This window comes from Aquarana catesbeiana, linkage group LG02 (genome assembly GCF_042186555.1).
Source record: "Aquarana catesbeiana isolate 2022-GZ linkage group LG02, ASM4218655v1, whole genome shotgun sequence".
NCBI lineage: Eukaryota > Metazoa > Chordata > Amphibia > Anura > Ranidae > Aquarana > Aquarana catesbeiana.
Window position 1 is genome coordinate 15,862,598 of NC_133325.1, and position 144,179 is coordinate 16,006,776.

General features: G+C 44.5%; 1 protein-coding gene across 2 annotated transcripts; it reads right to left on the bottom strand.

Moving 5' to 3' along the window:
* Nucleotides 1-13,079: 13,079 nt before the first annotated feature.
* ATG16L2 (autophagy related 16 like 2) lies at nucleotides 13,080-116,352 on the bottom strand. Of its 2 annotated transcripts, XM_073612613.1 has the most exons (19): nucleotides 116,191-116,352; nucleotides 75,386-75,482; nucleotides 74,006-74,096; nucleotides 73,280-73,353; nucleotides 72,186-72,428; nucleotides 70,397-70,462; nucleotides 70,146-70,220; nucleotides 67,429-67,527; nucleotides 66,125-66,187; nucleotides 61,046-61,154; nucleotides 60,567-60,672; nucleotides 57,942-58,012; nucleotides 57,218-57,286; nucleotides 52,690-52,810; nucleotides 49,501-49,606; nucleotides 48,232-48,381; nucleotides 46,405-46,452; nucleotides 24,141-24,242; nucleotides 13,080-13,332 (listed from the first exon to the last, which is right to left on the bottom strand). In XM_073612613.1, the coding sequence occupies exons 1-19, from the start codon at nucleotides 116,300-116,302 to the stop codon at nucleotides 13,239-13,241; spliced, it is 1,896 nt and encodes a 631-aa protein (XP_073468714.1). In that variant the 5' UTR covers nucleotides 116,303-116,352; the 3' UTR covers nucleotides 13,080-13,238. The 2 variants fall into 2 exon arrangements, with proteins under 2 accessions (XP_073468714.1, XP_073468715.1); XM_073612614.1 differs by lacking the exon at nucleotides 70,146-70,220.
* Between the last annotated feature and the right edge of the window lie 27,827 nt (nucleotides 116,353-144,179).

The window sequence follows — 144,179 nt, forward strand, 5'->3', positions numbered from 1 at the left end:
TCAGTATTTTACGCTCATATGCATGCAGATCACACCCCCATTAATTCTGGGAGCAGGAAGAATCGTTTTGGAATCTTTTATGCGCATCTACACAGACTGGCCACTTTATTAGGTACACCTTGCTAGTATTGAGTTGGACCCCCTTTTGCATTCATTCTTGGTGGCATAGATACAACAAGGTGTTGGAAACGTTCCTCAGAAATTTTGCTCCATATTGACATTATAGCATCACGCAGTTGCTGCAGATTTGTCGGCTGACATGATGCCAATCCCAAAGGTGCTCTATTGGATGAGATGTGGTGAGTGTTGAGACCATTGGAGTACAGGGACCTCATTGTCCAGTGGTGAGATGATTGGAGCTTTGTGACATGGTGCATTATCCTGCTGGAAGAAGACCACAGCGGGTGCCACTCCTGTCAGCTAAGAACAGGAAACTGAGGCTACAATTGGCACAGGATCACCAAAATTGGAATATAGAAGATTGTAAAAATGTTGCCTGGTCTGATGAGTCTGGATTTCAGCTCCGACATTCAGATGGTGGGGTCAGAATTTGGCACATGGATCCATCCTGCCTTGTATCACCGGTTCAGGCTGGGGGGGTGGTGTATTGGTGTGGGGGATATTTTCTTGGCACACTTTCGGCCCCTTAGTACCAATTGAGCGTGGTTTACACACCACGACCTACCTGAGTATTGTTGCTGACCATGTCCATCCCTTTTATGACTACAGTGTCCCCATCTTCTGATGGCTCCTTCCAGCAGGATAATGCACCATGTCACAAAGCTCCAATCATCTCACCACTGGACAATGAGGTCCCTGTACTCCAATGGCTTCCACACTCACCACATCTCATCCAATAGAGCACCTTTGGGATGTGGTGGAACGGGAGATTGGCATCATGGATGGGCAGCCGACAAATCTGCAGCAACTGTGTGATGCTATCATCTCACTATGGAGCAAAATCTCTGAGGAACGTTTCCAACATCTTGTTGTATCTATGCCACCAAGAATGAAGGCAAAAGGGGGTCCAACATGGATTTGAAAACCTCTCTTTATTTCATTGGCTTCAGCGGAGGAACGGCGTCTGTCTCGGTGCAAATCAAAGGGCGGCTTACTCACGCCTTCCATTATTCATGTAGATGTAATTCAAAGCGAGCGTTTTGTTGCCGTGGAGACCGAGCTGTCCTCTGTAGCAGCTCGAAGGATTCCATTAATAACAGCGATAAGCAAATGATACATTGTGTGATCGGAAATGGCGGCGGAACGGCGTTTCTGGAAGCCCGCGATATATCCGCTCACCAAGCCTGCTATTAGGAAAACTACAATAGACTAAGTGCCCCCCTGCACACTGGTGCACCAAAAATAGCGGTATGCGTTTAGCAAAAATGCATAATGTGTTTTTTTTATTGCGCTTTTAATGCGTTTTCTGGATTCCTGTCTCCCAGCATCTTGCAACTCAAAAAAAAAAAAATGCACCAAGAACGCACAGCGGGTGCATTCCTAATGTGTTTTTGGTGCGTTTTCTATAGGAATGTTTGGTTCGGTAAAAAAAAAAAAAAATCACTAAAGACGCATCCCTCCATTGAAATGAATGGAAACCGCATCAAAAACGCATAAAGAATGCAAAGCACCTGCGGGAAGTTCTCAAACCCGGGATCACAGAACAAGGGAAATTACATTATATTCAATGCTGCCCTTCTAATCAACTCAGCACTGTGCGACTTTAGAAAAGGTTCCAGGTGGACTGGAGGATGATTTCAGCCCCATAGACTTCAATGTTATCACACAGAAGTCACATCAGCATAGAAAAGAAGCATTCCTATGCGACTTTGATGGATTCAATGCTTTCTTTTAACCCTCACCTCTCCTCCCTGGTCATCCTTCATCCAGAGCCTCCCTTTAAACGATCGATCCTTCCTTCGAAGGATCGATCCTTACATCGATCGTTTGATCCTTCCTTCTTTTGGACAATCAATCCTTACTTCCATCAATGGATCTATCCTTCCTTCAATGGAGCAAAGGAATCAAAGGAAGGATCAAAATATTGATTAAATGAAGGATCAAAATGAATGATTAAAGGAAGGATCAAAATGATTGATTAAAGGAAGGGTCAAAACTGCTTCAGTGTGAACCTAGCATTTAGGCAGCAAGGATCGATTGTTCAAAGAAACACTCCAAAATCGATCGATGAATGATGACCGGTAAAGAGAGGCGAGGGTTGAAAAAAAAAAAACAAATCCACTGATTATCAACATAGAAAAAAAAGCATTATTTGTGACTTTGATGGATTCAATGTTTTTTTTAACCCTCACCTCTCCACCCTGGTCATCCTTCATCCATCGATTTTGGAGCCTCCCTTTGAACGATCGATCCTTCCTGCAAAGGATCGATCGTTACTCCGAAGGATCGATCCTTACATTGATCATTTGATCCTTCCTTCTATTGGACAATCAATCCTTACTTCCATCAATGGTTCTATCCTTCCTTCAATGGAACAAAGGAATCAAAGGAAGGATCAAAATGATTGATTAAAGGAAGGATCAAATGATTGATTAAAGGAAGGATCAAAATGATTGATTAAAGGAAGGATCAAAATGATTGATTAAAGGAAGGATCAAAATGATTGATTAAAGGAAGGATCAAAATGATTGATTAAAGGAAGGATCAAAATGACTGATTAAAGGAAGGGTCAAAAGTGCTTCAGTGTGAACCAAGCCTTTAGGCAGCAAGGATCGATTGTTCAAAGGAACACTCCAAAATCGATCGATGAATGATGACCGGTAAAGAGAGGCAAGGGTTGAAAACAAATCCACTGATTATCAACATAGAAAAAAAAGCATTCCTATGTGACTTTGATGGAGTCAATGTTTTTTTAACCCTCACCTCTCCTCCCTGGTCATCCTTCATCCATCGATTTTGGAGCCTCCCTTTGAACGATCGATCCTTCCTCTGAAGGATCGATCCTTGCATCGATCATTTGATCCTTCCTTCTATTGGACAATCAATCCTTACTTCCATCAATGGTTCTAACCATCCTTCAATGAAGCTATCGATCAAAGGAAGGATCAAATGATTGATTAAAGGCAGGATCAAAAATTCTTCAGTGTGAACCTTGCCTTTAGGCAGCAAGGATCGGTTGTTCGAAGGAACGCTCCAAAATCGATTGATGAACAATGACCGGTAAAGAGAGGTGAGGGTTGAAAAAAAAAAACACTGATTATCAAAGTGGCATCAGCATAGATAAGAAGCATTCATATGTGACTTTGATGGATTATATATTTTTTTTAACCCTCACCTCCCCTCCCTGGTCATCCTTCATCCATCGATTTTGGAGCCTCCCCGATCGATTCCTCTTTCCTTCCTTCCATTGATCATTTGGTCCTTCCTTCTATCACACGATCAATCCTTACTTCCATCAGTCATTCTATCCCTCCTACAATAGAACTATCGATCAAAGGAAGGATAAAATAATTGATTGAAGGAAGGATCAAATAATCGATTAAAGGATCAAAACTGCTTCAGTGTGAACCCAGCCTTTAGGCAGCAAGGATCGATAGTTCCAAGGGAGGCTCCAAAATTGATGGATGAAGGATGACTGGGGAGGAGAGGTGAGGGTTGAGGAAGAAAAAACACTGATTATCAAAGTGGCATCACCATAGATAAGAAGCATTCCTATGTGACTTTGATGGATTCAAATGTTTTTTTTACCCTCACCTCTCCTCCCTGGTCTTCCTTCATTCATTGATTTTGGAGCCTCCCTTTGAACGATCGATCTTTCTTTCCTTCCTCCGAACGGTCCTTCCACCGATCGTTTGATCCTTCCTTCTATTGGACGATCAATCCTTACTTCCATCAATTGTTCTATTCCTCCTTCAATGGAACTATGGATCAAAGGAAGGATCAAATGATTGATCAAAGGAAAGATCAAATGATTGATTAAAGGAAGGATCAAAACAATTTCAGTGTGAACCCAGCCTTTAGGCAGCAAGGATGACTGGGGAGGAGAGGGGAGGGTTAAAAAAAAAAAACAAAAAAAAACACTGATCATCAAAGTCGCATAGGAATGCTTCTTATCTATGCTGATGCTTCTGTAGAATAACATAGAAGTCTATGGGGCTGAAATCGCACTGAAGTTGAATATAATGTGATTTCCCAAATTATCCTAACAGTTTACATTAAAAACAGGGGTTAAGTTTGCACACATTAGTAAATACAAGTGTAAGCTGCAGAGCCCCACCAAGGCACCCCAGTATTATCTGCAGTCCTGAGCCTGGAAGGAGCCCCCCCACACCTCCTTAAAGGCACAGGGGGGTGCACTGTACACCCAGCACAGAACAATTTGGTTCGTTGCAGACTGGCTGGTGAGTTGAACTCTGAATTTTCTATTTTTTGTGGTAGTGGTGTAGTATCAGTGAAGTAGTGGTGTGGTAATGGTGTGGTAATGGTGTGGTAATGGTGTGGTAATGGTGTAGTATTAGTGCAGTAATGGTGTAGTATCGGTATAGTAGCAGTGTAGTACTGGTGTAGTATCACTGCAGTATTAGTGTAGTAGTGGTGTAGTATTGATGTTGTATCAGTGTAGTAGTGGTGCAGTAGTGGTGTAGTATCAGTGTAGTAATGGTGTAGTATTGGTGTAGTATTAGTGCAGTAGTGGTGTAGTATTAGTGCAGTATCGGTGTAGTAGTGGTGCAGTATCAGTGTAGTATTAGTGGTGTAGTAGTGGTGTAGTATTAGTGCAGTAGTGTAGTATCGGTGTAGTAGTGGTGTAGTATCAGTGTAGTAGTGGTGCAGTATCAGTGTAGTATCGATGCAGTAGTGGTGTAGTATTAGTGCAGTAGTCGTGTAGTTTTGATGCAGTATCAGTGTAGTAGTGGTGTAGTATTAGTGCAGTAGTGGTGTAGTATCAGTGTAGTAGTGGTGTAGTATTAGTGCAGTATTGTTGTAGTATCAGTGTAGTAGTGGCGTAGTATTAGTGCAGTAGTGGCGTAGTATTAGTGCAGTAGTGGTATAGTAGTGGTGTAGTAGAGGTGCAGTATTAGTGCAGTAGTGGTGTAGTATTGATGTAGTATCAGTGTAGTAGTGGTGTAGTATTGATGTAGTATCAGTGTAGTAGTGGTGTAGTATTGATGTAGTATCAGTGTAGTAGTGGTGTAGTATTGATGTAGTATCAGTGTAGTAGTGGTGTAGTATTGATGTAGTATCAGTGTAGTAGTGGTGTAGTATTGATGTAGTATCAGTGTAGTAGTGGTGTAGTATTGATGTAGTATCAGTGTAGTAGTGGTGTAGTATTGATGCAGTATCAGTGTAGTAGTGGTGTAGTATTGATGTAGTATCAGTGTAGTAGTGGTGTAGTATTGATGCAGTATCAGTGTAGTAGTGGTGTAGTATTAGTGCAGTAGTGGTGTAGTATCAGTGTAGTAGTGGTGTAGTATTAGTGCAGTATTGTTGTAGTATCAGTGTAGTAGTGGCGTAGTATTAGTGCAGTAGTGGCGTAGTATTAGTGCAGTAGTGGTATAGTATCGGTGTAGTAGTGGTGTAGTAGAGGTGCAGTATTAGTGCAGTAGTGGTGTAGTATTGATGTAGTATCAGTGTAGTAGTGGTGTAGTATTGATGTAGTATCAGTGTAGTAGTGGTGTAGTATTGATGTAGTATCAGTGTAGTAGTGGTGTAGTATTGATGTAGTATCAGTGTAGTAGTGGTGTAGTATTGATGTAGTATCAGTGTAGTAGTGGTGTAGTATTGATGTAGTATCAGTGTAGTAGTGGTGTAGTATTGATGTAGTATCAGTGTAGTAGTGGTGTAGTATTGATGTAGTATTAGCGTAGTAGTGGTATAGTATCGGTGTAGTATTAGCGTAGTAGTGGTATAGTATCGGTGTAGTATTAGTGTAGTAGTGGTGTAGTATTGGCGTAGTAGCAATTTAGTGGTCAACGATGGCAAGATGGAATGTTCTGAACGATTTTTCAGGATTTCCGCACAAATGTATGAACGGTAATCTAGCCGTGTAGTAAAGCCATCTTAAGGGTAGTACTCTATCAGATTTGTAGTGTGGTCTGTGTTCTCTTATCACTTCCTGTTTGTAAGAATGTTGTCACCTGGACAGGAAGTGAGAGGAAATCTCCTGATTGACATAAAACATTTTATAATTTTCGGAACCAATGCCTTAGAAAGCGCCGACCTACAAACAAACGCCACAAACCATCTAGGTTTCATTCACTTTATTTTTATTCTTTAAAAAAAAAAAATTAAAATTAAAAACAGTCATATACTAGAAGGAGAGTGAAGAAGGTCCACAGACAATACAATCAGCCAGCAATTGTAAGAGAAACCATTCTGTAAACTTTAACTTATAAACTTTACACTCCAGAAAAAAAACATTATAATTCTGCATATATTTAGTAATATTCAGTTCTATAAATGTGGAAGTAAACACGACCTGAAAATCTGCATTGTGAGCCGCGTATAAAATCCAGAATATTGGAGAAGTGTACAAACAGCGGGAGGTGTGTCCAAGGAAGGGGGTGGGGCAGCTTTAGGAACGGGAGAATTAGCATTATGCACGTTTGCAACTTAAATAAAATATCTGCACAAAGATCTGTCTGATTTCCAGAGAATTCCGTACTTCAGTAATCCAAATATACAGATCTGGGGATTGAGAAATCTGGGGAATTCAGGGTTCCAGGGAATTCAGAAAATCTGAAAATTCAGAAATTTGGGGCATTCAAAAATTTGTGGAAATTTAGGGACCTGGGAAAAAAAAAAAAATCCAAGGAATTCAGAAATTTGGGGATTTAGAAATTGGGCAACTCAGAGATCCGGGGATTCAGAAATCTGGGCAATTCAGGAATCTTGTCAATTCAGAAATCCAAAAAATCGGAGATCTGGGGAAGTCAGAAATTCGAGGAAGTCAGAAGTCCAAGGAAGACAGAAGTCCAAGGAAGTCAGAAATCCAGAAAATTCGGGAATCTGGGGAAGTTCAGGGATCTGGGAATTCGGGAATCCAAAGAGTTTTAGGAATCTGAGGGATTCAGGAATCTTGGGAATTCAGAAATCCAGAGAATATGGGTAGCTGGGGAATTTAAAAATCCAGAGAATTTAATGGATCTGGGAGTTTGGAAATCCAAAGGACTCAGGAATTTGGGGAAATCAGGAACCTGGGAACTCAGAATTCCACGAAATTCCAGGATCTGAAAATTCATAAATCCAGAAAATTCAGGGCTCTATGAATGCAGAAAGCCAGGGAATTCAGGAATCCAATCAATTCATAAAGCCAGGATCTGGGAATTCATAAATCTAGAGAAATCCAGAAAATCTGAGATCTGGGGAAATCAGAAATCCGAGGAATTCCGAAATCCAGAAAATTCTGGAAGTTCAGGGATCTAGGAATTCGGAAATCCAAAAATAAAAAATAAAATTTCCAGAAAAACGCATTTAAAAAAAGTTAAAAATTGATTTGCATTTTAATGAATGAAATAAGTATTTGATCCCCTATCAGCAAGATTTCTGTCTCCCGGGTGTCTTATACAGATAACAAGCTGAGATTAGGAGCACTCTCTTAAAGGGAGTGCTCCTAATCTCAGCTTGTTACCTGTATAAAAGACACCTGTCCACAGAAGCAGTCAGATTCCACTCTCTCCACCATGGCCAAGACCAAAGAGCTGTCCAAGGATGTCAGGGACAAGATTGTAGACCTACACAAGGCTGGAATGGGCTACAAGACCATCGCCAAGCAGCTTGGTGAGAGGGTGACAATTATTCACAAATGGAAGAAACACAAAATAATGGTCAATCCCCCTCAGTCTGGGGCTCCATGCAAGATCTCACCTCGCAGGGTTATCATGATCATGAGAACGGTGAGGAATCAGCCCAGAACTACACAGGATAATCTTGTCAATGATCTCAGGACAGTTGGGACCATAGTCACCAAGAAAACAATTGGTAACACTACGCCGTGAAGGACTGAAATCCTGCAGCGCCTGCAAGGTCCCCCTGCCCAAGAAAGAACATGTACAGTCCTGTCTGAGGTTTGCTAATAAACATCTGAATGATTCAGAGGAGAACTTGGTAAAAGTGTTGTGGTCAGAAGACACCAAAATCAAGCTCTTTGGTATAAACTGAACTCGCCGTGTTTGGAGGAGGAGGAATGCTGCCTATGACCCCAAGAACACCATCCCCCACCATCAAACATGGAGGTGGAAACATTATGCTTTGTGGTGTTTTTCTGCTAAGGGGACAGGACAACTTCACCGCATCAAAGGGATGATGGACGGGGCCCATGTACCATCAAATCTTGGTTGAGAACCTCCTTCCCTCAGCCAGGGCATTGAAAATGGGTCATGGATGGGATTTCAGCATGACAATGACCAAAAAAAAAAATCACACGACCAAGGCAACAAAGCAGTGGCTCAAGAAAAAGTACATTAAGGTCCTGGAGTGGCCTAGCCAGTCTCCAGACCTTAATCCCATAGAAAATATGTGGAGAGAGCTGAATGTTTGAGTTACCAAACGTCCGCCTCGAAACCTTAATGACTTGGAGAGGATCTGCAAAAGAGGAGTGGGACAAAAAGCCTCCTGAGATGTGTGCAAAGCTGGTGGACAACTACAAGAAATGTCTGACCTCTGTGATTGCCAACAAGGGTTTCTCCACCAACTACTAAGTCATGATTTGCGAAGGGGTCAAATACTTATTTCACTCACTAAAATGCAAAACAATTTATAACTATTTTTAAATGTGTTTTTCTGGATATTTTTTGTTGTTATTTGGTCTCTCACTGTTAAAATAAACCGAAAATTAAAATTATAGACTGATCATTTCTTGGTCAGTGGGGCAAACATACAAAATCACCAGGGGATCAAATACTTTTTTTTTTTTTCCCTCACTGTATCTATTGTTAGAAGGCATAAAAGATTGGCTGGTTTGTGGAGCCCATGGTCCTTCGCATCTGTACTATGGTTTTCTTCTGGCCCTCACAGCTGAGATACAGGGATGTAGGGGGTTTGTGCCGGGTGTGATATGGGGAGTGGGCTCCGTGGTGAACTGGCCTCAAAGGAATCAACGGCAGGTCTACCGCAGCTCCTTCCACAATCGTATATTGAGCCAAGGACATGCCTGTGCGGAGTGAACACAGTACCATTCCGGGGAGCACTTAGGGTGCTTCAAAAACCAACAAATTTCCCAAGTTATATCAGCTTTTGTACATGAAGAGCCCTGGGGGGCCCATTGGTGTTTTTCAGCAGGAAAGTGCACTGAACCTTTAAATAAGTCCACCGATGTATTATAGAACAGAGTTACATCGAACAAAAAAAGGTTTCATCCGTCTCAAGAAGATAACGACATGAAATAATCTGCTTTTCCCTTTATATAATCAGAATACATTACTAGGATTGCTCTCGCCCGGTGAAAGAGGCTTTCTATTAGATAAAATTGATTTGGAGTGGGGGAGGGGGAGCAATATTTTAAAATATATTTGCCTCCATCTGCTGTGAGTCCATTACATGAAGTCATACAATGATCGTGATGGATGGGGGGGGGATGGGTGCTGGACAGATGGCGCTCAGCATGGCAGCACTCTGGAAAACCTCCCTTCCGGCCCAATTTGGACGAAAGGTGGAGGAACACGAGGTCTCCAACATCCACCAGCTCCGTGATGTCGTCATGGGGGAGTGGAAGAGGACTCCAGTGGCAACCTGTGAAGCTCTGGTGAACTCCATGCCCAAGAGAGTTAAGGCAGTGCTGGAAAATAATGGTGGCCACACAAAATATTGAAACTTTGGGCCCAATTTGGACATTTTCACTTAGGGGTGTACTCACTTTTGTTGCCAGCGGTTTAGACATTATTGGCTGTGTATTAAGTTATTTTGAGGGGACAGCAAATTTACACTGTTATACAAGCTGTACACTCACTACTTTACATTGTAGACAAGTGTCATTTCTTCAGTGTTGTCACATGTTGTCCCAGCCATCCCTTTAATAAGTTCTGGACCAATCAGACACTGATCGCTTAGGGATCAACACAACTTGTTAATGCAATCAAATTAAAGCAAAGCCCTCATTTAGTCTAAAATGGTCGCTAACATGGTAACAGGCAAATGGAAATAAGAAGATGGATATCTCAAACCCAGCATTATAACGGAACACTTGTGAATGGTGTTGGTTGCAGGGCCGGTACATGGGAAATACACAACTGGCACCAATAATGACAGTTCAGTACACTTTGGCTACTGGATTAAAAAAAAAGGAAGATCATAGGCAACTAAAAATTCAGTTTTAAAAGTGGTTTTCCAAGAAGAGTTGAAATGTAACCACTGCTCTTGCTCACAACAGGAGTAAGGATACCATCAGTTGTTACAACAGAGATACGTAACTTGAAGAACCTCCATGTTGCCAATCAGGGGAAGATGCAATGGGCACATTTCAGCTGGAAAACCATCTATAAGTTTAAAGTGCAAATACAGCAATAGTTTACAAGTCAGACTTCATCCTACTGATGATGTAACATTCCAAAAAGAATCTTTGGCTAATGGAAACAAAGTCAACATTATTTTCCACATTTCAGGAACCACATCTCCACATAACACCATTCTCACCATATAAGATCATCATTATGACAAAGTCCAACACATGTAGGGCAAGAAGGTGTATGGTGAGACACAAGTTTTGGGGAACATTTTAACAGGAAGGAAGAGCTGGTTGCAGGAAATTAGGTACTCAAAGCGTGGTGTGGAGACTGGAAAGTTTGGAAAATTAATTTCGCTTGGCACATGGGCAGCATAAGAAATCTTCCACGTAAGGAGGTCATGGGACAATGCATTTTCTTTACAATGGTTGATTCAGAAATGCGTGGAAATTTAATTGTAGCTGCATGGAACGGTGATTGACCTAAAACAGTGATGGAGAACCTGTGGCACGCGCGCCACAGCTGGCACACCAAGCCCTCTCTGTCGGCACGCCAGGGGAATCCCCCAGCCAGGCAGTCACTTGCACCGAAGGTGCAGGCACGGAGAAGATGGCTCCCTTCCTTGCATCGGTGCCAGTGACGTCGGCGGGGAGCTGGGCAGCCAGTCGTCTTGTCCCATGTGTGATGTTTATGGGGGGGGGGGGGTTAAAATTCCTCCTTCGCGGCCCGCCTCTGTTCTGCAGCTTATTGCCTCCCCCCGGACCCCTACACCTACGGTAAGGCATTCAGGAATTCCTTTCTGCAGACGTCCTATTCCAGCTCCCCGTACTCCAGGATGACTTTGGTTCAGTCTGTCCCTCTAGTGCAGCCTGTGAAACAGTGGAGGGGGAGGGGCGGTGCTCGGAGCAGATCATCCATGGCCATGGGGAGAGATGCAATGGCTGCTAGACGATGTCCTGGCAGCGGGAATATTGGGGTTCGGCTGAATTACGGGGATTCCTACAATACTGCCCGGGGAGAGCTGGACAATGAGGCCATGGAAAGGTAAGGAGGAGGATGGATCCTCCAATCTACATTGTACTGTGTGTGGGGGATGGGGATGTGAGTAGTGCAGGAAGTATGTGTCAGATAGGCGAGTGTAATGGTCAGGTAGGCGAGTGTAATGGTCAGGTAGTGAGTGCATGGGTCAGGTAGGTGAGTGCATGGGTCAGGTAGGTGAGTGCATGGGTCAGGTAGGTGAGTGCATGGGTCAGGTAGGTGAGTGCAATGGTCAGGTAAGTGAGTGCAATGGTCAGGTAAGTGAGTGTAATGGCCAGGTGGTGAGTGCATGGGTCAGGTAGGTGAGTGCATGGGTCAGGTAGGTGAGTGTAATGGTCAGGTAGGTGAGTGCATGTGTCAGGTAGGTGAGTGCATGGGTCAGGTAGGTGAGTGTAATGGTCAGGTAGGTGAGTGCATGTGTCAGGTACGTGAGTGCATGTGTCAGGTACGTGAGTGCATGTGTCAGGTACGTGAGTGCATGTGTCAGGTACGTGAGTGCATGTGTCAGGTACGTGAGTGCATGTGTCAGGTAGGTCAGTGTATGTTGCACAGTGCATTCTGAGCACATTGTATTCCTGAACCATACATTCTGAGCAAATCTGGCAGAATTGTACGTTTTTTGGTCCCTTAGGGCTCATTCAGAGGGATGATCAGTCCCATCCTCTGTACAGAGCCACTGGCAGGTTTAATTCTGTGTTGGCACTTTGAAAGAAATACGTTGGTTTTGCGTCGCAGTTTGGGCACTCAGGCTCAAAGAGGTTCACCATCATTAACCTAGAAGCTCGAGAGACAGGAAAATTTTTGTTCCACACAGCACAGGTTAGCCTGAAAGCAAGGGGCACAAGAAGATTTCTGGAGGGGTTGACCTGAACTCACAAGGCCCAGGGCAGATATCAGTCCATAAAACATTCAATAAAACAATGTGTGGCATAGACATCAGATGCCCAAGATGTTGCAACACAAGTTGAACTGGGATCCTAAAACAATGGAAGCTGTTTTTCCATTAAACGTTTGATTCACCTTTGAGAAGGAATTTTCATGAAGCACTGGTTGACCTGATGACCTGTTGGATGGAAAATGGTGGAAAATCCATGGAACCTGGAAGAATGAAGAGGAGATCCAAGTGGTTCAACCCAACAGTGACTGAGCAGGAAGCTTGGGCAAAGGAAGGTTCTTATTGGCAGAATAGTGGACCGGCAAGCACGAGGCATCCCCGGATATCATCCAACAAAACACTGCTTGATCTTGAAGTCTGATGACAAAGAATTCATGAATCCTTGGGTCACTGAACTGCCTGAGGAGTACAATATTGTTTCCATAGAACATGGTTTCCTTAACCTCAAGAACCTCTACAAGGTCCCGTTTTATCACAAGTGAGATTATTATTACGCTTCTTTGAAGCTGTGATTAACAGAAACAGCCAACAAGTGCCAGGAAATCACGACCTGCAAACACCGCAAAAATCATTGGTTCGTCTCACAGAACAAGAGACAGAACAATGGGATTTCATGGTATAATTGTTGACCTGAGAAAACTGGAACGGAATATTGGTTGGCCTAGAAACACAAGACAGAAGGAGTCGTGTAGACTTTGAAGCCTGTGGGCCCAGAATGTTATGTTTCCAAAGAACATAAGAAGACAGTGTAATGTTACTCCATTGAAGTCTATTGTATTTGGCAAGGTAGAGTTGGTAGGTAGTTTTGTCACTTGTGGTGTTTACAGTTCTTATAAAAGACTGAAGAATGTCTTGTGTCAGTATTTTTTTTTCCTTTTGGGTGTAGTGTAGAGAAAAACAGAAGAGGTTCAGTATTCACTCCAGAGAACGGCTTTCCTCCCTCGGTCCACACTGACCACATAATCCCCAGAAAGTGACCAGGCCACAGCATTCACAGCAGCACTGCGGAGAAAAAAAAAACAAACAAAAAGTCAGATTCAAACAATCTCTTACAGGGATCTTCTGAGGTCCTACAAATGTGAGCTACCCACTCTTTCCCTCCTCTACTCCTCTTTCCTATAATCTAAACTTCTCTGCTTCTCTATTTTTCTTATCTTATTACGCTGGTCTAGTTCGTTTATTAAAGACTTGCACCATTTGTGGAGAGTTTTTCTTTTCAGGCTTACCATATAAAATAATGCATTCGTTGTATACAATGTGTGCAATGATATTATTACAATATATGACTAGAGGTACAGTTGTGCTCATAAGTTTACATACCCTGGCAGAATTTATGATTTCTTGGCCATTTTTCAGAGAATATGAATGATAACACAAAAACTTTTCTTTCACTCATGGTTAGTGTTTGGCTGAAGCCATTTATTATCAATCGACTGTGTTTACTCTTTTTAAAACATAATGACAACAGAAACTACCCAAATTACCCTGATCGAAAGTTTACACACCCCAGTCCCTATCACCGTGTATTGCCTCCTTTAACATCAATGACAGCTTGAAGTCTTTTGTGGTATTTGTGGATGAGGCTCTTTATCTTCTCAGATGGTAAACCTGCCCATTCCTCTTGGTGGCAAAAAGCTCCCCAGAGTGGCTCAATGATACTGAGGTCAGGAGACTGAGATGGCCACTCCAGAACCTTCACTTTATTCTGCTGTAGCCAATGACAGGTCAACTTGGCCTTGTGTTTTGGATCATCGTCATGTTGAAATGTCCAAGTACGTCCCATGCGCAGCTTCCTGGCTGATGAATGTTCCTCCAGTATTTTTTCATAACGTGCTGCATTCATCTTCCTATCAATTTTGACCAAATTTCCTGTGCCTTTGTAGCTCACACATCCCCTAAACATCAGCGATCCACCTCTGTGTTTCACAGTAGGGATGGTGGACCTTTCATCATAAGCCTTGTTGACTCCTCTCCAAATGTAGCATTTATGGTTGTGGCCAAAAAGCTCAATTTTGGTCTCATCACTCCAAATGACTTTATGCCAGAAGGTTTGAGGCTTGTCCCTGTGCTGTTTGGCGTATTGTAAGCGGGATACTTTGTGGCATTTGCATAGTAATGGCTTTCTTCTGGTGACTCGACCATGCAACCCATCTTTCTTCAAGTGCCTCCTTATTGTGCATCTTGGAACAGCCACACCGCATGTTTTCAGAGAGTCCTCCTGTATTTCACCTGAAGTTATTTGTGGGTTTTTCTTTGCATCCCGAACAATTTTCCTGGCAGTTGTGGCTGAAATTCTAGTTGGTCTTCTTGACCGTGGATCGGTTTCAACAGAACTCCTTAATTTTTCCACTTCTTGATTAGAGTTTGAACACTGCTGATTGCCATTCTCAATTCCTTTTTATATCCTTTTCCTGTTTTATACAGTTCAACTACCTTTTTCCCGCAGATCCTTTGACAATTATTTTGCTTTCCCCATGACTCAGAATCCAAAAATGTCAGTGCAGCACTGGATGAAAGATGCAAGGGTCTGTCAGGAGTCCAGAAACTCATTGACCTTTTATACACACACACTAATTACAAGCAAACAGATCACAGATGAGGATGGTTACCTTTAATAGCCATTCAAACCCCTTTGTGTCAACTTGTGTGTTATCAGGACAAAATCACCAGGGTATGTAAACTTTTAAAATTGGTCATTTGGGTAGTTTCTGTTGTCATTATGATTTAAAAAGAGTAAACACAAATTGAAAATAAATGGCTTCAGCCAAACACTAACCATGAGTGAAAGAAAAGTTTTTGTGTTATTATTCATATTCTCTGAAAAATGGCCAAGAAATTATAAATTCTGCCAGGGTATGTACACTTTTGAGCACAACTGTATGTATTAGGTGTTTTTCACTGAAAATTCTGTAGCATACAAAAGACATTTAAGACAACCGTGAGCATCCAATTTTCTAGTAAAATTTAGGGGAAGGCCTTTTTTCCTGTTCCGGCATGACTGTACCCCTGTGTATGAAGCCAGCTCCATAACAAACATGTTTTGATGTGGAAGAACTCAAGTATCCTGCAAAAAGCCCTGACCTCGACCCTACTGAACACCTTTAGGATGGACTGGAACGGCAAATGGGAGCCAGGTCTTCTCCTTCAACATCAGTACCTGACCTCAGAATGCTCTTTCGGATGACAAGGGTTTTCCCTTGAACTACCAACCTTGTGGCAACAGTCTTGGGAATGTCCATTTCAGTAACAGCATGACTGTGCACCTGTATACAAAGCCAACTACATAAAGACATAGTTTGACCAGTTTGGTGTGGAGGAACTTGAGTTTCCTGTACAGAGCCCTGACCTCATCTCTACTGAACACCTTTGGGATGAACTGGAACATCAGTTGTGAGCTATTGCTCCTTCAACATCAGTACCTGACCTTGCAAAGGCTCTTTTGGATGACAGGGACCTTCCCTTGAACTACCAACCTTATGGCAACATTCTTGATAATGTCATTTTCTGTTCCAGAATGACTGTACCCCTGTGTACAAACCCAGCTCCATAAAGCCATGATTTGATAAGTTTGTTGTGGAGGAAATCGAGTGTCCCACCCAGAGCCCTGACCTCAACCTTACTGAACACCTTTGGGCTGAAATGGTACACCAGTTGTGAGGCAGGTCTTCTTATCCAACATCAGTACCTAACCTCACAAATGCTCTTTTGGATGACAAGGGTTCTAGACTGCCCTTGCACTAACAACCTTGTGGTAATAGTCTTGGGAATGTCCCTTTTCTGCTCCAGCATGCCTGTGCCCCTGTGTACAAAACCAGTTCCATAAAGATTTGGTTCAAAGTGTTTGTTGTGGAGGAATTGGAGTGTCTAGAACAGAGTCCTGACCTTAACCCTATAAAAAACACCAGTTGTGAGCCAGGTCTTCTCATTGAACCTCACAAATTCTCTTTTGAATGAATGACAAGTGTTCTAGCCTTCCCCTGCATAACCAACCTTGTGGCAACAGATTTTATGTTCTAGTCTGACTGCATCCCTGTGTATAAATCCAGCTTCATAAAGATATGGTCTGACCCATTTGGTGTGGAGGAACTTACACCATTTGTGTACCATTGAGCCCGGACCTCCGTTCTACTGAACACCTTTGGGATGAATTGGAACGAAAATTTCGAGACAGGTCTTTTCACCCAACATGAGTACCTGACCTCACAAGTCAGCAAAAAATGCCCCAGACACCTCCAAGAAGGTCAGCCCAAGTCATTGGATCTGCCCTCAACCCCATTGCATCAATAATAACTTTCAGCAATTGAGGATACCACAGAATCAGTATGGCTGTTCATAGAAATAATGACGTCCATAGTGTATGTGTACCACTGAATGAGGACAAAAGGGCTTTTAGTGTTTAATTATAGAGGTAAAAGGGAGTATTCCACAGCTTTTTTTAAATGAAAAATCTAATTTTCCAAAAGCTCTATGTACTAAGCAACCCTGGACAACTTGTCTGGATGTTCTCACAATTATGAAAACAAAATTCAGCAAAATATGACTTTACAAACAGATTTCACCAAAACATTGACTCTCTTTTGGTTTCAATTTATATAACTATAATTAGGCTACTGCTGTGGCAGGGAAGGTAGTCAGAAACCTTCTATAGAGAATGAGGGCCCATTTATGATAATGCATATAACATACAGTATGTTACCATTGTTGTTGAATGGCAATCAAATAAACTAGCCTGTACTTTAGCAGGCCACAATGCATGATAGTTTGCTGCTTTAGAAAAAGGTTCATGTGCATTTCCTAGCATGTTAGGCTGTGTCGGCAGCCCATTAATTTTGAGCGGGTTGTCATAATGTAACGAACATTAACTCATGACATAATGTGTGCTGTTAATGCACTGCAGATATGTAAAGGAGCCCTGAAAGGCAGCTGGTGACCACATTTCACAACCTTCAACAGTACCCCAAGTCCTCATCTCTTGTTATTGCAACACCGCCCAGGGCCAGTGACATGGATTCAGCCAAGGCACAGAGTCAAAGCACCAGCTGGTTTTCCCCAGAGCTCTTAATGGTGGAGATGGGAGATCACCCCACTAAAGAGGTGAGCAAGGACAGATTAGCTATGATGTAGTGACAGTACAGCAGAGAGTGAGGAGGGAATGGTCGGGTCCAGGTGGAGGTTGGCAAAGGGCAAGGCAACAGAAGATTGGTCAGACATATTTGGGTCGGCAATGGGCTAGACAAAAAAAGAATGCTCAGGACATTCAGGGTTGGCAACAGGCAAGGCTGCAGAAGAGTGGTCAGGACAATTGGGGTCAGCAATGAGCAAGACAGAAGAAGAGTGGTCAGGTCAATCTGGGTTTGCAATGGGCAAAACAGCAGAAGAGTGGTCAGGACAATCCAGGTCTACAATGGGGAAGACAGCAGAAGAGTGGTCAGGACTATCTGGGTAGGCAACGGGCAAGACAGAAAAAGAGTGGTCAGGACTATCTGGGTAGGCAACGGCAAGACAGCAAAAGAGTGGTCAGGACAATCCAGGTCAGCAACAGGCAAGGCAGCAGAAGAATATTCAGTATAATCTGGGTCCACAACAGGCAAGGCAACAGAAGATTGGTCAGGACAGTAAGGGTCAGTAACAGGCAAGACAGCATAAAAGTGGTCAGGTTCAAGCAGGGGTCATGGGGAAGGCGGCAGGCAATAGAGTAGTCAGGTCAACCTAGGTCAGCATGGAGACATATTAGCAGTAGTATAGTATAGTCCTTTTGCACAAAGCAAGGTAGCTGGCAAGAAGACAGCATTGGGCACTTCCAGGGCTGAGACTTCAAAACCCCTGTGAGGACGCACCCAGAGTCATTTCAGGGGGCACTGGGACTCCTGACAAACACCATTGGAAGTCCTGGCAAGGATTCTGCAAGCACCATTGGAAGTCCTGGCAAGGATTCTGCAAGCACCATTGGAAGACCTTGCAAGGATTCTGCAAGCACCAATGGAAGTCCTGGCAGAGATTCTGCAAGTGTTCTGGAAAGGTCACAAAGCCAAACCGTCCCACCACAACTGAAATGCATGGCCTGCTTAACTATTTTGATATTTCTTTAATAATATCTTCTTTTTTTTATTTTTTTATGGATGATGTCTGTTTGGGATATTTCCAAAGAAATTATGCTATGTTTCTAATTGCACAGGGCTGGACATGTGACACCTCCCACACCAATAAGGAAACAGGAAAAGAAACAGCTTCTTATATCAGCAAGCTGGAACATCATAAAGAACAAATGCAGTTGTAGCGCTATCTGCTGGTAAGAATAGGTACTACATCAGTTAAAGATTTTGATGACAAAAAGTGGAGGTAGAGGGGTTTGAACAGAATCCGGCGGACAGATCGCACTGATAAATCTCACCCAGGCTGGATAAGAAGACTGGGAATATGATAAAAGACAGGTCAGAGACTGGGCACATGATACAAGAGTGGTTGGAGACTGGGCACATGATACAAGAGTGGTTGGAGACTGGGCACATGATACAAGAGTGGTTGGAGACTGGGCACATGATACAAGAGTGGTTGGAGACTGGGCACATGATACAAGAGTGGTTGGAGACTGGGCACATGATACAAGAGTGGTTGGAGACTGGGCACATGATACAAGAGTGGTTGGAGACTGGGCACATGATACAAGAGTGGTTGGAGACTGGGCACATGATACAAGAGTGGTTGGAGACTGGGCACATGATACAAGAGTGGTTGGAGACTGGGCACATGATACAAGAGTGGTTGGAGACTGGGCACATGATACAAGAGTGGTTGGAGACTGGGCACATGATACAAGAGTGGTTGGAGACTGGGCACATGATACAAGAGTGGTTGGAGACTGGGCACATGATACAAGAGTGGTTGGAGACTGGGCACATGATACAAGAGTGGTTGGAGACTGGGCACATGATACAAGAGTGGTTGGAGACTGGGCACATGATACAAGAGTGGTTGGAGACTGGGCACATGATACAAGAGTGGTTGGAGACTGGGCACATGATACAAGAGTGGTTGGAGACTGAGCACATGATACAAGAGTGGTTGGAGACTGAGCACATGATACAAGAGTGGTTGGAGACTGAGGACATGATACAAGAGATGTTGGAGACTGAGGACATGATACAAGAGATGTTGGAGACTGAGGACATGACATGGGATGTTGGAGACTGAGGACATGACATGGGATGTTGGAGACTGAGGACATGACATGGGATGTTGGAGACTGAGGACATGACATGGGATGTTGGAGACTGAGGACATGACATGGGATGTTGGAGACTGAGGACATGACATGGGATGTTGGAGACTGAGGACATGACATGGGATGTTGGAGACTGAGGACATGACATGGGATGTTGGAGACTGAGGACATGACATGGGATGTTGGAGACCGAGGACATGACATGGGATGTTGGAGACCGAGGACATGACATGGGATGTTGGAGACCGAGGACATGACATGGGATGTTGGAGACTGAGGACATGACATGGGATGTTGGAGACTGAGGACAGGACATGGGATGTTGGAGACTGAGGACAGGACATGGGATGTTGGAGACTGAGGACAGGACATGGGATGTTGGAGACTGAGGACAGGACATGGGATGTTGGAGACTGAGGACAGGACATGGGATGTCGGAGACCGAGGACAGGACATGGGATGTTGGAGACTGAGGACATGACATGGGATGTTGGAGACTGAGGACATGACATGGGATGTTGGAGACTGAGGACATGACATGGGGCGTCGGAGACCGAGGACATGACATGGGATGTTGGAGACCAGCGATAGGATAGAAGAATTGTTGGTAACTGGGGATATGATACCAGAGTTGTTGAAGTCTGGAGATATGATATAAGATATGTTGGAAACTGGGGATAGGACATAGAAGTTGGTGGTGACTGGGAATATGCTATAAGAGTTGTATACTGGAAACATTGTATAAGAGTGTTTAAAGGAGTGCAATTAGCGGACCTCCAGCTGTTGCAAAACTACAAGTCCCACCATGCCTCTGCCTCTGCCTCTGGGTGCCATGCTTGTGGCAGTCAGAGTCTTGCTATGCCTCATGGCACTTGAAGTTCTGCAACAGCTGGGAGGTCCGCTAATTGCATATCCCTGGTCTAGAGGCTGCAGACATGATATAGAGCTGTTGGAGACTGAGGGCATAATATAAGAGATGTTGGAGACTAGGGACATGATATGAGATGTTGGAGAATGGGGACAAGATTTAGGAGTTGTTGGTGACTGAGGACATGATATAGAACTTTTGGAGACTGGAGATATGATACAGAGCTGTTGAAGACTAGGGACATTGTATAATGGTGATTGGAGGTTGGGGACATGATATAATAGTTGTTGAAGACTGGAGATATGATACAAGAGTTGTTGGTGACTAGGGATATGTGTCAGGGCTGGCTCAGCCCTTCCTTCTCTGAGCTGGCTGCTTAACTGTCGGCTAATTGCCAGCTCCTATCTCTCCGCAGTGACTCACCTGTTGATGATATCCTGCTCGTCAGTCCTGCCTACTTAAGCCGTCCAGCCCAGATGATCTCTGCCTTCGCCTTGGCCACATCTCTAGAGACGCTCTCCTGTGTTCCTGTTAAAGGCTTGCCTTGGCTGACATTTCTTCTGGCTCCAAATCCTGCTTGATGTTCTACTACGCTCATCTCTGGCCCCCTGACATTTTGGCTTGTCTGACTATCTGTTCCTGAACTCTGGCTATGTTTTGACTACGTTTACGCTGTTTACCTTTTTTTATTATTATTAAACAAGTGAAATTTAACTGTACTTCTGTCTCAGTCTGATTCATGGTTTCTGACAATATGATATAAATGTTGAGAACACACCAACCCCACTGTGAAACATGGCGGTGGCAGTTGCTTTTCTTCAGCAGGCACATGAAAGCTGGTCAGAGTTGATGGGAAGATGAATGGAGCCAAATACAGGGCAATCTTAGAAGAAAACCTGTTGGAGTCTGCAAAAGACTTGAGACTGGGGCGGCGGTTCACCTTCCAGTAGGACAATGACCCTAAACATACAGCCAGAGCTACAATGGAATGGTTTAGATCAAAGCATTATCATGTGTTAGAATGGCCCAATCAAAGTCCAGACCTAAATTTAGTGGCAGCTCGTCCATAGGGGGCGCTCGGGCACTGCCCCCCCCCCCCCAAAAAAGGTCACTTTAAGAGTGACCAGCCGCTGGACATGTGGCGGTCTATGGGAAGCCGATTTGCCCGTGTTTAGGGTGTGGTCGGGGCGCAAGCGATGCTTTTATGGACTTTTTTGATGTATACACATTTTTTTCTTGGATTTCAGCTATTGTGTTTACTTTTTCACACTATTTGGGATTAATATTTTTTTTATAATATTAATGTGTTAGAAGTCCGCGCAGATCACATTCATTATTATTTACAGTTTATTGTGTTCAGTGTACACTTCAGATCTTGCAGCGATTTCACGTACTTCACATTATTAGTTTTCATTGTTTATTCACTTAATTAGTAGCGCGAAGGACCTCACTTTAAATTGACATGTCAATGACTTCCATTCTTCTGTTTTAAAGACCAAGTGCAAGGAAACCAAGCAAGTTTACAGGTAACTATTTTCTTTATTACTGCCGTCCCCCGAGGGATTTCCTTTTTGATAGTCATGTGAAGAAGTCCTCAGACACAACAATTGAAGGATACCACCCTTGGCATCCCTTTATATATGCATGTTCTCAGCCCCCAAAAGCTTCTAGGAATGGGCAAGGGGCTAGCAAAGGGATGCTGGATACAATGTACTTTCCAGGGTCTGCAGGCTGCCTGCCCTTCCCTCGGGAATTGTTGGTGTTTGTATGCCAGCTATGGCTTTCATAGAAGGCTTTGGACTAGGGAATGGATGACTTAAAGCGGGGTTCCGGACGTTTTTTTTTTTTTGTTAAAGTCAGCAGCTACAAACACTGTAGCTGCTGACTTTTAATAAAGGACATTTACCTGTCCAGCGAGCCCGCGATGTTGCCACCCTTGAGGCCGATCTGTCCATCGGATCGGCCGGTGGCGCCTCCATCCTAACTAAGGGAAACAGGCAGTGGAGCCTTGCGGCTTCACTGCCAGTTTCCTACTGCGCATGCGCGAGCAGTGCGGCGCTCTGTGAATGGCCCCGTTGTTTCCTGGGACACACACATATCCGAGAAGGCAATGGGGCCGCTCACCTTAGGAGGAAGCGCAGCGGAATAGGAAGAGGCAGATTAGGAAGACTGCCTAGCAACAGGGGTTTCAGGTAAGTTAAAAAAGTTTTTTTTTTTTTAAGTTTTTTTTTACGAATTTTAATGCCATTTCATCTTTTAGGGTGGACCTCCACTTTAAGGACTGCTGAGCATGGCTCATCCCAGTTAAGTATCTATATATAGGCTTGTGCTTTTCAGACAAACACACACACTCTTCTGTTGTCTTATGAGAACATCTCTTTCACATACTGCTGTTAAAACAAGAAAGTGTTTACACAAGGTGGTGTTATCCTTTAAATCACTTGGACCAGGGTTCCTGTGTATCTACTGCTGAGAAAGTACACATGTCCAGCAGTTTCCATTATTTAGAAGAGCTCTGGTCAAATACTGGACCCACGGTTCGTAAGAGTCAACAACAGTTTGACCTTTTGACATAGCTGACCTATGGCATTTATAGTATTGTGCTGCCATCTAGAGTTTGCAGGCAGAAATGCATCCCTCATAGTAACTGATTTGAGACCAAGTGGCAAGAGTGAATGACCACACAGGAAGAGGTACAAATGTCCAAAATAAAAGCTAAAAGAACTTAACCATGGGACACTTTATGAGTGTGAGAGAGAGAGAGAGAGAGAGAGACCGCCAAGATTAAAAAACCCATTTCCCTGCAATGGCTGTTGTCCTGAGTCCTGTTTGCTAAGAAAATTGTAGAACAGCTATAGCAGAATTCAAGTGAGTTTTTATAAATAATTTACCGCTATATGGAGCTGATAATCATTGAAGATAATCCTGTTACAAAGTCTGTTGAGAAAGTACACATCCCCAATCGTTCCTATTGTTTATTGGACCCAAGCTTCTTAAGAGTCAACAACAGTTTGACCTTTGGACATAACTGACCTATGACATTTATAGTACTGTGCTGCCATCTAGAGTTTGCAGGCAGAAATTCATAGTAACTGATGTGAGACAGAGTGGCAAGGTTGAATGATCACACAGGAAGAGGTACAAACTTCCAAGATCAAAGCTGAAAGGAGAACTCAACCATGGGACATCACTAAAGCTTCACTACAAAAGAGATAGACTGCCAAGACTAAAAAAACCCATTTCCCTGCAATCGCTGTTGTCCTGAGTCCTGTTTGAAAAGAAAATCATGGAACAGCTATAACAGAATCCAAGTGAGTTTTTATAAATAATTTGCCGTTAGATGGACATATTCCTGTTACAAATAATATGAAGATCACTTGAATTAGGCAAACATCGCATAAGAAAGAAGCAATCTAGTACCTCGAGAGAGACAGACTGGCAAGAACAAGAACCTGTTTCCCTGCAATTCCTTAAAGACCTGAGTCCTGTTTGCCAAGAAGATCGTTAAACAGCAATAACAAAATCCAAGTGAGTTTTTATCAATAATTTGCCATTAGATGGAGCTGATCATCAATGAAGATCACTTGAGTTTAAAGCATGAATTAGACAAATAATGGAAACGTAAAAGCAATATAGAACTGATCACCAATGGCCCTAAATTGGGCAGATGGGTGATCAGGTCTCTGCTAGTCACTTTAGTAGAATGAATCTTTCTCCTACCGGTGTTCCCCGTTCAGGCTCCTCTCCAGCAGGCCTGTCTGGGTGTTCCAGATGAAGATGGTCCCATCTGAGGATCCGGCCATGGCGTAACTGGAGTCCGGGCTGCACATAAAAAGAGAGACCGATGAAACCAGAACAAAGGAAACCTTTCCGTACTAATGGGTGACTGCCAATCAGCTCCACACACAATCACAGAAACTGTTTTACCAGCAAAAATAAATAAAATGTGCAAATGTGATACGCCCCCCATTGTTCAGGCACTTATACCGCAAGCCTGATTACAATTTTCAGCTGGTGTGCAGCAATTCAATCTAAAGACAAAATTGAAAGGAATATATAAACATCCGTTTATAATGAATACAATAAAAATAAAAAAAATACAATAAAATACATTGAGTCACAGTTAATGTTGTAAAGCGCTGCGTAAACTGTCGGCACTATATAAATCCTGTATAATAATAATAATGTGCCAGCTTTTCTCCATGGATCTAGGTGGAAGGACTCAGCACAACGGTTATCCTTTATTATACTAGGTGAAATACAACCATGAAGATGCCAACGCATTGCAGCCGTTCATGACCATAATTAAGGCCCGAATGTCCAAAATACGTTGGCATCTTTATGGCTGTATTTCACCTAGTATAATAAAGGATTACCCTTTTGCTACGTCCTTCAACCTAAATCCACGAAGAAAAGTCGGCACATCACTGTGAATCAGCAAAACGATTATCCTTTATTATTATAAGTGACATACAGTCATAAATATTCCAACACGTTTCGGCCATTCATGTCCTAATCCTGAATAAGGACTGAATGGCCGAAATACGTTGGCATCTTTATGGATGTATTTCACCTAGTATAAAAAAGGATAACCAGTTTGCTGATTTACACCTATGCGTTACCTCACTTGTTCCTTCAACACAGAATACTGAGGACATCTAGTGGTAAAAAGGAATGACTGTGAGGGGGGGGGGGGGGGGGGGGCAGCACAGGATTGGAAGTGAGTATCGCAGCCGCAGCTGCTCTTTTTTTATTATTATTCAACACTGACTGCAGGAATTTAAAAGAAATTTAATATACTGAGAGCCCATTCATGGTGCGTTAATGTGCCCACGCTTAGGTAAAGGGTGCATTTGTATTTCAGCAGGCATGGAACATCTTTTTACAAAGTAGCACAACAAAATGTAAACAAGGGTTTTACAAGCTGCATTTCAGCCCACTGCCTAGTTATTTTGGGTGCCATCCTATATGAATGGCACTGAGCTTTGTGCCTAACCGTGCACTGCGACAACGGGAGGTAAAATGCGCTACTGGGGCGCAATGGTCCAAAAAAGCCTCTATCATTTCCTATGTGCCTCACACACACAGCAAAGCTGGTCTAACTGGGAGGGTATTCCATCTAATTACCATTATCTGCTCACAGCTGTGGCACCATCGGACCGGGTTTAGCAGCTCAAATACAAGTTCCTGTAATCTGGCGCTATGTGATAAGCAGACCCGCCACTTCTCTATATTACTGACAACACTCCACTCCGATTAAAGGAGCACTGGAGCAGAGCATATTTTTCATGGTTCATTCACACTAGTGGGTGGTGTTAAAACCTCATGGTTAAGGTAGCGCGCCCCCCCATCCGCCCCCCAACTGCTACCCCTCTAGCCATTGAGGCAGAGGCCGGGTGCGTACATGTGCCACTCCCATGATGCTTTGCTTTGTGGCAGCAGGAACTATACCCATTGTTTTTTCCTAACTTTTGTGTGAGGTTCCCCCTTAAAATCCATGCCAGACCCAAAGGGTCTGGTATAGAATCTAGGGGGAGCTCCTGACGTAAAATTCAAACCAGATCTGAAGGGCCTATGAATTAACCATCCTGAATCCTTTGCTTACATGGATGAGGGTTCCCAGCAGGGGCGGCCCGTCCATTAAGTGTGCACGGGCACCGCCCCCTCCCTGTCCATGCGTCCGGCCCCTTTCACGGGCGCATGGATTTCAATGTGGAGGGGCTGTTTTTTGAAGCAACGATTAGAGCCAGAGGCTCTAATAGGCTTCAATATAGGGTGGGCTCGGATCCCAGAGAGTGCGCTCCAAGCTCACCCAGGTGTGTTACAACAGCAAATCAATATTCGCTGTTGTAACACTGATCCTCCTCCCGGCCAAACAGGAAGCAGGTTTTGACACCAGTCACCCCATTGGCTGAAAGGACAGGCGATCCTATTGGACGCCTAGGAGGAGGAGGAGGGGAGGAGCTGGAAACCGCCATGGAGCAGAGGCCTCGGAGCCGAGCCGATGCACCACGCTGCCTGCCACCCACCATGATGGGGTAAGTGCCGGACCGACCGGCAAACAGCTAGGTGGTGGGTGCCGTTTGGGGGGGGGAGTTAAGTGGTTGTTTGCAGCCCCTCCCCCCCCCAAAAAAAAAAAAAAAAAACACCAGTCGCCACTGGTTCCCAGCTATGGGAGTAAGTGGTGCCGGTTACATCACTGGTTGTTAACCACTTACTACTCAAGGCACATACCTGTACGTCCTCAGGTTTCAGTGGTTATACCAGGATGATTACTCACAAAAGGGGAAATGGCGCTGCTAGAAACTGCATAAATGTCACCTAATCAGGACAAATAGTGAAATTAATAAGTAACAGTGAGACGACCGGAAATGACGTTGACGTGTACCAAAATGACGTTGACGTGTACGTTTCGTCATAGGACGTCACCTGAGGCGTGCCTTGAATTTTCACTCTTATCATTTCATATGTTTTATACACATTTCTTCTGATTTATTTGATCAGTTACTAATTTTATAGTGTTTATATATATATTCTTTTCAGATGGGATTATGATTTTTTAAGTTCTTTTGACTTTTCATTGGCCTTTTTTTTATATGATTCATTATACTACACAGGGACCTTGCTTCACACACACACACACACACATCTTTCCCTGTCCCACTGTTACTTACCATAAAATTAGTAACTGATCAAATAAATCAAAAGAAATGTGTATAAAACATATGAAATGATAAGAGTGAAAATTCAAGGCACGCCTCAGATGAGGTCATATGACGGAACCTACACGTCAACGTCATTATGGTACATGTCAACGTCATTTCCGGTCGTCCCACTGTTACTTATTAATTTCACTATTTGTCCTGATTAGGTGACATTTAAGCAGTTTCTAGCAGCGCCATTTCCCCTTTTTGTGATTATTTGTCTTTTTGGCACCATTTTGTGGTGTCTTTGTTTGGGGAGGCTGCAGCTCTAGATTTTTTTTTTCCTAAGCGTGGAATCCTTTGTTTAAATATACCGGGATGACGCATGCACGTACAACCATCATCCCGGTATCATTCTTTTCAGCCAGGGATTATCTTTCAGGCAGAAGGAAAAATCTGGAAAAATCTCTCCATAAAGAGGACCTGTCACGGTCAATGCTATCACAAGGGATGTTGTTCATCCCTTCTGATAGCAATAAAGTTAGTACAAAAAAGAAATAAAAACAAATAGTGTACAAAATAAATAAATAAATAATAATAATAAAAAAAATTAAAGCGTCCACGTCCCACCGTGGTTACGTGCAAATGCGTTACTCCTGTGCGCATATGGAAACGGTGATCGCACCAACATTCTTTCACATCATAGAAAAAAATTGGGTTGACTTTAGTGGGTTTTTTTTAAATTCATGAAAGTATTCTTTTTTCCAAAAAAAAGGCGTTTGAAAAAACGCTGCGCAAACACCGTGTGACATAAAATATTGCAACACCCACCATTTTACTCTATAGGGTCTCTCCTAAAAAAAATAAATATGATGTTCATTACAATATGATGTACGTTGTCACGCTGCATGCGACAATCGGCAGCCATACACGTGACAAATGCAGAGAATTATCTCCTTACACCTTTTTTTAAGCTTTTTTACATGCAAAAAATTCACATTTGCTTACTGCGATTGGGGTGCCATTAAAGCAGATCGCTACCCTCCTACCACCCTCCCCCCATTTTGTTTTCAAACCCCTGCCTACCTCGTGGTGGGTTCTGAACATTTCAAATACTCACCCATCAAGTCGCAATCTTCTTATGCGATGTAATTGTGCGGCCCGTCAGCTCTATTATGCTCAGCAGCTGTGCCCTACGATCTTGCGTGGCCATCTTCTTATGTGATGTCATCGGGTGGCCCACTGGCTATTTTGGGTTCAGCCACTGGGTCCCACAATGATGCGCGGCCTATCTTCTTATGTGACGTCATCAGGTAGCCTGCCAGCTCTTCTGGATTCAGCTGCTGGGCCTCAGGATGATGCGCGCCCATCTTCTTTTGTGACGTCATCGGAAGGCCACCAGCTCTTTTGGGTTCAGCCACTGTGCCCCACGATCTTGCGTGGCCCTCTTCTTAAGCGACGTCATCTAGTGGTCCGCTGGCTCTTTTGGGTTCAGCCACTGGGTCCCACAATGATGCGCGGCCGTCTTCTGATGTGGCGTCATCAGGTAGCCTGCCAGCTCTTCTGGGTTCAGCTGCTGGGCCTCAGAATGATGTGCGCCCATCTTCTTATGTGACGTCATCGGGAGGCCCAACAGCTCTTTTGGGTTCAGCCACTGGGCCCCACGATGATGCGCGGCCATCTTCTTATGTGATGTCATCAGGTAGCCTGCCAGCTCTTCTGGGTTCAGCTGTTGGGCCTCACGATGATGCGTCATTATTTTCTTATGTGATATCATCGGGAGGCCCGCTGGCTCTTCTGGATTCAGCCACTTGGCCTCAGGATGATGTGCAACCATCTTCTTATGTGACGTAATCGGGAGGCCTGCCGGCTCTTTTGGGTTCAGCCACTGGGCCCCACGATCTTGCGTGGCCATCTTCTTATGTGAGGTCAACAAGTGGCCCCCTGGCTCTTTCCAGGTTCAGTCGCTGGGCCCCATGATATGTGGCCATCTTCTTATGTGACGTCATCAAGTAGCCTGCCAGCTCCTCCAGGTGCAGCTGCTGGGCCTCACAATGATGCACCGTTATTTTCTTATGTGACATCATCGGGTGGCCTGCCGATCTTCCAGGTTCAGTCGCTGGGCCCCATGATGATGTGCGGCCATCTTCTTATGTGACGTCATCAAGTGACCTGCCAGCTTCTCCAGGTTCAGCTGCTGGGCCACACGATGATGTGCCATTATTTTCTTATGTGACCTAACCAGGTGGCCTCCCGGCTCTTCCGGGTTCAGCTGCTGGGCTTCACGATGATGCGCTGCTAGTTTCTTAAGTGACGGGTGTCCTGCAGGCTCTTGTGGGTTTAGCCGCTGAGCCTCGCGATAAAGCGCCATCAACTTCTTATGTGACGTCACTGGGAGGCCCACCGGCTCTTCCGGGTTCAGCCTCCGGGCCTCACAATCATGTGTCGGCATCTTATGTGGCGTCATCGGGAGACCCGCCGGCTCTTCCAGGTTCAGCCACCTCAAGATGATTTTCTTGCACCGCAAATGCATCGTACTTTATTTTGCGCATTACGCAACTGGGCGCAAAAATTTGGAAAAATTATAACGTGCATGCAGCCTAACATTTAAACTTTTCTTTCATTTTTCTTTTTAAAATCTGTTTTTTATCGTCGCATTAAAAAAAAATGCTAAATGGAAAAATAAAAACAAAAAACTTTTATTCCATTTACAAATAACTTGGGCATGCTTTGTACTAGAATCATTTTTTTATGCTTTTTATCTACCGTAACAATAGCTTTGTTTTATTCTGACACTGATTAAAGTTGATAAGTGTTGTGTTTTTTTTTTTTTTTTTCAATTTTGTTCAGGGCTTCTTTTCTTGGGTAATAGGTGCAGGTACTCCCGCCTTCCGAATCACCCCTTGTCTCCGCCTCCTACCCACCTTCGAGCACTGTCTCTTAAGAGATACAGAACCAAGTAATCTGTATGGTTTTGTACTTTGTAAAGAATTTGACACTAATAAACGAGAAAATCAATAAAATAAATCCCCTGCAGCCAACAATAGACCCCCCCACATCAACAAAATACCCCACCCCAGCAACAATAGACCCCTCAGCAACAATAGAGCCACCACAAACAAATCCCCCCCACCCCAGCAACAATAGACCCCCCCAGCAACAATAGAGCCGCCACAAACCAATCCCCCCCACCCCAGCAACAATAGAGCTACCACAAACAAAGCCCCCCCACCCCAGCAACAATAGAGCTACCACAAACAAATCTCCCCCACCCCAGCAACAATAGAGCCACCACAAAGAAATCACCCCCACTCCAGCAACAATGGACCCCCCAGCAACAATAGAGCCGCCACAAACAAATCCCCCCCACCCCAGCAACAACAGACCCCCCAGCAACAATAGAGCTACCACAAGCAAATCCCCCTCACCCCAGCAACAAGAGACCACCCCAGCAACAATAGAGCCACCACAAACAAATCACCCCCACTTCAGCAACAATGGACCCCCCAGCAACAATAGAGCTACCACAAACAAATCCCCCTCACCCCAGCAACAAGAGACCACCCCAGCAGCAATAGAGCCACCACAAACAAATCTCCCCCACCCCAGCAACAATAGGCCCCCCAGTAACAATAGAGCCGCCACAAATCCCCCCCACCCCAGCAACAATAGACCACTCCCCCAGCAACAATAGAGCTACCACAAACAACTACCCCCCCACCCCAAGCAACAATAGACCCCTCCCCCAGCAACAATAGAGCTACCACAAACAACTACCCCCACCCCAGAAACAATAGACCCCCTCACCCCACAACAATAGAACCCCCCAGCAACGATAGAGCCACTGCAACCTACCCCCCACCCTAGAAACAATAGACCCCCCAGCAACAATACAGCCACCACAAACAACTACCCCCACCCCAGCAACAACAGACCCCCCCCAACCCCAGCAACAATAGAGCCACCACAAACAACTACCCCCCCCCACCCTAGAAACAATAGACCTCCCAGCAAAAATAGAGCCACCACAAGCAACTACCCCAACTCCAGCAACAATAGACCCCCCACTAGCAACAATAGATCTCCCAGCAGCCAGCAACAATAGACTCCTCCATCAACAGTAGATCCTTCCCTGCAAAAATGTAACCCCCCCTCCAGCAACACCAGATCCTCCAACAGCAACAATAAACCTCCCCAGAAACAATAGACCCCCCTCCCACAACAATGGATCCCCCAGCGACCATAGATCCCACAGTACCCCTTGTCATTGCATACATTCTGTGCTGGAACTGCATTCCCTCCGGACTAAGACTGGGATGCCATTAAAGTTCATGTGTGTGTAAAGGCAGGCATCCCAATACTTTTGGTTATATAGTGTACAGGCGGTCCCCGGGTCACAAACAAGATGGGGTCTGTAGGTTTGTTCTTAAGTTGAATCTGTTTGTAAGTTGGAACAGGTACAGTTTTTAAGTGTAGCTCCAGCCAAAAAACTTTTGTAAAGTTTTTTTATAAACTTTAAAAAGATTTTTAAGCTTTTTGGAAAACATAGGGAAGGGTTATCACCCCTGTAACATTTGTTTTGCTGTCTGTGCTCCTCTTCAGAAGATTTCACCTCACTTTTTGTCCCAATGACAAATGGATTTTGAAAATTTTGGGTTGATGTGGAAACAAGGATTGTGATAAAGCATCAGTGGAAAGGAGAAACGTTTTTCCCATAATAACTCTTACAGGAGAGAATTTCCTTTCCTAGGGGTAGATTTCATCTCACTTCCTGTTGTCTCCTTCCGTTTGTAAGTAGGAGTCGTTTGTAAGTCGGATGTTTGTAACTAGGGGACTGCCTTTATATAGATAGATATTTTTATATTAATGATATTTATTATTAGATTAATATATACTGTATATACACACACATATATATATATATATATATATATATATATATATATATATATTACAGTTGTGCTCATAAGTTTACATACCCTGGCAGAATTTATGATTTCTTGGCCATTTTTCAGAGAATATGAATGATAAAACAAAAACTTTTCTTTCACCCATGGTTAGTGTTTGGCTAAAGCCATTTATTATCAATCAACTATTTTTTCTCTTTTTAAATCGTAATCACAACAGAAACTACCCAAATGGCCCTGATCAAAAGTTTACATACCCTGGTGATTTTGGCCTGATAACATGCACACAAGTTGACACAAAGGGGGTTTGGCTATTAAAGGTAACCATCCTCACCTGTGACCTGTTTACTTGTAATTGGTGTGTGTGTATAAAAGGTCAATGAGTTTCTGGACTCCTGACAGACCCTTGTATCTTTCATCCAGTGCTGCACTGACGTTTCTGGATTCTGAGTCATGGGGAAAGCAAAAGAATTGTCAAAGGATCTGCAGGAAAAGGTAGTTGAACTGTATAAAACAGGAAAATGATATAAAATGATATCCAAGGAATAGAGAATGGCAATCAGCAGTGTTCAAACTCTAATTAAGAAGTGGAAAATTAGGGGTTCTGTTGAAACCAAACCATGGTCAGGTAGACCAACTAAAATTTCAGCCACAACTGCCAGGAAAATAGTTCGGGATGCAAAGAAAATCCCACAAATAACTTCAGGTGAAATACAGCACTATCTAAAAAAAATGTGTGGCTGTTTCAAGATGCACAAAAAGGAGGCACTTGAAGAAAGAAGGGCTGCATGGTCGAGTCGTCAGAAGAAAGCCATTACTACGCAAATGCCACAATGTATCCCTCTTACAATACGCCAAACAGCACAGAGACAAGCCTCAAACACTCTGGCAGAAAGTCATTTGGAGTGATGAGACCAAAATTGAGCTTTTTGGAGCCAACAATAAAAACTACATTTGGAGAGGAGTCAACAAGGCCTATGATGAAAGGTACACCATTCCTACTGTGAGACTCGGAGGTGGATCGCTGATGTTTTGGGGATGTGTGAGCTACAAAGGCACAGGAAATTTGGTCAAAATTGATGACAAGATGAATGCAGTATGTTATCAAAAATACTGGAGGAACATTTGCATTCATCAGCCAGGAAGCTGCGCATGGGACGTACTTGGACATTCCAACATGACAATGATCCAAAACACAAGGCCAAGTCGTCCTCTCATTGGCTACAGCACAATAAAGTGAAGGTTCTGGAGTGGCCATCTCAGTCTCCTGACCTCAATATCATTGAGCCACTCTGGGGAGATCTCAAACATGCCGTTCATGCAAGACAGCCCAAGAATACACAGGAACTGGAGGCTTTTTGCCATGAGAAATGGGCAGCTTTACCATCTGAGAAGATAAAGCGCCTCATCTACAAATACCACAAAAGACTTCAAGCTGTCATTGATGTTAAAGGGGGCAATACACGGTATTAAGTCCATCACGAATGCTGCTGCCAGACTAATCCACCTTACAAACCACTCAGTGTCTGCCAACCCTCTCCTCCAATCCCTACATTGGCTCCCAATCACCCAGCGCGAAAAAAATTCAAAATACTAACCACAACATACAAAGCCTTTCACAACTCTTCCCCGAGCTACATCACCAATCTTGTCTCCAAATATCACCCAAATCGTCCTCTACGCTCTTCTCCAGACCTACTCTCAAACTCTCACGTTTCCTCCTCCCATGCTCATCTCCAGGATTTCTCCAGAGCCTCCCCCATTCTCTGGAACTCGCTACCTTCACCGGTCCGGCTATCCCCTACTCTTGCTACCTTCAGGTGATCCCTGAAAACTCATCTCTTCAGGGAAGCCTATCACGTCTCTGTAACTAATCTGTTGCCACTTCCATCAGCTCATTCCCCACAGTTACAACATTTTGTATCACCTGCCCCACCTTATTAGATTGTAAGCTCTTCTGAGCAGGGCCCTCTTAATCCTCTTGTATTTTATTGTAATATAACTGTATTGTCTCCCTTTTATATTGTAAAGCGCTGCGTAAACTGTTGGCGCTATATAAATCCTGAATAATAATAATATTAATTAAGAACAGGGGTATGTAAACTTTTGATCAGGGTCATTTGGGTAGTTTCTGTTGTGATTATGACTTAAAAAGAGTAAACACAGTTGATTGATAATAAATGGCTTCAGCCAAACACTAACCACGAGTGAAAGAAAAGTTTTTGTGTTATCATTCATATTCTCTGAAAAATGGCCAAGAAATCATTAATTTCTGCCAGGGTATGTAAACTTATGAGCACAACTATATAGATATATATATCTATATAGATATAGATATATATATCTATATCTATATAGATATAGATATATATATATATATATACCCTGTTTCCCCGAAAATAAGACCTAGCGTGATTGTCGGTGATGGCTGCAATATAAGCCCTACCCCCCAAATAAGCCCTACCCTGAAAAGAAGACCTACAAGGACTTCAACTAGGGCTTATTTGGGGGTAGGGCTTATATTGCAGCCATCACTGACAATCACGCTAGGTCTTATTTTCGAGGAAACAGGAGATATATATATATATATATATATATATATATACACACACACACACACACACAGTGCATATATATATATATATATATATATATATATATATATATATATATATATATATAATTTATTTTTTTTCCCCACAAAAGTTGTCCTTTAAATATACATTAGAAATGGTGAATCTGGGTTGCACAGACACCACATGCTTAGCGCTTAGAGGCTTTACGGGAGGGGGACACGACGCTCACATATCAGCCGCCGATGGGCCGGGAGATAACAGGATTATGGATGAAGAGGAATTAATCCGGCATCGTATTAGGTATGTAAGCGGGGGATATACAGCGATGAACACGTGTGATTACCGGGAGATCAGAGGACAGCCAGTCCTGCAGGGCAGCCTAATCAGTAAAGGGCCGCTCTGTCCAAAGGCGACTTTGATGCACTTAAAGGGAGACTCCAAAGCTAAGCGAACACTGTCTTGAATTGATTAAAAGGACATTTTTCTGCCAGGAGTATAACATACAGTTAGGTCCATATATATTTGGACACGGGCACAATTGTCATACTTTTGGCTCTGTATGCCACCGGAATAAAATTAAAAGGAAACAATCCAAATTAATTTGAAGTTCAGACTTTCAGCTTTAATTCAACGGGTTGAACATGAATATCAAATACAAATTTTAGGAACTGCAACCATTTTTATACACAGTTCCCCCCTTATTTTCAGGGGCTGAAATATAATCATAAATAAAATGTTCATTTTTAATATTTTGTTGAAAATCCTATACTGGCAATGACTGCCTGAAGTCGGGAACCCATGGACATCACCAAGGACCGGCTTTTCTCCTTTCTGATGCTTTGCCGGACTCTAACCGCAGCTGTCTTCAGTTGTTCTTTGTGGCAGTGGCGGAATTACCAGGGTCGCAGCAGTCACACTTACGACTGGGGCCCTGGAGTTCTGCCCATGTAGGGGGGCCCGGGACGTGGCTCCGGGGTTGCTGGCTGCAGTTATTGTCTATTGTCTAGTGTCACACTGCTTGGACCCTGCACTGATGGGCCCCCCCCCCCTCCTCGCACGTACGTCGGAGAGGAAAGAGGTAACAGAGAGCGGGATCTTCTCCTCCCACCCACCTCGAGTGTGTGCCAACCCACATTCCAATCTTCGGCAGCTCCATGCTTCGCAAAGAGAAACTCCAGCAGCCCCGCAGGTAGATAGTGGAGGAAAGGCCAGCTTGTACTATGGATGCTGCAACCCTCCACAGAGGATCCACGGCTCTCCAGGTCAGCCAATCGCCTTCCTAATGAAACTTCTCAGTCTCAGTTTTTTAGATGTTTTTTTTTTGGCAAAGTCTAATCTGACTTTTCTATTCTTCAGGCTTATGAATGGTTTGCACCTTGTGGTGAACCCTCTGTATTTGCTCTCATGAAGTATTCTCTTGATTGTAGACTTTGACAACGATACGCCCACCTCCTGGAGAGCGTCCTTCACTTGTCTGGATGTTGTAAATGGGTTTTTCTTTACAATAGAGAGGATCCTGTGATCATCCACTGCGACTGTCTTCTGTGGACGTCCAGGCCTTACGTTACTGAGCTCACCAGTGCGTTCTTCTTTCCTCTTTCTGTTCTTTCCTCAGAATGTACCAAACTGTTGCTTTGGCCACGCCCAATGTTGCTGCTAGCTCTGCTATCTCTGGATTTTTTTAGTTTTTGAAGCCTTACAATGGTCTGTTTCACTTGCATGGACCGCTCCTTTGAGCGCATGATAGAGGTTCACAGCAATAGATTCCAAATGCAAATATCACACTTAGAATCAACTCCGGACCTCTTACCTGCTTAATTGATGAAGAAATAATGAAGGAGTGGCCCACACCGGGCCATGAAACAGCTTTCCATTCAATTGTCCAATTACTTTTGGGCCCTTGAAAAAAGGGGGAGTGGCTATTCTTAAGAGCTGTAATTCCTAAACCCTTCCTCAGATTTGGATGTACATGCCCTCAAATTAAACCTGAGAGTGTGCACTTTCAGCCCATATCCATTATATAACTATAGCTTGAATATGTTTTGGGAAATACCTGAAAAAAAAAACTATAAGTGTGTCCGTGTCCAACTATATATGGACCTAACTGTATAATAATATATACATAACTTATTATAACAACCATGTTACTGCCACAGCCCTGTGCAATACATTGGTGGTGGTGGGGGTTTTACACACAAGTGCTGCCCCCTCTCTTTTGCGTGGTATTTACCGGGCTCTGTGCCCATCAGCTAACCAGCATGGCAGGTGCGGCTGGGTAAAAGGGGATGGAGATCAATGAATGTACATTCACTGATCTCCCAGGAAGCGACATATAAAACATCACTTCCCGTGTTCTATCATAGTTACATAGTTAGTAAGGTTGAATAAAGACACCAGTCCATCCAGTTCAACCTGAGTGACCACCCACAATTGTCCCCATCCCCGCACATTGCGTCCCATCAAGATGCCCATCCACCATAACATTATTATTATTTTTTTTATATATTTAAGGTACCCATGTAGTATCATCAATCTACGCAGCGCTCCACACACACCCACACCAGTCCCCACCCCCAAGGGGTCTGCAATCCAAGGTCCCCAACCCACACCCATACACCAGGGCCAATTTTTGGACAGAAGCCAATAAACCTACCAGCATGTCTTTGGAGTGTGGGAGGAAACCGGAGTACCCGGAGGAAACCCACGCAGGCACAGGGAGAACATGCAAACTCCAGGCAGGTAGTGTCGTGGTTGGGATTCGAACCAGCGACCCTCTTGCTGCAAGGTGAGAGTGCTATCCACTACACCACTGTGCTGCAGATTACCGTTACCCATCAGATTGTGCAACGGAAGTAACGCTCCGACCAAGAATATTTACTGCGCAAGCGCAATGCGTTCCAATATGCGTTCCGCAGCACGATATGCGTTCCACACACTTTATGATCTGAGAGGTAGCGGTATTCTGATAGAACACAGCCCCTCCTGCATTGAAGACACATTCTCCTCTCACAGGGGACACTCTCGCCCCCTAGTGTTGGTTCTAGCTCCGCAGTGGAATAGACACATGCGGACATCTTACTACACCCAGCTACTTCTTGAATTTGAAAGTAATTTTAGCAGCAAAGTGAGTGTATATAAATAAATATAGCATATGATATCTGTGATATTGATTTATATTTGCTCACTTTATTGCTAAAATGAATCTGCAATTCAAGACGTAGCTGGGTGTAGTAAAATGTCCACATGGCTCTATCAGATTAAAGCTACCCGTCAGATCATAAAATGTGTGAAATGCATAGCGTGCCTTGGAACGCATTCACGCATGCGCAGTAAGTAATTTTTGGGCGGAACGTCACTTCCGTTGCACAATAAGATGGGTAGCGGTAATCTGATAGAACAGCGTGTCCTGGTGTTACTATCTCCAGCCAGTATGGTGGTGGAAGAAGTGAATAGACATGTGCAATTCGTTACGTTCCGAATTGGTTTTTATTGCGAATTTTTCCAAATTTGTTAATTCGGAAAGATCTGAATGAACTGAAAACCTGTTTGACAAATTTTTCCAAGTTCGAAAATACGTAAATTCGAAAATACAGGAATTCGAAACTTTCGGAAAATCGAAAATCTGAAATGAATAATAACAACTTAACTGTTACTAAACTATTAAATTATAGGTATTGGAATTTCCTTTCAAATTTGGCTGTTAGTGAAGGTAACAAATACAAATTTATCTGAAGTTACGAATTATCCGAAATAACGAATGCCGCACCTAAATGAATGGAACGTAATTAATTACTTTTTATTAGTATTATTATTCATTCAATTTTGTTGGTCCATATTAAGGGGAGGTTAGGGTCTTGTAAAGATTTTGCCACAATCGTCCACGAAAACCCATTTCACTAATTTTTCTGATTATTCATTAATTCGAAGATTCGTAAATTCGAAAAATCTGAAATGATAACTTAACTATTACTAACTATTAAATTATAGGTATTGGAATGTCTTTTCAAATTTGTCTGTTAGTGAACGTAACGAATACGAATTTATATGAAGTTTCCGAATTTTCCTAAATAACGAATTTCGTCTCTAAAGGAATGAAACTAATTATTAATGATAAACAACAATAATAATAATAAAAACTTTTTATTATTATTATTTATTATTAATTAGTTCTGTTCCATTTGTTTAGGTGTGGCATTCGTTATTTTGGATAATTCGTAACTTCAGATAAGTTTGTATTTGTTACGTTCACTAACAGACAAATTTGAAGGGAAATTCCAATACCTACAATTTAATAGCGTGTTATTATTAGTTAGTTGTTATTTAGAATTTTTGGATCTTCTTTCTTATTTTCTGATTTTCGAATTTTCTGATTTTCGAATTTGCCAATTTCCGAATAAAAAAAACAAAAAGAAAAAACAACAAATGAAAAACGAAAACAAATTTTTCAGCAGTGCACATGTCTAGAAGTGAATAGAGCATGATCTGCACTCCATCCGATTCAATGGAGGACAGGTGAAACATCTCATTAGAGAGAACCTATCACTCAAAAAATCATCACATGATGAAAAATAAAAAGTTTAGTGAAAACATTTTTTTTTTTTTTTTAATGTGTACAAAATAAAAGTTAGACTCAAGCACTTAAACACCTCCCACGTATATATATGAATGTAAATACATGCATCCAGGGCACCTACACATGAAAACGTCAATTGCACTACACATGTTAGATATTGCCGCACACCCCCCAAGTGAGATCAATAATTTTAGGCCCAATATTCACACTCCTGTAGGGGGATTTTAAAGCGTCACCTATGCAAAATATAGTGTACCACTGCTTGTCGCTCAGATGCACGCAATTTTAAGGCTTGACATGCTGGGTATTCTATTTACTCTGTACAACCTCATCTTTTATATTTTACCAAAACATTGAGTAATGTATTGCACTTAAAACGAGAAGAAAACGCGCTGACAAATTAATATGAAAAGTCTCAAAACCCTTAATGACATCAGTTGTGACGAAACATGTAGGGCGGAGCCTATGTACGTGTCGTCACCGCGCTTTCTCTGTGTACACCAACTGACCGATCTCAATGCATGGTCTACATTGTATACATGCCCGCTTTTATCTTATGAGATGTGAGTACCTTTTATCCCGTTTGTCTGCAATAAACTAGTGTTTGCGTTAATACACAACGTGGATGTTCTCCTTCATTTACATATATGAGACACATCGTTTTGCCCTACGTCCATTAGCCTTCTATTGGGATTACTGAACAGCATCTGTTCCTGGAAAGATCTGCTGATTATTCATTTATCTGAGCGTATTTTACTCTGTGACAGAGTCTTCTAACTTTGGTAAGAGTCCATCTTACACTTGGCGGTGGAGCACGTTGGTGACTGTTGGATCACACACATCATCTGTCAACTATTAACTTTTTGCTCCACTAAATGAACTTTATTCGTCATTCCATGCATTTTTTGGGGATTTCACTTGCACATTGTTGTTTGTTCACTATTTTATTGATTTTATTAGCGCTGCAACATTTTTTATTTTATTTATTGTATTGCATTCTATTTAATTGTATTACATTGCCCTAAAATTTTCTTTAGTGTATTTGTTACTGATATTTTGCATTTCATAAACTGTTACACTAATATTGTGTAACATTTAAAAAACTGGAACTACAGCTATTTTATTCTCCAGGGTGTGCGCTTTTCAGAAACTAGAGCTCATCATTTTCAGGCTTAAAAATATTTTTTTAAACATGCGTGCATATAAAAAAAAAAAAAAAAGCACAAAAATGGCTCTTGGCAGCGAAAGGGTTAAAGTGGAACTCTCCGCAAAATTTAAAAAAAGGTCTGCCAGAGTTAACAGGGTTTTTGTCATACTTTTCTTTTTACTTGACTTTTTTTTTTTACTTTTACCTATGATAGAACTTTTTTTTTTTTTTTTCACTTCCTGTGAAGGGTGACAACGCTCTTCGTTTTGCAGTCAAATTTACACAGCAGCGTTGTCACCCTGAGGACCTGTCGTTTTAGATAAGTGAGTGACAACTTCAACTAATGCTTTTTTTAAGCTGTTACAGAAATGTTCTTTTTAGGGGGATTTAATTATAGAAATAATAGAAATCTGACCGTCGTAAGCACCCACGGCAGTGTGATAATGGTTTGTCCTAACCTCTGTAACTGGCAGTTTTGCTGGACAGCTTGGCCCGCATTTAACCACTTCAGCCCCGGAAGATTTTACCCCCTTCCTGACCAGAGCACTTTTTACAATTTGGAGCTGCATCGCTTTAACTGAAATTGCGCGGTCGTGCGACGTTGTACCCAAACAAAATTGGCGTCCTTTTTTTTTCCCACAAATAGAGCTTTCTTTTGGTGGTATTTGATCACCACTGTGGTTTTTATTTTTTGCGTTATAAACAAAAAAAGAGCAACAATTTAAAAAAAAAAAAAAAAAAAACAATATATTTTTTGCTTTTTGCTATAATAAACATCCCCAAAATTAAAAAAAAAATTTCTTCAACAGTTTAGGCCAATATATATTCTTCTATATATTTTTGGTAAAAAAAAAAACAAAAAAAACAAATAAAAAAAAATCGCAATAAGTGTATATTGATTGGTTTGCACAAAAGTTATAGCGTCTTGCAAGCTATGGGAAAGATTTATGGCATTTTTGCAATTTTTTTTTTTTACTAGTAATGGCGGTGATCTGCGATTTTTAGTGGTACTGCGACATTACAACGGACAGATCGGAGACTTTTGACACTTTTTTGGGACCATTGGCATTTATACAGCGATCAGTGCTATAAGAATTCACTGATTACTGTTTAAATGACACTGGTAGGGAAGGGGTTAACACTGGGGGGGAGGGGGGGGCATTAAGGGGTTAATTGTGTGTTCCCTCAGTGTGTTCTAACTTTGTGGGGATAGGACTGAATAGAAGAGGAGACATATTGTTTTTCCTATTTAGTAGGAACAAATGATATGGCTCCTCTCCTCTGACAGCACAGGGATTTGTGCACTCCGCATTTAATTGTGGAGACGTATATAAATATATATATTTTTTTGCTGGGCAGCTTGGCCCGCATGTAAATGTGGAGAACATATATAAAAATCTTATGCTGGACAGCTTGGCCCATAAGTAAATGTGGAGTCATACATGTGACAGACCCAACCAGGACAGGGGCTTTTTGGAGGGGACTCTATTCTTTGGGAGGGGGTATGCCCGGGGGGGAACCTTTGGAGTCATTTTACTTTGGATTCGAGTCCACGTCTCCCTGAAACACGCAGACTCTGAGGACCTGGATACAGATTTGGGGCCTCTGTGCCCAAACCAGCATTGACTGCTCCAACCCCCCTCCTCCTAGACTCAGAGACTCTAAGCTCAAGATTATAATCAGCTCAAAACCAGATATGTGCACTGCTAAAAAATGTGTTCATTTTTGTTTCAGTCCTCTTTTTTTTTTTAGTTTTTTGGGTCATTCGTTATGATTGCAATTCGTTAATTCGAAAAATCAAAAAATTCGAAAAACTATTAAATTCTAGGTATTGGAATTTCCTTTCAAATATGTCTGTTAGTGAACGTAAAGAATACAAATTCATCCGAACTTACGAATTATCCAAAATAACGAATGCCACATGTAAACAAATGGAACAGAACTAATTAATAATAAATAATAATAAAAAAGTTTTTATTATTCTTATTATCATTATTAATTAGTTATGTTCCATTCGTTTAGAGACGACATTCGTTATTTAGGATCATTCGGAACTTCGGATAAATTCGTATTCGTTACGTTCACCAACAGCCAAATTTGAAAGGAAATTCCAATACCTATAATTTAATAGTTAGTAATAGTTAAAGTTAATTTTTCAGATTTTTTTCGAATTTTCGAATCTCCGAAGTTTTTCGAATTTTTAACTTAACGAATAATCTGAAAAATTAGTTAAACTGGTTTTCGTGGACACTTTGGCAAGATCTTAACCCTAATCTCCCCTTAATATGGACCAACAAAATTAAATATCTGGGTATCTACATTTCCTCACCCACTGCTATTATACATTAAACGAAGCTCTGTTGATACAAAATATGAAAGCTAAAACTGAAAGCATGGGCTCAGCTCCCCCTCTCCCTGGTTGGGCGAATTCATGTATTCAAGATGAAGCTCTTGTCTTCTTTTCTCCATGTTCTTAGACATTCCCCAATGTGGATACCCAAGAAGGTGTTCCGTTTAATAAATACTACCCTGCTTGCTTTTCTCTGGGGCACGGGCCAGCCGAGATTTAAGTTGGCGATGTTGCAGAGACCTTGGAAGATGGGGGGAGGGGTTTGGCTTGTCCTGACCTACATGACTACTTCTTGGCAGCCCAGTTGTCACACGCACACAATTGGTTAGTCTCTGATGAGTCCAACGCTGCAGTGGTTCTGGAGGCAGCATGTTTGGGCTCCTGAGGCGTTGTGGAACCTAATCTATTGTGGACCCTTCTGCACCGGCGTGGTCAGCGTCTCTCTCTCTCTGCGCCCCAAGGCTTTCTGGACACATCTCACCACATGCTCCTCCTTTGGTTTAACCCGATACTGTCTGAGTTTATGTCAATTCCGGATCCTAATATCTGGGCAATTAAGGGTAATAAATATGTGGATCAGATTTGTACCAGGGGGGTCGATTGCAGACCTTTGATGGATTGAAACAGAAATACGAACTGCCTAACTCATATTTGTTTAGGTTCTTGCAGCTTAGGCATGCTTTTAGTGCTCAATTTGAGAACTCTCAAGTGTTTTTTTTATACTTGGTCTCTGGAAGACTTACTCAGAGATGGATCTGGAACCAAGCCTCTGTCCAACATATACAAAGCATTGTCACCTAATATACACACGGGACTTGAAACTCTTAAGGCCAAGTGGGTGGAGGACTTCCCTGGCATGGACATGGAGGACTGGGAAGAGGCATGGGAATGCTCCTTCACACAACTGGTTTCGGCAAGAGACAGACTAATACAGTTTAAGATCATGCATAGAGTGTATTACACACCCTCACATCTACATAAAATATACCCGTCTGTCCCAGCTTCCTGCTGGAGGTGTCTTGCTCCGTCGGCGAGTTTTATTCATGTATTTTGGACCTGTCCTCAAAATAAAAATTTTTTGGAGGGAGGTAGCTGCGGTTATTTCCACTTTCACCACCAACCAGGTCCCACTGATGGTGGAGGTGTGCCTGATGGTTCTTGTCAACCCTCTGGCTCATAGTCGAGCAGTAAGAACCCTTATTAGTCTATTATGCACGCAAGACCGTTGTACTCCGGTGGAAATCTTCTACTGCAACATCCGTCAATATCTGGAAATGGTTAATTAACTCTGCCTTCCCGTTGTACAAGGCCACTTACTTATCTAGAGGATGTGCAATTGCAAAAATTGTGGGACATATGGGTGGAATCCCCGTCTACAAATGTACACTCTGTAGATGACTAGTAAATGTCCGTACAATCATTCAACCATTCCTAGTTAACGGAACTTTGAAATCTGGGTAACTAAGGTCTGAGAGAGGATCTATCTTCATAGTGAGCTAAGCTCTGAAGTTTAACTGGAAAAACAGATATGTTTCAAACTACCTAGGTGGTCCGAGTGTACCAAGTTTTTATTGGTTGTGTTCTAGTTTTGTGTTGTTTTAGTAATATCTGCTGTTTGTACGTTCCAGCCTGGGTATGCCCAATAGGCTCTATTCTGTACCTTAATTGAAATACTGCAATAAAAAGAATTTTCAAAAAAAAACAAAAAACAAGTTTTTCGTGTATTCGGATATTTCCGAATTAACAAATTTGTCGAAATTAGTTAAAAAACGAATTCGGAAACAAAACGAATTGCACATGTCTACTCAAAACATCCTGATGCTGGGGTCTCCTGCTGTTATGTATAATCTGTTTACGAAGGGGTTATGTGTTTACCGTTACGTGTATTTCTCCCATTGTTAATTGAGTCACCTATTGTTCCTGTCTGTTTTCTAATCCTCCTGATGCAATTAGTCTGGTGTCAACTTTACCTCCTTACCCAACCATTGTATGTGTGATATTTGGTTTTATTGTTTATGTGGTGACTGCCCCTATTTTTTGAAATGTATAAAAAAATCTGTAGTTCTGTTCAATAAACAGTTATTCCTTTGGTTTCTACCCAAACATCTTGTCTGTGTACGATGCTTGGGGTAAAAGGGCTGGTATTACCTTTCGGTCTGCTAGGCGGTCCGTCACCATATACAAGCAAATTTTACCAGACAGCTTGGTCCATCCATATGTAAATGTGGAGACATATAAATAATCTGTGTCTGATAGCTTGGCCCGCACTTAAATGTGAAACCATATTTGCTGGACAGCTTGGTCTGCAAATAAAATATGGAGGCGTATGAAACTTTTACTGGACAGCTTGGCCCACATGTAAATGTGGAGACGTCATTTCTGGTGGACAGCTTGGCCCACATGTAAATGTGGAGACGTCATTTCTGGTGGACAGCTTGGCCCACATGTAAATGTGGAGATTTATAAACACAATTTTTACTGGCCAACTTGGCATATTGAACAGCTTGCCCAAGTGTAAACTGAGACATTTTTTGCTAGACATGTGTAAATGTGGCGTCATATATAAGAAAGTTTTACTGGAAAGGGGGACTGCTGGACAGCTTGGTCCACATGTAAATGTGGCGTTTTATAAGATATTTTTACTAGAAAACTTGCCCCACATGAAATGGAGACATTTTTGCTGGACAGCTTGGCCCGCATGCAAATGTGAGGAATTTTTATTTTTTTGATGGACAAATTGGCCCACATATAAATGTGGAGACATGCAATTTTTGCTGGACAGCTTGGCATACTAGACAGCGTGGTTGGAGACTTTTTTTTTTTTCTTGCAGGACAGCTTGGCCTGCATGTCTATTGGACAATATTAGCCAGTTTGGCCCACTTGGCTCACATGTAAACGTGGAGACATTATATTTTTACTGGACAGCTTGGCCTGAATATAAATATGGCAACATGTGTAAAGAATTTTTGTATGCACAGCTTGGCCTGGATGTAAATGTGAAGTCATAAATAAATTTTTGCTGGACAGCTTGACCCACATGTAAATGTGGAGATTTATTTTTATTTCTTGATGAACAAACTGGCCTACATGTAAATGTGGAGACATGCAATTTTTTTCTGGACAGCGTGGTTGGAGATTTTTATTTTTCCTGGATAGCTTGGGCCGCATGTGGAGTCAAGAAATATTTAAAGGGACAGCTTGGCCCACATGTAAATGGAGAAATGTTTTAATCTTTTGCAGGACAGCTTGGCCCGCGTGTAAATGTGGAGACAATTTTTTTTTTTTTAGGCCAGCTTGGCCCGCATGTAAATGAGTCAAGAAAATGTTACTGGACAGCTTGCCCCCACATGTAAATGGAGACTTTTTGCTAGACAGCTTGGCCCACACGTAAATTGGAGACATGCAATTTTTTACTGGACAGTTTGGCCCACTGGATAGCTAGGCCCACATGTAAATGTGGCGATATATATATAAAATCTAATTTTTGATGGACAGCTTGGCCCTCATGTAACGGGAGACATATATATTTCGTAAATGTGGAAACATAAATAAATTGGATATTTATATATTTCGATTATGAAGAAATGGAGTTCAAATATACTGAATACTGTCATTACCATATATATTTTATTTATATATATATATATATATATATATATATATATATATATATATATATATACACACACACACATACATACATATATATATATATATATATATATATATATATATATATAAATAAATAACAGTATGTTTATCACTATATTACAGTATTGATTTTACCTTAATACTGCTTTGGTCCAATCACAGCCACATTTGAATCCGTCAGCTCTACAAAAATGAAATATTAAAAAATAGCAATCAATAAGAGTACAAAGACAGATTTTGCAGCAAATGTAGAGATTTACCTGCGGTCCTTTTTTTTTTCTAGAGGTCTTCATTCTGATAGCCAGAATCAGTCAACTTCCTTTGAGCCCAAGTTGTCCTGGACCAACCCCCTCACCTGTGACTGGACAGTGAAAGGAGAAGCAGCACAGTGATGTCACTGGGCTCTCTCTTCCTATCAGCACGCTCTTTGCACAGAACATAGACTGATTGAACCCACTTCTTCAGAGCCCAAGTCATCCCGGACCAACCCCCAACCTTGAGATGGACAGTGAAAGAAGAAGCAGCACAGTGATCATGAGCTCATCCCTTGGTCACCCTGCTCTATCCTATCAGTATGCTTCTTGACAGCACATTAACTGATTGGCTCCTTGTGCTGCTTCTTTCCCTTCCACTCCAGCCCTGTTGTGCAGGGACTACAAGACACCAGGTCATGTTTGGGAACTTACATTACTTGTAAAATGGTGTATTAATAATGTATTAATGATTGCAGAGCTGCATTATTGTGTGCCTTTTAAAATCGGTCAGCACCCATTAAAAGTGTCTCTAAAAACCCAACAATGATCTTCTACAGTTTGTTCCCTTAAATATCTCATTGTAAGGGTTTACTTTTTTCAAAAAAGTACCGGTTGATGCTGCCAGAAATCTTATATGCTGATAGACATGTGCACTGACAAAAAATGTGTTCGTTTTCGTTTCATTCGTTTTTTTGCTTTTTTCGGAAATTCGAAAATTCGGGAATTCCGAAAATTCGGATTTTCAAATTTCCGAATTTTTGAATTTCCAGAATTTCCAAATTCCAAATTTACGAATTTTAGACTTTCCGAATTTTTGAATTTCCGAAATTAAAAAATTCGGAAATTCAGAAATTCGAAAATCTGAAAAAAAAGAAAGAAAATCCGAAATCCGAAATAACGAATGCCGTATCAAAACGAATGGAACGCAACGATCTAATAATAATAAATAATTATTATTATTTCAGATTTTAGGGTTTTTTCGAATTTTCAGATTTTCATTCTTTTGAATGTCCAGATTTTCATTCTTTTTTTTGGATTTTCGAATTTCCGAAATTACCGAAATTCGGAGATTCAGAATTTTGGAGATTCGGAATTTCGGAGATTCGGAATTTCGGAAATTCGCAAATTGGTAATTTCGGGAATTCAAAATTTTGGAAGTTCGGAAACGTGAAAATTCGAAAATTGAAAAATTCAGAAATTAATGAATTTGTCAAAATAAAAAACGAATTCGGAACTAAACGAATTGCACATGTCTATATGCGGATATCTTGTAAAGCACTCAGTTGCATTGATCGCAGCAATCCCTAAGTACTACAGAACACCTCTCTCTGTGTTACAGATATGTGAAGAGAGGGAGGTGTTCTGTAGTCCTTTTCCTAGGGTGAAAACCTGGGAAAAGTTACTGTTGTCATCCTAGGACAGGAAGTATGTAAATGACTGATTAAAAATAAAAGGAAAAATCACGGTTAAAAAAAAGAAATGCAGCCACCATATCTAAGGACTGGTAATATATTAGATTTTTGCTTCTTAAATTTAGATAAACTTTAATAATAATCCAAATTTTGCCTGCGATGCAAATAACATCATAGTAGGCCAGTCACTGGAAAAATACAGGAGCTGCTGTTCCCGTCTTTCTTCTGAAAGTGCTAGTTGCCCCAGCTTGACCTCGAAATGTATTTCCTCCATAAAGGTGTCCCTTTAACCATACCGGAAGGCGTGCAGGATCTCCCCCCGTCGTAGGTCAATCAGACTGAGCGCATCATCGCGGGAACAGCTGAGCAGCTGCGTCTGGTCCTGGCCGATGCTGAGGGAGGTGATCTTCTCCTCCATGGTCAACTCCCGGACACAATTCTCTGACCTGTACAGGGGAAGCAAGGAAAAGAACTTGGAGCAACGTTGGATGGAGAATACGGTGTGGAGCTCAGGCATCACATGTCTTGTGCTAAGGGCATAAAGGCCCCCTAGAACCCCCCCACCCCCACCCCACCCAGTAGTTGGTTATGGGTAAGATGCCTTGGATGAAGTGGAGCTTGTGCTCTGTTTGCCTGGAGGTGTTCACAACCTTTGTCTAAGGCATCTCACCCACCAGGCTCCATAACCAACCATTGCCTTAGCTACAGTTCCAAGTCTTTTTCTCTAAAGAAAGATTCAAACCCCAAAACAAATTGGATCATTTTTGTATCTACGTTCCCAAGTTAAGAAAAATTCTAATGATCAGAAGCTTCTGAGACCTTTCCTTACAACGTTCCTCACCAGTAAAACTAGAGTCCCGCCATGAGCAGGACCTCCCACATCCACACCAGCATAATGTTTTATTGTTGTGTCCCCAATGGGGAGACTTTCCCTCACCTCAGTGGCATATCATCCATGGGTGCATGGTGTTCACTGCACACGGGCCCCGAGGGGGGCCACCCACTGTGCTCTGACTCACCCTGCACCCATGGATGAAACAAGTCTGAGGCACTGAAACATAGCTGTCCCTGCCGGCATACTGGGTCTTGTCACTGCCTGCCCGCTGTCACTCTATGGGGCCCACCCTCTGTCACTGTCTGTACCCATCTGCAGTACAATACCCCTCCTAGGTCAGTCTGTACCCATCCCCAGTATAATATAGAGGGTTCACACTTGCCATCATTGCCCCCTTGTTTTGCACTGTACATTCCCTGTTTAACATGACCAAACTCTGTAAGTCATCTTAGACTCTATTTAACCACACCCCCTTTAAGCCAAACCCAATATATAGCGCAATTTAAACAACGCCCACTCCTCAGAGTCCCCCCCCCATGCCTAGGGCCCACTTTTGATCTCACACACACGGGCCCACTGATTTCATGATACACCCTTGCCTCCCCTCCTGTCCAAGTTTTACAATGAGTAAGGGGAGCATAAACCCCACAAAGGTTCTAACCCATCACCATTCCATCCAACACTATGAAAATCATTCGGCCTCAGTGACACTTTGCCCCCGATTGGGTACCTGCTGTCCCAGAACCGAATCTTCTTGTCGTGATGACCACTGATTGTGTACATATCGGAACAAACAACATCACTGCAATACGAGGAGACTGGAATTTGCCGGATACCTGGGGGGATAGGGGGATAGAGAGTGCAAGAGGAAAAGTCAGTTATTGTAACGGGCACAGGATGGCATAGATCTGTGAAAGCTCTGAAGGCCCATTTACAGCATTGTGTTCCCGTAACACAAGAACCATGAGCTCTGAAGGCCCAGTCACAGCATTGTGTAGACATAACACAAGAACCATGAGCTCTGAGGACCCATACACCGCTTAGTGTTTCAAAACTAGATTTATAGGATAATTATGGGACTTTTAAGGCATAGCATTTAGTAGAAAAATAAAATGTATTTCATTCATTTGAATTTAGACAAGATTAATCCATATAGTAGCAGATTATACTGAAATATACTACAATTGTAAAACAATCGATCCCAAATACTGCGATAACTGCATATAATAGTAATTCAAGCTCAACACGTTTCTTGGACATGTCCCTCTTCATCAGGAGCTATCAATGTAGACTTAACCGCTTAAGTGTTGCTGCAACACAAGAACCATGAGCTCTGAAGGCCCATTCTCTGCTTTGTGTTGCCATAACAAAAGAACCATGAGCTCTGAGGGACCATTCGCAGCTTCGTGTTGCTATAACACAAGACTAATGAGCTCTGCGGACCCATACACTGCTTAGTGTTGCTGCAACACAAGAACAATGAGCGCTGAGGGTCCATTTTCTGCTTTGTGTTGACATAACACAAGAACCATGAGCTCCGAGGGCCCATTCACAGCTTTGGGTTCCTGTAACACAAGAACCATGATCTCAGAGGGCCCATTCACAGCTTTGGGTTCCTGTAACACAAGAACCATGATCTCAGAGGGCCCATTCACAGCTTTGGGTTCCTGTAACACAAGAACCATGATCTCCGAGGGCCCATTCACAGCTTTGGGTTCCTGTAACACAAGAACCATGATCTCCGAGGGCCCATTCACAGCTTTGGGTTCCTGTAACACAAGAACCATGATCTCTGAGGGCCCATTCACAGCTTTGGGTTTCTGTAACACAAGAACCATGATCTCCGAGGGCCCATTCACAGCTTTGGGTTCCTGTAACACAAGAACCATGATCTCTGAGGGCCCATTCACAGCTTTGGGTTTCTGTAACACAAGAACCATGATCTCCGAGGGCCCATTCACAGCTTTGGGTTCCTGTAACACAAGAACCATGAGCTTTGAGGGCCCATTCACAGCTTCATATTGAGGGCAGGGCAGGTAAGGTGAGGGACAGAGGAGATGGGCCAGCACAAACAGTAATTAGACACTCCCAGAAGAGGACCTGAAGTAAGGGAGGGGATCAATCTTCCTAGTGTAGAGACATCACAAGTGAATAAATTTTTTTGGAAAGGTGGCGACAGGGTCTCTTTATTGCACAGCAATGCATTACATTTAAATTAACTGTGCTAGTGCAACACATAGATCGAATGGGCCCTCAAGCAGCACAAACCCTGCTCCATAAAGTCATTATAACAGTTAAATATGAATGAGATCAGTATTAACATCCGGTCTTACCATCACTTTCCACTATGGCTGGCTAAAATCAGAGTAGAAATATGGAACATTAAAATGAGGATTCAAGTCTCTCTGGTTATAGGAGTCACATGTAGTTTGTTGAAACTAAAAATGAATACAATGTATCTGCAGACTCAACACACAGGGAGCAAGAGAGGGAGGTTGCATAGCCCAGAGTTATGTTACAAGAGGCTGTAGTCCCTCTGCTGTGTAAAGTCTGCGGAACTGGGCTGAAATAGATTACATGGAGGTGTCCAAGGTTCTCAAGGTCTCCACTGTCTTTTTTCACACTCCCCTGGGCTGCAGCAAAGTTACCCACAATCTGCAGGTTTGCCCATCTCTGCATTCACCACCAGATGCTCCTCCAGATCTAAGCCAATCAGAAGCCACAAATGCTAGCCTGATATCATGGGGTGAAAACGAGCCACAGGACAGCTGTAATTCTTGGCCTGGAGTCAACAAAATGGTGCCTCTGGCCATTGGTCACCAGGACAGGAAATGAGGCGAGATGGCCTCATAAACCCCAATAGGGGGATCTACCCATCCCTCCTCTATGGGGCTCATGGTCAAAAATCATGAATGGGATTCCTCCTTAAAGCCAAAGTTTAGCCAAAACTTTTTACATTTTTGCCCACGTCTGCCTCCATTTCACACCCTATGACCTCCTTAGTTTCATGGGACCATGGGGTGTCACAGACAGGAAGTGATGCAAAATCTCCTCAACGGACAGAAAAGAGATACATGATTGAGAAACCAACCCTTTCCTTGTCTATTACAAATATTGAGTAACAATTTTTATTGCATTGGCCACACATCATACAGATTTCCCCTCACGTCCTGTCCTGATGACACATTTTAATCTGTACCTGCATGGCGACAGCATGTTACTGATCCGAGGATAGGAGATTAGGGACCTCAGATTGGTGGGACTGCAAAGCACCCCTCACCACTGGGCCGTGAAGGGCAATCTCCATAAAACTTTATTATTCTAGGACAACTGCAAACAGTCCTAACTGGGACCTCCTCGGCTGATGGGTTTCACCCAAATTGGGTATAATCTCTGGGTGAAACGTGTCAGCAGGGGGGGTCCCAGGTCTGCCTCTTCGCAGTTGTCCTGGAATAATAACGTTTTACATGCGTTTGGACCTAACAATGTTGGCCGTAACTGTATGGGGTGAGGAGGAGCCCCTGCTTGATGTTTGCACAGGGTCAGCTGAAGGAGTGGTTCACTATACAGGACTTGACAGCAATCTTCATTAGTAAAGGCAATATCCATACATGTCCAGTACATTGACACTGCTTCTGCTGCTGGAATCCAGGAAGGACTCCGTTTAAAATATTCTGCAGCCAGGCTTGTGGGATAAAAAGGACAAGAATTTGACCACTTTTTGGCACTCGGAAAAGGATAGACATTTTGGGAGGATGCGTTACCCAACTAAGTTTCACTCAATCACAAATCTTAAACCCAATGGATCTGTACCATTTACTGACTTTCCAAATCACAAGCAATTAGCAGACAGGAAATTTTTACTTCTCTTCCTCAAAAGATATACGATGTATGGTTAGGTCACACAGCTTTGACTCACAGGCTGCTTTCTGCAGGTCCCACTCCCTGATGGTCCGATCCATGCTGCAGGTGACCGCACGATGCACTGACATCTTAAACTTGGCTGCCGTCACTTTCCCGGTGTGTCCTGTCAGAGTTTCCTGAAAATTAAAAATTGTGCTACTCAATAAGGAGGAATTGAGCCTTTTTGTGCTGAATAGGCCCCATTTAGAAGCTATTACTAGGCAAAGATCAGCCTAGGCGATGAAGTCTCCTGAGATACGTGATGAGCATATCCTAGGAAACTTCAGAGCAGAGGACTATTCATCTTCACCTAGGCAAGAACGGAGGATGGGGGTCACAGAGCTTTGCCTGGAGATAGGATTTAATTAGGGCATATATGGCTTCAAGATCCATACAGCAGCCGGAGGAGGGTGGTCCAAATGGTGGGTCATCAGGGGACCAAGCTGTCTGAACCAGGCAGGAAACTCCCAATGAAGTCTTCAATGAAGATGTCGGACCTGGTGCATGACAGCGACGTGGCAGCTCACAATAATACAACACTGGACTCACTGGCCAAGAAATTGTGCATAATGCAAACAAAAAAGGTATAATAAACACTGGGTATCCTCACTAGAGCGCCCTTCCACCAAACAGACACCCCCACCGCGCCAATGCCTCTAAATAAACTCAAATAGTGGTGTGAACCAATGTTAGGTGGTGAACACCCAAAACATCCAATTCCTTACTCTCACAAATAGTGTTGACCAGTGTTAAATGGTGTGTATAAAATGTAATGAAAACGTGAGAATTGATAAAAACAAGCGAAAATAGGAACAGCTGCCCCTTTAAATTATAAAGTATACAGGCACAATATTTACTCCACCATGCCACTGCTAGCCCAATACTCCCCTAGAGGCACATGGAATAAATATGGGGCGCTTCAAATATAAATAAGTGTAACCAAAAAACTGTGTATAGCACAATAGTGGTGGAACCCTCCTACTGTGTTTTGTGCTGCACATAACAAGTGTAGTGTAGTGTAAACCAGCAAAACCATTTATTAAAACCACTGCAACCTTCAACTGATGCACTCACATTGTACATTGTACAAAAGATAAAACAGCAGAAATCATTTGTGGATCACATCAATCTTCAAGCAATCTTCAAACAGGTGTAACTCAAATAATAAACAACTGGTGGTCACGGCGGACCCGAGGTGTGCTTTCTCTGGGCTGCAGTATCACTGCAATCTCACCCTCCCTTCAGCTCTCCTCCGCTCCTCCGTCCACTAAAACTTCCTGATTCCTGTGTAGTTCAACTGCGCTGTGTGTCACGTCTCACAGCCACAAATGATTTCTGCTGTTTTATCTGTTGTACAATGTGAGTGCATCAGTTGAAGGTTGCAGTGGTTTTAATAAATGGTTTTGCTGGTTTACACTATTGGAGCATTTTATTTTCTTACATGTGGATCCATATAACAACTATCCTCCTGGACATGTATCTTGCCATTTTTTACACCTGAGTGTGGTAAAACTTGCGTTTTTTGCCTTGCATGAAAGTGCTGGCATTGTAACTCGGTGAGTGCATTTCTGGAGGGTGTGATTCACTGAGCACAGGGGTGAGGTGGAAGACACACGAAGACACTTAAATGTATGCAGCTGATTTACACTGGATGTGATCACAAGCAGTTCCTCTTGGATGGATCTGATTCATATGGACTGTCATTTAATGTTTTGAGATGTCACAGCATGGAATGCAGTGATTTCACAGAGTGTTTCACGTGAATGTCACAATTATTCATTTAATGTGTGTTATTTGTTACGTGCAGCACTAAACACAGTAGGAGGGTTCCACCACTATTGTGCTATACACAGTTTTTTGGTTACACTTATTTATATTTGAAGCGCCCCATATTTATTCCATGTGCCTCTAGGGGAGTATTGGGCTAGCAGTGGCATGGTGGAGTAAATATTTTGCCTGTAAACAAAAAAGGTAAGCTGGAAAACACCCATTCTACCACCCATTTTTCACCCATTCTCCAGATTTTTTTTTTCTACATTAAATACCTTCTAAAGCTCTTTTATGGACATCAAAGTCCACTATCTGTGTCCCTCGCCATTACCACCTCCAGAGACAATGACTGAGTGAACCAACGCTGCTGCAGTCTGTTTCCCGCATTGACTGGTTGCCTCTTTTTATGTCATCATGCTGTGCAGTCCTCTGGAGCCTAAGAGAACACCTTATGCCTAAGAACAACCAATAGGAAAGGTCCATGCCACCCAAGAAGGGGCGCTGTCATCTGAATAAGGCCAATTCTCTTCTGCAGTGAAAATGGTAGAAGACTCAAGATCCGGCATGACACATGACCAAGGATTTAGGCAATTAAAGGAGGCTTTGAGATAAAGTTTCTTTTAATACTGATTCAACTGGGGGGTAGGGGGTTAATTCCCGAAATTCGGTTTAAATAGAGGTCTATAGAGGCTTCACCCACTCGGAACTGCCTACTACAAGGTCTATAGAGGCCCTACCCACTCAGAATGGTCTACTACAAGGTCTATAGAGGCTCCACTCACTCAGAATGGCCTACTTCAATGTCTATAGAGGCTCCACTCACTCAGAACTGTCTACTAACCCTTCTCTTTAGAGAAGCCTACCCTACCCACACCCAACAACTGTTTTTTAATTTTCTCCATCAGCTCACCCCCCACAGTTATTACCTTTTGTTTCCACTTGACCCTCCCCTCTAGATTGTAAGCTCTAACAAGCAGGGACCTCTGATTCCTCCTGTATTGATTTGTATTGTAAGTGTACTGTCTGCCCCATGTTGTAAAGCGTTGCGCAAACTGTCGGCGCTATATAAATCCTGTTTAATAATAGTAATAATAATACTACAAGGTCTAATAGAGGCCCTACCCACTCAAAACCAATCATTACAAGGTCTATAGAGGCTCCACCCACTCAGAATGGTCTACTACAAGGTCTATAGAGGCTCCACCCACTCAGAATGGTCTACTACAAGGTCTATAGAGGCTCCACCCACTCAGAACCACCTAGTACAACGTCTATAGAGACTCCACCCACTCAGAACCACCTAGTACAAGGTCTATAGAAGCTCCACCCACTCAGAACCACCTAGTACAAGGTCTATAGAGGCTCCACCCACTCAGAACAACCTAGTACAAGGTCTATAGAGGCTCCACCCACTCGGAACCGCCTACTACATGGTCTATAGAGGCTCCACCCACTCAAAACTATCAACTAAAAAGGTCTAATAGAGGCCCTACCCACTCAGAACCAACCACTACAAGGTCTATAGAGACTCCACCCTCTCAGAATGGCCTACCATAAGGCCTTTAGGGGCTCCATCCACTCAGAACTGTCTACTACAGGGTCTATAGAGGTGTACCCACTCAGAACCAAACACTACAAGGTCTATAAAGGCTCCACCCACTCAGAACCATCTAGTACAAGGTCTATAGACGCTCCACCCACTCAGAACCACCCATTACAAGGTCTATAGAGGCTTCCCCCATTCGGAACTGCATACTACATGGTCTATAGGGGCGCCACCCACTCAGAACCACATAGTACAAGGTCTATAGTGGCTCCACTCACATGGAACTGCCTACTACATGGTCTATAGAGGCTCCATCCACTCAGAACCATCTACTACAAGGTCTATAGAGGCTCTACCCACTCAGAACTATCTACTACAATGTCTAATAGAGGCTCTACCCACTCAGAATCAATCACTACATGGTCTATAGAGGCTCCACCCACTCAGAATGGCCTACTACAAGGTCTATAGAGGTGTACCCACTCAGAACCAACCACAAGGTCTATAAAGGCTCCACCCACTCTGAACTGCCTACTACATGGTCTATAGAGGCTCTGCCCACTCAGAACTATCTACGACAAGGTCTATGGAGGGTCTACCCACTCAGAACCAACCGCAATGTCTATGGAGGGTCTACCCACTCAGAATGGCCTACTTCAAGGTGTATAGAGGCTGCACCCACTCAAAACTACCTACTACAAAATCTATAGAGATGTGTGCAGATATCTTGCTGGGCACATCCTTCTCACCTAGGTCAAGATGCAAAAATTAAAAATGAAAAGTTAAAGAAAAGATTTATTGTTGAAAAAAATTCCAATTGTGTAGAAAGGAGGAGGGAGGAGCCAGAAGAGAGGAAGTCACACTCACAAGTGAAGGTCTGCTTTACATAAATTTGTAAAAAGACATACAGTTCAAGGCACAAGATTCTCCCTGTGAAGGGTGCAGAATACAGCCCCCTGCCAGCCCCCCTGACCAGCCATGATCTACCTGCATTGCATAGAGAAGCACAAAGACCCAGTGATGACATCACCAGATCTAAAATAAGGTATGTGATGAAATTGTATTTACTGAAAAATAAAAATTTAATTATCGTATTGACATTCAGAGGGGACCAGGGAAGGCAAGATGGAAGCAGATTAAACGTTAGCCTTTTAATAGGGGAAGACGTCTAGTGTCCATTTACCAGCCTGGCACAGAAGATCAAAAAAAAAAAAAGAGCGGACCTTACCTTGGATCTACCATCCAGTTTCCAGAGATGAGCCGAGCCATTAAAAGACGCTGCCAGGAGCTGCAGACCCTGGAGGAGAAAAGGAATTATCGAGAATGGCAGATATGGATACAGCTAAGCTACAACATAATCATACACATGAATGCGCTGTAGGGGTGTAGGATTAGCCTAAAAAGTCCATAGGTCCAAAGATATCCATGGCAGCTCCTCAAAAGAGACCGAGGTAATCTCTGCAATATATAAAGGAAACAGCAGAGGGCGTCAACTAAGTGCAGTATTCAGGAAAATACTTTTCCTATATACTGCCCTTAGTCTGTGCCCTCTGCTGTTTCCTTTAGACCCAAGAGGAGAGCAGAGTGTACCATCAGAAGTAGGACAGAATGAGATATCATACACATTATCTCTCTAACCGAGTCCAATCATCAATATCAGGTCTCTTTGGGGCTGATTTACTAAAACCAAAGAGTGCAAAATCTGGTGCAGCTCTGCATGGTAGCCAATCGGCTTCTAACTTCAGCTTGTTAAATTAAGTTTTGACGAAAAAAAAAAAAGTGCTATACAGAGAACACGGTCACATCGGTCTCTGTACCAGAGGAGCTTACACTCTAATGCCCCCCCCCCCCCCCCCCAGTCACACACTATTATTATTATTATACATTTATATAGCTCTGACATATACCGTGAAAACTAGTCATGAAAACTAATCATCACTATGGACACATACCTCGGGATCAAATTCTATACTGGTGATTCCTCCGTTACTTCCTTGTAGGGTCTGGTGCATCTGAAGCTGACCTGTATAAAAGGAGACAAAAAATATTACACAATGAAATATAAAACGTGGCTTCTTATCATCGGCCTTCACCCTCTGAGGAACAATTGTATTATAAGTATATATGTCTTTTAAAGTGGACCTGTCATTCTCTTCACCAGTCTGTAAGAATAAATCCCTGACAGGTCACTATAAACAGCAACAGTATCGTTTTTCAGAAAAACTCCACCTTTTATCACTAAAAAGTTGTCACTGGAGCTCCAGTCAGTGACTTTACCTAGGCCGAAGCATTTCCTCAGTCTCACCTCCCTCAGTGATCAGACTGTAACTTTGGTGCCACATTGTACAAGGTCTATAGTGGATATACCCACTCAGAACTGCCTACTACAAGGTCTATAGAGGCATCAACCTCTCAAAACCAACCACTACATAGTGTACAGCGGCTCCACCCACTCAGAACCACCTACAAGGTTTAGAGAGGTTCCTCCCCCTCAGAACCAACCACTATAAAGCTCTATAGTGGCTATACCCACTCAGAACTGCCTACCACAAGATCTAGAGAGGCCCTACCCACTCAGAACTGTCTACTGCAAGGTCTTATAGGCTCCCACTCAGGAACAACCACTACAAGGTCTACAGAAGCTTCATCCACTCAGAAATGCCTATTATAAGGTTTATACCCACTCAAGACTGCCTACTACAAGATCTATAGAGACCCTACCCATTCAGGACTACCAACTACAGGATCTATATAGACCCTACCCACTCAGAACTGCCTACCACAAGATCTAGAGAGGCCCTACCCACTCAGAACTGTCTACTGCAAGGTCTTATAGGCTCCCACTCAGGAACAACCACTACAAGGTCTACAGAAGCTTCATCCACTCAGAAATGCCAATTATAAGGTTTATACCCACTCAAGACTGCCTACTACAAGATCTATAGAGACCCTACCCATTCAGGACTACCAACTACAGGATCTATATAGACCCTACCCACTCAGAACTGCCTACTACAAGATCTAGAGAGGCCCTACCCATTCAGGACTGCCTACTACAAGATCTAGAGAGGCTCCATCCACTCAAAACTGCCTACTATAAGGTCTTATAGGCTCCCACTCAGGAACAACCACTACAAGGTCTGAAGAGGCTTCACCCACTCAGAACTGCCTACTACAAGGTCTTAGAGGCCCCCACTCTGGACCAACCACTACAAGGTCTACAGAGGCTCCACCCACTCAGAACCACCTACTACAAGGTCTATAGAGACCCTACCCATTCAGGACTGCCTACTACAAGATCTAGAGAGGCCCCATCCACTCAAAACTGTCTACTATAAGGTCTTATAGGCTCCCACTCAGGAACAACCACTACAAGGTCTGAAGAGGCTTCACCCACTCAGAACTGCCTACTACAAGGTCTTAGAGGCCCCCACTCTGGACCAACCACTACATGGTCTACAGAGGCTCCACCCACTCAGAACCGCCTACTACAAGGTTTATAGAGACCCTACCCGCTCAGAACTGCCTACTACAAGATCTATAGAGGGCCTACTTACTCAGAAATGCCTACTACAAGGTCTATAGAGGCTCCACCCATTCTGAACTGCCTACTGCAAGGTCTAGACTCCACCCAATCAGAAGTGCCTACTACAAGATCTATAGGAGGCTCTACCCATTTAGAAGTGCTTACTACAAGATCTATAGAGGCTCCACTCACTCAGAACTGTCTACCACAAGGTCAAAAAGCTCCACCCACTCAGATCCACCCACAACGAGGTCGAAAAAGGCTCTACCCACTCCAAGCAACCCACGAGGACTATAGCGGTCCCACCTATTCAGAACCACCCACTACAAAAATTCTAAAAAGGCTCCACCTACTCAGAACCGCCCACTACAAAGTCTATAAATGTAATCTGGCTGTGGATGAGAGATGCGGGTGTGGCTGTGACTGGACTGATTGATCTCATCAGAGCTTCTACAGGCCACTGGCTGGCTTTCAGAGAGTCAGTGAAGACATTCAGAAGGTGATCAGATCGGGGGGGAGCAATAACAGTAGCACCAGAAACCATACTGTGCTTCCTGTTCTGTGCCACAGATACCTTGTCTCACGTGGGCACATTGAGGTTTTGCCTTCTATGTGTTTGAGCGTGCTAGGGAGTTAAAATTTACAATAATTTATCCTGTCTGTACTGTGCTGCCAGATCTCATTAATAGCTGTACACTATGTATTTCCTTATTTTCTATTCTTTTGTATATTTTTTCGGAGTCATTGGTTGATGCTTATATCCCCTGATGAAGCCATGAGGCGAAACATGTCAAGATAACATATGAATATCAAATGTTTGCTCGACCGGAAACATTTTCTATATGACCACCATAATGGAAATGTCAAACAAGGCTCAACGAACTGGTATGTTTGTTGGTTTTTAATCATGTTCATAATACATTTATATAATTTTTATATATGTATGGTTTCCATTATTATCTGTAAGCACTGTGATAATCCCCTCCCAACTCTCTCTATTTGAATATGTAATGTCCTCAATGTCCACTTTAAGAGGAGAGTAGAGATTCACCTCCAACAATATACCAAAGCTTCACCATTCGGTCTGCTCCTCCGGTGGCCACCATCTTGGAATTAGGGCTAAATCTGACCGCGTGGATCTCAGAATCGTGGATTTCCTGGAGTTCATAAGAAGAGATTGTTTGTAACATATTATATTACTTCTTTAGCGTTTTTTTTTTTTTTTTTCTTGTCTGGGACTCAGACCAGTGCTGCAAAGCATTTTAATATTTGCATAACTCCTTCCAAGAGCTGACCCGCTGCTTGTATCAGGGATGAGGAAAGGAGTACTGGGGCAGGGTGCTGTTATGTTTTCAGGAAGCTATGTACAGCACCCTGCCAGCCCCTCCCACCAGACATGATCTGCCTGCATTTCATAGAGAAGCATAGAGAACCTACTGCACACAATACTACCCAACCGTGCACCCTCACAGAGCCGGGGCTCGCACACCCTCCATGGAAATGCCAGACAGCATGTCAATGAAGACTCACCTTACTGTAGAGTGCTCTCCTAGGTAGACTACATATGACACACACCGAGCGCGGGTGATACCAGCACTCTTCCATCTCGCAACCTGTCCGATCTCTCCTGAAATTTAAACTACACACAGAGCATGGAATCACCAAACCAATAAGGGACACAGACAAACAATTTTACAGGGTCCCCCCAACCAGAAGGTGAGATTGCAGTTATAGGTGGAGTCTGGTCATGCTCTGGCTTCTTATATCCATTATGATAACCATGTGCTGTAGGTAGGAAGCATGCAGCCAGTGTGTGATTTAAAGGGAAGCTACTTCTAGTAAATACATGTTTTGTTATTATATCCTTTACTTGAATGTAATATTTGATGGGAACTAATGATGGATTTGCTGTACCATATTTCGATTACCAAATTCCACATATAGAATTGGTAATGGCTAACTGTATATTAGGATGTGTCAGTATCATTCCAGATTGAAATGAAAATACACATTTCAGGAAAGAAATATGGGGAATGAAATGAGGTGACATCTTGACGATCGCCTGGTGCTGATTTGGAAGAAGCATGTAGCAAGTAAGGGCAGAACTGCTGATGCATAGACTTGGTCGGTGATCGAGAAAGCCATGAAGGTCATCAATGTCTTATTTCTTCCATGACACATTCACTTAAGCTCAATCAGCCTCAGAGAGGGTCTGTTTCCAAATGCAGAGTGGTGGGACCTGTATCTCTCAATGTGCTCCAAGAAACTGATTTTAAGATAAGTACAAATATCCCATTTTCTTTCTCGCCCATTGAGGGACAGGAAATCGGATACTGATGGGACATCCAAAAGCAGTCCAACTAAGGGATGGACAACACAGCAAAAACCCACTAAAAGGCTTCCCTAGTGGAGTGGGGACTGCCTGTTGCCCAGGAGCCACCTGAAGAACCAATGCTCAAAAACTGAATGGATGAGGTGGACCCCCCCCCCCCCAGCCATATAAGGAAAACTGGACAACCTGACCAGAAGGGAAAGATCCACCAGAACCGGATGGAAAAGGTCATCACAAGAGGAACATACAGAACTGAGCCAGCAAGAAACTGAGCAACCAGAATCCACCAAAAAGCAGGTGGAAAAATGACAAACCCCTAAGCATGGGAGATGTGGTCAACAGAAAAAATAATGAGCACAATCCTTATAAGACAACGATCCCAAAGGGAACCTAGTACTAAAAAAACAGGTTCAAGCAGGAATGAACAACTGGTCTGCTTGGGAAGGCCTGACATCCCTAACCCTTAGGAAGATGGATATAGAACTACGTGACTAAAGGGGGTTGCCAAGTCAGGCAACCAATCTCCCAAAGTGAGGTAAACCAAGGAATGTACAGCAAAAGTCTAACCCAACATGGGTTTAAAGTGGCCTATGGGGCCACTACAATCAAGGGGATTGATCCCAGACAACAATGGAGCACAGAATATAGCAGTTCATGCCTAATCCTCTGGATTAGTGGCACCCATGTACCTCAATGGACCCCATGAAATGGATTTCACAGTAACTACAAAAGATCTCTTTTAATTTTCGTTCTCATCCATAGAGGGACAGGAATTCAGATATAGGTGGGACATTCACAAGAAATCCAAATGGGGGGTGAACAACACAGCAAAAAAACTGTTAACAGACTTCAGAGGACTGGGGACTGTGTGTAGCTGAGAAGTCACATGGAGGTAACCAGATAAGGGGAACTGGGCAACCTGACCAGACAGGAGAGATCAACGAGACCAGGATGGAAAAGGTCATTACTAGAGGGAAATACAGGAACTGAGCCAATGAGAAGCCGAGCAACTAGAAACCACCAAAAAGCAGGTGGAACAATGACAAACTCCTAAGCGTGGAAGATGTGGTCAACAGAAAAAATAATGAGCACAATCCATAGAAGAGAATGATCCCAAAGGGAACCTAATACTAAAAAAACAGGCTCAGGCAGGAAAGAACAACTGGTCTGCGTGAGAAGGCCCAAGGCCCGATATCCCTATTAGGAACATGGGAACAGAACTAAGTGACCAAAGGGGGTTGCCTAACTTTGTGAAGAGATCCCAAGAAACTGGTCGGGGATCTGGGCAACCCGACCAAAAAAGGAGAGATCCACCAGACCAGGATCGAATATCTCATCACCAGAGGGGAATGACTCCACATGAAAGAAGATATTGAAACTGAGCCAGCAAGAGGACGAGCAACCATAATCCAACAAAAAACAAGTGGATTAATGAGGTCAACAGAAAAAAAAAAAGTAGTATTAAACTAGTATTAAAAAACAGGTTCAGGCAGGAATAAACAACTCGTCTGCATGGGAAGGTCCAAGGGATGACATCCCTAGCCCTTAGGAACATGTCGATAGAACTACGTAACCAAAGGGGGTTGCCTAGCTTGGCAACCAACCTCGCTAAGTGAGGTAAACCAGGGATTGTATAGCAACAGTACAACCCAGCACTCAACGAGGGTGTGACGTGATGCCTGAGGCCAATAAAACCCAGGGGATTGATCCCACAAAGTCATTGTGATTGAAAGATTGATACAAGGAAGCCACCTTTACAGGGATAGGCATACAAGAAAGTTAGACCACAGCCCCAAGGCTGGTGAAATGGGAACCACTGAGAGACACCAGAAAAAAAAGGAAAACATCCTCTCGGATATCCCAAGGAAACACTGGAACCTGTAAAAGAATACACCAGTTCCTGCCTAACCTACACCACAGCCATGGGTCTAGAAAGTTTTGACACCCCCTGGAAACCTACTCAATGCAGGATCCCTGACCTGGATGGAACTGTTTTTCAGAAGGAACAGATGGGTAGGGATACTCCAGGTAGTAACATGTTCCCTGTATGGGAGAAAGAAGCCACTTCAATCGCCTGAGGAGACTACCTGGTCTCTAGAGACAGGACTGCAGCCCTGCTCAGAAATCAAACCTGCAACTTCAGAGAGAGGAGCTAAAAAAATTCGGGATGCCACAGAACAGCCGGAGGCCATCCTGAGAGGGGGTTCTATGGACAAGGGAGCTAGAAAATGTGTGGACTGCTTTAAATTCAACCACCTCACCCACAACAGGTGGCTGAAAAACCTGGAATGCAGCTAGGCCCGATTCAGGGTAGATCTTGCGGGAGTTAAGCCCTCAGCGAAAGTCCTACCTACAAGGATCCATAAAGCTGTCTTACAGGAAGTCACCAGGGCATCCCAAAGTGGGGATGCCAAGAGTGGCCACTAGGCCGAACATAAAAGCCAATGCTTTAAGCAATAGCTAGATAGTCCAAGGCATACTGAGGGTCCAGGACTTCAGCCGGGTAGAGGTAATCTAGAGCTGGTTCTGGCTGACTGGTGCATCAGGGATTACCATCAGAAAGGAGAGAACCTAAATGGACCATGTACCATGAGGAGCTGATCATGTTCCAAGGACAGGAGGCCTTCTTAACAGAGGGAGTTGTGGGCCAGAAGGAGCACATCTCCAGATTCTGATTTAACAGATGGACTGGATAATTAAATACTGAAAAACAACCAGAATTCCCCCTTAAGGCCTGATCTATGGGTGGATAAGACTCCACCCATAAGCGACACCCAGCACGTTATTTTACTGCATTACAAATACTGTAATGACAAATAAACTGCATTACAAATACTGTAATGACAAATAAACTGCATTACAAATACTGTAATGACAAAAAGACTGCATTGCATATAAGCATTTTATATACATAAAATATATTAAAATAGCATTTATAGAAAATACATTTTCTATAAACAGAAATACAAATAAGAACACCTCATTTCAAATAGGGATTTTATACAGTATCTAAACAGGTAAATAGGGCTGTAAAATAAAATGTAAAATGTTTAAAAATGTATAGAAAACACGTTATATTTAAATAACATTTTCTATTTAACAAAATGGAGATATATATATATATATATCTATAGATAGATCTATCTATCTATCTATCTATCTATCTATCTATCTATATAGAGATATAGATATATATTTATTATATATATATATATATATATATATATAAACTGAATATAGGAACATGGTGGGAAGGTGTGAGTGCCTTCATCCCAAAGTCAAATGGAAACAGGATACCCTTCAAAGAACAGGGACTATTCATTGGTACTACAGACAATTAAGCTCCAAGATTAAATAAAATAAATTACAAATTAAAAAAAAACTGCAATATAAATGGCCGTTTTATATTTAAAGGGATACATTTGGTTATAAAATAAAATAATTTTTCACAAACTCACAAAGCAGGGGGTGGGGAACTGCAGTTACACATTGTACAAGAGCTCTGAGAGCTGATTGGAGGGAAGGGAGGAAGGGACACATCCGCCTTCACACAGCTGTGGCTATCAATCACAGACTATGTGCTGGAGCTCCCTCCCCTCAACTTTTTAGCTCTTGGTTTTGGGAAAAACTTGTCAGAAGGGACTCATGCTGATAGTAGAGGAACTAGACAGCAGAGATAAATGACACTTGTTGACACAGTGCTTTGGAAAGACACAGATACACACTATAGAGAAATCTGAGATTTATAGCCACTTTAAACCTGATATTTTATTAACTATAAAATGTATTTTATATAAATTTTACATTTTCATCTCTGCGTTTTACAAGGATGTACAGGGCAAAATGGCTGCAAATACACAGGTACAACTCATGCAGGAGGATTTGTTTCATCCCTGTGTATCACCTGAGGCCGGTCACTTCAGTGGGATATGTAAAGGTTTACAACCACTTTAATAAAATGTATATAAAAAAAAAAAAAAAATATATATATATATATATATATATATATATATATATATATATATATATATATATATATATATAATAAAATAAAAATGCACTATAAATAGATAAATAGAATACATTTTATATCTAAAGCGATAAATACAGTTGTCAGATAAATTACATTAAAATTAAATTATTTTAAATTATATAAAAATAAAATGTTATGTTTAATCAAAGTTTGATACATTTTATATAAAATACATTTTACATAAATTACAGTAAAAAAAACTGAATATTTATATCTAAACAGCGATAAATAAAGTTGTACTCACTCAAACAAACTTTTGACTGCTCCCAGGAATCTGGAGGAACCTAATGCGATCATAGACTGCGACCTGCAACAAGACAGTAACTGTTCAGAGTGGTGCAGATTGACAAGAACAGAGTTAGGGATGAGCAAATCCTGCCTGGCTTTGTTTTGTCTGTGGTTCGGAGAATCCCACTGAAGTCTATATTGGGGACATTTGGTTAGTAGATTCTGGCCATTTTCAGGCAAACAACTGTCAAAAAGGCACGGAAAGCTGGGGAAAAAAATACCAAACAGGAGGCTTTTCATACAGCTTCAAAGGTGACATTGTAAATACACAAATCCTTTAAAGCTGAAGTTTAGTTACATATTTATTTTTGCTCTTTTGCTTTGCAGCACCAGGGACACTTTCCTGTAAGGAAGTCTGGCTGACTGCTGCACACACAGAAGGCTTTTGGGCAACGCTAAAACAAATAAAAAGTAGAAAATAAGAGAATTTTTTGGTACATTTTTGTGCAGTTGTCAACCTATAAAGAGCTGCATGGTTTTTATTAATAAATAAATGTCCTTTACGGATGCAAATTAGTGATAGGTTGAGTAAGTGGAAGCAAAATATGGCCAAGGCATCAAGGAATCAGTGACCTCTGGTTAGGAAAGGGTTAAACAAGAACGTTCGGGTTCATGTCAGTGGGAAGAGTGGTGCAGATGGGCATTTGCCGGGGCAGGTAATCACAGGGACAACCCCAAATAATCGAGGGGAGGATATCTAACCTGTCCAAGAGATGTTGGCTACTACCCAATCCAGATCATCCACAAGGCAAAATTGGTAGGAACCTGGGGCCCCATTGGAGGTCGATGGGAGCCAGCTACAACCATTATTATCCTGTAGTAAACTAGGTGGATAATGCAGTTGGGTCAAAGCTGTGCACCTCCTTCGACTACAGTTGCAGGGATATTTAGGGGGGCCAGTGATTATACCTTGCCTAGGCCCCAAGCCTTAATCCATCTCTGTTCCAGATAGCTGACCAGCTCTGCCCATAAGAAGGCTCAGATGGGGTAGGGTTGGGTGGAGAGCTCAGGCATACAGGCATTCACCAGCCATTTCTGAGGAACATTCTCTGAGGTCTTTCAGCACCTCGGAGGGGAGGTTTTTCAGAACCTTGAGGGCAAATGTTGTTCAGCACCTTGAGGGCAAAGGTTGTTCAGCACCTCAGGGGCTGAGGTTTTTCGGCACCTCTGGGGCGGAGATCTTTCAGCACCTGGGGGGGCGGAGATCTTTCAGCACCTTTAGGGTAGGATTACCAGAGTGGAGATGAAGGAGACACTTGCCTGTTCTTCCTGGGCTGCAGTTTCTCCCCTTCCAGGCTCCCGGGCCAATCCAGACTCCTGGAATCCAGCGAATCGGAAGAGCGATGCTGCCGGATGTCTCTGCGAAAATCGAGACAATGTTACAATTCAATGACCCAAAAGAAATCTGCTACTGAAATAAAGGGGTGCAAATATTTTTTGGCAATGGCTCCTTCACCAAACACCAGCCCCGTGACAAATCAACACACTAAAAAACATGCAGTGACCGGCCAGTGAGTGACAATCACACTAGATTTTCGTGGTTTCCAGCTATTCATTTCATTTAGAGAACTGCGGATACGTATTGATGTCTACCCTTAAATATCACAAAGTGGGAATGGTCATGGATTTAGTGGGATTTAGAACTCGATAATTAGGGTCTCTCTTTCTGGGAAGCACAGACATCTCAGGTGGTCCTTAGCCATCGTCCCTCACTGTGCTGTAAGTTGGTCTTTAACACACAGTGCTGGGGGAGCCAGCAACAACTGCTTACTTGCAGACTGTCTCTCTCTAACTGACACTACACACAGAAACATATGACCTAAGGTCGGGGTTGTCCTTACTCTGATCGGATGTTCTTCGGTGTTTACTGAAAAGAGCTGAAAGATATACAATATTCAATAACAATGGAAATCTCTGATTGGTTGGGGCCCCTATGTGAAGGGGTTCCCACCACCTTTGCATTCAGTAGGACCCCCCCCCCCCCTCAATCCTTGCCTCACTTCTGACACTGATATCGGACCTCACAATGGACCCAACATAGACCTGTACTTCTTGACCATGCTGAAGGTGCAGTAGGTAGTATAATATAGGTATAATATATGTGATAGCAGCATTCTGTCTCCAGAATACTTATCTTAAACTACAGCTGGGTACACGGAATGTACTCCTATGTCTCTGATATTACAGACAGGAAACAGAAGATGGTGCACAGAGGGGTGCGGCCAGCAGTGCGGAGTCCTACAACATGACAGATAATGTGAATGGGTGTGGTCAGCAGTGCAGAGGGGGAGGAGTCTTACAACATTACAGATATAGCAGGAATGAGGTGTAGCCAGCAATGCTGAGGGGGGGGGGGGGGGAGTCTTACAGTATGACAGATAAAGCAGGTCTTACCGTATTACAGCTATAACAAGAATGGGGTGTGGTCAGTAGTGCAGATGGGCAGGAGTCTTACAGTATTACAGATATAACAGAAATGGGGTGTGGTCAGCAGGGAGGAGTCTTACGGTATGACAGATAAAAGGAATGGGGTGTGGTCAGCAGTACTGGCGGGGCGGATTCCTATAGTATTACAGATATATCAGGAATAGGGTGTGGTCAGCATTACAGGGGGGAGGAGTTTTACAGTATGACAGATGTAACAGGAAAGGGGTGTGGTTGTCAGTGCAGAGGGAGGGGTTCTACAGCATGACAGATATAACAGGAATAGGGTGTGGTCAGCAGTACTGAAGGGGCGGGGTCCTACAGTATTACAGATATAACGGGAATGGGGTGTGGCAAGCGTTACCGAGGGGAGGAGTCTTACAGTATGACAGATATAGCAGAAATGGGGTGTGGTCAGCAGGGAGAGTCTTACAGTGTGACAGATAAAAGGAATGAGGTGTGGCCAACAGTACTGAAGGGGCGGAGTTTTACAGTATGACAGATAATAGGAATGAGGTGTGGCCAGCAGTACTGAAGGGGGAGGAATCTTACAGTATAGGATGGGGTGTTGCCTGCATTGCTGAAGGAGAGGGCTCTTATAGAATAACAGATATAAAAGGAATGGGGTGTGGCCAGCAGTACTGAATGGGCGAAGTCTTACAGTATGACAGATATAGCAGGAATGGGGTGTGGTCAGCAGGGTGGCATCTTAGAGTATGACATATAAAAGGAATAGGGTGTGGCCAGCAGTACTGAAGGGGCGGAGTCTTACAGTATTACAGATATAACTGGAATGGGGAGTGGCCAGCAGTACTGAAGGGGTGGAGTCTTGCAGTATTACAGATACAACAGAAATGGGGTGTGGCAAGCATTACTAAGGGGAGGAGTCTTACGGTATGAAAGATATAGCAGAAATGGGGTGTGGTCAGCAGGGAGGAGTCCTACAGTATGACATATAAAAGGAATGAGGTGTGGCCAGCAATACGGAAGGGGCGGAGTTTTACAGTGCAGAGGAAGGAGTCCTACAACATGACATGTAACAAAAACAAGGTGCTGTCAGCAGTACTGAAGGGGTGGAGTCTTACAGTATTACAGATATAACAGGAATGGGGTGTGGCAAGCGTTACAGAGGGGAGGAGCCTTACAGTATTACAGATGTAGCAAGAATAGGGTGTGATCAGCAGTGCACAGGGGGAGGAGGCTTTTTGAATTATAGATATAGCGGGAATAGGGTGTGGCCAGCAGTGTGGAGGGAAGGAGTCTTACGGTATAAGGTGGGGTTGGGGTGTGACCTGCAATGCTGAAGTGGAGTAATCTTACAAAATAACAGATATAGCAGGAATAGGGTGTGGCCAGCAGTGTGGAGGGGGAGGAGTCTTACAGTATAGGGTGGGAATGGGGTGTGGCCTACAGCGTTGAAGGGGAGGAATCTTAAAGAATAACAGATATAGAAGAAATGGGGTGTGGCCAGCAGTGCAGAGAGCGAGGAGTCTTACAGTATGACAGCTAATAGGAATGGGGTGTGGTCAACAATGTAGAGGGAGGAGTCTTACATTATGACAGATATATCAGAAATGGGGCGCAGCCAGCACGAGGATAACAAAATCTGCGAATCGTCTTTAGAGCCTCTGCAAAGCAAAAAGTATGGAGCTCATCGTAACAGAAAACCATAAAAGAAAAATCTCACCGCCAACAGTAAAATTAATCCAGGGGTAATAAATATGAAATTATCCCGGGGATAAATACTCAGGATGCAGCAAAGAGAGAAAAAGAATCACCCGCAGTGAGGCCTGCGATGACTTACCCTTCAGCGCTAAGCGTTTTCGTTAACGCTTTTTTGACCGTGCGCTTCCACGACTCTTTCCACCACCTACAAAACACCAAACAGATTTCACCCATAAAAATCATAAAATTATAAAGTTTAACTCGGCATCACAAAATATACAATGAACGCTGTACAATGTGAACAATGGAGCTGCCATAAAGTCATAGCTGGGAACTTGCCTGCTTCAGGTCGGAGATCCCGGGAAAAATAGGATTTTTTATAATTCTCTGGATGGCAAGATGGCAGGTGATACATATCAGGCAGAGGGGGGGGGGTTAGAGCTGCTGGAGGGAGGATTCCTCTCTCTCCTCCATCCAATGGCAGCTTGGTGTGGGAGGAACAGAATACTTCACATGTGCCTCCCCTCATAACCCCAACACTTCACCTGTGCCTCCCCATAACCCCAACATTTCACCTGTGCCCCCCTAATTCCCCCAACACTTCACCTGTGCCTCCCCATAACCTCAACTCTTCACCTGTGCCCCCCTAATTCCCCCAACACTTCACCTGTGCCTCCCCATAACCCCAACACTTCACCTGTGCCTCCCCATAACCCCAACACTTCACCTGTGCCTCCACCCCATAACCTCAATTCTTCACATGTGCCTCCCCATAACCCCAACACTTCACCTGTGCCTCCCCATAACCCCAACACTTCACCTGTGCCTCCCCCATAACCTCAACACTTCACCTGTGCCTCCCCCATAACCTCAACTCTTCACCTGTGCCTCCCCATAACCCCAACACTTCACCTGTGCCTCCCCCATAACCTCAACACTTCACCTGTGCCTCCCCCATAACCTCAGTTCTTCACATGTGCCTCCCCCATAACCTCAACTCTTCACTTGTGCCTCCCCATAACCCCAACATTTCACCTGTGCCTCCCCCATAACCTCAACACTTCACCTGTGTCTCCCCCATAACCTCAGTTCTTCACCTGTGCCTCCCCCATAACCTCAACACTTCACCTGTGCCTCCCCCATAACCTTAGTTCTTCACATGTGCCTCCCCCATAACCTCAACTCTTCACCTGTGCCTCCCCATAACCCCAACATTTCACCTGTGCCTCCCCCATAACCTCAACTCTTCACCTGTGCCTCCCCATAACCCCAACATTTCACCTGTGCCTCCCCCATAACCTCAACACTTCACCTGTGTCTCCCCCATAACCTCAGTTCTTCACCTGTGCCTCCCCCATAACCTCAGTTCTTCACCTGTGCCTCCCCCATAACCTCAACACTTCACCTGTGCCTCCCTATTTCCCCCAACACTTCACCTGTGCCTCCCCATAACCCCAACACTTCACCTGTGTCTCCCCATAACCCCAACACTTCACCTGTGTCTCCCCATAACCCCAACACAACACTTGGGCCTCCCCCATAAACCAAACACTTACCCTGTGCCTCCCCATAACCCCAATACTTCACCTGTGTCTCCCCATAACCTCAACACAACACCTGTGCTTCCCCCATAACCCCAACACTTCACCTGTGCTTCCCCCATAACCCCAACACTTCACCTGTGCTTCCCCCATAACCCCAACACTTCACCTGTGCTCCCCCATAACCCCAACACTTCACCTGTGCCTCCCCCCATAACCCCAATACTTCACCTGTGCCTCCCCCATAACCCCAAGGAACAAGTTCAAGTTTTTTTTTTTTTTCATGTGATTGTCACTGACACCTTGGCTCTGGCCAGCTTGCCCAGCTTTGTGCCTGTTTCACTTTAAGAAGGGATGGGAGAACGCCCAGGTGCGATCCGCTCTCACCTATCATTCAGGTCGTTCTGCTGCTCCGCCTGAATGGCCTTCTCCTTAGTCATTTTCTCGATCATTTCTCTCTGCTCGATCTCCTTTTCTTTCAGCTCCTGCTCCATCCAGAGGCGCTGGGTCAGCAGGTGGTCATACTTCTCCTTCAAGTCAGCGTTCTCGCAGACCAGCCAGACCTCCTCCTCCTCCAGACACTGCCGCTGCACCCGACGCGCCTCCTCCTCATCTGCGAGCCCAGCTATCCTGCTCGGAGGAAGACCAACATCCGGTCAGACACGCCAGAGAGAACACCCAACATTAATTACTTTTCATTTCTTTAAGAACCCATTCACATCTGTGCCTTGTGGTGTGCCGCAACGCGTTGTGCATCACCGTAGTGCACTGGGGTCCCATTATAACAAATGCACTGCAATGGAGAAGTGTAGGCCCCATATGCATCACACTTTAGGCAAAACTGAAAAACTAAGATACACACTGGGTACCCTTGACCATCATCTTGTAAAGCATGCTGGTCTTTTTAACTAGAAGGGTCCAGCACTGGCTGCCTGTTTATTAACACCCTGTGAATGTTACATAGTTAGGTTGATAAAAGACACAAGTCCATCTAGTTCAACCAAATAAATAAAAAATATCATACAATCCCATATACACACAGTTGATCCAGAAGAAGGCGAAAAACCACAGCAAAGCATTCTCCAATTTGCTATAGCGGGGGAAAAATTCCTTCCTAATCCCCCGAGAGGCAATTAGATTTTCCCTGGATCATCTTTACCTATAAATGTCAGTAGTTTGTAGAGATGGCCATTTCAGACATAGTGGCCCTACCTGATCACAAGTCTTAAAATGCTAATTTTTGTTATATCAAAGAGGGCTGATGGTTGTAAATCAAGAGAAAAGGCTTAAACAGGTGTAGCGCACTACTCCTTTGGGAGCTGCTAAATTAGTTCATCACCTTCCTGTCAGTGTGGCTCCGCTCTTCCTCCCCTGGCTGCAAGTAATACGGGTATACAGTATATGAGATAATATTGTGCGATATTTCATAAAAAACAATTTTTTTTTAAAGAAAATAACCACATAAAACCCCCGGCACTCACTTGGTGTTCTGCTCCTTCAACCGATCATCGCTCTCCTGCACTTGTTTCTTTCGCTCACAGGCTTCAAACGCCAACTGCCAAAAAATCATCCATAGAATCAGCGGGAGTCAGATCCCTAAACAGAATGAGGTTCCCAACATCCCTGTACTGAGTTCCTGGGTCTGTACACCTGCTGTGCCCATTATGAGGGGTTCCCACCATCCCTGTGCTGAGTTCCCAGGTCTGTACACCTGCTGTGCCCATTATGAGGAGTTCCCACCATTCCTGTGCTGAGTTCCTGGGTTTGTACACCTGCTGTGCCCATTATGAGGGGTTCCCACCATCCCTGTGCTGAGTTCCCAGGTCTGTACACCTGCTGTGCCCATTATGAGGGGTTCCCACAATCCCTGTGCTGAGTTCCTGGGTTTGTACACCTGCTGCGCCCATTATGAGGGGTTCCCATCGTCCATGTACTGAGTTCCCGGGTCTGTACACCTGATGTGCCCATTATAAGGGGTGCCCACCATCCCTGTACTGAGTTCCCGGGTCTGTGCCCATTATGAGGGGTTCCCACCATCCCTGTGCTGAGTTCCTGGGTCTGTACTGTACACCTGCTGTGCCCTTTATGTGGGGTTCCCACCATCCCTGTATTTGTTTTAAAAGCACCTGTCTCAATAAACAACCATGAAATGCCTATTCTACTGCCTTATTCCTATTCAGAGGAAACTCTCAGGTTGTATTACATACCTCACCATTGGATGTCTTAATTTCAGCAATTTCCTTCTGTAGTGCGGAAAGGTCACCTGATCCAGGACTATGGGATGCATCTGAAGGAGACCTGCAACACAGATATCAGGACAAGTTTGGTCCATTTCTATAAATGCTTTAATTAAACTATGGCTCTACCCCAGTGCCTGAATCTTGTTAGTGTCAAGGCATGCAGCCAGCAACAACAGAAGGATCTCCCAGCCAAAATTTCAGGCTCTGCTCTTGTCCACCTAGATCTTTGGGATGTTCCTCCTAATCAACTTTCACCACAGGATATGTCCATCCAACTGTGTGTTTCTGCCCACCATAGTGCTGCCCACCTTTGCATGTTCCTGCCCACCATGAGATGTCCCCATCCAGGGCTGTATTTCTGCCTACTATTGAGTGTGCCCGCCTACTTTTGCAGGTTCCTTCCCATCACAGGGTGGTCTCTACTCACCTCTGCATGTTACTGCCTGTCAAAATGTGTCCTCCTCCAGTTTTGCAAGTTACTGCAAGAGTGTCCCCTCTAATCTTTGTAGGTTCCTGCCCACCACCATATGGTGTCCCTCCTCACCTTTGCAGGTCCCTGCCCACTATGAGGTGTCCCCACCCACCTTCACAGGTTCCTGAACAAAAAAATTTCTTACCAAATGTGGGTATTTCTGCTCACTTTTACAAGTTTTTGCCCACCAGGGGGTGTCCCTGCCCACAACTGCATGTAACTGTCCACCATGAAGTGTCCCTGCCCACCAAGGGGTATCCATGCTCACCTTTCAATGTTACTGCACACCATAGGGTGACTCCACTCACCTTTGCAAATTCCTTACAACCGTTGGGTGTTCCTGCTCCTTTTTTCAGGTTCCTGTCCATCATGAGGTGTCCCTGTTCACCTTTCCAGATTCCTGTCCACATTGAGATGCCCCTGCCCAGCACGGGGTGTCTTCACTCATTTTTACATGTTCCTGCCCATTATGAGGTATCCCTGCTCACCTTTGAATATTCCTACACACTACGTGGTGTGTCCCTGCCAACCTTTACAGGTCTCTGCTCACCAGGGGCGTGCCCCTTCTCACTTTTGAAGTTTCCTGCTCACCTTTTAATATTCCTGCCCACCAAGGGGTGTCCCCAACCACCTTTGCAGTTCCTGTCCACCATGAGGCGTCTCCCACCACCTCTGCATTTTCCTGCCCACTATCAGGTGTACCTGTTCACCTTTACAGGTACCTTCCCACCACTGGGTGTTCCTAGTCACTTTTTCAGGTTCCTGCCCACCATAGGTGTCCCTGCTTGCCTTTGCAGGTTCTTATGCATTATGGAGTGTCCCCCACCCACCTTTGTTTGTTCCATTTTCCAGGAATCTGAGCTCTTGGTACTCACCTCGCTGCATGGTGGATCCCGGGGGAAGCAAGTGATTCAGTTTGGATTTTTTCAGTCAGATCCTTCAGAAAAACTGACTTTTCCAATAGCTTATTGTCTGAAAAGACAAAAAAAAAAGGCACATTATAAGAGACATTCAATACTATATCCGGCCAACTGCAAGGTCCCACCCACATCTGCACCCTATGCTGGGAAAAAGTCTGGCTTGTTGCAGAAACTCTCAAACCGACAGACAAGTCCCCTAAGTGATACGGTACCTTCAATCTTGGAAAACTCCCACCCACTCCACAATACGCTGGTCAGTCTGCAGAGTACCATCAGTGATCGATTGTTACAACCACCATGCACCACAGAGCGACACAGGAAATCATTTTTGCATGTGGCCATCAAATTATATAATTCTTCTCTGTGCGTGCTGGATGTGTAAATTTAATCGGGATTATGATCAGAAGTTTTATGTAGTTTTTATAGTATGTTGGTATTAGGTAATTATTATTTGGGGTAATGCTAGAGAAAATTGTGATTTTGGTAGTTTGATTCTCTGTTATTTTTCAATCTGTTATTTATTCTATGTTGTATTTTAATAGTATGGATGGTGTGACGAAACGTCCCGCACTCCGCTTGAGTGCTTTCGTCATATACCGCTTCCTCCCAGTCTGAATATAGATATCAGATATTCCAACCGCTGATAAACAACAAACAAGGCAATACTCGTTTGGTTGCTGAACATGAACTGATTTATTTGAGATGGCACACAAATATATACAGCAGGCTGACAATACAAACTGCAACCAGAAACCTAATTAACATGATCTTCTAACCATAACCTCCTCCTTATTCCAAAAACCTGCTACAAAACAAAGGGAGAACGAAGATTCGCAGTCCAAGGACCACGGCTATGGAACGCTCTACCTACTCACATTCGCATGGAAGAAAACCATCAGGCCTTCAGAAAGAAACTCAAGACCTACCTCTTCTAAGAAGCTGACAACACAGGACGGATCCAGCGCCTTGAGGCGATTCAGTTCGCAACTGCAGCGCTATACAAATCATTCATTTATTTATTCATGAGCTAGTTTACTAATCATTTACCCAGACTTGGTGACTCAGAGATATGACCTTTCAGGGTAGGCTTCCCGTCTCCTCACTCACAACTTACAATATACATAAGTATAAGAACATCCCCCAATAGTTTGCTAGGAGACAAAGGTGTGTTAATGAGCACAATAAACTATTGGGTGAAAGACCCAGGCTTTCCAGATCTCATTAATCAGCATTCCTTTCACATACATCTGTCCACTGAGTCCAAAGCTGGCAGAGACCATCATGGCCTCATTAATAATGTCCTTTTGCATTACATAACAGAATATCTTCCTAAATGCTTGTAGCTTCCTTAAATGCCAGGGCCCATAGTCGGTAGGCAAGAGGCTAGCATTTAGTCCCCTACAAAAGCCTCTGTCCCGGGTGAGTCTGTCACAGATGGTTTATTATAGTATACTTTTCATTTGTTTTATTTGGTACTAATTGCTGTTATTGGTCATTTTATTGTGTCATTGTGCTTTGTTCTGTTCATTATTGTGATCTTGTGTTGTCTTTGTTGAATGTAATTGTATTGCAATAATTTCCCTTTGAGATTAATAAAGTATTCTGAATATGAAAGTACATTTCTTGTGACAGGTCCTCTTTAGTGAGACACTGGAAGTCTATTAGACTCCAGTTCTTCTTTTGTACTCTGAATACAATCTGCAATTGATCTGTTTAGGCAATCTGTTGTTATCACAACTGCTCCAATTGGTATCTGACAGCTCTGAACCCAGAAGTGCTCAGAGTTGAGTACTTCTGAGTTTGAGTATCACAAGGAAGATTCACTCTCTTGATTTGTCCTGGTGGCAATGAAAGTGATGAGAAATCTAAAGTCTGAGTTGTCAACAAAACAGGAAGTAAAGGGAAATCCTCCATCAGGGACATTTGCTCCAGTGACAACTGTCTAAAGGGGCATTTCCTTTACTTTGAAAAGTAAGGAGCATGGAGCAGTTCCCTGAGGAGCATGGAGAAAACCCCTAAGGAACATCTCTGAAAGATTTTTGTGCCCATCTCAGAAAGTTGTGGCGTCAGCATGGAAGGTCTGGCAATGTTTTGGAGCCAGCATGGAACCAATCCCAGAGGAACATCGTTGCGGATTAGTATAGAACAATCCCTAAGGAGTATCTCCAAAAGATTGGTATAGTGCCTTTGAGGAGCATAGAGCAAATCCCTTAGGAACATTTCAGAAAGTTGGGAGATCTGGTGATATTATGGAACCAGTGTAATTGCATATAAATCAGTGCTTAGCATAATCCCCCCAAAATAAATCTGTCTCCAGCACCTGGAATAACCCTACCCCCCCGAAGGTAGGTTCTTCAAACAAAGTGTTCCCAGCACTTAGAGTCACTATCCTGAAGCATGCTCCTCATCGATGCTCAGGGAATGCTCCTCAGAGGTTTGCTCCATGCTGGCTCCATAACATAAAAACAATGTGTTCCCAGCACTTAGAGTCACAATCCCAAATTTAATACAATATTGCCCGTGCCAACAGAGATTCAATCTTAAAATTATCTTCCATACAGTGCTCAAGAAAGCTATCAGTCATGTCATGAGAAAATGGGCCATATCAAGCATGAGTAACTATACAGATTGACACCAAGTGTCACTTTCCCTCTACTTCCATAACTTTTCCTCTTGAAAAAGTCTATAAGATGAAGAGCATTGAGGAAGTCATCTTGATAGAAGCGGAAGTTGTGTCAGCACCCTGGAAGTTGCGATTCTGCAATCTTTGCGAATACTATGAGCCTTGTTTGGATTGTCTTCTCTCATGTAAGCATATCCTTTAACAAAAGCAGTGATTTTAAAATAATACTACACTATGGAATCGCCTGGGGAGTTATGGAAGGAAATGAGAAGCAAAATGAACTTGGATGTTCTGTGGAAGAAGAGGGAAAGTGACACCTGGTGGCCATCTGCGTAGTTACGCATGCTTGATATGACCCATTTATTCACGAGGGTCTAATTTTCTGGTGAGCACTTATAGTTTTTTTGAGCATTGCATGGAAGATAATTTGAAGATTCAATCTCTGTGGACACAGGCATTATTATTTTAAATTTGGGATAGTGACTCTAAGCGCTGGGAACACATTGTTTGTATGTTATGGAGCCAGCATGGAGCAAAACCTTGGAGAACATCCCTGAGGAGCATCAATCAGGGAGAATCGCTGAGGTGTATTTTAAATGATAGAGACGGAATATCAACCAAAAATGCAGAAAAAAAAACACACGATACAAATGTTATAAATTGAGTTGCAGTTCAGTGAGTAAAATAAGTATTTGATCCCCAAGCAAAACATGACTTAGTAGTTGGTGGAGAAACCCTTGTTGGCGAGCACAAAGGTCAGACGTTTCTTGTAGTTGGTGACCAGGTTTGCACACATCTCAGAAGGGATTTTGGTCCACTCTTCTTTACAGATCTTCTCTAAATCCTTAAGGTTTCTTGGCTGTTGCCTGGCAACTCGAAGTTTCAGCTCCCTCCATAAATTTTCCATAGGATTAAGGTCTGGAGACTAGCTGGGCCACTCCATGACCTTAATGTGCTTTTTCTTGAGCAACTCCTTTGTTGCCTTGGTGGTATGTTTTAAGCCATTGTCATGCTGGAAGACCCATCCATGACCCATCTTCAGTGTCTGGTTGAGGGAAGGTGGTTCTCATTCAAGACAATACATGGCCCCGTCCATTGGCCCCTCAATGTGGCAAAGTCGGCCTGTACCTTTAGCAGAGAAACAGCCCCAAAGCATCATGTTTCAACCTCTCACTGTAGGGATGGTGTTCCTAGGGTCATAGTCAGCATTTTTCTTCCTCCAAACACGGCAAGCAGAGTTAATGCCAAATAGCTTGATTTTGGTCTCATCTGACCACAGCACTTTCTCCCCATCCTTCTCGGAATCATTTAGATGTTCATTGGCAAACTTCAGTCGGGCCTGTAAATGTACCTTCTTGAGGAGGGGGACCTTGCGGGGCGCTGCAGGATTTCAATCCATGGCGGTGTATTGTGTTACCAATGGATTGTTTAGTGACTGTGGTCCCAACTGCCTTGAGATCATTCACAAGCTCCTCCCGTGTAGTTCTGGGATGATCCCTCACTTTTCTCATAATCATCCTCTCCCCATGAGGCAAAATCTTGCATTAAGATCCAGACAGAGGGCGATTTATGGTTATTTTGTGTTTCTTCTATTTGCGAATAATCGCTCCAACAGTTGTCTCCTTCTCACCAAGCTTCTTGCTGATGGTTTTGTAGCCCATTCCAGCCTTGTGCAGGTCTACAGTCTTGTCCCTGACGTCCTTTGACAGCTCTTTGGTGTTGCCCGTGATGGTGGGGTATGAATGGAAGAGAGAGGTTCTGTGGACAGGTGTCTTTTATACACATAACGAGTTGTTGTTAGTAGCACCTTCTTACATTGACAGGACTAATCTGTGTACCACATGAGCACTTACTGTAGCCAGTCTGTGGGAGCCAGAATTATTTGTTGGTTGCTTGGGGATCAAATATTTATTTTACTCACTGAACTGCAACTCAATTTATAAAATTTGTATCATGTGTTTCTTCAGGATTTTTGGTTGATATTCTGTCTGTATCATTTAAAATACACCTATGATAAAAATTATAGACCCTTCATTTCTTTGTAAATGGGCAAACTTACAAAATCTGCAGGGGATCAAATTAATTTATCCACTGTAAAGTGGTTCTAAAGTCAAAAAAGTTTTTTACTTTAATGCATTCTTTGCATTAAGGTAAAAAAAAAAAAAAAAAAAATCAAAAAACTCCCTACCCCCCCCCCCCCCCCCCACTCAATCCCTGAATGCTTACCTATTGCTTCTTAACGCTCCAGCACTGTCCTCAGCTTCAGTAGTAGTGCTCCTCTCTCCTCCCGGCCTCATAGGAGACACTGAGGAAAGCGGAAGTCATTGGCTCCTGCTGCTGTCAGTCAATTCCTGTGAGGAGGGAGCGGGGGGGGGGGGGGGAGGGGGGGCGTGGTCAAGACGCACATAGCCTGGCAAGGGAGCGCGACCGCACAGGTGCCCCCATTCAGCAGCTGGATTGCTGAGGGGTCCCTCAAGAGAAGAAAGAGTGGAGAGCACTGATGGGGGACTTCAGATGAGGCGGTAAGGAACCGCTTGCATGGAGCAGGTAAGTATAACATGTTTTTTTAATTTTCAAAAAATTGTGTGTTCTGTGCAAATTGGGCAAAACTGAATGCTCTTTGTCTAGATTCTCTACAGTTCGAATGTGGAAGATACGAAATTATGGCCATTAGATGAAGCTGATAAACCTTCTTATTTCCTATGATAGTCAGCGCCATCTAGCTGTCAAAATGCACTATTTTCTCCATTCACAAATTCGATCTGCAGGGAATATAGCTGAAGAACATTCGATTTTGCCCCATTCGCACTGAATATATTTACATGCAGTTTCAACAGATGAACAGCTATGTGAATTTTTTATAAATACCCCCATGATGAAGTTAATCAATGTTTATTAATTAAATGATAATTTAATGTAAACATACATAGCTATACGAGATTTCTCATATGAGTTTGAGAAACTTACTTTTGCCTCAAGTAGTCATTAGGCTGAGCGCACTGTGTCACTTAGGGGTATATTTAAACCAAAAATTTGCATGAATGTTCTTCTATTGCCTCCACAGGTCAAAAAGAGGGGGGGCCAAGGGGAGTTGGGACTTTACATGAAGCACGTGGTAGCAAAGGAATAAATTGGTGAACATATATAGAAATTTTATTAATCATTACAGTTACACATACACAAAATGCTGGTAACAATGGTAAGCAAGGTAATAGCAAAACAAGATAATAACATTAGTATTACATAGTAGAACCACAATAAAAGTCCAAAGTTCACCAAAACAGGATGTGATAAAAAAAAACATATTCAAAATAATGCCAACAGGGCCAATGGCCTCTAGCACCTGCAGGGGTAATGCATAATAGCTTGAAGATCTGGGTATGTTTGATAGAATCACGGCATTTGGTAGCTCTACGCATTTTTTTTGAACCACTCATCGGGAGCAAAGCACGTGATGAATCTATAATAAAAGGATGTATATGAGTAGTCAAAAGTGAAAAATATATAAAAATAAAAATAATGAAGGGTATGAACTGGGGTAGGGTAAGCTACCCCAGAACTTTGGGCTTTTATTGTGGTTCTACTATGTGATACTAATGTTATTTTCTTGTTTTGCTATTAGCTTGCTTATATTGATACCAGCATTTTGTGTATGTGTAACTAGAATGATCAATAAAATTCCTATATGTTCACCAATTTATACCTTTGCTACCACGTGCTTCATGTAAAGTCCCAACTCCCCTTTTCTCCCCTCTTTTTGAATTGATTAGGGATGGAAACACATGACCTGACCAGGCCATGGCTTCATTTAAAGTCCCCAGAGATGGAAATAAATGACCTCACCAGGCCATGGCTTCATTTAAAGTCCCCAGGGATGGAAATAAATGACCTCACCAGGCCATGGCTTCATTTAAAGTCCCCCTGGGATGGAAACATATGACCTCACCAGGCCATGGCTTCATTTAAAGTCCACCTGGGATGGAAACATATGACCTCACCAGGTCATGGCTTTGTTAAAGTACTCAATCGGTTTAACTTCAGTACCTTTTTGCAATTATTGACTTATCAGTTAGTCCCCCCTGCCTTTATTAATTTATTTGATTTACCTCCCTTAACAGTATTATATTGTCTTTTATCAAGAATTTTATAATTTTTTATAATTTTTTTGTGTATTTTTTTTAGTCTACGCCGGACCTGTGACTCTGGTCCGTTGCATTATTGGTGTCCTGTATGGCCGGGTCGCTGTGCTGTCTGTTCTTCATCTCCATTTCCGGAAGCTGTGACGCGCATTGCGAGTCTCCTCTCATCCCCCGCGTCATTCAACTCCGGGGGGGGGGGCGGATAGGTCGCACTGCGCGTCAACGTCACGCATCCCACGCCGTGGTGGGCCGTCTTGTGGTGACGCATATAGGGGAGGCTCCCCGGGAGGTTTTGGCACTGGAGGCTCTCTACACACCGGACCACACAAAACTTCTGGTTTATCCTCCCTTCATTCCTTCCCACTGCCTATTTCATTCCCAACAGGTAATTGTGCACTCCCCATCATTGCCCTCAGGGCTCTTCACTCTCACACCCCAGGTGTCCCTGGTGGGCCACCACTTCCTTTATTCATAGCTTACAGTCACTCAGCTATTTTCACTCCCTGGCCTGGTGGCCTTTCACCCCTGCACTTCCTTTCCCTTCACAATCACGGGCCTCCTGCTCACCCCTTCACTTCATGTACACCCTTGAGACCCCTTTGATGTACCTCAATTGTCCACCCTTTTTCACAGGTGTGCCTCTTGGTTTTCCATGCCTACCCTGGTTGCTGCCTGTGTGGGTCATCCCCTTCAAGCTGCCCGCCACGGCTCCTGGTTGGAGGTGCCCACGTATGGCTTGCGGTACCCACTTGCCGTACCACCAATACATATATCTGAGTAAGTAAACATGTACTTGGTGCGGGGTTCTTCTTACCCTACCCCAGTTCATGCCCTTCATTATTTTTATTTTCATATATTTTTCACTACTCATAAACAACCTTTTATTATAGATTCATCACGTGCTTTGCTCCTGACGAGTGATTCAAAAGCCACGAAATGCGTAGAGCTACCAAATGCTGTGTTTCTATCAAACGTACCCAGATCTTCAAGCTATTATGCATTACCCCTACAGGTGCTAGAGGCCATTGACCCTGTTGGTATTATTTTGAATATGTTTTTATCACATCCTGTTTTGGTGAACTTTGGACTTGTTGTTATTGTGGTTCTACTATGTAATACTAATGTTATTATCTTGTTTGCTATTACCTTGCTTACCATTGATACCAGCATTTTGTGTATGTGTAACTGTAATGATTAATAAAATTCCTATATATGTTCACCATGGCTTACATGACCTTACCAGGCCATGGTTTCATTTAAAGTCCCCTGGGATGGAAACACATGACCTCACCAGGCCATGGCTTTGTTAAAGTCCCAATCAATCTCCACCACTTTATTGCCTCTACAGGTCAAATGGTATTCATTCATACAAAAATAGAGTGATTTGGGAAAACACTGCATTATGGCCACTAGATGGAGCTGAGAAGCATACCGGTACTTATTACCTATTATAGTCAGCACCATCTAGTGGTCATAATGAGGCATTTTCTGCATTCACACATTTGATCTGCAGAGAATATAGCCAGAGAACATTTGCTTCAGAACAGTTGTTATGGATGAAGTTGTGGAAGCATATACACTATATTACCAAAAGTATTGGGAAACCTGCCTTTACACGGACATGAACTTTAATGGGATTGTAGTCTTAGTCCGTAGGGCTCAATATTGAGTTGGCCCACCCTTTGCAGCTATAACAGCTTCAACTCTTCTGGGAAGGCTGTCCCCATGTTTTAGTAGTGTGTCTATGGGAATGTTTGATCATTCTTCCAGAAGTGCATTTGTGAGGTCAGGCACTGATGTTGGATGAGAAGGCCTGGCTCGCAGTCCCTAATTTATCCCAATGGTGTTCTTTCGGGTTGAGGTCGGGACTTTGTGCAGGCCAGACAAGTTCCTCCACCCCAAACTCCCTCATCCATGTCTTTATGGACTTTGCTTTGTGCACTGGTCCAAATCATTTGGTGGAGGGGGGAATAGGGTGTGGGGTTGTTTTTCCAGGGGTTGGGCTTGGCCTCTTAGTTCCAGTGAAAGGAACTCTTAAGGCGTCAGCATACCAAGACATTTTGGACAATTTCATGCTCCCAACTTTGTGGGAACAGTTTTGGGGATGTCCCCTTCCTGTTCCAACATGACTGCGCACCAGTGCACAAAGCAAGGTCCATAAAGACATGGATGAGCGAGTTTGGGGTGGAGGAACTTGACTGGCCTGCACCTCAACCTGATAGAAAACCTTTGGGATGAATTATAGCAGAGACTGCGAGCCAGGCCTTCTTATCAAACATCAGTGCCTGACCTCACAAATGCACTTCCGGAAGAATGGTCAAACATTCCCATAGACACACTCCTAAACCTTGTGGACGGCCTTCCCAGAAGAGTTGAAGCTGTTATAGCTGTAAAGGGTGGGCCAACTCAATATTGAACCCTACGGACTAAGACTGGGATGTCATTAAAGTTCATGTACATGTACAAGGCAGGCGTCCCAATACTTTTGGTAGTATAGTATATTTTATGATCCTACAAAGTCTGCAAAGAAGTAAATTTAATAAACTCTTTTTTATCAGAGTGGTAGACGCAAATGAAAATCGGCAGAGGAATTTCTGAGCAGAGGAACCAGATCTACAACCACCTTGGCCAGAGGGCAAACATAACTCTGAACAAGGAAGTATCTCAATGTTGTGAAGGACAGGGTGGGGTTGGGGTTTCTTCTAAAACAACAGGAAATTCCCTGCACACCGTGGAGGTCATTTACAGAACAAACACAATAAACTGTACATAGAATAACTAAGCATTAGCACACTGATAACATTATTTACAGAACGCTGGAATAAAAAAAAACAGGTGAGAAGATTCTACGTTCCCCTTTAATCCGAAGTGTGCACATCACCACCAGCGTCACGTTCTACTGGAAAAAGAAGGACCTCAGTGGAGGGATCACTTCCTATAGTTGTATTATCTCTGTGGTTATATGCACGGTCGGCAATGCATTAAACGCTATTCGCGGGAGACGACCTTGTGCGAAAACTACAGTCCCTTCAGGCTGCCTATTTATGTAAAATAAAGGATCCTGTAGTAGCAATGGTTACATCATTTTCTAATTCCCTCTAGCGTTCTCTACAATTGTTACATTGTACCTCTTCTTCAGCCTTCCAGTGGCAGTCATGTGACCAAAGGCCATGGCACCCACCACTGCAGGAAATAGGGCATGGAAGGCCGAGAGACGGCCTGAGCAGGTCGGCCTGAATGTTGATCTGTCCCTTCTTGTGGTCACATAACAGAGGCATCACAATGAACAGACTATAAGTTAGTTTAAACTCATACTCCATTCCAACATCAGAGTTTTCCATTTAAATCCCCACCCTAGGATAATTTGCACCCCCTGGAGATCAGATTTAAGTCAGGACACAAAGTAAACAGAGGGGACTTGGGCGTAGCTGCAATGCTTGCTAGACAGCACCGCTAACTCATTTTCCTTCTTGTCTGGATTTACTTGTAAAGAATGAACTGATTGATATTTAGTGTCACTCTGAGAAAAGATGTGAATATGTGATTACAGCACACTTCCTCTGCGCGCTCCCCCACGATGATATAATCTTCCTATAGACCGCTTGTGAAACACCAATGAGGCAACCATATCCCAACCATCTGCCACTATTTACTATTCCAGGACCTCCAACACACCATCATGGGACAGGTTATCTAAGATGGAAAGCATCACATACGGCTACAACTTAAAGGGGAACGCATGGCACATGACGGAGGGGGTGACATCATCCTGTAAGCTCCAACACCGGTGGCTGTGAGGGAGGAGGGAGCGATGTGGGAGAATCCCAAAGAGCCCTGATCACTTGAAGTGATAGTATGGCTCCCCATAAAGCCCTGATCCCTGGGAAAGATAGTATGGCCCCCCACAGAGCCGAGATCTCTGGAAGAGATCGTTTGGCCCCCACAGAGCCCTGATCTCTGGAAGAGATCGTATGGTCCCCACAGAGCCCTGATCTCTGGAAGAGATCGTATGGTCCCCACAGAGCCCTGATCTCTGGAAGAGATGGTATATAGCCCCCACAAAAACCTGATCTCTGGAAAAGATGGTATGGCCTCCACAGAACCTTGATTTCCGGAAAGGATGGTATGGCCCTCACAGAAGCCAGTTCTTTGGAAAATAAGGTATGGTCTCTACACAGTCCCGATCCCTGGAAAAGATAGTATGTCCCCCACAGAGAAACTATGACCCAACAGAGCCCTGATATCTGAAAGAGATAGTATGACCCCCAGAGAGCCTTGATCTCTGGAACAAATTGCGTGGACCCCACAGAACCCTGATTCTTTGGAAGAGATGGTATGGCCACCACAGAACCCTGATCTCTGAAAGAGAAGATATGGCCCCCACAGAACCCTGAACTTTGGAAGACATGGCATGAACCCATAGTACCTTGATATTTGGAAGAGATGGCATGGCCCCCACAGAGCCCTGACCTCTGGAAGAGGTGGTATGCCCCCACAGAACCCTGATCTCTGAAAGAAATGGCATGGCCCAACACAGAGCCCTGATTGCTAAAAGAAAAGGTATGGCCCCCATAGAACATCTTTGGAAGACATGGTGTGAACCCACAGAACCCTGATCTTTGAAAGAGATGGTATGGCCCTCACAAAGCCCTGATCCCTGGAAGAGATGGTATGGCACCCACAGAACCCGGATCTTTGGAAAAGATGGTATAATAGCCCCACAGAACCTTGATCTCCAGAAGAAATTATATGGACCCCACAAAGCCCTCATCTCTAGAAGACTTGGCATGGCTCCACAGAGCCCTGTTGTCTGGAAAAGAAAGTATGACCCTCACAAAGCCCTGATCTCTGGAAGAGATGGTATTGCCCCCACAAAGTCCTCATCTCTAGAAGAGATGGTATGGCCCTCAGAGAACCCTAATCTCTGGAAAAGATAGTATGGCCTCCACAGAACCTCAATCTCTGGAAGAGATGGTATGGCCCCCACAGAGCCCTGCTCCCTGAAATATATGGTTTGGCCCCCACAGAACCCTATATCTTTGGAAAAGATGTTATGGCCCCACAGAACCTTAATCTCTGGAAGAGCTGGTGTGGATGCCATGGAATCCTGACCTTTGGAAGAGATGGTATGACCCCCATAGAGTCCTAATCTCTGGAGGGATGGAACGACCCCCATAGAGCCCTGCTCTCTGGAAGAGATGGTATGACCCCCATAGAGCCCTGCCCTCTGGAAGAGATGGTATGACCCTATAGAGCCCTGATCTCTGGAAGAGATGGAATTTCCCTCCAAACAGCCCTGATCTCTGGAAGAGATGGTATGACAGGTTACCTGAAAGATGACAACTACTGCTGTGCTCTCCTGAGATAACCCACTGTGCTCTGGGAATCTTGTATTTAAGACAAATGGTGGACACCCATTGGTGGAGTTAAGTTTTTTATTATTATTTAAACACTTTATACATTGTTAATACATGGAATCTAATCATTTAGCTATTTTTTGAAAGCATCATCCCCCACTCTTGCTCAATACAATATATTATATATATATATATATATATATATATATATACACAGACACACACACACAAAATCTAAAAATACACTCTGTTTCCCCTTTGACCTGGATTTCATAAGCGAAGCGGAGTCCGCACACGGCGTCATGTAACGCAACTCTTGCAGCACCGGCTCAGCAACCAGCAGCAGAGACAGGAAACGTTTTTCCAGTTTCACATCCTCCACCTCACAAACTAAACTACGACTTCTAAAAAGTGAAACTTTTATGCCGTTTCTATATGTGAGGAAATATCAGGAGAAACCGCACATTATATAAAAGGAACGTGTCCTCTAAATCTGCCAAAACACACTGCCATCATCTCTAACCAGGCAGTATGGAAGAGAGACCCCCTACCCCTACAATCCCTCAGACAGTCACAGAGAACATTATCATTGTAATTCATCCAGCTGCAACCATAATACGAGCTAAAGGCATGCTAAAACGGCCTCGAAACCAATACAGTTGTATTGTATGTCACTTTAGCATGCCTTAAGTGATATCGCAGTTGATCAAGCTGGGCCTGTGCACAACAGATCACACTGCAATTTGCTTAGATCTCGCACATTTCATGGCCTTATTAAAAAAAAAAAAAAAAATATGTCTACGTGGGCAGTTTATTCCATAAGACAAATCTGACCAGTGATTTATTTTTATTTTTTTATTGTAATGCATTATTTGACTTAACCAGATTCAAATTCCCTGGCAGACTCCCCCCTCCTTGCATGCTTTAGCCCTCTCCTCTTCTGGGAGTGTCTAAATTCCTGTCTTTGCTGGCCCAGCTCCATTGCCCCTCCTCTAACCCCCTTACATACTCTTGTATGTAGCTTCCAAGGGAGAAGTAAAGAATACTATAGATCAGGGGTCTCCAAACTTTCCAAACAAAGGGCCAGTTTACTGTCCTCCAGACTTCAGGGGGAGCCGTATTGTGGCCAGTGGGGGTAGAAAATGTCCCAGGCCCAGCATTAGTGAGAATAAACATGGCCTTGGGGTCGGTAGTCAGTAATAGGAGTAGTATTGCCCTATCATTGGTATAAGTGGAAGAAATAGTGCCCCATTTTTGGTGTTAGTAGAAGGAATAGTGCCCCATTGTTGGTTTCAGTAGAAGGAATAGTGCCCCAAGGGCCCGATAAAGACGAGCAAAGGGCCGCAGTTTTGAGGTCCCTGCTATAGAGAGTTACAGCTCTGAATCTACTGACATCACATCCAGGGTGGCGGCACCGGGCAGCAATCTGAGGGCTTTTGGATTTCTACACAAGGGGCGATTTTACGAGAAAATAACATGTAAAAAAAGCACATTTAATCCTATTGGAAGAATGTTGATGAAATGAATAGTCTGGTGACAGGGTCTCTTTAATGTGCTATCATAGGATGGACTATGGAACTTTAGTTGATGATGACTTAAAAAGGGGCATTTTTTTTATTAGTTTTTTTTTTTTTGTAGTTCTGTTACAGGAATAAAAAAATAATTTTTACAATAGGTTTCTTTTTTTTTCCCTCGGGTAAAAATGGCACATTGCATATTAATATTTTGTATTTACACATGCCGCCAGCAAGTAGAACTTCAGGCTCCTCTTTTTCATAGTAGGTAAGGTTGAATAAAGACAACAGTCCATCCAGTTTAACCTGTGTAGGTGTATGTGTGGCAGTGTCTATAATAATTTCCCATATCCCTGTATATTGTTTTCGCTAAGATGCCCATCCAAGAGTCTTTTAAAACTATCCATACTTCCTGCTGACACCACCGATTGTGGAAGAGAGTTCCACATCCTTACCGCCCTGACAGTGAAAAGCCCCCTACACAGCTTTGGGTTAAACCACTTCTCCTCCAATCTCATCGTGTGGCCCCCATGTCCTCTTATGCCGTGTACACACACAGGCAGACTTTTCGACCGGACTGGTCCGCCGGGACGAATCCGTCGGACAATCCGACCGTGTGTGGGCTTCATCAGACCTGCAGCTTACTTTTTTGGGCGAAAATCAGACGGACTTTAGATTTGAAACATGTTTCAAATATTTCCGACGGACTCGAGTCCGGTCGAAAAATCTGCTCGTCTGTATGCTAGTCCGACGGATGAAAACCCACGCTAGGGCAGCTATTGGCTACTGGCTATCAACTTCCTTATTTTAGTCCGGTCGTACGTCATCACATACAAATCCGTCGGACTTTGGTGTGATCGTGTGTGTGCAAGTCCGTCAAAAGTCCGTCGAAAGGACCGTCGGACCTTTGATGCGGAAAAGTCCGCCCGTGTGTACACGGCATTATACTCCTTGGGACTGAAAAGTTTCCTACCTACACCGGGATCTGAGATATTTGTATATCGCAATCATATCTCCTCTCAAGCGTTTTCTCCAGAGAAAATAAATTTTGCGCTTGTAGTGGTTCCTCATATTTGAGGTCCTCCAGTCCCCTTATTAGTTTAGTTGCCCTTCTCTGGAATCTCTCCAGTTCCAGCACATCCCTTCTAAGGATTGGTGACCAAAACTGGACGGAATACTCCAGATGTGGTCTAACCAGAGTTTCATAAAGTGGTAGGATTATCATTTTATCCCTGTAGTAAATTCCCTTTTTCATACATGCTAATATTCTGCCGGCTTTAGTAGCCACTTCCTGACATTGCATGCTATTTGCTCAGTGTGTCTTTTTCTAGGACCCCTAGATCCTTCTCCATCATGGAATCCCCTGGGACAGGGATCTTCAAGCTATGGTCCTCAGCTGTTGCAGAACTACACGTCCCATGAGTGAGGCATTGTAAAACTCTAAGATTCACAGACATGACTAGGCATGATGGGAATTGTAGTTCCTGAACAATTGGAGGGCCATAGTTTGAAGACCCCTGCCCTAGGGGTACTTCCCTTAGTGAGTAACTTGCACTTATATTTATACCCCCAAGTGAATTACTTTACATTTACCAATGTTAAACTTCATTTGCCATCTAGTAGCCCACTCCATTCATTTATTGAGGTCTTCTTGTAAAGTTTCTACATCCTGCTGTGATGTTATTGCCTAACATATTTTTGTGTCATCAGCAAACACTGAGATATTTATCCCATCCCATTGTTGGTGTAATTGGGAGGAATACACCTTATTTATCACAATCCTTTAGACACGCCCCCATAGCCAGTTTTCTATCCTATGATCTATACCCGCCGACCTCAGCTTGTAAGTTAAGCGTTTGTGAGGAACTGTATCAAATGCTTTTGGAAAAACCAGATACACAGCATCTACAGGCCTTCCTCTTTCCAGATGGCAGCTCACTTCCTCGTAGAATATTAATAGGTTGGTTTGGCAAGAGCAACCTTTTGTAAACCCGTGCTGATCACTGCTAAGGATACAGTTTTTCATAAGCAAATTCTTGGATATGGTCCCTTATCATCCCCTCAAATAGAGGGGATAAGAGATCAATTGCTTTGATCCTTATTGCTTACAGAGCTCAAAACCTCAAGCAGAAACCTACACGTATAAATGGACTCCACCACCTCCAGACCGTTGACTCCAATCCCTCCGTCTGTAGAGAGCCAGAATAAGGACAGAAATGGTCGGCACTCAGGGTGACACTCAAAAAATATTATTCCTTTATTGAAAGAACATGAACATGCATCCTTAGTTGTGGCCGACGCACTTGTTTTTTTTGTCTGTAGAGATCCATCTTAGATTTCAGAGACAGTGGGCCTGAAAGAAGACAACTTCTGCTGTGGTCTCTTGAGATAACCCAGAGTGCTATGGGAATCCTTTGTCATATATTTAAAACAAATATTAAATGTATATTTGTGTAACATAATGATCATATGGTTAAAAGGCACAGCTGAAAATCTTGCTCCAAGACTTCCAAGCTACGAGCCATAACCCCTGTCTTTTTTTTTTAGTTAGCAGATGGCTTTCTTATGAAAGCTTGGGTCGCTTTAAGAAGCGGCGTGGGGGGGGGGGTAGTTAAGTTTAGATCCCCCCTCTCCATCTTGGTCTTACCGTTTTTACCGGCGCACCCAAGAAACGATTCAATGTTGCGGCTGGCTGGTCACAGAGGTGATAAAAGATTAGATAGTCTTTGTTAGCCTCTATGGCCTTGGAGGACCAGAGCAACGTAATGACATCACTCTGGTGATAGTAAACTTTCTTTTATTTTTTTTTTAGATCTTTTGCTTTTGAAGGTAAATTGAGGGATCTGGGGTCTTTTTGAACCCAGACCTCTCCATAAAGAGGACCTGTCACCCTTCTTTCTATTACGAAGGATGTTTACATTTCCTTGTAATACGAATAAAAGTGATAAAAAAATAAAAATTAAACTAAAGGTACAGTGTTAAAATAAAATAAATAAGAAAAAAAAAAATGAAAGCGCCCCATCCCTACGTGCTTGCATGTAGAATAGATCTCATACGTAAGTAGCGCACGCATATGTAAATGGTGTTTGCATCACACATGTGAGATATCTCCGCAAACATCAGAGCGAGAGCAATAATTCTAGCGCAAGACCTCCTTTGTATCTCTAAACAGGTAACCTGTAAAAATTTTTAAAGCGTCGCCTATGGAGATTTTTAAGTACTTTAGTTTGTCATTATTGCGAAAGTGTGCGCAATTTTAAAGCATGACATGTTAGGTATCTATTTGGCGTAACATCTTTCACATTATACACACAAATCTAATATATATTGTGTTTTTTTATTTATTAAAGTGTATTTTTTAATTTTTTATTTATTTTATATTATTTATTAGTATATTTAGTAAGTGTATTTTTTTTTTAAATTGCGTTATATATATATAATTTTTGAGGGATAGGAGTAATTTTCTAGCAAAAAATACTGATTTAAACTTGTAAGCAAAAAGTGCCAGAAAAGGCCTGGTCTTCAAGTGGTTAAAGATAAGAGGATGCTACAAGCAGACTGAGAGCCACATAGGAGTCACCGGCAACTGACTAAAATAGCCATCCCCATGAATCAGACACAGAAATCACATGGTGAACATTATAACATAGAATGAGGAACACTGGATGGATATCACCTGGCATTGGATTACTGTCTGAAGGCCATGAACCCAACATTGTTATCCAATATTACATAATGTCATTATAGAACGTACGTCAAATAACCCAACTACACACAATCAGGTCACTATGAGGGAAGATCAAAGATCCGTCATACCAACTAACATCACCATCCCCATTACAGCGGCCCACCAATCACAATTTATGTGAAAACTAAAATATATCTTCACCATTCACTGTGAGTCATTGTAACATTTATAGAATGTTATTAAAGTTGGAAAAAAAAAAAAAAAGATAAAGTTTAACCGTTTTGTTACAATTTCAGCCAAAGTCAAATAGCGATGAGCACCTTGATGGATGAATGCAGGGTGAACTGATAATACACATAGAATGGTAGAAATACAGCGCAGATTGAGGAATAACAGTCAAAGAAGCCATCTCAATAACAAGGGTGCTTAGGAATAGTTTCCACGCTTGACCACCAGATGGCAGAGTATCAGAAAAGTTCACAAAACCAATGGTGTAGTACAGAAAGAACAAATACAGCTATTTGCTGGTCTCTGGAAATGGGGTAGCAGCACCTCTGGCTGTAGCTGTTTTTCGTTGAGGTACTGAGGACCCCTAGTAAACTCCACAATGGGAAGACTGGAGGAGACTTTGATTTAAAGGTTCAGATGGCGCCCCACTGGAAGAGCGGTATTTCGTGGCCAGTCGGCACAGAGGGGTTTATAAGAAAGCTGCGTGTTTTTGAACTCGGTGGCCCAACATTGGAAGGCTTAATGCCCGGTGAGGGCTCATGTGCCCAGTTCACTGCTGTCCCATCAGGAGCCCTTCACAGACTATTGCTTTCAGCTGGCAGGATCAGAATAATAGACTCAGAAAGAGGAACTGTAAACTACAGACACCGTGCAAAACTGTCCACCAGACACTGACCAGAGCGGGACATACACGGGCCTAAAATGACTAGAATTGGAAATAAAATGATTATAGGATTGTATTTAGTGAAGTTTAGGTTTTTTGAAAAAACTTTTTTTTTAATGTTTTTAAAATTAGACTCAAAAAATTTGGCATCATTTTCAAATACAAACATCTCGATTAATAAGCTGATCAATGGTATCTACTTATCAAATAACTACAAAGTCATCTGCTCTCCACTGTTTAGTAACTCATTAATCCATTCTCTGTGTGGTGGGGTACAAAATGTCAATGAACGATGAGAGTCACCGGAGGTTATTACACCACCGAACTCCAGAGAGATGAGAGCGCAATCCCAGTATGGTGCAGAACTAGACTGTAGACCAGCATAACCCCCCCAGGGTAAAACACCCTCCTCCAAGGAAAACAAAAAAACCTCCTCCAAGGAAAACAAAAAAACCTCTTCCAAGGAAAACAAAAAACCTCCTCCAAGGGAAAACATATCTCCTAGGAAAAAAAACCCTCATCCAAGGGAAAACACCCTCCTCCAAAGTAAAATCATCCTCCTCCAAGGAAACACCCTACTGGAAGGAAATACACATTCCACCAAAAGAAAAACACCCTGCGCTAAGGAAAAACACCCCTAAAAGGCAAATAGACCTTCCCCCAAGGTAAAACACCCTCCTCCAAGGAAAACAAAAAAACCTCCTCCAAGGAAAACCATCCTCCTCCAAGGGAAAAAAAAAACACTCCTCCAAGGTAACACATTTCTCCTAGGAAAAAAAAAAACCCTCATCCAAGGGAAAACACCCTCCTCCAAAGTAAAGTCATCCTCTGCCAAGGAAACACCCTACCAAAAGGAAATACATATTCCACCAAAAGAAAAACACCCCTCAAAAGCTCAAAAGGCAAATAGACCTTCCTCCAAGGAAAAACTCCCCCTCCTGAAAGGAAACACCCTTTCCGCCAAGGAAATACACCCTCTTCCTCTAATGTAAAACCCCCTTCTCAAGAATAAAACACCTTTCTCTAAGAAAACACAACCCCTCAAAGGAAAAAACACCCCTTCCAATGAAAAACCCACCCTCTTCGAGGAAAAACACCCCCTTCTAGAGGGTAATACAGCCTTCCCCCCCGGGAAAAACAACTCCTTACAAAGAAAAAAAAAAAAAAAAAAAAAGAAACACCCTCCTCCAAGGAAACATTACCCTTCAAAGGAAACACACCCTCCCAGAGGGAAATACATCCATCTCCAAGGAAAAACACACCCTCCTGCAAGGAAACAGGCTTTCCTCCTCCAAGGAAACATCCCCTCCTCTATAAAAAAAAAACAAAAAAAAAAAAAAAAAAACACCACACCCTTTTCCAAAGAAACACACTTTCCTCCAGGGAACCCCCCCCCCCCCTCCATGGAAACACATCCCCTCCAAGGAAAAATACCCAAAGTAACACACCCTCCTCCTCAAATGCAACACCCACTCCTCCAAGGATAAACACTTTCCTCCAAAAAAAAAAAAAAACACACATCCTCCTCCAAAAAAAAAACCCACCATCTCCAAGGAAAAAAAATCCTCCTCCATGGAAAAACATCCTTCATGAAAAAAACATCTTCCTCCAAGGAAAAACCTCCTCCAAGGGAAACATACCCTCCTCCAAGGGAAACATACCCATCTCCAGGGAAACACACCCTTCTCCGGGGAAACACACCCTTCTCCGGGGAAACACACCCTTCTCCGGGGAAACACACCCTTATCCGGGGAAACACAACTTCCTCCTCCAAGGGAAACACACCCTCCTCCAAGGGAAACACACCCATCTCCAGGGGAAACACACCCATCTCCAGGGGAAACACACCCTCCTCCAGGGGAAACACACCCTCCTCCAGGGGAAACACACCCTCCTCCAGGGGAAACACACCCTCCTCCAGGGGAAACACACCCTCCTCCAGGGGAAACACACCCTTCTCCGGGGAAACACACCCTCCTCCGGGGAAACACACCCTCCTCCGGGGAAACACACCCTCCTCCGGGGAAACACACCCTCCTCCGGGGAAACACACCCTCCTCCGGGGAAACACACCCTTCTCCGGGGAAACACACCCTCCTCCAGGGAAACACACCCTCCTCCAGGGAAACACACCCTCCTCCAGGGAAACACACCCTCCTCCATGGAAAAAATACCCAAAAGGAACACACCCTCCTCCTCCAATGCAACACCCACTCTCCTCCAAAAAAAGAAAAAAAAAAAAAAAACATCTTCCAAAGAAAAAAACAAATCTCTCCAAGGAAAAATATCTTCCTTCATGAAAAAAAACAACCTCCTCCAAGGAAAAACATCCCCCTCCATGAAAAAACATCCTCCTCCAAGGAAACAAAGTCTCCATGGATATACACCCTCCTCCAAGGTAACACATCCTCGTAAAGAGAATAACGTGATACCCTTCAAAGAAAAGACACCATTTTCCAAGGACACACACCCCCTAAAAGTAAACATACCCTCCTCCATGGTAACACACCCTTCTCCTGGGAAAAACACCCACCTCCAAGGAAACATACCCTTTTCCAGGAAAACACCCCCCTCCTTTAAGGAACACCCCCTCATCCAGGAAAACACCCCCCCCCCCTCCAGGTTAACACAGCCCACTTTAGGCTAACTCATCTCTCCAGGGAATCCATACACACTATTATAAATTTAACACCTTAGCAAGTGTATTCCCCAACTGACTGCTAAGTTTGAGAATCTGTTTTCTTTATCACCACCTGAGAAGTCTCAGTATTGTAACAGGAGGCTTGTTGTGTGATATTTCACATCTCCCATATTAGATCCTTCCCGTTTTATCAGCCAACATGCAAATCTGATACTTCTGTTAAAATAAACAATTATGTAACTGACATTCTCCTTAAAGGGTACAGGCATCCAAAAGTGATCTGGTTACAGGTGGAACCTTCTGGGCAAAGTCAGCTACTGGCAGTTTAGCGTTTTCCATAATACAAAAAATATAAAAACCCAGCAGGGATGGTGGGAACTCCTCATAATGGGCACATCAGGACTACAGACCCGGGAACTCAGCACAGGGATGGTGGGAACCCCTCATAATTGGCACATCAGGTGTACAGACCTGGGAACTCAGCACAGGGATGGTGAGAACCCCTCATAATAGGCACATCAGGTGTACAGACCTGGGAACTCAGCACAGGGATGGTGGGAATCCCTCATAATGGGCACAGAAGGTGTACAGACCCGGGAACTTAGCACAGGGATGGTGGGAACTCCTCATAATGGGCACATCCGGTGTACAGACCTGGGAACTCCGCACAGGGATGGTGGGAATCCCTCATAATGGGAACATCAGGACTACAGACCTGGGAACTCAGCACAGGGATGGTGGGAACCCCTTATAATGGGCACATCAGGTGTACAGACCCGGGAACTCAGCACAGGGATGGTGGGAATCCCTCATAATGGGCACAGCAGGTGTACAGACCTGGAAACTCAGCACAGGGATGGTGGGAACCCCTTATAATGGGCACATCAGGTGTACAGACGCGGGAACTCAGCACAGGGATGGTGGGAACCCCTCATAATGGGCACATCAGGTGTACAGACCTGGGAACTCAGCACAGGGATGGTGAGAACCCCTCATAATGGGCACATCAGGTGTACAGACCTGGGAACTCAGCACAGGGATGGTGGGAACCCCTCATAATGGGCACATCAGGTGTACAGACCTGGGAACTCAGCACAGGGATGGTGAGAACCCCTCATAATAGGCACATCAGGTGTACAGACCTGGGAACTCAGCACAGGGATGGTGGGAACCCCTCATAATGGGCACATCAGGTGTACAGACCTGGGAACTCAGCACAGGGATGGTGGGAACCCCTCATAATGGGCACATCAGGTGTACAGACCTGGGAACTTAGCACAGGGATGGTGAGAACCCCTCATAATGGGCACATCAGGTGTACAGACCTGGGAACTCAGCACAGGGATGGTGGGAACCCCTCATAATTGGCACATCAGGTGTACAGACCTGGGAACTCAGCACAGGGATGGTGAGAACCCCTCATAATAGGCACATCAGGTGTACAGACCTGGGAACTCAGCACAGGGATGGTGGGAACCCCTCATAATGGGCACAGAAGGTGTACAGACCTGGGAACTCAGCACAGGGATGGTGGGAACTACTGCTCTGTATTAAAAGCAGCAACCACTCTGTCATTGTTCTGGTGCCTCCAATGTGTCACTCTGAGCGAATAACGCACATGGTTTAGGGGTCCTGAGTACTTAAAATATGTGTTCTCCTATACTGACCCCTGTACCCCGTTGGGTCCCTCACTCACACAGTGTGCTCCATCTCCCGAACTGATGGTTGTTGTCCTCAGAGAACGCAGGAAACCACTATCGGCTCTGACTCAGCATTGCTCTTCTGGTGAGTCATCGGGCCCCGAGCCAACCACTAACACACTATGGGGGGTGGTTTACTAAAAAAACTGGAGAGTGCAGAACCTGGTGCAGCTCTGCAGAGAAACCAATCAGCTTCCAGGTTTTATTGTTAAAGCTTAATTGAACAAGCTGAAGTTAGAAGCCGATTGGCTACTATGCACAGCTGCACCAGATTTTGCCCTCTCCAGTTTTAGTACATCTCCTCAATGACTGCAGACTATCCCAGTCTGTTGGGTCCTTCAGGGACCCTCAATCTCCTGGTGTCACTTCTTAGCCCCGGCCTCAGTCCATCTGTCATGGGGAGATTTTCTTCTGGACACCTTTAAAAAAAAAAAAAGTGTCAATTGACCCCCCCCCCTTTTCCCTTGGCACCCAGGACGGCAATGCGGACGGGCACTCACGTCATCACATCATCTTGCATTGCCTTTGATGACGGGGCAGCAAGAAGACCAGCAAGAGACCAGCGAGAAGAGTGTCTTCCTGAGACCGGCCATGAGAAGAGGAGGGGGAAAGACTGAGGATCACCTGAAAAATGAACTACTGGGAGCTCTGCATGGACACAGGAGAATGGGGCACATAATAGGCGTTTTTCTGTTTTTTACATTGGTGACCTGAACAAAATCACAGCAAAAACACCTGAATTTGAAACGCTCAGGTGTGAACGCAGCCTTAAGGGATGAGGTAGCAACCCTAGCCTCCCATCTTAGAGCCCCCCATCACAGACTGATCCCCCATCACAAACCCCCCATTACAGACTGACCCCCCATCACAAACCCCCCATCACAGACTGATCCCCCATCACAAACCCCCCATTACAGACTGACCCCCCATCACAAACCCCCCATTACAGACTGACCCCCTCATCACAAATCCCCCATCACACACTGACCCCCCCCCCCCATTACAGACTGATCCCCCATCACAAACCCCCCATTACAGACTGACCCCCTCATCACAAATCCCCCATCACACACTGACCCCCCCCCCCCATTACAGACTGATCCCCCATCACAAACCCCCCATTACAGACTGATCCCCCATCACAAACCCCCCATCACACACTGACCCCCCCCCCCCATTACAGACTGACCCCTATAAAAGACTGACTAAAAGACTGACCTCCCATCACAAATGACCCATCACAGACCCCCCCATTACAGACTGACCCTCTATAAAAGACTGACCCCCCCCATCACAAACTGACCCCCCCATTGCAGACTGACCCCCCCCCCCCATTAGAGCTGCACAATTAATCGTTAAAAAATCGTGATCTCGATTCACCCCCTCTGTCCTGCAGAGTTTGCTGTTTCTTTCATATAAACAAGTGGAGAGATTGCAGGAAGTTTAACCACTTAAAGTCTAAATATTTTTCTGACACTTCTTTCTTAAGTTAAAATCAATATTTTTTGCTAAAAAAATTACTTGGAACCCCCAAACATTATATATATATATATTTATTAGCAGAGACCCTAGGGAATAAAATGGCAATTGCTGCAATATTTTATGTCACGCTGTATTGGCCCAGCGGTCTTTCAAATGCTATTTTTTGGGAAAAAATACACTTCAATAAATAAAAGAAAAAAAATCCTAATTCTCATTTTAGCCAGAATCGTGAAGCTCTAACCCCCCATCACAAATCCCCATCACAGACTGACCCCCCCATCACAGACTGACCCCCCCATTACAGACTGACCCCCCCCATTACAGACTGACCCCCCCATCACAGGCTGACCCCCCCAATTACAGACTGACCCCCCCATTACAGGCTGACCCCCCCATCACAGGCTGACCCCCCCATCACAGGCTGACCCCCCCATCACAGACTGACCCCCCCATCACAGACTGACCCCCCATTACAGACTGACCCCCCCATCACAGGCTGACCCCCCCATTACAGGCTGACCCCCCCATCACAGGCTGACCCCCCCATCCCAGACTGACCCCCCCATCACAGACTGACCCCCCATTACAGACTGACCCCCCCATCACAGACTGACCCCCCCATTACAGGCTGACCCCCCCATTACAGACTGACCCCCCCCATCACAGACTGACCCCCCCATCACAGGCTGACCCCCCCATCACAGACTGACCCCCATCACAGGCTGACCCCCCATTACAGACTGACCACCCCATCACAGGCTGACCCCCCCATCACAGACTGACCCCCCCATTACAGACTGACCCCCCCATCACAGGCTGACCCCCCCATCACAGACTGACCCCCCATTACAGACTGACCCCCCCAATCACAGACTGACCCCCCCATCACAGACTGACCCCCCCATTACAGACTGACCCCCCATCACAGACTGACCCCCCCATTACAGACTGACCCCCCCATCACAGACTGACCCCCCATCACAGACTGACCCCCCCATCACAGACTGACCCCCCATTACAGACTGACCCCCCCATCACAGACTGACCCCCCCATTACAGACTGCCCCACCCATCACAGACTGACCCCCCCATTACAGACTGACCCCCCCATCACAGACTGACCCCCCATCACAGACTGACCCCCCCATCACAGACTGACCCCCCATCACAGACTGACCCCCCATCACAGACTGACCCCCCCATCACAGACTGACCCCCCCAGATAGTAGAATCCTGTTCTGCACAGCACTCCCCCCTCCCCACAGAGCCCTACCATATTCACACAAGACGTGCAGCGCGGCCGCTCTGGACAACGGGAGGGACTTTCCACGTTAAAGGTGGGCGATTGATTGCTGGGACCCCCCCGCTGCATAGTAAAGCATAGTGGCACATAATTGTGAAGTGGAAGGAAAATGATAAATGGTTTTCAAAATGTTTTACAAATAAATGTGTGAAAAGTGTGGGGGGACATTTGTATTCAGCCCCCTTTACTCCGATACCCCTAACTAAAATCTAGTTGAACCAATTGCCTTCAGAAGTCACCTAATTAGTAAATAGAGTCCTCCTGTGTGTAATTTAATCTCAGTATAAATACAGCTGTTCTGTGAAGCCCTCATAGGTTAGAGAACCTTAGTGAACAAATAGCATCATGAAGGCCAAGGAACACACCAGACAGATCAGAGATAAAGTTGTGGAGAAGTATAAAGCAGGGTTAGGTTATAAAAAAATATCCCAAGCTTTGAACATCTCACGGAGCTCTGTTCAATCCATCATCTGAAAATGGAAAGAGTATGGCACAACTGCAAACCTACCAAGACATGGCCGTCCACCTAAACTGACCGGCCGGGCAAGGAGAACATTCATCAGAGAAGAGCCAAGAGGTCCATGGTAACTCTGGAGGAGCTGCAGAGATCCACAGCTCAGGTGGGAGAATCTGTCCACAGGACAACTATTAGTCGTGTTCTCCACAAATCTGACCTTTATGGAAGAGTGACAAGAAGAAAACCATAAGAAGTCCTGTTTGCAGTTTGTGAGAAGCCATGTGGAGGACACAGAAAACATGTGGAAGAAGGTGATCTGGTCAGATGAGACCAACACTGAACGTTCTGGCCTAAAAACTAACACTGCACATCACCCTGAACACACCATCCCCACCGTGAAACATGGTGGTGGCAGCTTCATGTGGTGGGGATGCTTTTCTTCAGCAGGGACAGGGAAGCTGGTCAGAGTTGATGGGAAGATGGATGGAGACAAATACAGGACAATCTTAGAAGAAAACCTGTTGTAGTCTGCAAAAGACTTGAGACTGGGGCGGAGGTTCACCTTCCAGCAGGACAACGACCCGAAACATACAGCCAGAGCTACAATGGAATGGTTTAGATCAAAGAATATTCATGTGTTAGAATGGCCCAGTCACAGTCCAGACCTAAATCACACTTTTCACAGATTTATTTGTATCATTTATCATTTTCCTTCCACTTCACAATTATGAGCCACTTTGTGTTGGTCCATCACATAAAATCCCAATAAAATACATTTACATTTTTGGTTGTAAGATGACAAAATGTGGAAAATGTTAAGAGGTATGAATACTTTTTCAAGGCACTGTGAAGTCTTAGAAATCTTTCATTAACGTCTTCATGTTATACAATTTGAATTCCATGTCATAGATACATCATTTATCATTGTAAAAAGACATATTCCACTATTCTTACTTTCCCCCATCCCCCCCCCCTAATTTTACCTGGGAAAAAAAATAAATAAAAACAGAAACCAGTTTGAAAAAAAAAAATAAATAAATAAAAAAAAACCCAAAAAACAAAAAAAACATTTTTTTCCCAATGTAAGGGGGACCAATTGATTCTATTATCTTTTTCAGCCTGCAAATTATTTGTAAATCACACAGTGTGGCCCTCTTGTAGAACATACGGGGCCCCCGATGTGGAGGATTGGTGGGATGAGGACGGGGGTCCTGGGAATACACGGAGTGGACGGCGCAGTCTTGTGGCTTCATTGTAACATCACACTGGAGGTTTCCACAGCTACCTACCAACTCCGACTCCGTACATTACTCCGCTCAGGTCAGTGTGTGCCCTCTACACAACATGTCCATGTGATATTCCACCCACCGCAGGGGAGACGTCCACCTCCCAACCCAACCCAAGACCAGGAGATATCCACTAATCCACCCTCATACACTCTGATCCTGAACTATACCTGAACTCTGTGTGCAATCCACCATCCTCAGAATAGGTCCAGTATACACAGCCTTTCTCTGATGGGGACCCAGATATAAGGGGGGCTCTCATGAAAATACCAATATAAGGGGAGGGGGGCTCTGATGAGGACACCAATTTATGGGGGACCCTGACGTAAAGGGGGACCCTGACATAAAGGGGGACCCTGACATAAAGGGGGACCTGACGTAAAGGGGGACCCTGACAGGGACTCTGATGGGGACCCTGACATAAAGGGGGACCCTGACGTAAAGGGGGGCCCTGACGGGGACCCTAATGTAAAGGGGGACCCTGGCATAAAGGGGGACCCTGGCGGGGACTCTGATGGGGACCCTGACGTAAAGGGGGACCCTGACGGGGACCCTAACGTAAAAAGGGGGACCCTGGCATAAAGGGGGACCCTGACAGGGACTCTGATGGGGACCCTGACATAAAGGGGGACCCTAACGTAAAGGGGGACCCTGGCGGGGACTCTGATGTAAAGGGGGGCCCTGGCATAAAGGGGGACCCTGGCGGGGACTCTGATGTAAAGGGGGACCCTGACGGGGACCCTGACGTAAAGGGGGGCCCTGGCATAAAGGGGGACCCTGGCGGGGACTCTGATGGGGACCCTGACGTAAAGGGGGACCCTGACGGGACTCTGATGGGGACCCTGACATAAAGGGGGACCCTGACGTAAAGGGGGATCCTGGCAGGGACTCTACATCAGGGTCCCCCTTTACATCAGGGTCCCCCTTTACATCAAAGGGGGACCCTGACGGCGACTCTGATGTAAAGGGGGATCCTGGCAGGGACTCTGATGGGGACCCTGACGTAAAGGGGGGCCCTGATGGGGACTCTGATGGGGACCCTAACGTAAAGGGGGACCCTGATGTAAAGGGGGACCCTGACGGGGACTCTGATGGGGACCCTGACGTAAAGGGGGACCCTGATGGGGACCCTAACGTAAAGGGGGACCCTGATGTAAAGGGGGACCCTGACGGGGACTCCGATATCCCTTGCACAGCTCAGTAAGTATGAACTGTACATCCCTGTACGGTGGTAGCACACAGTACACAGCTGTATCCTGGAACAAAGCCACGGCTGCTGTCAGCCTCACATCTCAGCCGCCATCCTCTGCAGACCAGTCACTGTGCTGAGTCAGGTGACTGACGACTTCCACACCATCAGACACCACTGATCACTCATCTCCTACAAACACCAGGAATAAACTTTGTGTTCTATCATTCACTACATCCACATTCAGCAGGATTTTCACACTTCCCCCACCCCTCCAGACTGACATCCACCCATCGAAACATTTTTATATTTGTAGAACTCCTCCCACTGCACTGAATGCTTTAGCAAACCCAGATACTACCTTGTAAAAGCAGCACTGACCTAACTGCTGAATATAGTCTGTGCTGATAGCAGAGCTGTGGGAGGGCCCATTAGGCCCCACCCACTACAGGAGGGGGCGGAGACAAGACCAGTCCCCCTGCACAAGAAGAGAGAGCAGCAGTGATTGGTCTTTATTACAGGAATTCTCACACTGGATGACGGCACAGATCTGGAGGAAATACACAAATGCGCTCTACAATGTACAGGACTCTCGTGTGGTCCTATCATCGGGTATGTGGTACTCTACTGTAGTCTAAGTAGCTGATCTGCAGCACTCCATTGTGATCCAGGTACAGTGCCTTGAAAAAGTATTCATACCCCTTGATATTTTCCACATTTTGTCATGTTACAACCAAAAACGTAAATGGATTTTATTGGGATTTTATGTGATAGACCAACACAAAGTGGCACATAATTGTGAAGTGGAAGGAAAATGACAAGGTTTTCAACATTTTTTACAAATATGTGAAAAGTGTGGGGGTACATTTGTATTCAGCCCCCTTTACTCCGATACCCCCAACTAAAATCTAGTGGAACCAATTGCCTTCAGAAGTCACCTAATTAGTAAATAGAGTCCCCCTGTGTGTCATTTATTCTCAGTATAAATACAGCTGTTCTGGGAAGCCCTCAGAGGTTTGTTAGAGAACCTTAGTGAACAAACAGCATCATGAAGGCCAAGGAACACACCAGACAGGTCAGGGATAAAGTTGTGGAGAAGTATAAAGCAGGGTTAGGTTAAAAAACAATCTCCAAAGCTTTGAACATCTCATGGAGCTCTGTTCAATCCATCATTGGAAAATGGAAAGAGTATGGCACAACTGCAAACCTACCAAGACATGGCCGTCCACCTAAACTGACCGGCCGGGCAAGGAGAACATTAATCAGAGAAGAGCCAAGAGGTCCATGGTAACTCTGGAGGAGCTGCAGAGATCCACAGCTCAGGTGGGAGAATCTGTCCACAGGACAACTATTAGTCGTGTTCTCCACAAATCTGACCTTTATGGAAGAGTGACAAGAAGAAAGACATTGGTGAAAGAAAGTCATAAGAAGTCCTGTTTGCAGTTTGTGAGAAGCCATGTGGAGGACACAGCAAATATGTGGAAGAAGGTGATCTGGTCAGATGAGACCAAAATTCAACTTTGTGGCCTAAAAGCAAAACTCTATGTGTGGGGGAAAACTAACACTGCACATCACCCTGAGCACACCATCCCCACCGTGAAACATGGTGGTGGCAGCATCATGTGGTGGGGATGATTTTCTTCAGCAGGGACAGGGAAGCTGGTCAGAGTTGATGGGAAGATGGATGGAGACAAATACAGGACAATCTTAGAAGAAAACCTGTTAGAGACTACAAAAGACTTGAGACTGGGGCGGAGGTTCACCTTCCAGCAGGACAACGACCCGAAACATACAGCCAGAGCTACAATGGAATGGTTTAGATCAAAGAATATTCATGTGTTAGAATGGTCCAGTCACAGTCCAGACCTAAATCCAATGGAGAATCTGTGGCGAGACCTGAAAATTGCTGTTCACAGACGCTCTCCATCCAATCTGACAGAACCTGAGATATTTTATGAAGAAGAAGAATGGGCAGAAATGTCCTCTCTAGATGTACAAAGCTGGTAGAGACATCCCCAAAATACTTGCAGAGAAAGGGGGTTCTACAAAGTATTGACTCCGGGGGGCGCCATACAAATGTCCCCCCACACTTTTCACATATTTATTTGTATCATTTATCATTTTCCTTCCACTTCACAATTATGTGACACTTTGTGTTGGTCTATCACATAAAATCCCAATAAAATACATTTATGTTTTTGACAAAATGTGGGAAAGAAATGTCAAGGGGTAAGAAAACGTTTTCAAGGCTCTGTATCTGATCATAAATACTCCAGTATAGTCCTAGTGACTGGTTAGTAGTACTTATCATAGTCTAGTATCTGATCAGCAGTACTCTAGTGTAGTAGCAGATCAATGGTACCCAAGTATAGTCCTGGTATCTTCTCAGTACTCCAGTACAGCACCGAGGACCGATCAGTCGTACTCTATCATACATCTAGTGACTGACCAGTACTACTCCAGTCTGGTCCCAGTAACTGACCAGCAGTTCTCTGGTAAAGTCCTAGTACCTGATTAGTAGTACTTTAGTAAAGTCCTAGAATCTGGTTGGTAAATGCTCTAGAGTACAGTCCTAGTGTCTGATTTGCAGTACTCAAGTATCTGATCATTAAGTACTTTAGTGTAGTCTTAGTATATGATTGGTAAGTCCAGCATCTGATAGCCAAGTTCTCCAGTATAGTCTGGTGACTGATTGGTAAGTACTCCAGTATAGTCCTGGTGACTGATTGGTAAGTTCTCCAGTATAGTCCTGGTGACTGATTGGTAAGTACTCCAGTATAGTCCTGGTGACTGATTGGTAAGTTCTCCAGTATAGTCCTGGTGACTGATTGGTAAGTACTCCAGTATAGTCTGGTGACTGATTGGTAAGTTCTCCAGTATAGTCCTGGTGACTGATTGGTAAGTTCTCCAGTATAGTCTGGTGACTGATTGGTAAGTTCTCCAGTATAGTCTGGTGACTGATTGGTAAGTACTCCAGTATAGTCTGGTGACTGATTGGTAAGTTCTCCAGTATAGTCCTGGTGACTGATTGGTAAGTTCTCCAGTATAGTCCTGGTGACTGATTGGTAAGTTCTCCAGTATAGTCCTGGTGACTGATTGGTAAGTTCTCCAGTATAGTCCTGGTGACTGATTGGTAAGTTCTCCAGTATAGTCCTGGTGACTGATTGGTAAGTTCTCCAGTATAGTCCTGGTGACTGATTGGTAGGTACTCCAGTATAGTCCTGGTGACTGATTGGTAAGTTCTCCACTATAGTCCTGGTGACTGATTGGTAAGTTCTCCAGTATAGTCCTGGTGACTGATTGGTAAGTACTCCAGTATAGTCCTGGTGACTGATTGGTAAGTTCTCCACTATAGTCCTGGTGACTGATTGGTAAGTTCTCCAGTATAGGTCTAATATCTGGCTGGTAAGTACTCTAGTAATGTGCCCGTGACTGATTGGTATATCCTCTAGTATAGCCCTACTCTTGATTGGTAAGACCTAATACCTGATTGGTAAGTACTCCGGTATATTCATATAAAATAACAATATACAGCGCTGTGTGCAAACTAAAAACCTTCCAGTGCCCCCCGTGTACCCCATAATGACACCAACACCCGGATGATGATGATGATGATGATGATTACACGTGGAGGGGACATCAGAAGGTGACGATTCCATACAAAGTCCATCGAAGACATGCTGGTAGGTTAATTGGCTTCTGTTCAAAAAATTGGCCCCAGTATATGAATGTGAGTTGGGGACCTTGGATTGTGGGCTCCTTGAGGGTAGGGACCGATGTGAGTGTGCGATGTATGTGTGGAGTGCTGCGTAAATTGACAGCGCTATATGGGTATCTTAAAGGGGTTGTAAAGGTAAAAATTTTTTCACCTTAATGCATTCTATGCATTAAGGTGAAAAAACTTCTGACAGAACCGCCGCCCCCAGGCCCCCCGTTTTACTTACCTGACGCCTCGAAAGTCAGCTTCGCGTTCCCGACATCTGTTCCTCCGCTCACCCTGGCCGCTGATTGGCTGCAGTGGATGGATTGAAAGCAGCGCAGCCATTGGCTCGCGCTGCTGTCAATCACATCCGATGACGCGGCGCGCCGGGGGGCGGGGCCGAGTGATACAGCGAGCGGCTATAGCCGCCGGCTGTATCACGGGAGCGCGCCCGCAAGCACTCACCACCGTGCGAGGGAGCTCGCATTAAGGTGGTGAATGCTTGCGGGGAGGAGCTGAAACAGCCGCCGAGGGACCCCAGAAGACGAGGTTCGGGGCCACTCTGTGCAGAACGAGCTGCACAGTGAAGGTAAGTATAACATGTTTGTTATTTTTAAAAAAAAAAAAAAACACCTTTACAAACGCTTTAAGTAAATAATAATAATAGATGAGCATCTTAATGAGACACAATGTACAGGGATAGGGACAATTGTAGACACTCACTCTGGTTGAACTGGATGGACTGGTGTCTTTATTCAACCTTACTATGTGATAGAACAAAGGGAACCCTTCATTCCCCATGTACATGGCGGAGTCCCCCTTTATTGAAAACTCTTATTGTACCACAATTTAACCTCAAAATATATATATATATAATAATTATAAATATATAAATATATATATATATAAATAATAATAATAATAATAATAATAATAATAATATAACAATCAACACCCAAACTCGAACAAAAAAAAAAATACAATAATAATAATTTATTTTGTGTTAGGGTGTTTAGTTATTTATTATTATTAATTTTTTTTTTTTTTAAGGGGTAAGGGTTAAAGTTAAGGGTAATTTATTTATTGTTACTTAGTATTCATTTATTGAATTTATTTATGATTTTTATTTGTGTGTTTATTTTACATTTATTTATTTTTATTATTATTCATATTACTTATTATTCATTTATTGAATTTATTTTTTATGATCTTTATTTGTGTATTTATTTTATATTTATTCATTTATTATTATTACTTAGTATTAATTTATTGAATTTATTTATTCTTTATTTATGATTTGTATATTTATTTTACATTTATTTATTCATATAATAAATTAAAATAAATATAATAATAATAATAATAATAATTAACCGTAACCCCCTAATGGGAATCACAATACATTAATAATCCCTAAGGGAAATGACTGAAGGTGTACGTGGAGGGGACGGGGCCTGTGGTATAGTGTACACAGCGCTGTATACGGTCTGTGTGGTGTGAACCTGTCCTAACAGCATTCCAGTTCAGTGCAGGAAAAATGCAACATGCTCTACTTTTTTTTCCTGGAACACACTGGTGTGAACTATATACACACACACACACACACACAGAGTGGATATAAAAAGTCTACACACCCCTGTTAAAATGTCGGCTTCTGTGATGCAGAAAAAAAAAAAAACGAGACAAAGATAAATCATTTTAGGGCGGGTTCACAGAATAGAAACGCAGTCCGGATGCGTTCCGAATGCTTTACTGCATGTGCGTTTTTGATGCGTTCCAGTGCATTTTTTCCCCACTCTTTTTTTTTGTTTTGTTTTTTTTAAACCTTAAGGGTCAGTTCACACCACATGCAGTCCAGTGCGTATATTTTTTCTGCATCAAAAACGCATATGGTTTTCAATGGCATAGTTCACATTCCGCGTTCCAGAAAAAAAAAAAAAAAAAAAAAGGAACATGTTGCATTTTTCCTGCACTGGACTGTACTGGAACGCAGTAAAACATACTGGAACGCACTGGGACACACATGTCCTTATTTAAGGTTAAGAAATAAGAGGGGGGGGAATGCACTGGACTGCACCAAAAATGCATAAAAAACGTGTAAAAAAAGGCGCATGCAGGAAAGCATTCCGAAGGCATCGGGGCTGCAATTCTATGGGGTGAACTGGCCCTAAATAAGGACATGTGCGTTCCAGTGCGTTTTTGATGCATGTTACAGAATTCCAGTACAATCCGGTGCAGGAAAAATGCAGCATGTTCATTTTTTTTTTTTCCTGTAACTGCAAGCACTGGTGTGAACTATGCCATTAAAAACCATATAACCGACTTTCCATGCGTTTTTTTAATGCAGAAAATAAACGCACTGGACTACATGTGGTGTGAACTGGCCCTAAATAAGGACATGTGTGTACCAGTGCGTTTAGGTGCCTTCCAGTGCGTTTAGGTGCCTTCCAGTGCGTTTAGGTGCCTTCCAGTGCGTTTTTGGGCCAGTTCACACCACATGTAGTCCAGTGCATTTATTTTCTACATTAAAAAAAACGCATGGAAAGTAGGCAATATGGTTTTTAATGGCATTTTTCACACCAGTGCTTGCAGTTCCAGAAAAAAAAAAAAAAAGTAGAACATGCTGCATTTTTCCTGCACTGGACTGTACTAGAACACTGTAAAACGCATTAAAAACGCACTGAATTGCACTGAACCCTAGTATAGTGGGGGAAAAAACTGAAAAAAAAAAAAAAAAAGCACCTGGAATGCAGCCGGAAACGCATCAAAAATGCATTAAAACCGCGCATGCAGAAGCGCATACGGAGCGGATATGGAGTGCGTTTTTGTGGTGTGAACCAGTCCTAACAGCGTTCCAATGCAGGAAAAATGCTGCATGTTCTACTTTTTTTTTTTCTGGAACGCATTGGGTGTGAACTATGCCATTGAAAACCGTATAAACCTACTTTTCATGCGTTTTTGATGCAGAAAAAAATAAAACAAAAAACGCACTGGACTGCATGTGGTGTAAACTGGTCCTCAGAACTTTTTCCACCTTTAGGACCAGTTCACACCACATGCAGTCCAGTGCGTTTTTTATTTTTTTCCGGATAAAAAACGCATGGAAAGTAGGCTTATATGGTTTTCTATGGCATAGTTCACACCCAGTAGTGCGTTCCAGAAAAAAAAAAAAAGTAGAACATGCTGCATTTTTCCTGCACCGGAACGCTGTAAAATGGCTTCAAAAACGCACCTAAAATGCACTGGAACACACATATACTTATTTAAAGTTAAGAAAAAAGAGGGGGGGGATGCACTGGAACGCATCAAAAACGCACCAAAAACGCGCATGCAGAAAAGCCTCTGGAACGCATCCAGACTGCGTTTCTATGGTGTGAACCGGCCCCCTAAATGTGACCTATAAACTACTACACACCTCCCATCATTTAGGGCCCCGTTCACACCTCAGCGTTTTGTAGCTTGAAGCCGGAAGCTACAAAACGCTTGAGGGGGGAAAAAAATCCATCATTCTCTATGGAGACGGTTCACATCTCCACTCCGAGTCGCCTGAAGCTCAAACAAGTTCTGAAACCTTTTTGTCGCTCGAATCGGGCGGATTTGGGCGTTTTTGGAGCAGGAAGCAGATGACAAAATCTAAAAACATAGCAACAAATGATGAAACAGATGATCATTTTTCCTATTGGCTAATGAAAAAAAAGCCAAAGCTCAAAAACGCCGGAAAACGCTGCATGGAAACGCACAAATACGCGCAAAAAAAAAACGCGCAAAAAACGCTACGCTCAGGTGTGAATGGGGCCTAAAAGTGCCTCTGATTAACCCCAAATAAAGTTCAGCTGTTCTAGTAGGTCTTTCTTGACATTTTCTTAGTCGCATCCTACAGCAAAAGCCATGGTCCTCAGAGAGCTTCCAAAGCATCAGAGGGATCTCATTGTTAGAAGGTATCAGTCAGGAGAAGGGTACAAAAGAATTTCCAAGGCATTAGATATACCATGGAACACAGTGAAGAGTCATCATCAAGTGGAGAAAATGTGGCACAACAGTGACAATACCAAGAACTGGACATCCCTCCAAAATTGATGAAAAGATGAGAAGACAACTGGTGAGGGAGGCTGCCAAGAGGCCTACAGCAACAATAAAGGAGCTGCAGGAATATCTGGCAAGTACTGGCTCGGTGGACAATAATCGCATTCTCAACCAAGGTTCCTCCTGAGGTTGCTAGGGGTTCCTTCAGCATTGGGTACGTTTTGCCACTCAGATAAGGTCCCACCGACGCCATTGATCTTTTTTAGCTATCTGTAAGGAGGTAATTCTTCCCAATGACCACAAGTGTAAGGACCATTCCTCTCACTGACCATCACACTAATGTATCATGAGTTGTAGATTTCTAATTTTTAGCAGGGGTTCCTCAAGACCGGAGAACTATTTCAAGGGTTCCTCTGTGTTGAGAAAGGCTGACCTAGCGTATTCTTCATATGTCTGGGTTATGGGGTGGAGGAGTGGCAAGACGGAAGTCTTTTCCTACCAAGAAAAAACATCGAAGCCCGGCTAAATTTTGCAAAAAACACATCTAAAGTCTCCGAAAAGCATGCGGGAAAATGTGTTCTGGTCTGATGAAACCAAGGCTGAACTTTTTGGCCATAATTCCAAAAGATATGTTTGGTGCAAAAACAACACTGCACATCACCAAAAGAACTACCATACCCACCGTGAAGCACGGTGGTGGCAGCATCATGCTTGGGAGCGTTTTTTTCTTTAGCAGGAACAGGGCCCTTAGTCAAGGTAGAGGGAATTATGAACAGTTCCAAATACCAGTCAATATTGGCATAAAAACCTTCAGGCTTCTGCTAGAAAGCTGAACGTGAAGAGGAACATCATTCTTCAGCATGAGAACGACCCAAAGCCTACATCCAAATCAACAAAGGAATGGCTTCACCAGAAGAAGAGTCAAGGAATGGCCCAGCCAGAGCCCAGACCTGAATCCCATTGAAAATCTGTAAATGGTCTGCAGAGAGCTTCCAAAGCATCAGAGGGATCTCATTGTAAAAGGTATCAAGACAGGAGAAGGGTAGAAAGAATTTCCAAGGCATTAGATATACCATGGAACACAGTGTAGACCAGAGGGTCTCAAACTGGTGGCCCTCCTGCTGTTGCGAAACTACATGTCCCATGAGGCATTGCAAGGCTGACAGTTACAAGCATGACTCTCTCAGGCAGGGGTATGATGGGACTTGTAGTTCCGCAACAGCTGGAGGGCCGCCAGTTTGAGACCTCTGGGCCTGTAGACAGTCATCACCAAGTGGAGAAAATGTGGCACAACAGTGACATTACCAAGAACTGGACGTCCCTCCAAAATTGATGAAAAGACGAGAAGAAAACTGGTCAGGGAGGCTGCCAAGAGGCCTACAGCAACATTAAAGGAGCTGCAGAAATATCTGGCAAGTACTGGCTCTTTGGTACATCTGATAACAATCTCTCGTATTCTTCATATGTCTGGGCTATGGGGTAGAGTGGCAAGACAGAAGTCTTTTCCTACCAAGAAAAAACATCCAAGCCCGGCTAAACTTTGCAAAAACACATCTGAAGTCTCCGAAACGCATGTGGGAGAATGTGTTCTGGTCTGATGAAACCAAGGTTGAACCTTTTGGCCGTAATTCCAAAAGATATGTTTGGTGCAAAAAACAACACTGCACATCACCAAAAGAACACCATACCCACCGTGAAGCATGGTGGTGGAAGCATCATGCTTGGGGGCTGTTTTCTTTAGCAGGAACAGGGGCCTTAGTCAAGGTAGAGGGAATCGTGAACGGTTCCAAATACCAGTCAATATTGGCACAAAAACCTTCAGGCTTCTGCTAGAAAGCTGAACATGAAGAGGAACTTCATCTTTCAGCATGACAACGACCCAAAGCATACATCCAAATCAACAAAGGAATGGCTTCACCAGAAGAAGATTCAAGGAATGGCCCAATCAGAGCCCAGACCTGAATCCCATTGAAAATCTGTGGGGTGATCTAAAGGGGGCTGTGCACAAGAGATGTTCCCGTAATCTGACAGATGTGGAGTGTTTTTGCACAGAAGAGTGGGCAAATATTGCCAAGTCCAAGATGTGCCATGGTGATAGACTCATGACCAAAAAGACCGAGTGCTGGAATAAAATCCAAAGGTGCTTCAACAAAGTATTAGTGTAAGGGTGTGCAAACTTATGCAACCATATTATTTTAGTTTTTTTTTTTACTTCCCTCCACCTAAAAGATTTCAGTTTGTTGTTCATCTGAGGCCACCTTACCTTATGGAGGCCAGGAGAAGGAAGAGCCTGGGGCCGCTCCGGCGAGCACACGGGAGACATTCTCCTTCCAGCCAAACAGAAACCGGAAGTGTGTCCTGAGACACGATTGGCCAGGGAGCCCTAAGACCTCCTGGCCAAATAGGAGACTTCCTGATTGGCCGGGAGGAGAATGAGGAAGAATATCAAATATTCACATAATTGGGTGAGATCGTGGGGGCGCAGTGCCCTGTGCCCAGAACCCACCCTGTTTTGAAACCTATTAGAGCCTCTGGATCTAATCATGTGCTTCAGAAAAACACACCCCCATGATTGGAATCCATGCGTCTGGCGTCCTGTATGTAGATCAGGGGGGGGGGGCCAAACACATGGATGGGGGAGCGGCCACCACTGTACACTATATTACCAAAAGTATTGGGACGCCTGCCTTTACATGCACATGAACTTTAATGACCTCCCATTATTAGTCCGTAGGGTTCAATATTGAGTTGGCCCACCCTTTGCAGCTATAACAGCTTCAACTCTTCTGGGAAGGCCGTCCACAAGGTTTAGGAGTGTGTCTATGGGAATGTTTGACCATCACCAACAAAGCAAGGTCCATAAAGACATGGATGAGCGAGTTTGGGGTGGAGGAACTTGAATGACCTGCACAGAGTCCTGACCTCAACCTGATAGAACACCTTTGGGGTGAATTAGAACGGAGACTGCGAGCCAGGCCTTCTCGTCTATAAGAGCTTCAACTCTTCTGGGAAGGCCGTCCACAAGGTTTAGGAGGGTGTCTATGGGAAGGTTTGACCATTCTTCCAGAAGCGCATTTGTGAGGTCAGGCACTGATGTTGGACGAGAAGGCATGGCTCACAGTCTCCGCTCTAATTCATCCCAAAGGTGTTCTATCGGGTTGAGGTCAGGCCTCTGTGCAGGACAGTCAAGTTCCTCCACCTCAAACTCGCTCATCTATGTCTTTATGGACCTTGCTTTGTGTGCAGTCATGTTGGAACAGGAAGGGGACATCCTAGAGTTGTCACCTCATCCCTTTAAACCTGAACACATATTAATTACACAGGTTCTGTGGCTGATTAAGGTGGTAACTGAACTCACTTGGTGCCTTATCTGCATTAACTAAGCCTCAGAACCCGTGTAATTCATATGTGTTCGGGTTTAAAGGGATGAGGTGACAACTCTAGGACATCCCCAAAATGTTCCCACAAAGTTGGGAGAATGAAATTGTCCAATATGTCTTGGTGTGCTGACACCTTAAGAGTTCCCTTCACTGGAACTAAGGGGCCAAGTCCAACCCCTGAAAAACAACCCCACACCATAATCCCCCCTCCACCAAATGATTTGGACCAGTGCACAAAGCAAGGTCCATAAAGACATGGATGAGCGAGTTTGGGGTGGAGGAACTTGACTGGCCTGCACAGAGTCCTGACCTCAACTCAATAGAACACCTTTGGGATGAATTAGAGAGGAGACTGCGAGCCAGGCCTTCTCGTCCAACATCAGTGCCTGACCTCACAAATGTTCTTCTGGAAGAATGGTCAAACATTCCCATAGACACACTCCTAAACCTTGTGGACAGCCTTCCCAGAAGAGTTGAAGCTGTTATAGCTGTAAAGGGTGGGCCAACTCAATATTGAACCCTACGGACTAATGCTGGCCATACACTATACAGAAAATCGGCTGAACCCATTTTCGAAAAACGAACGTTCGACCGTGACCGCAAACGATCGTGCCATCATATAATGTCCGATAATCTGTTCAGTGGACATGAATAAATAATTTTGTGTTCGTTTTTTTACATATACCTAGTGCAGGCAGTTCGGACGGGAAACACATTAACCTTGCAATTTATCGTACGTTCGGCAGAAATTTTCCAAACATGCCGTTCGTTTTTTTTCCACAAAAACGTCACAAACGATTATCGATTTGTACCCACTAACTTGCCGAAAAACGAACGAAGTGTCCATACGAACGATTTTTCGGCCGATTTTTCGTATAGTGTATGGCCAGCATAAGACTGGGATGTCATTAAAGTTCATGTGTGTGTAAAGGCAGGTGTCCCAATACTTCTGGTAATATAGTGTATTTGGTGTTATTATGGAGCGATAGGAAAACTTCCAGCAGATTAGAAGCTGTAAGGAGGGGGGGGGGTATTTCCAGGTGGGGGGGTAGGGTGCCCCAGGAGAGAAGGGGGTGGGGTAGATAGTACCATTTAGGGGGAGGAGGGGGGGTATGTATTCCCAGAGGGGGGGAGGGGGTAAGTGGTATCAGGTGGGGGGAGATAATACCATTTAGGAGGAGGGGGGGTATTTCCAGGTGGGGGGGGGGTAGGTTGCCCCAGGATAGGGGGAGGGGGGTAGATAGTACCATTTAGGAGGAGGAGGGGGGTTATTTCCAGGTGGGGGGGTAGGTTGCCCCAGGAGAGGAGGGGGTGGGGTAGATAGTACCATTTAGGAGGAGGGGGGGGGGGGTAGGTTGTACCATGTAGGGGGTGATCGGTACTCACAGGACAGGACGAGGTCCCGGAAGGCGGTGTGTTGGGTCCGGTCCCGGTGTCGTAGTTGGTGGACGATGTTCCGCTTCCATCGGATCCCGGAGTCTCCCCCCGGCCGCTGCATCCCTCCGACACACAACACGAGGGCGGGGCCACACGTCACTAGGTGGGGCGAGAGTGTGCGGGGCGGAGCCTAACGCCGAGGGACCCAACCAGTGACGGGACAGCGCAGGGGGGGCGGGGCCCAGCACTCGTACAAAGTAACAGGGGCGGGGTTTGGAACAGATACAATGTATGAGAGAGATCAGAGGGGCGGGGCTGACACTGATACAATGTGCAGGGATCCCCTCCCCCTCCCCCCCCCCCCCCCTATACCTGTTCTGCCTGTATGGGAGGTGTGACTCCGCCTCCTATCACAACAAGTATGCGGCCAGTGAAGTCAGACTGTCAGATCGAGAAATGCAGCTTCCATGTCTATGTATGAGCCCCTCCCCCTCCCCCTCCTATATAATGACAGGATAATGCTGATTGCCTGGCTGACCCTGGGATGATGATGGGGATTGGTCGGTGTGAAGTCAGGACTTCTGATTGGACAGAATCCTCACCATGACACCAAGAGATCCTTTATACTACAAAGTCTTAGGGGGTCACCTTTGTATGTAGAGACTCCCTACACTGTGTGCACCAATAGAAACACACAGCCCATAGATCAGAGCACAGAGACACAAGATGGGGGCTTCAGGTACAGGGGCCACCTACCCGACATACCCACCCAACCTACCTACCCACCCACTTACCTCACCTACCCAACCTACCTACCTCTCCTACCCTCCTACCAACTTACCTACCTCACCTACCCACCCACTTACCTCACCTACCTGACCTACCTCTCCTACCTACCCACCTACCTACCTTTCCTATCCACCTACCTACCTGACCTACCTCACCCACCAACTTACCTCAATTACCCAATTTACCTACCTGGGTTACCCATCCACTCACCTACCTACCCACCCACCTACCTGTCCTACCTACCTCACCCACCAACCTACCTACCTCTCCTACCCACCCACTTACCTCACCTACCCAACCTACCTACCTGACCTACAGTATCTCACAAAAGTAAGTACACCCCTCACATTTTTGTAGATATTTTCTTCTATCTTTTCATGTGACAACACTGAAGAAATGACACTTGTCTACAATGTAAAGTAGTGAGTGTACAGCTTGTATAACAGTGTAAATTTGCTGTCCCCTCAAAATAACTCAACACACAGCCATTAATGTCTAAACCGCTGGCAACAAAAGTCAGTACACCCCGAAGTGAAAATGTCCAAATTGGGCCCAATTAGCCATTTTCCCTCCCTGGTGTCATGTGACCCGTTAGTGTTACAAGGTCTCAGGTGTGAATGGGGAGCAGGTGTGTTAAAATGTGGGGTTATCACTCTCACTCTGTCATACTGGTCACTGGAAGTTCAACATGGCACCTCATGGCAAAGAACTCTCTGAGGATCTGAAAAAAAAGAGCAGCTAGGAATCCTACTAAGAGTACCTACCCTGTTTCCCCGAAAATAAGACCTAGCGTGATTGTCGGTGATGGCTGAAATATAAGCCCTACCCCCCAAATAAGCCCTACCCTGAAAATAAGACCTACAAGGACTTTAACTAGGGCTTATTTGGGGGGTAGGGCTTATATTGCAGCCATCACCAACAATCACGCTAGGTCTTATTTTCGGGGAAACAGGGTATGAGCCCTACTATAAAACATCTTGGAACCCTACTATGAGTATCTTGGAATCCTACTATGAGTATCTAGTAACTCTACTATGAGTATCTCTGAGCCTGTCGGGAAGGGCAGGGGGTAGTGATGGACCTTCCTCCCCCGTTGGGTGCGAAGTGTGGGTCACATGTGAGGCCTGCCCCCCCCCCGGGTGGGTTCTCCTGGGCTGGGCACCTTGTATGGGATGGCTCTATTCCACACACACGGGGTACTTCTACTCTGTGCCGTTCTTCACCAACGTCCCGGGACAAGGCTGAGGTTGCCATCAGGAAGTATTTGACCTTAAGGTGGACCTCTACTCAGAGATGAACGTACTCCATGTACATTTGCACAACTCTTCAACTGGAGGCCCCCTCCATATAAATATACATCTTCCCAATCAGGACACTGACCACAGCAACATGTCCAACCTTTTCCCACCACCAGTCCCCATAGACGCATGGAACCCCACCGTGCACATAACATGGGCTCCAATGTGCTGTTGACTTTAACCCTTGAACTTCTGTACAGGACGTGGACCTCTGCGGTGAAGTTCTGTTCTAGTTGCTAGGGGAGATGGAATGTGGCGTAGGGTTGTGCTGACAACATCCTCCTCGCTGCTAGAGACCAACCTACCTATACCAGGTACATGTTTAGGACAGGCTGACTGTATTACCCCCGTTCTTCAACACACGTGATACTTCTTCCACTAGAATGACTCTTCACATACCAGCTCTAGGGCCAAGATAAGGGGGTGGGCAGAAGGGCCAAACCTTAGACCCCGAGGTGCCGGTTACTTGCATTGGACTCCTATCAAGAACTTCAGACCCGGCAGAAGGGCAAGACTGATCACTTTATTGTAAAAATGCAGAACCGTGCAGAGAAGTCCAAAGAGAGGGATAACTAATGCCGTGTAAACACGATCGGAAATGCACTCCGATGGGAGCTTTTAGTTGGAAAATGCGACCGTGCGTACGCTCCATCGGTCCTTTGCTGGCGGAATTCAAGCCAGCAAAAGATTGAGAGCCGGTTATCTATTTTTCGGTCGGGAAAAGTTCCTATCCGAAAATGCGATCGTCTGTGGCAGTTCCGACGCGCAAAATGCCTACGCATGCTCGGAAACAATTCGTCGCATGCTCGGGAGCATTGAACTTCATTTTCTCAGCTCGTCATAGTGTTATACGTCACCGCGTTCTTGACGGTCGAAAGTTCAGAGAACTTTTGTGTGACCCATGTGTATGCAAGACAAGCTTGAGCGGAATTCTGTCGGAAAAACCATCCAAGATTTTTCGGACGGAAATTCCGCTCGTGTGTACGGAGCATTAGATACAGTTGGCCAGAGAGGGATCACTTGGCTGCAGTTGGCCAGAGAGGGATCACTTTGACGCAGTTGGCCAGAGAGGGATCACTTGGACACAGTTGGCCAGAGAGGGATCACTTGGACACAGTTGGCCAGAGAGGGATCACTTTGAAGTAGTTGACCAGAGAGGGATCAATTGGCTGCAGTTGGCCAGAGAGGGATCACTTTGACGCAGTTAGACAGAGAGGGATCGATTGGATGCAGTTGGCCAGAGAGGGATCACTTTGAAGTAGTTGACCAGAGAGGGATCACTTTGAAGTAGTTGACCAGAGAGGGATCACCTAAACCGTGTAGGTTTAGGAGATATTTCTTGGACCTATAGGTAAGCCTTAATCTAGGCTTACCTGTAGGTGAAAGTGGTCTGTAAGGGTTTACAACCACTTTAAACATTTGTTGAAATGCAGTGCCTTGAAAAAGTATTCATACCCCTTGAAATTTTCCACATTTTCTTATGTTACAACCAAAAACATAAATGTACTTTATTGGGATTTTAGGGTCGTTGTCCTGCTGGAAGGTGAACCTCCACCCCAGTCTCAAGTCTTTTGCAGACTCTAAAGCCCCGTACACACGATCGGATTGTTGGCCAACAAAACCGTGGAATTTTGTCCGAAGGGCGTTGGCCCAAACTTGTCTTGCATACACACGGCCACACAAATGTTGGCCAACAATTACGAACGTAGTGACCTACTAGACGTACTACGTTGTTTTTCAGCTCTTTAGCGCCACCCTTTGGGCTCCTTCTGCTAATTTTGTGTTAGTAGAAGTTTGGTGAGTTGATTCACGCTTTTCATTTCGCGCTTTTCAGTTTGCGCTTTTCATTTCGTTTCTGAACGGCCGTTTGTCAACCAGACATGTTGCGGAATCGGAGGAGATAACGTGTTATTTATTATTGGCCTTGGAGTTGTTGCTTTGACATTATTTGTTTGGTTGAATAATAATGATTTGATTTGGTATATTTTCTATATTTTTGGATGCATAGAATGCACTTTTTGGCAGATATCATGTCTAATTTTATTTGTTTTCTTTTTTTAATGCAAAATAAAAAAAAATTGTGAAGAATAATACTTGGCTATGTGTTTTACTTCAAATGACAGTTTGGGAGTCGGCAGTTACATTTAAAAAAATTACAATGTAACATTGACAAGGGACCCCAACATAGTTGTATCTGTGATCTTAAAAACTACAGGATAATGGTGTTGTGGTAACTTGTCCAAATTTAAAATAACAAAAAAAAAAACATAATAATATTATTCTTGATATCACTAGAAAAAAAAAAGCCTTTGAAAATTTGTTTGCAAAAACTCAATAAGTATCACCAGCAAAGCAGCTTCATTATCATAGTTACATAGTTCCATAGTAGGTGAGGTTGAAAAAAGACACAAGTCCATAAAGTCCAACCTATGTGTGTGATTATGTGTCAGTATTACATTGTATATCCCTGTATGTTGCGATCATTCAGGTGATTATCTAATAGTTTCTTGAAGCTATCAATGCTCCCCGCTGAGACCACCGCCTGTGGAAGGGAATTCCACATCCTTACCGCTCTTCCAGTAAAGAACCCTCTACGTAGTTTAAGGTTAAACCTCTTTTCATCTAATTTTAATGAGTGGCCACGAGTCTTATTAAACTCTCTTCTGTGAAAAAGTTTTATCCCTATTGTGGGGTCACCAGTACGGTATTTGTAAATTGAAATCATATCCCCTCTCAAGCGTCTCTTCTCCAGAGAGAATAAGTTCAGCGCTCGCAACCTTTCCTCATAACTAAGATCCTCCAGACCCTTTATTAGCTTTGTTGCCCTTCTTTGTACTCGCTCCATTTCCAGTACATCCCTCCTGAGGACTGGTGCCCAGAACGGGACAGTATACTCTAGGTGCGGCCGGACCAGAGTCTTGTAGAGCGGGAGAATTATCGTTTTATCTCTGGAGTTGATCCCCTTTTTAATGCCAATATTCTGTTTGCTTTATTAGCAGCAGCTTGGCATTGCATGCCATTGCTGAGCCTATCATCTACTAGGACCCCCAAGTCCTTTTCCATCCTAGATTCCCCCAGAGGTTCTCCCCCAGTGTATAGATTGCATTCATATTTTTGCCACCCAAATGCATTATTTTACATTTTTCTACATTGAACCTCATTTGCCATGTAGTCGCCCACCCCATTAATTTGTTCAGGTCTTTTTGCAAGGTTTCCACATCCTGCGGAGAAGTTATTGTCCTGCTTAGCTTAGTATTGTCTGCAAATACAGAGATTGAACTGTTTATCCCATCCTCCAGATCGTTTATGAACAAATTAAATAGGATTGGTCCCAGCACAGAACCCTGGGGGAACCCCACTACCCACCCCTGACCATTCTGAGTACTCCCCATTTATCACCACCCTCTGAACTCGCCCTTGTAGCCAGTTTTCAATCCATGTACTCACCCTATGGTCCATGCTAACGCACCTTATTTTGTACAGTAAACGTTTATGGGGAACTGTGTCAAATGCTTTTGCAAAATCCAGATACACCACGTCTACGGGCCTTCCTTTATCTAGATGGCAGCTCACCTCCTCATAGAAGGTTAATAGATTGGTTTGGCAAGAACGATTCTTCATGAATCCATGCTGATCATCCCATTAAAGAAGAAGAGAATTGTGCGCTGCATTTCCAGATTTCATAATTTGCAGCGTCGCGAATGTTAATTCTCCATTACGAACGCTACTTTACAAGACCGACCGCTTCTGTTTCCATGCGTGTTTGTACTTTGGACTTTTGTCCGACGAACTTGTGTACACATGCTCGGAAAATCCGACATTTGTCCGCGGAAAGTTGAACAGTGATTGTCTGATGGAGCGTACACACGGTTGGATTTTCCGCCAACAGCCTGTCATCACACATTTCACGTTGGAAAATCCGATCGTATGTACAGATCTTCTTCTAAGATTGTCCTGTATTTGTCTCCATCCATCTTTCCATCAACTCTGACCAGCTTCCCTGTCCCTGCTGAAGAAAAGCATCCCCACCACATGATGCTGCCACCACCATGTTTCACAGTGGGGATGGTGTGTTCAGGGTGATGTGCAGTGTTAGTTTTCCACCACACATAGCGTTTTGCTTTTATGCCAAAAAGTTCAATTTTGGTCTCCTCTGACCAGAGCACCTTCTTCCACATGTTTGCTGTGTCCTCTACATGGCTTCTCACAAACTGAAAACAGGACTTCTTATGACTTTCTTTCACCAATGTCTTTCTTCTTGTCACTCTTCCATAAAGGTCAGATTTGTGGAGAACACGACTAATAGTTGTCCTGTGGACAGATTCTCCCCCCTGAGCTGTGGATCTCTGCAGCTCCTCCAGAGTTACCATGGACCTCTTGGCTGCTTCTCTGATGAATGTTCTCCTTGCCCGGCCGGTCAGTTTAGGTGGACGGCCATGTCTTGGTAGGTTTGCAGTCCATACTCTTTCCATTTTTGGATGATGGACTGAACAGAGCTCCGTGAGATGTTCAAAGCTTGGGATATTTTATTATAACCTAACCCTGCTTTATACTTCTCCACAACTTTATTCTTGACCTGTCTAGTGTGTTCCTTGGCCTTCGTGATGCTGTTTGTTCACTAAGGTTCTCTAACAAACCCCTGAGGGCTTCACAAAACAGCTGTATTTATACTGAGATTAAATTACACACAGGTGGACTCTATTTACTAATTAGGTGACTTCTGAAGGCAATTGGTTCCACTAGATTTTATTTAGGGGTATCAGAGTAAAGGGGGCTGAATACAAATGCCCCCCACACTTTTCACATATTTATTTGTATCATTTATCATTTTCCTTCCACTTCACAATTATGTGCCACTTTGTGTTGGTCTATCACATAAACTCCCAATAAAATACATTTAAGTTTTTGGTTGTAACATGACAAAATGTGGAGAATTTCAAGGGGTATGAATACTTTTTCAAGGCACTGTATATGCAAACAAAAATCCTTGTTTTTATGCCTACATCTTCTATGACAGTGGTCTCCAAACTGTGGCCCGGGGGAAAGATGCGGCCCTTTGCCTTTATCCAGCCCTTGGGAGGCTTTTCCCCAACTGACACCATCGATGGGACGCCATTCCTTCCACTGACACCATTGATGGTGCATCAATTCTTCCAATGACACCATAGATGGGGCATTATTCCTCCCACTCATACAAACAATGAGGCACTTTTCCCCCACTAAAACAAATGATGGGGCATTGTTTATTCTCACTGATGTTGGGATATTTTCTACTCCCACCGGCCACAGTCTGGACCTCCTAAACCATGAAGAACAGTAAGCTGGCCCCCTGTTTAGAAAGTTTGGAGACCCCCGTTCTAGGAGTAGGGATGGAGTGTATGGCTACGGATGGAGTAGAGCAGAGTGCAGAGGGTTCATTCAGAGTTTCCATTGTTTACAAAGTAGACGAAGCCTGCCTACAAGGTCACATTTGCAGAAAACAAGTCTTCATTGTAACCAAACAATGGGAATCCTTGAAATATATCGTCGTCACCGAAATATCTGTCCTTAGTAGAGTGTGCGGGTGTGAGGAATATTTCAATGGACTCACAAATCACCTGCCTGAGAGTCTATGATGTCACTGTGATCTCGGTATGCTTGTGATTGAGCTACCTGAATTTTAACTCATCATATCTAATAATACCAAGTATAGAATTCGGGAATGAAACAGTCTAAAATGCACCACACAGTCACTAGAGACCGGTGAGAATGCAGCCTATCCAATCACTAGAGAGCGGTGACATCACTGAGAATGCAGCCTATCCAATCACTAGAGAGCGGTGACATCACTGAGAATGCAGCCTATCCATTCACTAGAGACCGGTGACATCACTGAGAATGCAGCCTATCCATTCACTAGAGACCGGTGACATCACTGAGAATGCAGCCTATCCATACACTAGAGACCGGTGACATCACTGAGAATGCAGCCTATCCATTCACTAGAGAGCGGTGACATCACTGAGAATGCAGCCTATCCATTCACTAGAGACCGGTGACATCACTGAGAATGCAGCCTATCCATTCACTAGAGACTGGTGACATCACTGAGAATGCAGCCTATCCATACACTAGAGACCGGTGACATCACTGAGAATGCAGCCTATCCATTCACTAGAGACCGGTGACATCAGTGAGAATGCAGCCTATCCATTCACTAGAGACCGGTGACATCACTGAGAATGCAGCCTATCCGTTCACTAGAGATCGGTGACATCACTGAGAATGCAGCCTATCCATTCACTAGAGACCGGTGACATCACTGAGAATGCAGCCTATCCATTCACTAGAGACCGGTGACATCACTGAGAATGCAGCTTATCCATACACTAGAGAGCGGTGACATCACTGAGAATGCAGCCTATCCATTCACTAGAGACCGGTGACATCACTGAGAGTGCAGCCTATCCATTCACTAGAGACCGGTGACATCACTGAGAGTGCAGCCTATCCATTCACTAGAGACCGGTGACATCACTGAGAGTGCAGCCTATCCATTCACTAGAGACCGGTGACATCACTGAGAGTGCAGCCTATCCGTTCACTAGAGACCGGTGACATCACTGAGAGTGCAGCCTATCCATTCACTAGTGACTGGTGACATCACTGAGAATGCAGCCTATCCATTCACTAGAGACCGGTGACATCACTGAGAATGCAGCCTATCCACGCTAATGATAATCAATATATATGTCAGGGTCTTGTAGTATAGGGGCCCTTGCTCTGTGCAGAGAATAGATATGACGTCACTCATACTCGCTGATATTTGGTGTTGCGGATCCTCCAGGCCTCCTGTAGATGAAGCTGCAGGTTTTGCAGGACAGGAAACTAGCGATCAGTGTACCAGCAGACAGGTGTTTCTGTGGCCGGTCTGGTCAGCAGTTTCCTGGAGAACTGCAGTGAGCGCGCTCAGTACAATCCTCAGACACCGCGGTGAGCCACTTCCTCTTTGTGCAGACTGTGGCAGGTCCAGGACAATGCCTCCAGCACCATTTCATTTGCAGCATGCAATGTATGAGATAGTGACAACCTCCCCCCAACTTTTTTATATATGTATATATATATATATATATACATATACACACACACACATAGTTACATAGTTAGTAAGATTGAATAAAGACACCAGTCCATCCAGTTCATCCTGAGTGAGTATTTTTTATTTTATTTTTATTTCAGGTACTTATATAGCGCCGTCACTTTACGCAGCGCTTTACATATACATTGTACATTCACATCAATCCCTACCCTCAAGGAGCTTACAATCTAAGGTCCCTAACTCACATTCATACATACTAGGGACAATTTAGACAGGATCCAATTAACCTACCAGCATGTCTTTGGAGTGTGGGAGGAAACCGGAGTACCCGGAGGAAACCCACGCAGGTACAGGGAGAACATGCAAACTCCAGGCAGGTAGTGTCGTGGGTGGGATTCGAACCAGCGACCCTTTTTACTGCTAGGCAAAAGTGCTATCCACTACACCACTGTGCCGCCCGAGTATGGGTGTGTATCTACAATCATCCCTATTTATTTAAGGTACCCATATAGTGCCATCAATTTACGCAGCACTCCACACATACATTGCACACTCACATCGGTCCCTACCCTCAAGGAGCCCACAATCCAAGGTTCCCAACTCACATTCATATACTAGGGCCAATTTTGGACAGAATCCAATTAACCTACCAGCATGTTTTTGGAGTGTGGGAGGAAACCCACGCAGGCACAGGGAGAACAAGCAAACTCCAGGCAGGTAGTGTCGTGGTTGGGATTCGAACCAGCGACCCTTACACACACACACACTCACAAAAGTGAGTCCTCACATTTTTGTAAATATTTTCTTCTATCTTTTCATGTGACAACACTGAAGAAATGACACTTGTCTACAATGTAAAGTAGTGAGTGTACAGCTTGTATAACAGTGTAAATTTGCTGTCCCCTCAAAATAACTCAACACACAGCCATTAATGTCTAAACCACTGGCAACAAAAGTGAGTACACCCCTAAGTGAAAATGTCCAAATTGGGCCCAAAGTGTCAATATTTTGTGTGGCCACCATTATTTTCCAGCACTGCCTTAACCCTCTTGGGCATGGAGATCACCAGAGCTTCACAGGTTGTCACTGGAGTCCTCTTCCCCTCCTCCATGATGACATCACAGAGCTGGTGGATGTTAGAGACCTTGCGCTCCTCCACCCTCCGTTTGAGGATGTACCACAGATGATCAATAGGGTTTAGGTCTGGAGACATGCTTGGCCAGTCCATCACCTTTACCCTCACCTTCTGTAGCAAGGCAGTGGTCATCTTGGAGGTGTGTTTGGGGTGGTTATCATGTTGGAATACTGCCCTGCGGTCCAGTCTCTGAAGGGAGGGGATCATGCTCTTCTTCAGTATGTCACAGTACATGTTGGCATTCATGGTTCCCTCAATGAACTGTAGCTCCCCAGTGCCGGCAGCACTCATGGAGCCCCAGACCATGACACTCCCACCACCATGCTTGACTGTAGGCAAGACACACTTATCTTTGTACTCCTCACCTGGTTGCCCCCACACACGCTTGACACCATCTGAACCAAATAAGTTTATCTTGGTCTCATCAGACCACAGGACATGGTTCCAGTAATCCATGTCCTTAGTCTGCTTGACTTCAGCAAACTGTTTGCGGGCTTTCTTGTGCATCATCTTTAGAAGAGGCTTCCTTCTGGGACGACAGCCATGCAGACCAATTTGATGCAGTGTGCGGCGTATGGTCTGAGCACTGACAGGCTGACCCCCCACCCCTTCAACCTCTGCAGCAATGCTGGCAGCACTCATATGTCTATTTCCCAAAGACAACCTCTGGATATGACGCTGAGCACGTGACCTCAACTTCTTTGGTGGACCATGGCGAGGCCTGTTCTGAGTGGAACCTGTCCTGTTATACCTCTGTATGGTCTTGGCCACCGTGCTGCAGCTCAGTTTCAGGGTCTTGGCAATCTTCTTATAGCCTAGGCCATCTTTATGTAGAGCAACAATTCTTTTTTTCAGATCCTCAGAGAGTTCTTTGCCATGCGGTGCCATGTTCAACTTCCAGTGACCAGTATGAGAGAGTGAGAGCGATAACACCAAATTTAACACACCTGCTCCCCATTCACACCTGAGGCCTTGTAACACTAACGAGTCACATTACACCGGGGAGGGAAAATGGCTAATTGGGCCCAATTTGGACATTTTCACTTAGGGGTGTACTCACTTTTGTTGCCAGCGATTTAGACATTAATGGCTGTGTGTTGAGTTATTTTGAGGGGACAGCAAATTTACACTGTTATACAAGCTGTACACTCACTACTTTACATTGTAGCAAAGTGTCATTTCTTCAGTGTTGTCACATGAAAAGATAGAAGAAAATATTTACAAAAATGTGAGGGGTGTACTTACTTTTGTGAGATACTATATATATATATATATATATATATATCTACGACTCCCATACTGTCATGACTCACTGCTGAACACAGCAGACTGTGATTTACTGATTTTACTGACACATGGAGGGTTCACTGGAGTGACATTTACACTTTGAGGAACTAAACCCACAACTATGAACTTCTCTTATCTGATCTGGTAAACATTCCATGGGCAAAATTTTCTTATATCTGTTTGATAATGGTAAATTAAAACTTGTTGATCCTGCCAGCCAGAAATCCAGCACCGTCCTGTGCACTTTACAGTCATATATCAAACAATGTTATAGGGAAATGTGTTAGGACTACAGAACCCCCCCCCCCATATTATGGAGCAGAGGAGAGGGGAGATGGTCTGTAGTCCTAACACACTTCCTGTCCTAGGGTGAAAACACTGCTCCTCTAAAGACACCATGATTGAACGTTGTCACCCTGAAACAGGAAGTATGTTACTGGCAGGATCACCAGGTTCTCGGGGTTTCTATACAGGATTTCCTGTCACCAGAGTCACCAGAGTTTCCTTACAGCAGGAAAAGTAAATATTCAATCTCTTCCTTTCTGTTTTCATTACATACCCTTTTTTAGTCCCAGTGACATTACTAGGTCTCTGTCATACCTCCCAACCGTCCCGGATTACCCGGGACCATCCCGAGATTTCAAGTAAATCCTGGTGTCCCACGAATCCAGGGTGAACCCCGCAAGCTCCGACACTGGACTCCACTAATCCCCATGTTAGTGTGCACCACGCTGTAGCTGAGACTCGCTCAGTGCCCAGCCAGCACAGCACCCCCCCCACCTCTTCCGCCCACCAAGTCACCTGCCTGCTCTACAGAATGGAAGAGGATGGGAGGCTAGATCTGCTCCACCTCCTCTCTTTCAGGAATCAGGTAGGTCAGTGTAGGAATCAGGTTGGTCAGTGTAGTGGTCAGTGCAGGGATCAGGTAGGTCAGAATAGTGGTCAGTGTAGGAATCAGGTAGGTCACTGTAGTGGTCAGTGTAGGAATCAGGTAGGTCACTGTAGTGGTCAGTGTAGGAATCAGGTAGGTCAGTGTAGTGGTCAGTGTAGGGATCAGGTAGGTCACTGTAGTGGTCAATGTAGGAATCAGGTAGGTCAGTGTAGTGATCAGTGTAGGAATCAGGTAGGTCAGTGTAGGAATCAGGTAGGTCACTGTAGTGGTCAGTGTAGGAATCAGGTTGGTCAGTGTAGTGGTCAGTGTAGGAATCAGGTAGGTCAGTGTAGTGATCAGTGTAGGAATCAGGTAGGTCAATGTAGTGGTCAGTGTAGGAATCAGGTAGGTCACTGTAGTGGTCAGTGTAGGAATCAGGTTGGTCAGTGTAGTGGTCAGTGTAGGGATCAGGTAGGTCAGTGTAGTGGTCAGTGTAGGAATCAGGTAGGTCACTGTAGTGGTCAGTGTAGGAATCAGGTTGGTCAGTGTAGTGGTCGGTGTAAGGATCAGGTTGGTCAGTGTAGTGGTCAGTGTAGGAATCAGGTAGGTCAGTGTAGTGGTCAGTGTAGGAATCAGGTAGGTCAGTGTAGTGGTCAATGTAGGAATCAGGTAGGTCAGTGTAGTGGTCAGTGTAGGGATCAGGTAGGTCAGTGTAGTGGTCAGTGTAGGAATCAGGTAGGTCACTGTAGTGGTCAGTGTAGGAATCAGGTTGGTCAGTGTAGTGGTCGGTGTAAGGATCAGGTTGGTCAGTGTAGTGGTCAATGTAGGAATCAGGTAGGTCAGTGTAGTGGTCAGTGTAGGAATCAGGTAGGTCAGTGTAGTGGTCAATGTAGGAATCAGGTAGGTCAGTGTAGTGGTCAATGTAGGAATCAGGTAGGTCAGTGTAGTGGTCAGTGTAGGAATCAGGTTGGTCAGTGTAGTGGTCAGTGTAGGAATCAGGTTGGTCAGTGTAGTGGTCGGTGTAAGGATCAGGTTGGTCAGTGTAGTGGTCAATGTAGGAATCAGGTAGGTCAGTGTAGTGGTCAGTGTAGGGATCAGGTAGGTCAGTGTAGTGGTCAGTGTAGGAATCAGGTAGGTCACTGTAGTGGTCAATGTAGGAATCAGGTAGGTCAGTGTAGTGGTCAGTGTAGGAATCAGGTTGGTCAGTGTAGTGATCAGTGTAGGAATCAGGTAGGTCAGTGTAGTGGTCAGTGTAGGAATCAGGTAGGTCAGTGTAGTGATCAGTGTAGGAATCAGGTAGGTCAGTGTAGTGGTCAATGTAGGAATCAGGTAGGTCAGTGTAGGAATCTGGTAGGTCAGTGTAGGAATCAGGTTGGTCAGTGTAGTGGTCAGTGTAGGAATCAGGTAGGTCAGAGTAGTGGTCAGTGTAGGAATCAGGTAGGTCAGTGTAGTGGTCAGTGTAGGAATCAGGTAGGTCACTGTAGTGGTCAATGTAGGAATCAGGTAGGTCAGTGTAGTGGTTAGTGTAGGAATCAGGTAGGTCAGTGTAGTGGTCAGTGTAGGGATCAGGTAGGTCAGTGTACTGGTCAGTGTAGGGATCAGGTAGGTCAGTGTAGTGGTCAGTGTAGGAATCAGGTTGTTCAGTGTAGTGGTCAGTGTAGGGATCAGGTAGGTCAGTGTAGTGGTCAATGTAGGAATCAGGTTGGTCAGTGTAGTGGTCAGTGTAGGAATCAGGTAGGTCAGTGTAGTGATCAGTGTAGGAATCAGGTAGGTCAGTGTAGTGGTCAGTGTAGGAATCAGGTAGGTCAGTGTAGTGGTCAGTGTAGGAATCAGGTAGGTCAGTGTAGTGGTCAGTGTAGGAATCAGGTAGGTCAGTGTAGTGGTCAGTGTAGGAATCAGGTAGGTCAGTGTAGTGGTCAATGTAGGAATCAGGTAGGTCAGTGTAGTGATCAGTGTAGGGATCAGGTAGGTCAGTGTAGTGGTCAGTGTAGGAATCAGGTAGGTCAGTGTAGTGATCAGTGTAGGGATCAGGTAGGTCAGTGTAGTGGTCAGTGTAGGAATCAGGTAGGTCAGTGTAGTGCTCAATGTAGGAATCAGGTAGGTCAGTGTAGTGGTCAGTGTAGGGATCAGGTAGGTCAGTGTAGTGGTCAGTGTAGGAATCAGGTAGGTCACTGTAGTGGTCAGTGTAGGAATCAGGTAGGTCAGTGTAGTGGTCAGTGTAGGAATCAGGTAGGTCAGTGTAGTGGTCAATGTAGGAATCAGGTAGGTCAGTGTAGTGGTCAGTGTAGGGATCAGGTAGGTCAGTGTAGTGGTCAGTGTAGGAATCAGGTAGGTCACTGTAGTGGTCAGTGTAGGAATCAGGTTGGTCAGTGTAGTGGTTGGTGTAAGGATCAGGTTGGTCAGTGTAGTGGTCAATGTAGGAATCAGGTAGGTCAGTGTAGTGGTCAGTGTAGGAATCAGGTAGGTCAGTGTAGTGGTCAATGTAGGAATAAGGTAGGTCAGTGTAGTGGTCAATGTAGGAATCAGGTAGGTCAGTGTAGTGGTCAGTGTAGGAATCAGGTTGGTCAGTGTAGTGGTCAGTGTAGGAATCAGGTTGGTCAGTGTAGTGGTCGGTGTAAGGATCAGGTTGGTCAGTGTAGTGGTCAATGTAGGAATCAGGTAGGTCAGTGTAGTGGTCAGTGTAGAAATCAGGTAGGTCAGTGTAGTGGTCAATGTAGGAATCAGGTAGGTCAGTGTAGTGATCAGTGTAGGGATCAGGTAGGTCAGTGTAGTGGTCAGTGTAGGAATCAGGTAGGTCACTGTAGTGGTCAGTGTAGGAATCAGGTTGGTCCGTGTAGTGGTCAGTGTAGGAATCAGGTAGGTCAGTGTAGTGGTCAATGTAGGAATCAGGTAGGTCAGTGTAGTGGTCAGTGTAGGGATCAGGTAGGTCAGTGTAGTGGTCAGTGTAGGAATCAGGTAGGTCACTGTAGTGGTCAGTGTAGGAATCAGGTAGGTCAGTGTAGTGGTCAGTGTAGGAATCAGGTAGGTCAGTGTAGTGGTCAATGTAGGAATCAGGTAGGTCAGTGTAGTGGTCAGTGTAGGGATCAGGTAGGTCAGTGTAGTGGTCAGTGTAGGAATCAGGTAGGTCACTGTAGTGGTCAGTGTAGGAATCAGGTTGGTCAGTGTAGTGGTCGGTGTAAGGATCAGGTTGGTCAGTGTAGTGGTCAATGTAGGAATCAGGTAGGTCAGTGTAGTGGTCAGTGTAGGAATCAGGTAGGTCAGTGTAGTGGTCAATGTAGGAATCAGGTAGGTCAGTGTAGTGGTCAATGTAGGAATCAGGTAGGTCAGTGTAGTGGTCAGTGTAGGAATCAGGTTGGTCAGTGTAGTGGTCAGTGTAGGAATCAGGTTGGTCAGTGTAGTGGTCGGTGTAAGGATCAGGTTGGTCAGTGTAGTGGTCAATGTAGGAATCAGGTAGGTCAGTGTAGTGGTCAATGTAGGAATCAGGTAGGTCAGTGTAGTGGTCAGTGTAGGAATCAGGTTGGTCAGTGTAGTGGTCAGTGTAGGAATCAGGTTGGTCAGTGTAGTGGTCGGTGTAAGGATCAGGTTGGTCAGTGTAGTGGTCAATGTAGGAATCAGGTAGGTCAGTGTAGTGGTCAATGTAGGAATCAGGTAGGTCAGTGTAGTGGTCAATGTAGGAATCAGGTAGGTCAGTGTAGTGGTCAGTGTAGGAATCAGGTTGGTCAGTGTAGTGGTCAGTGTAGGAATCAGGTTGGTCAGTGTAGTGGTCGGTGTAAGGATCAGGTTGGTCAGTGTAGTGGTCAATGTAGGAATCAGGTAGGTCAGTGTAGTGGTCAGTGTAGAAATCAGGTAGGTCAGTGTAGTGGTCAATGTAGGAATCAGGTAGGTCAGTGTAGTGATCAGTGTAGGGATCAGGTAGGTCAGTGTAGTGGTCAGTGTAGGAATCAGGTAGGTCACTGTAGTGGTCAGTGTAGGAATCAGGTTGGTCCGTGTAGTGGTCAGTGTAGGAATCAGGTAGGTCAGTGTAGTGATCAGTGTAGGAATCAGGTAGGTCAGTGTAGTGGTCAGTGTAGGAATCAGGTAGGTCAGTGTAGTGGTCAGTGTAGGGATCAGGTAGGTCAGTGTAGTGGTCAGTGTAGGAATCAGGTAGGTCAGTGTAGTGGTCAGTGTAGGAATCAGGTAGGTCAGTGTAGTGGTCAATGTAGGAATCAGGTAGGTCAGTGTAGTGGTCAGTGTAGGGATCAGGTAGGTCAGTGTACTGGTCAGTGTAGGGATCAGGTAGGTCAGTGTAGTGGTCAGTGTAGGAATCAGGTTGTTCAGTGTAGTGGTCAGTGTAGGGATCAGGTAGGTCAGTGTAGTGGTCAATGTAGGAATCAGGTTGGTCAGTGTAGTCGTCAGTGTAGGAATCAGGTAGGTCAGTGTAGTGGTCAGTGTAGGAATCAGGTAGGTCAGTGTAGTGGTCAGTGTAGGAATCAGGTAGGTCAGTGTAGTGATCAGTGTAGGAATCAGGTAGGTCAGTGTAGTGGTCAGTGTAGGAATCAGGTAGGTCAGTGTAGTGGTCAGTGTAGGAATCAGGTAGGTCAGTGTAGTGGTCAGTGTAGGAATCAGGTAGGTCAGTGTAGTGGTCAGTGTAGGAATCAGGTAGGTCACTGTAGTGGTCAGTGTAGGGATCAGGTTGGTCAGTGTAGTGGTCGGTGTAAGGATCAGGTTGGTCAGTGTAGTGGTCAGTGTAGGAATCAGGTAGGTCAGTGTAGTGGTCAGTGTAGGGATCAGGTAGGTCAGTGTAGTGGTCAGTGTAGGAATCAGGTAGGTCACTGTAGTGGTCAGTGTAGGAATCAGGTTGGTCAGTGTAGTGGTCGGTGTAAGGATCAGGTTGGTCAGTGTAGTGGTCAATGTAGGAATCAGGTAGGTCAGTGTAGTGGTCAGTGTAGGAATCAGGTAGGTCAGTGTAGTGGTCAATGTAGGAATCAGGTAGGTCAGTGTAGTGGTCAATGTAGGAATCAGGTAGGTCAGTGTAGTGGTCAGTGTAGGAATCAGGTTGGTCAGTGTAGTGGTCAGTGTAGGAATCAGGTTGGTCAGTGTAGTGGTCGGTGTAAGGATCAGGTTGGTCAGTGTAGTGGTCAATGTAGGAATCAGGTAGGTCAGTGTAGTGGTCAGTGTAGGGATCAGGTAGGTCAGTGTAGTGGTCAGTGTAGGAATCAGGTAGGTCACTGTAGTGGTCAATGTAGGAATCAGGTAGGTCAGTGTAGTGGTCAGTGTAGGAATCAGGTTGGTCAGTGTAGTGATCAGTGTAGGAATCAGGTAGGTCAGTGTAGTGGTCAGTGTAGGAATCAGGTAGGTCAGTGTAGTGATCAGTGTAGGAATCAGGTAGGTCAGTGTAGTGGTCAATGTAGGAATCAGGTAGGTCAGTGTAGGAATCTGGTAGGTCAGTGTAGGAATCAGGTTGGTCAGTGTAGTGGTCAGTGTAGGAATCAGGTAGGTCAGAGTAGTGGTCAGTGTAGGAATCAGGTAGGTCAGTGTAGTGGTCAGTGTAGGAATCAGGTAGGTCACTGTAGTGGTCAATGTAGGAATCAGGTAGGTCAGTGTAGTGGTTAGTGTAGGAATCAGGTAGGTCAGTGTAGTGGTCAGTGTAGGGATCAGGTAGGTCAGTGTACTGGTCAGTGTAGGGATCAGGTAGGTCAGTGTAGTGGTCAGTGTAGGAATCAGGTTGTTCAGTGTAGTGGTCAGTGTAGGGATCAGGTAGGTCAGTGTAGTGGTCAATGTAGGAATCAGGTTGGTCAGTGTAGTGGTCAGTGTAGGAATCAGGTAGGTCAGTGTAGTGATCAGTGTAGGAATCAGGTAGGTCAGTGTAGTGGTCAGTGTAGGAATCAGGTAGGTCAGTGTAGTGGTCAGTGTAGGAATCAGGTAGGTCAGTGTAGTGGTCAGTGTAGGAATCAGGTAGGTCAGTGTAGTGGTCAGTGTAGGAATCAGGTAGGTCAGTGTAGTGGTCAATGTAGGAATCAGGTAGGTCAGTGTAGTGATCAGTGTAGGGATCAGGTAGGTCAGTGTAGTGGTCAGTGTAGGAATCAGGTAGGTCAGTGTAGTGATCAGTGTAGGGATCAGGTAGGTCAGTGTAGTGGTCAGTGTAGGAATCAGGTAGGTCAGTGTAGTGCTCAATGTAGGAATCAGGTAGGTCAGTGTAGTGGTCAGTGTAGGGATCAGGTAGGTCAGTGTAGTGGTCAGTGTAGGAATCAGGTAGGTCACTGTAGTGGTCAGTGTAGGAATCAGGTAGGTCAGTGTAGTGGTCAGTGTAGGAATCAGGTAGGTCAGTGTAGTGGTCAATGTAGGAATCAGGTAGGTCAGTGTAGTGGTCAGTGTAGGGATCAGGTAGGTCAGTGTAGTGGTCAGTGTAGGAATCAAGTAGGTCACTGTAGTGGTCAGTGTAGGAATCAGGTTGGTCAGTGTAGTGGTTGGTGTAAGGATCAGGTTGGTCAGTGTAGTGGTCAATGTAGGAATCAGGTAGGTCAGTGTAGTGGTCAGTGTAGGAATCAGGTAGGTCAGTGTAGTGGTCAATGTAGGAATCAGGTAGGTCAGTGTAGTGGTCAATGTAGGAATCAGGTAGGTCAGTGTAGTGGTCAGTGTAGGAATCAGGTTGGTCAGTGTAGTGGTCAGTGTAGGAATCAGGTTGGTCAGTGTAGTGGTCGGTGTAAGGATCAGGTTGGTCAGTGTAGTGGTCAATGTAGGAATCAGGTAGGTCAGTGTAGTGGTCAGTGTAGAAATCAGGTAGGTCAGTGTAGTGGTCAATGTAGGAATCAGGTAGGTCAGTGTAGTGATCAGTGTAGGGATCAGGTAGGTCAGTGTAGTGGTCAGTGTAGGAATCAGGTAGGTCACTGTAGTGGTCAGTGTAGGAATCAGGTTGGTCCGTGTAGTGGTCAGTGTAGGAATCAGGTAGGTCAGTGTAGTGGTCAATGTAGGAATCAGGTAGGTCAGTGTAGTGGTCAGTGTAGGGATCAGGTAGGTCAGTGTAGTGGTCAGTGTAGGAATCAGGTAGGTCACTGTAGTGGTCAGTGTAGGAATCAGGTAGGTCAGTGTAGTGGTCAGTGTAGGAATCAGGTAGGTCAGTGTAGTGGTCAATGTAGGAATCAGGTAGGTCAGTGTAGTGGTCAGTGTAGGGATCAGGTAGGTCAGTGTAGTGGTCAGTGTAGGAATCAGGTAGGTCACTGTAGTGGTCAGTGTAGGAATCAGGTTGGTCAGTGTAGTGGTCGGTGTAAGGATCAGGTTGGTCAGTGTAGTGGTCAATGTAGGAATCAGGTAGGTCAGTGTAGTGGTCAGTGTAGGAATCAGGTAGGTCAGTGTAGTGGTCAATGTAGGAATCAGGTAGGTCAGTGTAGTGGTCAATGTAGGAATCAGGTAGGTCAGTGTAGTGGTCAGTGTAGGAATCAGGTTGGTCAGTGTAGTGGTCAGTGTAGGAATCAGGTTGGTCAGTGTAGTGGTCGGTGTAAGGATCAGGTTGGTCAGTGTAGTGGTCAATGTAGGAATCAGGTAGGTCAGTGTAGTGGTCAGTGTAGGGATCAGGTAGGTCAGTGTAGTGGTCAGTGTAGGAATCAGGTAGGTCACTGTAGTGGTCAATGTAGGAATCAGGTAGGTCAGTGTAGTGGTCAGTGTAGGAATCAGGTTGGTCAGTGTAGTGATCAGTGTAGGAATCAGGTAGGTCAGTGTAGTGGTCAGTGTAGGAATCAGGTAGGTCAGTGTAGTGATCAGTGTAGGAATCAGGTAGGTCAGTGTAGTGGTCAATGTAGGAATCAGGTAGGTCAGTGTAGGAATCAGGTAGGTCAGTGTAGTGGTCAGTGTAGGAATCAGGTTGGTCAGTGTAGTGGTCAGTGTAGGAATCAGGTAGGTCAGTGTAGTGATCAGTGTAGGAATCAGGTAGGTCAGTGTAGTGGTCAGTGTAGGAATCAGGTAGGTCAGTGTAGTGATCAGTGTAGGAATCAGGTAGGTCAGTGTAGTGGTCAGTGTAGGAATCAGGTAGGTCAGTGTAGTGGTCAGTGTAGGGATCAGGTAGGTCAGTGTAGTGGTCAGTGTAGTAATCAGGTAGGTCACTGTAGTGGTCAATGTAGGAATCAGGTAGGTTAGTGTAGTGGTTAGTGTAGGAATCAGGTAGGTCAGTGTAGTGGTCAGTGTAGGGATCAGGTAGGTCAGTGTACTGGTCAGTGTAGGGATCAGGTAGGTCAGTGTAGTGGTCAGTGTAGGAATCAGGTTGTTCAGTGTAGTGGTCAGTGTAGGGATCAGGTAGGTCAGTGTAGTGGTCAATGTAGGAATCAGGTTGGTCAGTGTAGTCGTCAGTGTAGGAATCAGGTAGGTCAGTGTAGTGGTCAGTGTAGGAATCAGGTAGGTCAGTGTAGTGGTCAGTGTAGGAATCAGGTAGGTCAGTGTAGTGATCAGTGTAGGAATCAGGTAGGTCAGTGTAGTGGTCAGTGTAGGAATCAGGTAGGTCAGTGTAGTGGTCAGTGTAGGAATCAGGTAGGTCAGTGTAGTGGTCAGTGTAGGAATCAGGTAGGTCAGTGTAGTGGTCAGTGTAGGAATCAGGTAGGTCAGTGTAGTGGTCAATGTAGGAATCAGGTAGGTCAGTTTAGTGATCAGTGTAGGAATCAGGTAGGTCAGTGTAGTGGACAGTGTAGGAATCAGGTAGGTCACTGTAGTGGACAGTGTAGGAATCAGGTTGGTCAGTGTAGTGGTCAGTGTAGGAATCAGGTAGGTCAGTGTAGTGGTCAGTGTAGGGATCAGGTAGGTCAGTGTAGTGGTCAGTGTAGGAATCAGGTTGGTCAGTGTAGTGGTCGGTGTAAGGATCAGGTTAGTCAGTGTAGTGGTCAATGTAGGAATCAGGTAGGTCAGTGTAGTGATCAGGTAGGGATCAGGTAGGTCAGTGTAGGGATCAGGTAGATCAGTGTAGGAATCAGGTTGGTCAATGTAGTGGTCAGTGTAGGGATTAGATAGGTTGGTGTAGTGGTAAGTGTAGGGATCAGGTAGGTCGGTGTAGTGGTCAGTGTAGGGATCAGGTAGGTCGGTGTAGTCGTCAGTGTAGGAATCAGGTATGTCAGTGTAGTGGTCAATGTAGGAATCAGGTAGGTCAGTGTAGTGGTCAGTGTAGGGATCAGGTAGGTCAGTGTAGTGGTCACTGTAGTGGTCAGTGTAGGAATCAGGTTGGTCAGTGTAGTGGTCGGTGTAGGAATCAGGTAGGTCAGTGTAGTGGTCAGTGTAGGGATCAGGTAGGTCAGTGTAGTGGTCAGTGTAGGAATCAGGTAGGTCACTGTAGTGGTCAATGTAGGAATCAGGTAGGTCAGTGTAGTGGTCAGTGTAGGAATCAGGTTGGTCAGTGTAGTGGTCGGTGTAAGGATCAGGTTGGTCAGTGTAGTGGTCAGTGTAGGAATCAGGTAGGTCAGTGTAGTGGTCAGTGTAGGGATCAGGTAGGTCACTGTAGTGGTCAATGTAGGAATCAGGTAGGTCAGTGTAGTGATCAGTGTAGGAATCAGGTAGGTCGGTGTAGTGGTCAGTGTAGGAATCAGGTTGGTCAGTGTAGTGGTCAGTGTAGGAATCAGGTAGGTCAGTGTAGTGATCAGTGTAGGAATCAGGTAGGTCAGTGTAGTGGTCAGTGTAGGAATCAGGAAGGTCAGTGTAGTGGTCAGTGTAGGAATCAGGTATTACACTGTAGTGGTCAGTGTAGGAATCAGGTAGGTCAGTGTAGTGGTCAGTGTAGAAATCAGGTAGGTCAGTGTAGTGGTCAGTGTAGGAATCAGGTAGGTCAGTGTAGTGGTCAGTGTAGGGATCAGGTAGGTCAGTGTAGTGATCAGTGTAGGGATCAGGTAGGTCAGTGTAGTGGTCAGTGTAGGAATCAGGTAGGTCAGTGTAGTGGTCAGTGTAGGAATCAGGTAGGTCACTGTAGTGGTCAGTGTAGGAATCAGGTTGGTCAGTGTAGTGGTCAGTGTAGGAATCAGGTTGGTCAGTGTAGTGGTCAGTGTAGGAATCAGGTAGGTCAGTGTAGTGATCAGTGTAGGAATCAGGTAGGTCAGTGTAGTGGTCAGTGTAGGGATCAGGTAGGTCACTGTAGTGGTCAATGTAGGAATCAGGTAGGTCAGTGTAGTGATCAGTGTAGGAATCAGGTAGGTCAGTGTAGTGGTCAGTGTAGGAATCAGGTTGGTCAGTGTAGTGGTCAGTGTAGGAATCAGGTAGGTCAGTGTAGTGGTCAGTGTAGGAATCAGGTAGGTCAGTGTAGTGGTCAATGTAGGAATCAGGTAGGTCAGTGTAGTGATCAGTGTAGGGATCAGGTAGGTCAGTGTAGTGGTCAGTGTAGGAATCAGGTAGGTCACTGTAGTGGTCAGTGTAGGAATCAGGTTGGTCAGTGTAGTGGTCAGTGTAGGAATCAGGTTGGTCAGTGTAGTGGTCAGTGTAGGAATCAGGTAGGTCAGTGTAGTGGTCAGTGTAGGAATCAGGTAGGTCACTGTAGTGGTCAGTGTAGGAATCAGGTAGGTCAGTGTAGTGGTCAGTGTAGGAATCAGGTAGGTCAGTGTAGTGGTCAATGTAGGAATCAGGTAGGTCAGTGTAGTGGTCAGTGTAGGGATCAGGTAGGTCAGTGTAGTGGTCAGTGTAGGAATCAGGTAGGTCACTGTAGTGGTCAGTGTAGGAATCAGGTTGGTCAGTGTAGTGGTTGGTGTAAGGATCAGGTTGGTCAGTGTAGTGGTCAATGTAGGAATCAGGTAGGTCAGTGTAGTGGTCAGTGTAGGAATCAGGTAGGTCAGTGTAGTGGTCAATGTAGGAATCAGGTAGGTCAGTGTAGTGGTCAATGTAGGAATCAGGTAGGTCAGTGTAGTGGTCAGTGTAGGAATCAGGTTGGTCAGTGTAGTGGTCAGTGTAGGAATCAGGTTGGTCAGTGTAGTGGTCGGTGTAAGGATCAGGTTGGTCAGTGTAGTGGTCAATGTAGGAATCAGGTAGGTCAGTGTAGTGGTCAGTGTAGAAATCAGGTAGGTCAGTGTAGTGGTCAATGTAGGAATCAGGTAGGTCAGTGTAGTGATCAGTGTAGGGATCAGGTAGGTCAGTGTAGTGGTCAGTGTAGGAATCAGGTAGGTCACTGTAGTGGTCAGTGTAGGAATCAGGTTGGTCAGTGTAGTGGTCAGTGTAGGAATCAGGTAGGTCAGTGTAGTGGTCAATGTAGGAATCAGGTAGGTCAGTGTAGTGGTCAGTGTAGGGATCAGGTAAGTCAGTGTAGTGGTCAGTGTAGGAATCAGGTAGGTCACTGTAGTGGTCAGTGTAGGAATCAGGTAGGTCAGTGTAGTGGTCAGTGTAGGAATCAGGTTGGTCAGTGTAGTGGTCGGTGTAAGGATCAGGTTGGTCAGTGTAGTGGTCAATGTAGGAATCAGGTAGGTCAGTGTAGTGGTCAGTGTAGGAATCAGGTAGGTCAGTGTAGTGGTCAATGTAGGAATCAGGTAGGTCAGTGTAGTGGTCAATGTAGGAATCAGGTAGGTCAGTGTAGTGGTCAGTGTAGGAATCAGGTTGGTCAGTGTAGTGGTCAGTGTAGGAATCAGGTTGGTCAGTGTAGTGGTCGGTGTAAGGATCAGGTTGGTCAGTGTAGTGGTCAATGTAGGAATCAGGTAGGTCAGTGTAGTGGTCAGTGTAGGGATCAGGTAGGTCAGTGTAGTGGTCAGTGTAGGAATCAGGTAGGTCACTGTAGTGGTCAATGTAGGAATCAGGTAGGTCAGTGTAGTGGTCAGTGTAGGAATCAGGTTGGTCAGTGTAGTGATCAGTGTAGGAATCAGGTAGGTCAGTGTAGTGGTCAGTGTAGGAATCAGGTAGGTCAGTGTAGTGATCAGTGTAGGAATCAGGTAGGTCAGTGTAGTGGTCAATGTAGGAATCAGGTAGGTCAGTGTAGGAATCAGGTAGGTCAGTGTAGTGGTCAGTGTAGGAATCAGGTTGGTCAGTGTAGTGGTCAGTGTAGGAATCAGGTAGGTCAGTGTAGTGATCAGTGTAGGAATCAGGTAGGTCAGTGTAGTGGTCAGTGTAGGAATCAGGTAGGTCAGTGTAGTGATCAGTGTAGGAATCAGGTAGGTCAGTGTAGTGGTCAGTGTAGGAATCAGGTAGGTCAGTGTAGTGGTCAGTGTAGGGATCAGGTAGGTCAGTGTAGTGGTCAGTGTAGTAATCAGGTAGGTCACTGTAGTGGTCAATGTAGGAATCAGGTAGGTTAGTGTAGTGGTTAGTGTAGGAATCAGGTAGGTCAGTGTAGTGGTCAGTGTAGGGATCAGGTAGGTCAGTGTACTGGTCAGTGTAGGGATTAGGTAGGTCAGTGTTGTGGTCAGTGTAGGAATCAGGTTGTTCAGTGTAGTGGTCAGTGTAGGGATCAGGTAGGTCAGTGTAGTGGTCAATGTAGGAATCAGGTTGGTCAGTGTAGTCGTCAGTGTAGGAATCAGGTAGGTCAGTGTAGTGGTCAGTGTAGGAATCAGGTAGGTCAGTGTAGTGGTCAGTGTAGGAATCAGGTAGGTCAGTGTAGTGATCAGTGTAGGAATCAGGTAGGTCAGTGTAGTGGTCAGTGTAGGAATCAGGTAGGTCAGTGTAGTGGTCAGTGTAGGAATCAGGTAGGTCAGTGTAGTGGTCAGTGTAGGAATCAGGTAGGTCAGTGTAGTGGTCAGTGTAGGAATCAGGTAGGTCAGTGTAGTGGTCAATGTAGGAATCAGGTAGGTCAGTGTAGTGATTAGTGTAGGAATCAGGTAGGTCAGTGTAGTGGACAGTGTAGGAATCAGGTAGGTCACTGTAGTGGTCAGTGTAGAAATCAGGTTGGTCAGTGTAGTGGTCAGTGTAGGGATCAGGTAGGTCAGTGTAGTGGTCAGTGTAGGAATCAGGTAGGTCACTGTAGTGGTCAGTGTAGGGATCAGGTTGGTCAGTGTAGTGGTCGGTGTAAGGATCAGGTTGGTCAGTGTAGTGGTCAGTGTAGGAATCAGGTAGGTCAGTGTAGTGGTCAGTGTAGGGATCAGGTAGGTCAGTGTAGTGGTCAGTGTAGGAATCAGGTTGGTCAGTGTAGTGGTCGGTGTAAGGATCAGGTTAGTCAGTGTAGTGGTCAATGTAGGAATCAGGTAGGTCAGTGTAGTGATCAGGTAGGGATCAGGTAGGTCAGTGTAGGGATCAGGTAGATCAGTGTAGGAATCAGGTTGGTCAATGTAGTGGTCAGTGTAGGGATTAGATAGGTTGGTGTAGTGGTAAGTGTAGGGATCAGGTAGGTCGGTGTAGTGGTCAGTGTAGGGATCAGGTAGGTCGGTGTAGTGGTCAGTGTAGGAATCAGGTATGTCAGTGTAGTGGTCGGTGTAAGGATCAGGTTGGTCAGTGTAGTGGTCAGTGTAGGAATCAGGTAGGTCAGTGCAGTGGTCAGTGTAGGAATCAGGTAGGTCATTGTAGTGGTCAATGTAGGAATCAGGTAGGTCAGTGTAGTGGTCAGTGTAGGGATCAGGTAGGTCAGTGTAGTGGTCACTGTAGTGGTCAGTGTAGGAATCAGGTTGGTCAGTGTAGTGGTCGGTGTAGGAATCAGGTAGGTCAGTGTAGTGGTCAGTGTAGGGATCAGGTAGGTCAGTGTAGTGGTCAGTGTAGGAATCAGGTAGGTCACTGTAGTGGTCAATGTAGGAATCAGGTAGGTCAGTGTAGTGGTCAGTGTAGGAATCAGGTTGGTCAGTGTAGTGGTCGGTGTAAGGATCAGGTTGGTCAGTGTAGTGGTCAGTGTAGGAATCAGGTAGGTCAGTGTAGTGGTCAGTGTAGGGATCAGGTAGGTCACTGTAGTGGTCAATGTAGGAATCAGGTAGGTCAGTGTAGTGATCAGTGTAGGGATCAGGTAGGTCACTGTAGTGGTCAGTGTAGGAATCAGGTAGGTCAGTTTAGTCAGTTTAGGAATCAGGTAGGTCAGTGTAGTGGTCAGTGTAGAAATCAGGTAGGTCAGTGTAGTGGTCAGTGTAGAAATCAGGTAGGTCAGTGTAGTGGTCAGTGTAGGGATCAGGTAGGTCACTGTAGTGGTCAGTGTAGGAATCAGGTAGGTCACTGTAGTGGTCAGTGTAGGAATCAGGTAGGTCAGTGTAGTGGTCAGTGTAGAAATCAGGTAGGTCAGTGTAGTGGTCAGTGTAGGAATCAGGTAGGTCAGTGTAGTGGTCAGTGTAGGGATCAGGTAGGTCAGTGTAGTGGTCAGTGTAGGAATCAGGTTGTTCAGTATAGTGGTCAGTGTAGGGATCAGGTAGGTCAGTGTAGGGATCAGGTTGTTCAGTGTAGTGGTCAGTGTAGGGATCAGGTAGGTCAGTGTAGGGATCAGGTAGGTCAGTGTAGTGGTCAGTGTAGGGATCAGGTAGGTCAGTGTAGTGGTCAGTGTAGGGATCAGGTAGGTCAGTGTAGAAATCAGGTTGGTCAGTGTAGTGGTAAGTGTAGGGATCAGGTAGGTCGGTGTAGTGGTCAGTGTAGGGATCAGGTAGGTCGGTGTAGTGGTAAGTGTAGGAATCAGGTAGGTCAGTGTAGTGGTCAGTGTAGAAATCAGGTAGATCAGTGTAGTGGTCAGTGTAGGGATCGGGTAGGTCAGTGTAGGGATCAGGTAGGTCAGAGTAGTGATCAGTGTAGAAATCAGGTAGGTCAGAATAGTGGTCAGTGTAGGGATCGGGTAGGTCAGTGTAATGGTCAGTGTAGGAATCAGGTAGGTCAGAGTAGTGGTCAGTGTAGGAATCAGGTAGGTCAGTGTAGTGATCAGTGTAGGAATCAGGTAGGTCAGAATAGTGATCAGTGTAGGGATCAGGTAGGTCAGTGTAGTGGTCAGTGTAGGAATCAGGTAGGTCAGAATAGTGATCAGTGTAGGGATCAGGTAGGTCAGTGTAGTGGTCAGTGTAGGAATCAGGTAGGTCAGTGTAGTGATCAGTGTAGGAATCAGGTAGGTCAGTGTAGTGGTCAGTGTAGGGATCAGGTAGGTCAGTGTAGTGGTCAGTGTAGGGATCAGGTAGGTCAGTGTAGGAATCAGGTAGGTCAGAATAGTGATCAGTGTAGGGATCAGGTAGGTCAGTGTAGGGATCAGGTAGGTCAGTGTAGGGATCAGGTAGGTCAGTGTAGTGGTCAGTGTAGGGATCAGGTAGGTCAGTGTAGGGATCAGGTAGGTCAGAGTAGTAGACAGGTAGGTTAGTACTTCTGTACGGGACTCGGGGAGTGCTAAAAGTCCACGGGTTAGAGGGTACAAATTTCTCGCCTTGCCCCGGGCACTGACATCCCACACTACACCACTAAAAGGAAGCCCATGTTTTGTTTAACCACGACCCTTAAGCCCCTCCCACTATCATGTTTGGCCACACCCAACATAGCGCTCCACAGGTCACTTTCTCACTGAAATGTCCCTCATTCTCAAGTCCAACAGTTGGGAGTTATGGTCTCTGTGTTTCTATATGCAATGCAGTCAGATCATGGCTGGTGGGCGGGGTCTGTACATACCTTCCTGAACACAGCACAACGCCTCAGTACTCCTCTCCAGAGCCCTCAGCCCTGATGCAAGTAGTGGGAGGAGATATGCAAATA

Bases quoted from the DNA above. Each gene is read 5' to 3' on its own strand.
- ATG16L2 (XM_073612613.1), bottom strand. From the start codon at position 116,302: ATGCAGCGGCCGGGGGGAGACTCCGGGATCCGATGGAAGCGGAACATC. The intron at 48,382-49,500 runs GTACCCAATCGG...TCCCCTGTACAG, and splicing joins ATTCGGTTCTGGGACAGCAG to GTCAGAGAATTGTGTCCGGG. The intron at 46,453-48,231 runs GTATGGTTAAAG...TCATTTTTGTAG, and splicing joins GAGATCCTGCACGCCTTCCG to AGCTGACGGATTCAAATGTG.